This window comes from Oryza glaberrima, chromosome 3 (genome assembly GCF_000147395.1).
Source record: "Oryza glaberrima chromosome 3, OglaRS2, whole genome shotgun sequence".
Taxonomy (NCBI): domain Eukaryota; kingdom Viridiplantae; phylum Streptophyta; class Magnoliopsida; order Poales; family Poaceae; genus Oryza; species Oryza glaberrima.
Genome location: NC_068328.1, coordinates 35,180,563 through 35,302,235, shown reverse-complemented (window position 1 = coordinate 35,302,235; position 121,673 = coordinate 35,180,563). Strand labels below are relative to the sequence as shown.

Sequence of the window (121,673 nt, the reverse complement as noted above, 5' to 3'; positions counted from 1 at the left end):
AGGAGTTAGGGGACGTAAATTAGATTTTATTTACAGGCTGAGACAGTAAAAGGATTGAAAATGGCCCATAGAGAAATTGTGGTTTTTATTTATATTTTTATTTAAATAAATACTGAAATGATGTTTGTGTTATCAAATTAAGCTTCGAAAATTCCAATTAAAATTCAAAGAGTGTTATTAATCATGATTATTTCAATAAAAATTAAATTCAACCAGACCATATTATTTCACGGCCTGCGGTGGAGAAATACGCAGCTGCTGTCGGTGGGAGAGAAGAGGCATTGTTTATGTCCAGAACTATCTCCTATGACTCCCATATAACTATAAAATAACTATAATCATTATTTTAACATTAGTTTTTTTCCTGTTGCAACGCACTATATTTTGAGAACGGTTAAAAACACACTATTTTTAGTTTTTTTTATTGGACAAATATTTTTAGTTTTAATACACCGAAGCACGGACATTTTGCTAGTGTGTGTCTATATATATATATATATATATATATATATATATATATATATATATATATATATATATATATATATAAAAGATTAGTATTTTTCCAATCGTCACCTCTCCGTGTGCTGTTTTTTCGTGCGTCAATATGTCCGATTCCAGAAGGTCCGTAAGTCCAACCGAGCGCCCCCTAATAGCGTACGGTGGGCAAATCACAAATCAAAGATCAATTAAAAACCGAATCACAGCGTATACCATCCAGTCTGTATCAAATCTATCCCCATTACAACCAAATCGGATACACCACAACACAAGCAAGAACAAGAACCAAAGCTTAAAAAAAATTGGACAAAAGTTGAAGCATAAACGCATGAACAAATCCAAAAATCCCTTTAAATAACCCAATTTTCGGTTTTACCCAAATCCCAAACCGATCCAAGCCCTCCAAATCAACCATCCCATCATTCCCTTACCCAAGAAATTCACATGTGTAGTCCAGCTCGAATCAATCAAGATGCGGCAGTGGCTGGATTAGTGAAGCGAAGAGCTGGATCCAATCGAATCAGACCACCCCAATCAAAGAAATCTTTGCTTCACCTCACCCGCTCCTCTACCTAACTGGAGATGAAAAAAAAATCCTCAAGGTGCTCCTCTACCGCCTTGTCGCCGATGGCAGCGACCTTTATCTCCATGGCCAACGGTGCGGTGGAGATAACCAGCACATCGGCTTGGTGCGACGACCACCTTCCGCCTCGGCACGGCGGCTCTCCAGCCAAGCGTGAGCGCGACCGCGAGCGTGGCCAGGGGCGGTGGAGTCGACTGTGGAGGCCACGGAGGGCAGCGAGAAAGCGAGGAAAAGAGGGATTGTGGAGAAAGCGAGGAAGAGGCGAGAAGTGGCTCCATCGGTGGCCTTATCCACTCGGGTTCGTTGGTTGTGAGAATTTTTGGCGTTCAGGAGTGAGTAGGTCGTTGTTGCCTTGACACGGATGGCTGGGATGTGCCACGAGTCCACGACGCATGAAGGGCAAATTGCTGCCATCAAGCTAACATTAACTAAACCTATTATATCTTTTTTCTCACTGAGTATTAATGGTTTAATTAGTATACTGGCATTTTACTAGCAATGAATGTTTTCACTATCATGTTAAATACTACTCTATTTCTATCTCTACTACTTAAAAAATTAAAAATGTTTCCATCGTCCGTAATAGCGAAATCAGGGTGAAAAAAACATGAAAAAAAAGAAAGTCCGATTCAATCTATCTATATACCTATTTCTAATAATTAAAAAATTTGTAAAGCTTCCGGGTTAGAGTTTTCGTCCGTCGTCAAATTTGGATCTAAATACTAGATAAAACACTCCTACAATAACACAATATCAGATTCAAGAACACTAAGAAAACACGCCGGAATGGGAGGGTGTCGCCGTCGCTGCTGGCTGCTCCCCTCCCACTGGATCCGGTGGAGGGGGCCGCCGGGCCACCACCGCCTCCCCTCCTAGATCCGACGGAGTGGAGGGTGCTGCCCGCCACCGTCGAACCCTCATGCGGCCCCATGGCGAGGGAGAGGAGGTGAGGGCGGAGAGGAACCACTGCCCGCGGAAGGAGAGCCGTCGTCGCAGGGACGTCGGGCCGCCGCCTCCCCTCCCGCTAGATCCGACGGAGGGGAGGGCGCCGCCCCTGCCTGCCGCCTCCGGAAGGGAATTGGGGGAGATAGAGCGGTGCCGCCGGTGGGATGAGGGGAAAGGGGAGCGTGCCGCCTATGGGGGGAGGGGAGGAGGGAGAGGTGCCGCTGATGGGGTTGGGAAAGGAGGAATGATGGAGGGAGAGAGGCGTTGCTGCCACCATTGTTTTGAGAGAGAGAGGGGGGAGGGGAAATGATTTTATGGTTAGGGTTTGGGCAGTTGAACTTTTATATAAGTCGGGATCAATCAGGATCGTCCATCAGATCGGACGGCTCCGACATCTCCCGCGTCGGCCGAACGCCATTCCCAGGCCGCCAATGTGGAATAAGTTCACTTTAGGTCCCTTAAGTTGTCCCTGATATTGTTCCCAGGCCACCCACACTTTTGGGCCGCCTCATGGACCGCGTGTATGCTCCGTATGAAATAAGTTCACTTTAGGTCCCTTCAGTTGAACTTTTTTTTATTTCAATATGAATAGATTTTCTTAAAGAGCTTATATCATGTAAAGCTAAACCTTAATCATATAATGTTTTTATATTTATTATAATTTCAGTTTACTCGTTGCAACGCACGGATATTTTTTCTATGTCAAAAAAAAAGACCACGACGTACAAGTGAGATATATGCCACACGCACCCGCAGGCTCATGTTTAAACGAGATGGCCAACAGATTTTCAATTACAGGTCTAATTGTTTTATTTAGGCGATTAAATTTGTTTTCATTTACAAAATTAGTTTGCTCTATTTAAGCTTTTTGAAAATTGCTAAAATTTGAGAATAACTTTTCCTACTTCATATTAAATTATTTTTAGCTAATGGAATTAATGGAAAATTAATTATATATTTTTTATCCTTTTTCCAAAGGTCACTGCAATTTCATTTCATTATTATTATTATTATCACGATTCCTTTATCATTTTTGCCCAACACTATACATGATTAAAATTATCTTCACTCGTTGCAACGCACGGGCATCATTTTTATCACTATACATATAACCGATGCTAATAATCATACTATGGTGTTTTGGTAAATCATTAATATCAAACTTCAGACACCCCGCTAATACCCGGTGTAACGCACGGGCATTTTGCTAGTGTGTGTGTATATATATATATGTGTGTGTGTGTATGTATGTTCCTAATTAAGCTTCACTATAAAGAAGACCACTGCTTACTCCCTCTGTCGCATAATATAACATCCCTCCAGAATCCCTTATATTTTAGAATGTAGGGAGTATAATAATTGTATTTCTACTTTTTAAATTTTCTCCTAAAATAATTGTATTTGTAATAAGATAAAACCTACTCCCTTCGTCCTAAAATATAATCATTTAGCCAAAAGTTGTTATATTCTGGGACGGACGGAGGTAGTACCCAATTAGAAATATCCTACCTTCTACCCTCCTATATTTCCATCTCCATTTGTCTCAATATTTACTTTATTCTATATTTTTAGGATTATTATGGTAATTTATTTGTACAGCTAATATGTCTCTTTTTTAGAAATATAAATATTTTGAGCCGGAGGTAGTCTTGGCTAGCTACTAAGTTGAATTCTTGGCACATACTCCTATCTATCTATCTATCTATCCATCCATCTCGATCATGCATCCGTCGCTTGCAAGCACGCGTGCACGGCCTCCTTGCATTGCACCCCAACTATATATAACTCTCAATGCCAAGCATATACTATATATACTACGTATATTGGAGGGGCGGAAAACGAACTAGGATGCACTAAATTTAATTTCTTTATAATTTGCTATATAATTGTTATATATAACTAATATAACAAATTAAAATTGAAAGCATATATACATGCATGTCGACCGTAGTAAAAATATAGACTGAATGAATTACTAATTAGTTTTCTTTTGCTCAAGTACAATTATGTACTGTATATCAGTTTTTTTACTACTCAGACATGATTAAATTAATTTGGCACACGTAATATATAATAGCTAGAGAAGAGACTGAAATAATTTGGATAATCATCATCTAACTAACCAAAGAATATAATTAATGGACAGCAGCGGCCGGGTAGGGATCGGAATAAATTAAAGATGAGTACATGCATGCGAGATCGATCGGGATCAGCATCAGCTTCATGTAATTGACTTGGACAGCAGCTGGTTGTTGGTACGTTAGCCAGCAGCTAGCTGAGGTCGTTAAACATGATAGATACATACACCATGGACATATATGTGCTAGCTCGATCGTGGTCGGGAATCGATCGATCGGTCATGTATGTTAATTTGACACTGGCTAATTTCGATCCCTATATGCACGCACGCATGCAATTTTTTTTCTTCAACTAATATATGCATGAAACAATGCTAGCTAGCTGTTAAGTACGTTTCACCTAATTATATATTCTTGGACAGTAGGAAAAAAATGTTATACGCATGGACACATGCCATTTTAGCCGGCTGTAGAAATCACTACGAGAGAAAAGGTTTTCGTAGGCGAACAAAACAGGTTTTCGCACACGGTCGGCCATACATTGTTTGCGAATTAAGACATACAAAAATCGGGTATTTCTAGAGGATGGTTTCGGTTGCCTGTAGAAATCAATTTCCCCACTTGGCTCATGTTATACAAACACCCCCCCCCCCCCCCCCCCCGGGGGGGCATACAATTGCCCTTTGCATGCCCATTGCCACATCAATTTTCATAGAACAATCCACAAATCAAAGAGAAAATGGGAAGAACGTTTCATCAGATTTGCAAATCAAGCTACTCCAAAATATTTTGTATTTACAAATCCAACAAAAATTCACAAGAAAAAGAAGAAGCAACAACTACAATCAAGCGACCGCGATGGACTAGATCCAGGAGCCTCGCCGTCGCCGTTGCGCACTATCGAGGCCATCGTCGTCGTCGTCGTCTAGGTCATCATTCTCCACTGCGCTGCCGCCATTTGCTCCTCTTCCCTTGTCACTGCCGGCCGCAGCTACAATCGTCCTCCTCCCCTCTAGCTAGATCTGGTAGAGGGAGAGCTAGTCTGGGAAAGGGAGGGGAGTGGAGTGGAATGAAGGAGCCCTTTGAAGCCCCTGTTGCCGCCGCCATCACCCCTTTGCTACCGCCGACCTCCTCCCTTTCGACCAGATTTGGGAGAGTGAGGGGAGTGGATAGGCCCGACCGAAGCCCCAGCAGCTGCCGCTGACCTCATCCCATCCGGCCAGATCTAGGAGAGGGAAGGGAGATAGGGGAGTGGAGGAGGCCGGCCGAAGTCGTAGCCGCCACACCTTCCGCTGCCAGCCGCCGTCTCCGCCACCCTTTCCACCGTCGGGCTCCTTCCCTCTAGCCATATGTGACAGAGGAGATGGGAGGGGAGTAGACAAGCACAAACGATATATATGATATTTATATGATATTTTTAAATAACTTTTATATAGAAAGATTTCATTCTATTTAATAATTTGAACGTGCTAACGAAAACTAGGATAAAATCAGAATAACATGCCTATATATATCCGACCGATTGAAGCAAGTGTGTGAAGACGCGCCTACTGATTCATTCTTCAATTAGTGGAAGTAGCATCCGTGTTTCGAATTATTGCATATATATACCCACCCAGTACGTTCCTACCAAAGTCTAACTTACTTTTCAAAGCAATAACCTAGCTAATTGATGCATGCCCATCATGTATGCATCTTAATTCTGTTTGAGCTCAGCGGTCAAACTCAAACAAGTACAACCTACACGCTAGTTTATCAACTCATAGAACCTTTGTAATTAACACAACACATGCATATAAACACTAAGATATATCCAAAAAATGGCAAATCATCAATTTATCTTGTCCCTATCGACATATATAGCTCTAAATTATTTCGAGAATAGATGCATCTCTACACATATGCATCATTGTTCCTTGAATGCATGAGAAATGGTTGGGGATCAGTGGGAGCAAGGAGGGGTGATTAGAAGTAAGATTGGTAAAAAAATAGACGTGGTGATTGGTGGAAGCAGACAGTAGTAGCTATATCATAAACATTAAGAGTAGTGAAGTACACGTACGGTTCTTACACTTATATACGGATGTGTCATCTAGATCCCTAATAAACTCTCGAGATATATTTTTGGGCTCTCAAACTTGTCATAAGTGTCATATAGGTCCAAACGGGCTCCAACCCGCTTTGTGAGATGACGTGGCATGTCACAGTGACGCTCGTGTTAGTGGGATCCACATGCCAGCCATATAGAAAAAAAAATAAAATTTATAAAGAGAAGAGAAAGGGGTTTTTTTATTTTTTTAAAAAAAAATAAAAAAAATAGAGGAGAAAAATATGTTCTTAATTTTTTCTATATGTGACTGACATATGGGTTCTACTGACGTACGCGCCACCATGGCATACCACGTCAGCACACGGAGCGGGTTGAAGCCTGTTTGGATATATATGACACCCGAGACAAGTTGAGGGACCCAAAAATACATTTTAAGAGTTCAGAGGCCTAGGTGACACACCCGTAGGGATTAGCCTTCTCGGCGAGGTCAACCAAACAACGCATGGTTGATAACCAGAGGAGACGTGGTGCTGTGATTGCAAGGTTCGGATCGTGTTGATCGAAAGCGGGATCGTATGTGTCAAGTTTCTATCAAATTGAGAGTTATCAATATCTATTGAAAGATCAGGACCTAGTTTTTAGGTCCATACAATAAAATGTGTGTCCTAGCTATAGCAATAGAAGTCGGACTCCCTCCATCCGTACCTAAGCTAGAAGATCACACGATTTGGCGCCACCATCCTGTTCGCCATTTCTCTTGTGCTAGAGTCGGCGAGAACGATTTCCAACTCGTGGAGAGTGAGAATGACGGAGAAGGGAATACATATTTTAAAGTAGGAAGAGAAGGGGTACTATTAGAGCCTAATATTTACTTACTGGGACTGTCTACACATCTGTTGACAGAAAATCCCACCTCCTATCTTTCAAATTTTGGACCATTGGATATGCTTCAATATTCGTGCAGACCCCTTAACCCTAACTCCTCTCCTCCTCCCCCATCCAGATCGCGCCGCCACCGCTACTCCCGTCTCTCGCGTGCGATCCCCCGCCGCCACCGTCCCACCGCGCCGCCGCCCGCCTCGCCGGCTGGCCGGAGGGCGTCAACGGCACCGGCGAGGCCCCCCCTGGCCAGCCTCCTCCCCCTCCCCCTCCCCCCCTCCTTCCTCCTCGAGCCGTCGCGGCGAGATGCCCCCGCCACCAACGCCGGCCCACCGCCGTCCTCCAGCCCCGCGGCTCCGACGCCTCGCCGCCCACCGCCGGGCTGCCGCCTCACCCGGCCATCCCTCTAAGCCCGGCGAACTCCCCCTTCTTCCCCCTCCCCCTCCCCCTCCCACCCTTCCCACCCCACCCCACCCCAGGACCCTAATTCGTCGGCTCTTCGCTGAAGTTTGGGTTGTCGCCGGCGCCGGAGAAGAAGAGGAGTTTGTCGGAGTTGGAGAAGAAGCAGCTGGAGTACGAATCGTGAAGCACATCCAGTGAACCAAAATTTGCAAGATTTGGAGGTAGGTTTTCTGTCAACTGAAGTGTAGCAATTCCATTACTTAAAAGCTTAAAACTTTGGTATTGGAAGAGGGGGGGGGGGGGGGGGGACTGTTGGTCATGATCTTAATTACTTTTGACCGTTAGTACGTACCGTACGTTATAGCTAGAGAGATATATATGGGCCGGGTCAGGCAAACAAAATAAAAGGAGTGTTTCGATCCACGCGTGCAGGTTTGAGAAAGGATTGATGGATGGAGGAGGCCGGCCGGGCAGCTATCTGCTGCATGGGTGCACATACTGATAAATTTAGATTAGATTACAATAGTATTTGATTAGATTGCATTCGCGGGGCGGGGGCGGCCGGGAGGGACCACAGATATATGTGCATGGCCTGGTGTGGACAATGCAAAGCTGATGGGCATTTGTTCGATATAGCTAGTATAAAACTAACTGATATCGATTAGGTTTTGTGGTCCTTAATTTGCTGTATATATGCATGCATGTCCAAATCCATCTACTCGATCGTCGATCAGATCAGATTTCCCCACCAAACCTCACCACGCATGGATGCATGCAGGACCGATCCTTCCGTCCATCCATTGAGCAAATTAAGCTACCTTAGGGATTTACTCCATCAGCATGCAATTACTACCTTCATTACATAGTATAGCAACCTAGTATATATCCTAGTATTACAAATTTAAACAGACTAATTGAATTTGTAAGCGTCAAATTTTGCAGTATTAGAATGTGCCACATCTATAATGCATGCAGCTAGTTAATTTCACGTATAGCAATGGTATATATTTTTTAATACATAAATTACTTTGTAATGGCGTGGATACGATTAACCGTTATTAATTCTAGCTAACCTTATTGGAAGTAGCAAAAAAATAATCTAAAACGTGTTTTCCCAGAACCTGATTTCACCCAAGCTGCCAAGCAATGATCACTTAGAAGTTTTTACAGTTCTATTCTTTGCTATCCAGCTGAGTGACGAAAAACAAAACTAAATTAGGTTGTAGTCGTACGATTCGGCTGCAAGAAAGAAGCGTGCATGCATAGGTGCATGGTACACTTGACAAGAGAATATCTGACAGCACTACTGTATAGTAGCATGAAACGCAGGTTGCAGGGTGGGGTGTGATTGGTACGTGTGGCTGCAGGTTATTCCTGCTGGATGGCTGATGTGGCATCCACAGTAGTACAGTACAAATTAATAAGGAATTCAATAACGTACTCCCCTCTGTTCCATGAAAAGTACTTTTTTTTCAGTTTTTGATACTCTTTGTTTTTATTTAATTATTTATGATTAATATTTTTATTGTTATTACTCCCTCCGTCCAAAATAAGTGCAGTTTTAGCACTGTTCATGTCCAACGTTTGACCGTTCGTCTTATTTGAAAAAAGATTATGATTAGTATTTTTATTGTTATTAGATGATAAAACATGAATTGTACTTTATGTGTGACTAATTTTTTTTAATATTTTTTATAAATTTTTCAAATAAGACGGATGGTCAAAACGCTGAGCACGCATATCTATGGCTGCACTTATTATGGGACGGAGGTAGTAGATGATAAAACATGAATAATACTTTATGTATGATTTATTTTTAAAAATTTTTTATAAGATGGATGATCAAATGTTGAACATATAAACTCAAAAATATGTTTTTTTATGGGGGAGGGAGGGAATATATGCAAAGGAACACACACTGTACTATTAATTTCAGTAAGAATTTGTGTACAGTAGTACTCCTATATGCAAAGGAACGTGTCACGCGTGTGTATAGTACTAGTAGTACGTAGTACCACTGAGTAACGGTGATTGTAGCAGTATAGTACGTACAGTAGATGGACAGTACATGGGTGACGTTTGTGGGCAGACTGATCGACAATCGACAAAATAAAGGAGCCGGCGCGGCGGCTAGCGGCACCAAGGAATCGCCCAGTTCCAGTTGGCCTGCCTTCTCTCTTGATCCTTCCTGCAGCTGGCTGCCCTCCCTATACTATGCCCAAGTCGCGACAAACTATGATTAGCTGTTCCAATGCTTGAGAAACTTTGAGAGGCTATGACATGTGAGTCCTATTACTAATGAATCCACATATGAGTAACTCGTAAAAAGATAATATTGTGTTAGTTAATGGACTCTCTTTACAATGCTCGCTACTCGATCATTATTACTACCAATACTTATATATATATATATATATATATATATATATATATATATATATATATATATATATAGAGTAACTTATAACGAAGGACGTAAAATGAGTCTATATCTTCTGTGATATTATACTAGTACATGTGTGTGCATTATGCACATGTAAGTATATGTTGGCTAGTTGTGCAAAACATCTTAGTGACGGATATGTAAGCACGCTAATTAAGAAAGTAGTCAACTACTATCATGGAGAAGATTTGCATTTGATAAGTGGGAAGCTGATCGAAGAAGGATCTTGGCATGAAAAGACGAAGCTATCCTAACATAGGATGGAACAAATTAACTGAATGTTGTAATGCAAATGGTTATTTGGGATAGTAATGGCCGGTCATATGAGCTGCCTATAGATCACTAGAGGTCTGTTCATATGCTCTAGAAGCTGAACTTATGGCCACAAATGAGGATGGAAGTGTGTCTTCAATGGTCAATCTTTCCGGGTGATACTAGAACTGTCTAGCTATATGCAATAATTCACGTGATGATAAATGACAAAATGGACAAAAGATGAAGCTGTCCTAACCAAGGATGCACCAAAATGAATGTTGATGGATATAATGCAAGTGGTTCAATTGGAACCAGCTTTAAAGAAAACCAAAATTTTAAGATTAGAAAGCCCTACTGGGCATATGTTGGTTATGCTCTAAGGTTCATGAATGATGAAATCCTTTTCCCCAAAAAAAGAACAAACAACCCTATCGTTTCACTTATACTAATGCCTATATGCCAATATTTAATTTCAAAACTTATATTTTTAGTTTTTTCATCATAATTTATTCTACCACATTTGCTTTTGAATCGCTAAGAATACACACACATAAAAGTTTTACTCGTGACTTCTTTTTTGGTTGTTAACAAGTAGTACTAATGGATAAGTATAAGTACAAGGAAAACGATGGGGCTGAAAGTCTGTTTCGAGGAGTATTGTGGTAGACGTACTCTGTTGGTGGAGAAGAGGATAATTAGTAATTACCTGAGAGTTTAGTTGAGTGGAGAGATTAAGAGCATGCAGAGGTTGAATATATACATGGAGAGAAGCGCATTGGATTGAAATCCAACGAACGCGATCAGATGATTGAGATTTGCCTAAGAAATAGCCAATCCGTTGTGTCTAAGTGGAGTGTTTCTAGGTACTTGTCGTTGTTTTTCTTCTTTTTTTTAGAGAAAATGTCGTTGTTATACTAGTAGGTCGATAGGCGACAGCAAGCGGCCTCGATCAATATATATCGATTGATTTTCATCACTCTGATCGACCCGACCCTGATCCGATAGCTAGGAAACGATCTGATGTAAGTACTGTAGTATAGCTGAAATGTCGATCGTTTCCTAGCTAGCTACTCCCTCCGTCCCAAAATGATTCATAGCTAAAAATGCTTACATTTTGAAACGGAGGTAGTAGCATACATGCAGCATGGCATATGCATAGTGTAGTATATACGACTAGTCATGTATACTGATCATCTCAAAATGCTGATACTATATCTAATCCGGCCATGCCGATGCCCATCCCTTCCCATGTTCTTTTCTAATTGCATTGTATTTTCTTTCGATTCATAATTCTTGACATTTTACATAAATTTAAAGTTAAACTTTTATAAATTTAATGGTTAACAGCTTTAAAATATTTAATTTTTTTTAAAAAAACTAAAACAATATATATATTTTCCTTATAAATTAGTATAATAATAAAAATATATTTTAGAGACCATGTAATTATCCAAGACATTACTAGCTAGCTAAGCATCTTGATCGGCATCTTAATATTTGCTCTATATATGTATTCATGTCCCTTCGTTCTAGAATATAAGTATTTTTAGAGGTGGTCCGGTTATTAAGAAAGTTGGTAAGATTAAATGATATGATAAGTGAAGGTAGGTGGGAAAATTAAATGGTAGAGGATTTTGATTGGTTGAGAAGAAGTTGTTATATTTTGGAATAAATTTTAAAGGCTAGAAGTTGTTATATTTTGGGATAGAGGGAGTAGTATTAGTTATATTTGCTTAATTAATTTACTTTTGATGCTAGTATATTATAATCAATCCCTTGAAGTTGATATCTGATATTTCTTTCAGTACTAGTATTAAGCTGAGCTGATCGATCTCTCCCGGCCAGATCTCTATCCGTAACCACTGAGGCGCAAGCATGAAAAGCTAGCTATAGAGATTGGTCAGTAACGTACAGTAGCACACACAGTGCAGCAGAGAGAATTGCATTAGCATTAGCATTAATTAGCGTTAGCACGTGATGCAATGGAGCTATAGGTAGCTGGAGGAGACTAGTCATTGAGTGTATATATCACCAGTTTGTTTTGTACGTCCTGCTGCCGCCGTCGTCTGATCTACAGTACTACATAATAAATACTATATGTAGAGTATATACGTACAGTATGTACCTATGTCCTTTGCCTGTCTGAAAGGAGAAGCATCGAGCATACATACAGTATATATAGGTCAGCAGCTAAGCCAGCCATTTTCTTTTGAGAAGTAGAAATTGAAGCAACCCTTGATAGATCGATGTTACTAGTAATCGATTCATATGTCTCTCTTTGTTTGTTTGTTTGTTTGTGTAGGTAGCTATAGTATATAGGTAAAAAGCAGAGGGACGAACGGACGGACAGGGGAAACGACAAAAGAGAAACCAAACACAACAACACATTTACACATGCATGCATCATTCATATCGTCCTTGAGCTTCCTGCATATCGTCCGATCGATCCCCATATCCCATGGATTGATCGAGTGACAGCAACAACTGGAATAATTAATTACTCCTACAGCAAGAAGAAATCAATATATTTTCAACATATATATTACATCTATATATAATATAATATCGTACGACCAACAATAGTCGACATGCATGTATATATAGATCATAGATGGGTACGTGCAAACCAAATGATATATGGAATTAAAACAGGCCGGCCGGGATAGATTAGATAGATAGATCTAATTAAGCAAAGCATGCATGTAGGAGTAGCTAGGAACTGAAATAATCGCCAGTATATATCTAAGCCGGAACTAGTAATTAATTAATTAATTAATGGATGATCGATCGATGCTAATGGTATAGTAGTGTAAGATGGATGGATGGATGGATGGATAATAGGAGTATATAGCTAGGACTAGGAGCTAGGAGTATATTGTTGGTTGCAGGTGACGATGATGATTAAGCCAGTCGGAGAAGGCCTGAAGCGTGCGCATGTCGGCCCTGTAGTGGCGCTGCGTGAAGTCCAGCAGCGCCCGCCACGTGAAGTCCGGGTACACCCTCGGGTGGTGGTCGTCGACCAGCTCCTCCGGCGGGCGCACCACCGTGTCCATCTCCGGGCAGAGGAAGAAGGCCAGCGAGCGGCGGGGCGCCGTGCTGTTGACGACCGCCCGGTGCAGGCAGCTGCGGTACCTGGCGTTGGAGAGCGCCATGAAGGTGTCGCCGACGTTGACGACGAGCGCCCCGGGGCGAGGGCGGATGGCGCGCCACCGCCCCTCCGCCCACACCTCCAGGCCGCCGACGTGGTCCTGGTGGAGGATGGTGAGCGAGGTGGGGTCGCAGTGCGGACCGGTGCCCAGCGTGTCGAGTGGCCTCTGGCACGCCGGGTAGTAGTTGAGGCGCATGATGGAGTCGTTGCGCTGGAAGAATCGCCGGAAGTAGTGGCGCCGGTCTCCGACGATGCCCAGGCTCTCCCCGAGCACCTCCATCAGCTCCAGCGACAGGCGGCTCATCTCGTGGCAGTAGCGCGAGTACACCTCGCCCAGCCGCCGCCCGTGCTCCGCCCCGAGCTTCCGCACCAGGTACTCACCCACGCCCTCCTCGCCCTCTTCATCTCCAGCCGATGAGTACCGGAACGACAGCGTCTCCTTCCACGGCAGCTTGGACGCGAAGCGCCCCGTGAAGCTGCTGGCGTAGCCGCAGCTCTCCCCCGCGCGCCGCTGCGCCCGCTGCTTCTCCCCCAGCGGCAGCGTGAAGAAGGCGTCCATGCACCGGTGCGCCTCCTCCAGCAGCGCCGCCTCGATGCCGTGGTTAACCACCAGGAAGAAGCCGTGCCTCTCGCACGCCTCCCCCACCTGCCGGACCACCGACGACCTCTCCGCCCCCGCCCCCACGTCGATCAGCGCCACCTCCAGCTCCTCCGCCGCCACCGACCCGGGGCTCTCCTCCGCCGGCCATATGAACTGCGACGGGATCTCCGTCTGCCCGCTCAGCACCGCCGCGTCGAACACCACCTCCTGCTCCTGCTGCACCACCATGCTCATTAATTGTTGATAATCTAGCTATCAATCAATTAATTAACCGATGGAGATATGATAGATTTAACCTACAACTAACTAATAACTGTATTTAACTAACTAGCATAAGTATATCATCCAGTAGTAGCTAGCTCCGAGCTAACTAAGTACTCATCCCCAGCAGCTGGATCGACCGACTGCGGCTAACTAGCTGCTGCTCTCTCTCACTCCCCTTCCCGCCCTTATATACACGCTGCGCCAACAGATCGATCGATCGATCACGGCATCAACCTCGCTCGCTCCCCTAGCTACCTTCTTAACTCTCTCTCTCTCTCTCTCTCTCTATCCCGGCATCAATTAAAATTACTTATCTCTTCTTTTCCATGAGAGAGAAAGATATCAAGAGCGAGTGAATGTGAAAGGGATGGTGCCACAACCCGGTATTTGCTTAGCCCACTCTGCTCTTTGTACCCAGCCAACGGACCACACGGCCGCGGCCACATGCGGCTTACCCTAGCTATAGGGTTTTGGATCTGTAGTGTTTATTCTTTTTTTTTAAAAAAAAATCGTTCTAGTCGAAAGTCCTTACTTGCCTGCCTGCAAAAATCAGTTTTGCAAGCAGCCTCCTCAACAGATCCATATGTGAAAATGGGTTTTCACGTGCACCTGTGATGCCCACACGTCAAAATACCATATCCAAAAATGAGTTTTGGCCATTTGCGAAAATTATTTATGTAGTACTGAGTTTTTCACTTGGGCCAATTTTATCTTGGACATGCAAGGGTTATCTAAATGCAAGTTTTTTTTTCTTTGGCTGGCGTTGCAGAAGTGTTGTTGTACTGCGACATGACGCTACGTCGAGATTTAGACAACCACTTCACATGTTTGATTTTTAAAACGTGAAAGCCACGTTTATGCAATTTACTCAAGTAGAAACTACAAAACACCCCAGCGCCCGTGCCACCACCAGATTGATGACTGGACAAACAACTCCGCAATAAGGTCATGTTACTCTAGAGAGACCTAGAAATTATTGCGCGTTCACAAAAACCTAGAAATTATTACTACATTAATAAGAAAAACAGAAAGATTTACATTCCTAGATTGTGGTTGGTCTAGATTATAAATTAATAGATATAGTTGTATATAAATTATAACAGGCTAATAGAAATAAGAGAGTTGTTTATATTTAATTCAAGAATTATATATTTTAAATCCAGCTTCACACAAATTTGCGAAAAAAATGGATTGAGGGTTGGCTTCGAATAGGATCTATATAATTGACCATAAACTGAGGTAATCTAATATGAAAAGAGTTTTGATAGGGTGAAAATATATAAAAGCATGGCCTTTGAGAGGCCATACACAAGCTGAGAACTGTCATATTAATAAGAGAGAATCCCTTATATGCCACTAGAAATTGACCAGTTCCCTTACACGCCAATTAAAATTGGCTTCTCCCTTATATATCACTGGTTAAGTTTTTCCACCCTTTTATGCCATCCTCAGCACTGCAGCATTAGTTGACTGTTAGTTGCATGTTAGTTTTTTTTCGTAAATGACCAATATGCCCTCTCAACTAAAAAAATGTGTAAACTTCAAAAAATCATAACTATTTTATTTTAAATCTGTTTTGAGTGAACAAAATTTTGTCCGAACCAATGAAAAATGCTCTTTGTATTAAAAATATTGTTGGAAACTGTATGTTTCATGCTTATATTGAAAATTTATTTGTGATGGTGATGGCTAAAATTGCATATAATGCAAAAAAGAATCAATTTTCATATGTTGTATCCAGTAGCTATATTAGTATTAAAATACCTATCATTGGTTGTATACCAACTCTCAAGGGCAAATGCGTCTTTTTTACTATGAAGTTAACGGTCAACTGACGGTGGAGTGACGGCAATGGCATAAAAGGAATAACAAACTTGAACCGGTGGCATAGAAGAGAGAAGCCAATTTGAAGTGGTATATAAGTGAACCGGTTAATTTGGAGTGGTATATAAGGGATTCTCTCTATTAATAATTTGGCCTTCTATCTCTAGAGAATATTATTCTTTTGTTGCATTAAGGAGCATATCCAGAATTAAATTAGAGGGGAACTCTTATTTTTCTTTCTACCCTTCCTACTCTTCCTCTTCTCCCTCTTCTTCTACCCTCCCTTCCTCCTTAATACAATGGTGATCTAACGGAATAGGAGGACTCGAGTTCCCTTAGCATCTACGCTGGATTTATTTTAAATATTTACTCATATATGGATTATTGCTCGATACTTTTTTGCTTTTTCTGTGTGTGTTTGAATCGTCTCAACCATCGCAACAGCTAGATATATATATCTACGCTCCATGCATGCATATATATCAAGCAGTTGGTTTAAACTTAATGAGGACGAAGATAGCTGCTAGCTGGTGCCATATGATCGATCGATCCATTACATCTAGCTAGGCAGCAGCGCAGCTAGCTAGCCTCAACTAATTTGTCTTTCATGTATTTTGTCTGTTGGCTCCCAAACAAATATATGTCAGATATAATAAGTTAACTATACATATATAAAATGTACTGCATGCTACAGCGTAGATCGATCTTGGAATTAGAGATTGTTAATTAATCTGGCGTACCGATGGATGGTTTTGGCAGTACGCATGTCAACCACGCAATTAACATCCTAATCTAGAATCAGCGAACACGATCGAGCTAGAAGACGGCACACAGCTAGCTAGTACGTCTTCATGCATATTTCTCTCTCTCTCTCTCTCTCTCTCTCTCCTTGATCATGCATGCTGATGCTGCTGGCTCTGGCTCTCTCTTCCATAGAACTATTACAGCCAGAGCCAGGCCACATCATGTTGATGCATGTGGTCCAGCAATCAAGACAAAACAGCAGATAGATAACTAGCTACCCACCAAATCGCTCTTCTTCTCTTGCGCAAAGATTGCATTGTACCTTCCATCCTACCCGTACATATATAGTATATTATTGAGTGAGACTACGTAGTGGTATACCGTTTCAATAGAATAACGTATGATATCAGCACGATACCAAATAGGTATCAGATCTGGTATATATACCTCTGGTACCAAACATGATACCCCACAAGTATCAAATCTAGTATTTAGGTATCATGATGATGTCAGTATGATACCCTAGATATCGGATATGATACTTTCAGTATACAGACAGGGGTATATGTCGAGCTAGCTCGCTCTGGCTCATTTAGATAACGAGCTAGCTTGACTCGGCTCGTTACCTAAATGAGCAAAAAGTGGAGTTCGGCTCGGCTCGGAAGCAAAGCTCCAGCCAGCTCGTTCTGGCTCGCGAGCTGGCCGGAGCACACAATGTGTAAGGTAGACATGGATAGGAAGGAGGGACTAGGCAGGTGTGCCGCTTATTGGAGAAGGGCGATGGCAAGGAGCCTGCTTAGTCGACATCTATCTTCTCAGCCTACCTTCGTGGCCACCAGCGTCGTCGGTGCCGGCCTGTCACAACCATCATATCCTCCTTCAGCAGCGAGCGATCCACCTACCGATCGAGGTGCTTCAACCTTGGCACGCGATGTAGCTAGATGGAGAAGATGAGCTGCTTGTTGATATTGGCGATCGAGGTGGCCGCAACGAACACCTTGCTCGGCGGTTCTGGCACCCACAGGAGCACGAGCTTCGTTGTCGTGCCCGTGCACCGGAGACGACAAGAACTTGCCCCTCGCCGTCGGCACCACAACAGCAGCCACACATGCCTCCCCGAGCTCCTCTCAGAAGCCGCGGTGCACCGGAACCACACGGGATTAATTGGAAAAGTCAAAGGATCCAAGTTGATGTACATGTACTCCTTCCGCAAGAAGCAGCAACAACGGCAGCATGGTACATGATCTAGTGTCTCTGGTATCAAACATGATACTCCGTAGTTGATGTCAGCTATTTAGTTGGAACGATATTACCATTTATGCATACAATTAATAGTAATGCATCTAAGCTGATCTATATATGCAAACAAGCTAGCTAGTAGCTATATATAATAGCCAAAATGGATATACAAAGTAAGGCTACATCTTTTTTTTATATATATACTACTATTATTATGTATGTTAATTTGTTAGCTATTCGTTGGCGCAATGTAGTAATTAATATATTACAATTTCCCGTCTGGCTAATAATATTTGTTCTCTTCAATTTTTGAGAGATTTGAAGATAGTAAAATTATATTACATTTTCAGCCTCGATCTCTTAGTTAACCACTGATAACTATCTCGCTTTATAAGAGTACGTCGATCGATCTATAATATGAGACGAATGTATCTGTGTGTGTGTATATATATAAGTGCGTGCATTTTTATATATGCATGTATAGGATCATATCATTAATTATCACCCACTAGCCCGGACTGGACTGCTAATGTTGTTGTCACCACTGACACAGCACACTTGTGTGCAATTACTAGCTAGTCTAACAATTAATTAACAGGTGACGATGACATCTCTTGTCGGATTAATTAGCACGATGTACTTGCATATTAGCGAATGGTCGCAGCTACTGTATGCATGGATCAACTGCGATCGATCGAGCGTATAAATGTATGTACAATTAAAAAGTTTGTACACAGTCGCACGTATATATAGCTAATTAATTATGAGTATTTTGTTCTGGCATTAAAATGTATTTTTGTGAGATATATATGATATTTAATTACACTATATGATCCGCATATCTATTAATCATCTCTCAAATAGAAGGATATTTGGCAAAATCCAAATCAATTTGTTGGAATTTGCACAATCATAGGCATGTTCCACGTTAAACCTAAATTAAGCTAGCCAGCTAGGTAGGTATAGCAGCTAGCAAAAAGCTGCGACTAGCTAATCGATCAGATTACTTGGCTCCTGGCATATCTGCGAGGGTTATTAATTTCTTAATTAATCAGGCAATTTTTTGTTTGTTTCGGCAACAGCAGCTACCACATGCATGGATGCATATCAGTACGCACAGTGCGTTCAACAAGTCGATCGATCGATCGTGCTTGCATATTGCGGCTATAACTAGCCATCCTCTGTAGATATATATAGATCGATGAACACTTGAACAGAACTGTGAAACTAACAACAAACATGTACGTACTACCTCCGTCCCAGTTACATAAACAAAATCACTTATGGCTCTTTGAATTACAAGAATATAAAAAAATACATAATTCTAACATAAATACAAGTGTAAAACAAAGCATTACAAAACACATAAATTAATATCGACCGTTTGAATTAGACCACGGGAAAAACACAGCAATCGGGTAAGAGAGATAGGCTCTAAGAAAATTTTCTAAAATATTGAAGCTCATGCTAAGTTTTCTCAAAAATTTATATGTAATAAACCATTACATAGAAATTTCATAAGATTTGAAAAGCTTCTATATAGTCGTATCCTTTATATACACAAAGGGCCAAATAGAAAAAAAAACCATTAAGATTTAAAGTCTTATAAAGTTTTGCATAAATCTTTTGATTTAAAAGGACACAGGGGTAATTAATATATATGGTGCTAGCTAGTTAGCTAGAGTATCATGTAACGACGAAATAAACAGGTCAGGTACTTATATTGCATACGTGTCGACTAGACATCCCATATACATGCAATTTATACATCACACACGCACCCGCAGACGACGTACCCATAGCTATATATAATATCTAGAATCACTTGATTGTGATCGATCTCTGCTGGCGGCCGGTAGAAAGATCATTTGGTTCAGACGTAATTTGCAAACATATTAGGCTAGACATAATTAACAGAAGTATTAAATTAAATTAATTGCATGTTTTATGCATGTCTAAATATGTTTTCTAAAAATCTTTCTTCCACTATACTCCCTCCGTTTCAGATGTAAGTCATTCTAACATTTCTCATATTCATGCTGATGTTAATGAATCTAGAGAGATATATATATGTCTAGATTCTTTAACATCAATATGATGTGGAAAATGCTAGAATGACTTACATTGTGAAACGGAGATAGTATTATTTAGACCGTTTGTTCTAAACTTCTATGTAGTAGTATTTAATTTATCTCTGTGATCATAATACGTGGTAATAATACGCTTAATAGTCTAAATTGAACGGTCACAAATGGTAATTTGATCCGTAAAAAATAGTAATGTCATGATAGGGATTGTGTATTCTATGTAGTAGCTACCGTCAATGGTAAACGTTGAAATAGAACATTTATCAACGGTATTTTTAAATTTTCTTCTCTTGATTTTTCCTTTTAGAAGTTCAAAGTATCTTCTCTCTCTTAATTCCATTAAATTCATGTAATTATATTCCTATTAACCATCCAAGTTTCTATGTTTTGATTTCATATGTTGGATTTACCCATACATGACATTCTATAATATTGTGTTTTTCATGCATGTTTTATGCATTTTTTCAGATCCTGCGTTCCAAATTAAGGAGCCCTTAAGATGTTTAAAAAATAAAAGACTTCACACGGAGAGAAAATATTGGGTCGTGGTGAGGGTTCTTATTTTCCGCTGTTCCTTAATCTGTACAGTAATGTTCTTGTCTTGGTGCCGCCTAGCAATTTGGTTAGTTTGCTCAAAAGCATTTGCTGTCATGACACAAGCATTCATGTAGATGTACTATTCCAGTCATTACAAAAATCCTTTTGGATTTTGCCTTTTAGTTGTAAGCTACTGCCTATATTATCATAATGTTGCAACCTACAATAGATTTTATTCTAGAAAAATAAATCTGGATATATGCCTCATGTCTAGATTCTGTCCTAAGATAGGTCTCATTCCATTCTAGATTGCTATATTCTAAGATGGAGCTAGTGATTGTGTTTACTTAGCAATTGGACAGTATTTTCGTCGTCGATCATTTTGCATAGAAGGATTAACATAAAGTATATATCAACCGTGCATGCATGTTTAAGGGCTTGGAATATGTACTATACAGCTAGCAAAGTACAGTAGCTAGGGTAGAGTGGCAACAAGGGAATCCAAAATCGATCATACGGTTTTCCGGATTGGATCCGATCAGACAACTGTGAGAGGGAAGCTTGGAATTAAGAGATCAATATATGCTAATCTTTTCTTTTTTTAAGTATATGACGTCGTTGATTTTTTTGAGATACGTTTAACCATTCATATTACACAAAATATTTATGTAATTATCATTTATTTTATTTTGACTTGATTAACAAATATTCTTTAAGCATGACTTAAATTTTTTTATATATTTACATAAATTTTTTGAATAAACGAATGATCAAACGTTAATAAAAATATTAATAATGTCATATATTAAAAAAAAGTAATACTACTAGTAGCAGCCTGTATATATGTATGTACACCTGCTACGGATGAGTCTCCTCTGACGTAAAATCAGAGGGACTTTGTCACTGATATGTGGTCCACATATCAGTGACAAAGTCTCTCTGATTTTACGTCAGAGGAGCGCGATCCACCTGCTACATATATGCTCAATTCAATCCCTTAATCTTTGCAAAATAAGTACAATGCATCCAACCAGAATACTAGCTTGCTATATATAGGAACCTGCAAATTAAGTTTAATTTGAGAAGAAAGTTAGCATAAGCTATGCAAAATTTCTTTTGTGTGTGTGTATTACTACCAATCGATCTATCTATTTATGGTTCTTTGCCAAAAGACACTTTATCCGTTATTTTAATATATTCCCCCAAATGGAGAGATAAAACTTTACAAAAAAGACGATTTTACTCTCGGTTAACCTAGCTTAATTCAAATTTAAACACAGTTTTGGTATAATTTAAATATATTTTGCAAAACTCAAAAGTTGCCTAGAATTACTGAAATCAAATTCATTCAATTTTTCTAAAAAAGAAATTTGAAATATTATTTTTGAGTTTTGACATTTTTTGTAGAATAGTTTTGATTTCCGTAATTTGAGATAGCTTTTAAATTTTGCAAATATTTAGAACCAACTAAAATTTGTTTGGATTTGACCATACTAGATGAACCAAGGGTAAAATCGTCTTTTGCAAAGTTTTATCTCTCCATGTGAAGAGGAAATATTAAAATAATAGACTGACTTTTTGATAAAGAACCACAATACTAAAGTATTTAGCCACAAAACTAGCCGTCCTTTTAATAAATTGGTCCTTTTTAAAAACTTATTTCGAAACTAGTTTCTAAAAAAAATTAAACCAAAAATAGGCCGTGGATTCAACACCATAGGCCTTGATGCTGAGCTATAACGGCTCAGCACCAACGGCTCTAATTCGAGGTGGTATGAATTTGTTGAGTCATCCGGAGGTTCACGACGCTGAGTTCACGATCTAGCCATCTTTAATTTGGTGTCTGGCTAGTCTCTAGCTAGCTGATCAATTTGTCTTTTTTCTCTTTTGCCCTTAATTATTTAAATATGTTCTTGAGCAAGCATATGTATGTAAAGTAGCAAGTTGTGCTTGGGATTCCCTTTTGGTTTTGGAATTAAGGAAACCAGCTCGGAAGTACTGATGCAATCATTTGTGGATTAAGTACTGCACGCATTAGATCAATGCGCACAATTACAAGCTAGCTAGCTCTAGCTTGAGGACCAACAGCCAACCAGTCTGTCTTGTCATTTAATTCGACGAATCTCCAAGAACTTACTCCCTCGGTCCCAGAGTGGTGTGTTTGCAAGAGCAAATTCCAAACACTCTCCTTTCGTTTTTCACGTGCACGCTTTTCAAACTGCTAAATGATGCGTTTTTTTACGAAAAGTTTTTATACAAAAGTTATCAAAAAAAATTCATATTAATCTATTTTTTTAAATTAGCTAATACTTAATTAATCACGTGTTAATAAACTGCTCTGTTTTTCGTGTATAGGAGATGGGTTCTTATTTCTTGACCCCTCACGTTTATTTCAAAATAAATTTATTTTAAGTAATTATTTTTATCAAATTATGTGCGTAGTGCATTGATAATAGATAAAGAGAAAAATGATTGTATTAGAATTTAATAAAGTTATGATATTATATTTTTTTATATTGGTATATATGTGTAGTATGGATGAAAAATTAGTGCTAGTTAGTTTAAGATCTAATTGGCTTGTAACCCTAGATCGAGAGCACTAGCAATTAGGAGTAAGTAATTAGTTGCAAGTACAAGAGTACGAACTAGTAAATTATAATTAGTTAGTTAGGCAGCAGGGACCGGGTGTAGTCAAGTTGCTGACATGTAAGATCGATCAGCTTTACTGCGTTTAGCGATAGTACGACATAATCGTTTATGCAGAACAACCCCAAATCTGTTGTACTAGTATACCTTTAACAACCTTACTTCCGTTGGTTCTCTCTCTCTCTCTCTCTCTCACCGGTAAATTATTATAGACAATAAGCTGCAGTTGCATGCATTATATATATATATATATATATATATATATATATATATATATATATATATATATATATATATATATATATATTATAGCTGATCACCTCTACTGTACCGGATCGGATACACAATGGCATGCATGTAAGTCTTTATTGAGAAAATTCCAGTGTAATTCCGAAATTCGAACTTCTATATATATTCCATTAATGTCCCTAAGTTTTCTTCAGTTCTCGATGTAGCTATGTTTTGGTTTCTATATCCTTTTCATATATATATATATATATATATATATATATATATATATATATATATATATATATATATATATATATATATATATATATAACCCCCATCAATTCCATCAGTTGAATTTTTTTTCTCAAAATGGCCCTGCAACCCTTATCTCATAATAACACTGTCACGGAAAACATTCCATCCAAATAATCCCAGTCTGAAAAATAGATTGAAGAGGAAGAATTGCCTAATATGTTAAATCAATAGGCTCAGTAAAAATGGGTAAATTTTACTTTATGCCATCTTTTAATACTAATCTTTCGCTTTACCTGGGCCACTCTTTAACCAATGTTCAGTAATCTTGTCTTTGTTTCACTCTAAATATCCCGACTCTCTTCTTAAGCATATGAACAACCTCAAGTACGCTGGTTCACTCTCATCAATAAACTCCCTCAGCTATATGTAGACCGTATATTTGACATATGATAAATTAGATATGGATGGAATATAAGAGTTGAGGATAGTCCAAAGTGCCATAAAGGTAAAATCATCTAATATAAAATGAAAACATTGGTTGAAGGGTGGTCCAAAATGAATCAAACATCAGTAATAAAAGGTGGTCCAAAGTGAAATTTATGTAAAGAAATAACATCCTACTAATTTTTATTTTAAAGATATATAGTTTGATGCTGATTATAATGAATTACAAAATTCACTAGTACGAAAACCATTTTTCGTGGCGGCCATTTTAGATTTTCGCTGGCGGAATTTGGAGCCGCCACAAAGCAAAGGCCAGTGAAGATCAGAATCTTCGCTGGTGGTTGTCTTAAGTCAGCCGCCAGCAAAAATCTATTTTTACTGGCGGTTGTCTTACACTGACCGCCAGCGAAAATGGATTTTCGCTGGCGGCTGTGTTAAAACGACCGCCAGCGAAAATCAAAACCATGCAGCTACCCTAGCCGCCAGCGAAGAGGAAATTTGAAAAGAAAAAATATGAAAAGAAAACACTGCTCCGTCCACCTCCATCAGCGCTCCGTCCACAAATCCACATAAATTTACATCAACAATTTACAGCCAAAAATTCCCATTCACACAAGCATTCAAGCATCACAAATATCACCAAATTAACAAAAATTTGAACATCAAGCATCAATCCAAATACATTGCATCACAAATATTACAAACATCACAAATACAGAGAACCGCCGGTGGCGTCGTCGCACTCGAGGTTGCCGTCGTCGTCCTTGAAGTCCCCTCCACCATCACCGCCGCCGCTGCCGAGCCCCGTCGGCCTCAACCGCCTCCACCTCGACGCCGCCAGTGTCAAGCCCCGCCGCAGCTTCCACCGCCTCCGCCTCGACGATGCTGCTGCCGAGCCCCGCCGACCTCCACCGCCTCCGCCTCGCCACCGCCGCTGCAAAGCCACACCGCACGCCAGATCTGGGAGGGAGAGTGGGTGGTGGCAGTGGGGGAAGGGAAGGAGGGATGAGCGGGAGAGAGAGAAACCTGTGGAGATGTCGCCTCGCGCCTCCCCGTCGCCGGATCTCCTCCTCCCCCTTCCTTTGTCTTCGTTGACCACTCCCCTCCATCCAGATCTGGGAGAAGGAGAGGGTCCAGAGGGAGGGAGATGGGGGGAGGGGTCGGCCGTTGCTTCGATCCGCCCGCGAACCTCCGCCTTGATCTGCCCGCGAGCCGCTGCCTGGATCCGCCTACGAGCCGCCGCCTGGATCCGCCCGCGCACTGCCGCCTGGAGATGGTTTGCCGCCGCTGGGCATCTTTGCCTGCTGGGAGCACCGCCGCCCGGAACTGGGAGAGGTGGGAGAAGGCCCATGCCCGTGACCCCGTCGTCATCGTCGATCCAAGGGCCTAGGGCCGCCAGATCCCGCCGTCAGATCCGCCGCCACCGGCCTCCTGTCGCCATCACCATCGCGGCCGGAAGAGGAAGGGAGAGGGAGAGGAAGGGTCGAGGCCGGAGGGAGGAGAGGAGGAGGGCGGCGCAGATGGAGAGTGGAGGAGCTCGCAGCGCGGAGGGAGGGAGGACGGCGCGGTTTTTGTGGGCCGGGTAGGTGGGTTTTTAATACCGGAAAACACTATTCTACCGATTTTTGCTGGCGGGATCTTATGAGGACCGCCACAAAAATAGATTTTTCGCTGGCAGGGAGATAGGAGGTCCGCCAGCGAAAATGGCTTCATCTTCACTAGCGGCCAATGTCACCAGTCCGCCAGTGAAAATGGTTCCATTTTTGCGGTTTGTTAGGTGCGCCGCCAGCGGAAACCTCAACATCTTCGCTGGCGGCCCGCTTAACTCAGCCGCCAGCGAAGATCAGTTTTCACTGGCGGTTCGAAGCCCCCTACCCCCAGTTACATTTTTTGCTGGCGGTTTGAACAAATAGCCGCCACCAAAAATAATTGGGTGACGTCGTGAAAAATTATTTTCTATAGTGATTTCAATATAATTTTATCGTACATTTTTTTTAGATAATGGATTAAACCGGCCTCTACACCCAAAAAAGGATGTACACAGCCCCAACGAAACTTACAAGAGTACATAGACTCACACCCTTACACAAGGTTTAACACCATCACAAGCAACTAGACCCGAGCACTTAGGCTCTAGCAACAGCAATTCTTAAAAAGTTAATACAAAGTTTCAACCATACCACACAAGAACAAGAGAACATTAATCTCCCAATCTTTTCCTTAAGTTCCATCCCTTCATTGCGAAAAAGCTAGAAACTCTCATCTCTAGGATCAAGCAACCTTCTCTCACTTTTTGGCCATCTTCCTCCTTAAGTAGCAAAGACCATTGTCTTGTCCAAAAAGTCCCCCTGAAAATCACCTGCAACAGAAAATTAGTATTGGAGCCATTAAAGACTACATCATTACGGCATAACCAAACCGCCCAACACAAAGCTGAAATCCCCACAAGGATTTGAGCTCTTAGCTTGGGTTGAACCCCCTTTAGCCAATTGCCGAACATACTAGCAACATTCCTAGGCGGGTGAATTCCAAAAGATATATAGACTGCATTCCACATGAATCTTGCCAAAATACAATCAAAGAAAAGGTGTTGAATTGATTCGTTAGAGTCAAAAAACAACACTTAACATTACCCTTCCACTTCCTTTTGGCTAAATTATCCTTTGTTAAAATTACTCCATTCTTTAAGTACCACAAGAAAATTTTAATTTTTAGTGGTATTCTGAGTTTCCAAATCATGTCCTTTTTAGGAACGACTTCCTTGTACATGATTGCTTTGTACATTGAGTTAACTGAGAAACGTCCATTCTTTTGTATCTCCCACAAAAAGGTATCATTCTGCTCGGTCAATTGTATTGATATAACCTTTGAGAATTTTATCGTACATGCATACAAATCGTAGTAAAAGTAATCCATAAAAATGGTGCTATATTGTACTAACAACATATCAATTGATATTGTTATATCTAAGAAAGCTACTTTGGAACTCTGAATACCCATCATCTATAGCCCTGATTTGTTGACAAACAAATTAACTCTTCTGCGGGAGCTAGAACGATCGATCGACTAGCTAAGGTAATACTACTATTAATTAGCAGTAGTATTGATCGATATATCTCTGACAAAAACGACAACAAATAAGACAAGGAAGGGTAGAAGATCTGCAGGTAGGTGCATGTTTGGCATGCATACATACATATGATCGATGGATGGATCCAGGCCTGTGTATATAGCTAGCGAATGCAACTAGCAAGCAATCATATATATCCATGCTTAGTACCATATGTCATGTCATGTTCCATACCGGACGGACTGGCCGCCTAGCTTGGATCTTCCCCCTGCTTTTATAATTTGCCTGCTAATTATTGTCCCCGCGACAAGAGTCGAGAAACAATATATCGGACAAGAGTTAGCTAATACTAGCAACCAACATATTAATTAATACCATGGGCGATCTTATGTTTGGAGCTAGCACATGATGGATGGATGGATCGATGTACGTATGCTGAGCTAGAGAGGCTACTAGCTAAACGTATACTACTGCTCTCTTCGTCTTATAAAAAATCAATCTAGTACTGATGTGTGACACAAATCCAGATATAATATATCCAGATTTATATGGTATTAAGATGCATAACATTCATTCAGTTCTAGATTCGTATTTTTCGGACGGAGTGAGTACTTCACATTGATAGCTAGCTAGGGGCCTTATGAATTGTCAGTGTTTCTTTTCGATCTCTTGCCCACCATGTGCAAGCCTCCCTAGCTACTTGCCATGTATGCACACCCACCCTTCCATCTGTATTTACAATTACATACTACTCCTTCCGTTTTAAAATATTTGACACCGTTGACTTTTTAAGTACGTGTATGACCATTCGTTTTATTCAAAAAATTTAAGTAATTATTTATTCGTTTCATATCATTTGATTCATTGTTAAATATACTTTCATGTACACATATAGTTTTACATATTTCACAATTTTTTTTAAATAAGATGAACGATCAAACATGTACTAAAAAGTCAACGGTGTCAAACTTTTTTTTTTGAACGAATCGACGAGGCCGTCAATTTCATTGGATAGAGGAGACAAAAACTGTAAAAAAAAGGATAAAGTACAGAAAATAAAAAAAATATTTTGAAACGGAGAGAGTATATAATAATCCACTGCGTATTAAGTGGTGGCAGGGACATAATTTGGAACTTGTGTACGTGCGCTGGCCTACGTGTTGCCTCTGTGGTCAATTTCATGAGAAAGATGGGCTAATGCGCCAAGCCGGCCCCCATGCGTTCGTTCGACCGCCCGATTCCGATTTGGACATATTAGGGTTCTAGCTAGATAGCGGGTTAGAGAGGGGAGCATTGTGATTCTGTGAAGAAATAAAGTTCGAGACTTTGAGGCTTAATTAGAGCTAACTATAGTCAAATAGATCAACAGACACGGTTCGGTCTGACACGACCGAAGCACGGCCCGACCGATACGCCGTGTCATGCCTTGCCCGCCCACGGGCTGTACCTATGGCCTAGGCACGGCCCAATAAGACTCAGGACGTGCCGTGCCGGCCCGAAGGCATGACTAGCTTACTGTGCTCGTCCTTAAAATAAGTCTATTTTGTCTCCCTCATATCTTTGGATTGTGTCTTATATGGCTAAAATAAGTCTATTTTGCCTCCCTCATCTCTTTGGGCCGGCCATCGACGGGCTATGGCATGCGGGAGTGTTGGCCGTGTCGGGCTGGCACGTCGTGCCAAGGAAGAGGCCCAGCCAACACCCAACGGTTGAGTTAGGCTAGCACAGGCCCGACAACAGTCGAGCCGTGTCGTGCCTGGACCGGACCAAAACTCCATGTTGTGGGCCGGACCGTCGGACTACGGGCCTTTTGGCCAACTGTAGGTGTGGGTGGCGGAGATGGACAGGCTACAATGTACTTGTTTGTGATGGACGGAGTACCGGAGCTACGAGGAGAGAGAAGGAAATCGGGCAGGGTCGACCACATGTGTAGGGTCCGTGGGAGGAAAGGAAGATACAATGGTTAGTAGGCAAGTGTGGCGGCAGCCTATCTAGTGGAGTAAACTGTCAGAGACGAGAGAGGAGATGCATGTAAGGAAACAGCGCCACTAATAACCATTTCTATTATTAAAAAAATAACACCAGTGATCGATCGACCAGTTAGGTAAGGCGGGGTATGCCCAATGTAGGGGGGGGGAGGGGGCAAATCTGGTCGCTGGGATAGATCCATCGGAATGAGGTACATCGTGGGGCTGAGCTCACTACTATGTGAAATCATGATGGTTTAATATTTGTGTTGAATAATTGTCAAAGGTAAGTGTTTATGAAAAACACGGTGAAGTGTTTTCTGACCGTGAACAGGGTATACGTCTCTAAACGAGACCGGCAGTGATCACTTATCGGACATGAGGTGTTTGTGCGGTATGACCGGGCAGCCTAACGGTCAGACCGGGGTGATGTATGGTTTGAGTCAATTTCGGGTTATTTTAGTGGATATTCTATATTGTTTCATGTTTATGGTTTGTAGATGGTTTCTATACGTATATGATATTGTTGTGTGCTGATGTGAATTAAGTTGGTGCGACCTTATGCTCGGATATGGTCTCTTGTTGTTCATGTGCATATATTGCTTAAGGCCTCAGATAGTATCGCTAGTGATGGATCTGAACTAGCTTGGGAGAAGTTGACGTCTAGACGGTTAACGAGATTTTGTGGGATACTAAGGCTAGAGAACAATGCACGTGAGGATGAAGATTTTCGTATGGCATATAAGGGAGATTACGTGCGTATGGAAAAATGAGTCAAATTTGGATTGTGGTCCAAGTTTGAGGAGATCTGAGTTTGGAGTTGTATAGGGATGTTGTTTCCCTGATTTGAAGGGTTTCCTTTGTCATTAGGATTCCTAATTATAGTTCAATTTGTGGCAAAATACAACTATGTTTTGGTATAAATAGAAGAGGGGATGTGGCTTAAGTATCTTGACTTTTTGGAAAGGAAAGTCATGGTTTGCTTTGAGGCTTCAATTCTAGTTCGTGAGTTGAGAGCTAAGTGTTTTGGATGCACTTTATAAACACATTTTGATGCAATAAAGTTATTTTTTGGTCCCAACGGTCATACCGGCATCATGCGAGCGGTCTAACCGACGATAAATGGGCGATCACACTAGCGACAGCGAGCATGTCGGCAGATTTGTTAACCAAGAGCGGTCTGACCGACAGCTACAACGCGGTCCGACCGGACGCAACTTTATTAGGTTTGAGGTTCTTTTAATTCCATAAAAGGATTTATTTTTTTATGTTTTTACCATTCACCCTCCTCTAATAGATTTGGTTCTTGTATTCGACCCTAAATGCCTGCGTGGACTCGGATGGAGATCGGTCGATGATTGTGATTAGAAGCGGAAGAGAAAGAGCATGGGTCGAGTCGGGTGCACGTGGGCTGGTCTCAATGCGTTTGTGCGCATCCCAGGCACGTGCGTAGTCCAACATTTTACTATATCACATCTCACTGTTCCAACCTTATACTCCGTCCGTCCAAAAAAACCATTCCTAGCATCCTAAGGTGGAAATAGTGGAGAGTGAGAATGACTAAAATGCCCTTAATTATTGAAAAAAAGTAGTAAGAGTGATAGGTAGGTAAAGGGTATTGAAGGGATAAAGCTTCTCATTTTTTAACTGAGGGAGTAGATGCATTGCACGAATAATAGTGCATTGTTTACCTTTAGCTATTGTCCCATTTTTATACACCCTACCAGTGCTGGAATAAAGTGTTTATGAATTGACTATTGCTTTCATGATAATTAAATGCTGCTTTCATTGTAGAAAATAATAGCTAAACGTTTGCGGATTGATTGTAATGTTTGAAACATGCAACTGTCTGTGTGTGTGTTTTTATGTGCGTGCGTGCGTGTGTGTTGTGTGGTGGGGGGGCGTGTGTGCGTGCGTGCGTTGCGTGTGTTGGTGTGTGTGGGCGTGCGCGTGTACGTGTGTTTTGTGAGTACATTGTCAGTGGGTAATGTTGAACATTCTTGTTTTGCATGAGAATATGAGATAAGCCTAACTATAATGATGGATGATTGACAGTTTAAAGTGAGCGTGCAGTAACATAACGTATAGAAGACACATAATCAGCCTGCTTAGCATGCGTGGCGATGGACCGTGTTGATCATAATGACGGCCCGTTTATAGCCTAAAATAAGCCTCGTATAGGCGGCCCACTAATGGCTATATTTATTAGAAATAAGTTCACCGGAGATCCTTCAACTTAACAGCGAGATTTTTTAAGGTCTCTTAACCACAAAACCAGAAATCTTCACTCCTAAACTATACAAAACCATCTAATTTGGGTTCTAAGGCAGTATAGATGGCTGGTTTTAATGACATGGCATCCTAGTCAGTAAAAATAATAAAATAAATATGTGGGGGCCCACATGTCAGTGAGAGAAAATGATGTGGGCCCCACATCTCTTTTTTCTTCCCCTTTCTTCTCTTTTCTCCAGTATTTTCTTCTCTTCTCTCTTCTTCGACGGGCCGAGACGGACGGGGTGACGGCGGGCTAGCGTAGCGGTGGCAGACGAAGCAGGCATGAGCGGCGGGGGTAGGCGAGCGCGGCGACGGCGGACGAGCGCCGCGGAGGCGGCAGGCAGGCAGTTGTTTCCAACGCTGGTAAAGAAGCAGAATGAATTGGGGAAGAAGTTGAACCCACGGGAGTACTGGTTCTTGGCCGCGTACCTGCCCGAACGTCGGCGGCTGCATGACGGCAGCGCCATGCATTCCGGCGGCCCCGAACCCATTGTACAGCGCCTGGTCACCTACCTGCAAAGAAGAAAACCCAAAGAAACACCATATAGCTCAAGAAAAGCGAAGCTTCAATTCATCCTTCAAGCTTTATAATCGTTGAGCTATATAGCAAGCAGTAGAATCGTACGGCGCCATTCGGGGTTGAACGCCGCGTCGATGTCGTCCCCCGACCGGTCAGCGACCAGCGACAGGGGAAGGAACCCGTCAGCGCCGCCACCGTCGCCTCTGCCCCTCTCACGCCAGCGCGGCCGGCCGCCTCGCTCCCATCGGCGGGGGTGGGGTCAGGCGAGCGCGGCGGCGAGCGGTCGACGGGCGTAGCAGACAGGCGGAGCAGCTAGGGGCGGAGCTAGAGCGAAATGGAGGGTGGTGCCACTTGCTTAATTTACTCTACTTTAGATCGAGTTTAAGCTCATGCGGGTGCCTAAGTTTGCATTGAGGGGGGTGCATACATGGTGAAAATAGATAAGGTATAGCTAAAAAATTTTCTTAACCGGGTTCCTGGGCACCCCCCCTAATATATACTAGCTCCGCCCCTGGAAGCAGCGATGGCCGGTTAGTTGTTTCGTCTGCCGCGGCGGCGGCGCCAGCAGCACACGCAGATCTAGCTTCGCCACCCACTCCGCCGGCTCTCCGCATGCCGCCCGCATCCCGTGCTCACCCATCGCCGCCCGCTGCCGGCGAAGAGAGAAGAGAGAAAGAAGAAGAGAGAAGAAAAAAATGTGCAGCTGATGACATGTGGGTCCCATGTAATTTTTTTAATTTCTTTTGCTGACTAGAATGCCACGTCACCAAACCGAGCAAAAATACTGCTATGGGACCTCCTTTGAACAGTTTCAGTGAGTTTAGAGGTACACATTTCTGGTTTTGTGGTTAAGGGACCTCGAAAAATCTCGCGGTTAAGTTAAGGGACCTCCGGTGAACTTATTCCTATTTATTAACTTACACACCCATGAATAAGTCTATTGTACATTCCTCACCTCTTCGATTTGGATCGAATCAACTCTGTCAACAGTAAAAACTGAATATAACGTTTCTCCTATCTTCAAAAACAGGTACAAATGGACTTCCTCAGTTGTTTCTCGATCGAGTGGCTAAGATGTAGGATATATTTTTTAAAATTTGCAATAATACAGCAAAAGCACAAGCTATACATGCAGCTTCCAGAAATAAAGCAGAGTAAAAACCTTGGAAAAATCATTAATAATATAAATATATCGAAAACAGTTGGTTAAACAGAGTAGTCAAGAGTCGATCGATCGATGTACACGGAGACAAAATCAAAGACCTCTCTCATCACTTGGATTAATTAATACTAGTAATATTTAGAGACTCTTGGGCAAGCATAGAAATAATTAGCAAATGAGGATGGTGATGCAGGAGGTGTAGAGGCTAGGCAGCAAGGGAGGGGTGGTGGTGGTCAGAGTTGGGGATGGTCTCCTTGTGGAGATGACCGTCTCCCTTGGGGACGATGAGACCGAAGCCTCCTTCCTTCCTCTTGTACAGGACGTTCATCTCCCCGGTCTTCTCGTCTCTGAAGGCGTAGAAGTTGTGGTCCACATTCACTAGCTGCTCCATCGCCTCCTCCACCGACAGCGGCGGCATCTCGAACACCTTGGTGCGCACCACCTGCATTCACAGTTGCATTAATTTGGTTCATGAATGATTTGATTTATATGCATTGATCATGCATCAGACTGCAGACCTTGGTGAGCACCGTGTCCTCGTCCTCGGCGCCGACGGCCTCCTCCAGATCCTTGAGCTGGGCCTGGGCGTCGTCGTCGTTGTTGTCGAGCGATGATGGCGGCCAGTCGGAGACGGGGGGCTTGGTCCCCTTGAGGTGGCGGACGTCGGTCTCCTTCTCCTTGATCTTCCTGAGCTTCCTCTTGATGATGGAGGAGGCGAGGTCGATGCTGGCGTAGGTGGACTCGGCGTCCTCCTCGGCGCGGATGACGCCGTGGCGCTTGGTGAAGAGAGTGATCTCGCACCTGCAAATCTTGGGACCTCGGCTGAGCTCGCCACCGCGGGCGGAGAGGCGCACGTCCACCTCCTTCACAAGCTGGCTGTGCTTCGCCACTGCTCTCCCCGCCTTCTCCTCGATGTGCTCCTTCACCTTCTCATTCAGCTGCACCGCCACGCCACGCACGTACGCTTTTCATTCCATTCCATTCCCATCTTTATTTTTCCACACAACGCTCTACCGCTCCTCCCAACACATTACTACTTTATCATGACTCTGCTACCGTAGCTATCCCATATACTCCCTCCGTATTTTAATGTACGACACTATTGACTTTTCGAGTAACGTTTGACCATTCGTTTTATTTTTATTTTTTTTTGCAAATATGAAAATGTTTATCTCATGTTTAAAAAATATTTGATGACGAATCAAGTCATAATAAAATAAATAATAATAACATAATTTTTTTAATAAGACGAATGGTCAAATGTTGGACAAAAAGTGAACGGTGTCATACATTAAAATATGGAGGTAGTAATAAGTAATAGGTCCATATTACTATTCCGTTGCAACGGGTATACAGTTAGTTTTGTAGTAATTTTTAATCTCTCTAGTATAAAAAGAATTCTAGTGAAGCAAATTACTACTAATATAACCAATAAAGAAGAATGTAGTTTCGTTGAATTCTACTAGTATTTCATAAAGGTCCAATTAATAAAACAAATACTCTAGTTCCATTACCGAATTATATATATCCCTCTGTTTCAGGTTATAAGACTTTCTAGCATTACCTGTAATCATATATATGATAATGAATCTAGAATATTATCATATATATGTGAATATGAGTAATGCTAGAAAACCTTATAATATGAAACGAAGAAAATACCAGGAAACGAAGGAAATACCAGGGAAGCAAACTAGTGGTAGCAGTAGGTGAGGAGGAGAACCTTGACGTTGCGGCCCTGCATAATGAGGCGGACCGAGGAGAGGGGCCCGTCCCACGACATCCGCACGGACACGGCGCTGCTGCGGCGGCTCTCGGCGGCGAGCAGCGGCTGTGGGTGGGCAGCAGCAGGCAGTGCGCGGCCAAGGAAACCGGAGCGGAGGGGCACGGAGACGGAGACAGACGGAGGGAGCTGCAGCTGCTTGACATGGTGATGGTGATGGGAAGGAGGCGGCGCGAGGGCCATTGCTGCGGTGGTGGCGGGAGCCATTATTCCCCACCACTAATAGCTAGAGAAGAAGAACAATGCTCTGCTCTCGCAGTCTCGCTTCGCTAGCTACCTACTGACTGGAGTGGAGTGCTCTACTGCTGTTTGCTTGCTCTTAATAACAAGAGAAGAGAGAAGCTTGAGATGGCTGGCTGGCTGGATCTGGAACGAATTCTGGATGGATGCACAAAACGAACGACGAATTATCTCCCCTACCACTACTACTGATGAACTACTGATGAGCAGCAGCAGACAAGCGTCTAAAAGGGCGGAGTAATGTGGCGATGTGGATTGATCTTATCCAGTGTCTGTCGACGTTACCCACCCTCTCTAGATCTTTCCGCTCGACGCCAAGCCCGTCGCCGTTACTCGACAGGGACCAAGGACGCACCGCACGCTGCACCTGCACCTGCACCTGCACCTTCACCTTCACCTTCACCTTCACCTGCACGCATCAATGAAGTTCCAAATCGATTTCCAGTTGCTCCTCAACATGCATTGCATGCGGCTCAACTTGTACAAACAGCCTCCGCACGTCGGCGCCGCTACCAGAGAGAGATACCAGACAAGAAAAACTACTATTCACTACACAAGCAAGCAAGAATCATAGACAAGGAAAATGAGTAAGCTGCGGTTTAGACATAAAAATCAGGTGGTACAGGTTTTACACAACTCCACTCCTGCTTCTCAGTCACTACATCATCAGATATCCAATAGTTTTTCTCTTCTTTTTTTCTTTTTTTTTTTTGTCTAACAAGCAAGGAGCCGACTGTAATTTCTCCTTTCATGGTTGCAACACTGCCCGCCAAAAAAACGGTTGTTGAGCAAAAACAACACATTGAATTCATCCTTCTTGCTTCAGAGCATCCCCTCTTTCCTTCAATTCTTACTTCCCTGTGATGATGATTCATGCTAAAATATGTCTCTCTAAGCGCCCATCCCACCCTTTCAACAGAGCTACTAACTCCTTGGGGGGCTCAGAAACCGAGCAAGCAGCAAAACAATCCAATAAATAAAAATCACCAGACATTTTGGTAACGAAGGGGCAAGGGAAAAAAAAGACTTTACAGACTCTGGTTGGCCATTATCGGGAAAAGACACCTGTCTGATCCAAAAGCCAGAGAGATCGATGTTGGAGATTCACAATTTTTTTCTGCTATTGTTAACTCCGGCAGTTGTGAGAACAAAACACAGATGGCTCGAGCATTTTCACTTAGCTCAGCAAGAACTTGAAAATATCACTCAGTGATATTATGCCCTCCACACGTTTGCTACCAGCTTCCACAATGAAAACACGGCGCACCCCTACCAACAATATAAAATGCAAAAAAAAATATTAGTAAGTTGAACCCGAAAAGTTGCTTTCAGGAAGCATATCTAGGCACAGATAATTACCAGGATTAGCTAATCGCTCCATCACTTTCAACAAAGTGTCAGACCGGAGACACATCTGACATCTTTGCCCGTTAAAGAATCCAAAGGGCGAATTTGCATCCTGTCCAAGCTGCAGAGCCTGAACATAACAACAAAAATGAGTAGGTTCACACCAAAAATCACACCAGCTCGATGGATAACATATACACAAATTCACGAGAAAGCCTGCTTTAAACAGCATTGCAGTACTTATTCTATTATAGTATATGTTTGTTTGACCGGTATGGAAAGTAAGAGTGATAAATGGACAAAACACATCAAACTACAGCCTACAGCCTTTGTTTTAGATGTGTGTGCATGCTCTGCGTGCAAAAAGACACAGGGCTAATAAATGCCATAACCACAAAGGCATGTCCTCATAGTATATATGTGTGATGCAGGTATCGATACAGATTTCCCTATCATATACATAAATCAGTAAAGTTATTATTTTCTAAGTTAACCAGTCTTCAAGACCAAAAGAAACTCTGCAAAAATTATTGTACAACTGTATCCCAGCTAAAATTCCAGACACAAACTAAATCAAGACGCATTAAATATTTACTAGCATACCTGATGAATGGTCATCTCATCTAGGCGAATGTGTGTGTACACCTTGTCTTTTGCAAGAGCTGTGATGTCACTACATAATGGAAAAAACACAATGAATACATGGACCAAAGAATAGTATATGACTACACCAAGAATGGTGAGTATCAAATGGGCACCTTCTGGAATATGTGTCAAGCAGTGAGTCATTGTCATCCACAATTGGTATTGAGCTCACACCAGCTGAATGAAACAATTAGAGTACAGAGTAATTGTAATAAGACATTAATTTGGCAACAAGATAGCGTAAATAATCGAAAGCTGTAAGAGATCTCAGTGGAATTAGTATTAAACTTCAGTAATTGCACCAAGAAACAGAAATGCAAGTACTTTCCCAGGCATTGGTTATGGTAAAACAGACAGATAACATACCTTGAACCAGCAAATTCAGGGCAGCGCTAAGAGATGTGTTAGGCCGCAACATAGCCAATGGACGGCCATTAGGATCACCAATTTTTGGAACCCAGGTACCCAGAGGAATTGTGCATACAGGTTGGCTCAAAATAGGTAAATTACCTTGAGAATTTTTAAAATATCTACAAATACCTGAAAATGAAATGTTGTTAAGCTATCATGTAATATGTTTGTGTATAGCACACTTTTCATGCAAATACATAGAAACACTTACATTTCAAAATTCCAGAAAGGGAAGCAAGATGCAACAATTGTGGATATGAGCCATCTGGTGATGAGGAAAACATAATTGGAACGGTAGAAACACCGTTTTGCAGTATCTTCATAGCAATTTCCCTCAGGGATTCATAAGGGGTGGCCTAAACAATAGATTCACTCCAGCATAAGTGCATGAGACACATGATCATTATAAAACTAAGCATGTTATAAAATACTAGGATGGAAATGAAAAGGAACAGTTGATGCAAGGGGTTTGATGAAATTTCACACCAAACAAATTGCAGTTCACTAAGTAACTCACTTGAGCATGGCAATTAAAGCTAATTAAGCAAAATATATTTCAGCATCCAGTAGATAACTTAGTTGTAACACAAAAAGTAAAATGTGTCATAGTGTGCCAAAAAATGTTATGACAAAAATGTGTGTCATGGTGTGCCAAAAACTGTTATGTGGTACTCACACAACAATTGTTGACAACAATTTGTCAAATGCAAATAAATCAAAGGGTAAAATATTAACCTTAGAATGCAATACATGAATTCTAAAATTCACTGGAGTGTAATTTGGCCAGTAAATATAGATAGAAGTTGATGGCAGCAGTCTCAATTTGTGGTGAGTGCATACAGATTTGCAATTGGTTCACAAACACAGTGGACAACTCACATGAACTAAATGGTGATTTGCCCTCCAAGAACCCTCGTTTCTGGCATAAGTTTGACGCTTGGCCTCCTTCCACGCAGATATAGTATGTGTTTCAAGCTGCTCTTCTGTCAGATTGGAGCCATGAGTTTCCAGCTGCAATATAAACAAGATATTAAATGCTACTCTGTTGGAATATGCTCACAAATTGTTTCAAGTAACAAATCACATGGTCAGGATTAATAATCCTTTACCTGGAAGCAGAAACAATTCAAACAGCATAAAAATAAAGTATCATGATGCAGTCGCTACTACTAGCATATTTATTTCTATTTTCTAGAGTCCACCTTCCAAAAGATACGATTTCAAATTTTTGGAGGTTCTACTAACTGAACACTTCCAATTAAGGGAAAAACAGTTCAACATGATCACTATCTTGGCTGAACTTCTTGTGGTCACCCAAACAAAGTTCCATGAGATGCATGGTTACTAAGTGATACAGCAGAATCGGGATTACAAGCAGGTACATTGTTCAAATGCATAGACTCCCACATTCCATTAATGAACCAGTCGTCTTTATAATTCATGTGAAATAAGCTTCTAGGTCAATAACTTAATACTGTCAAAGAATGATATTACACTGCTTCAGATTTTTTTTTAAAAAAAAACAAGAATTGCGCAATTTCGTTTTGCAGGGCCACTAAAAGTGGCAGCATATTTGAAATGAACATTAAACCATCACTTGTAACAATAAAAAATATACAATAGAGAACAACAATGACACATAAAAAAATAATTAAAGAATACTAACACCAAACAGTAAGTGACAGAATAAATTACCTCTCTCAATATGAGTATAAAATCCAGTGGGCTCAAAAGGCCAACAAACTGGCCCCTGAATGAATCCCATAGAGGTGCCACAGGAATTCCCTGCAAGGTACACTATTTATTTAATGTATGTTCCCAAAACCAGCCAATATTTCTTGTACTTCAATATATATGGTTAAAGAAACTATGAAATTTCCAGTTATATCAAGATGCCAAAAATAATTAAATCAGAATCAAGATGGCAGCTAAGAAAGCACAGAGCTAAACTTTCTTATAACCTATATGGAAATTGTGGAGTGCAAACAGAATAGAACCTACTTCCTCCAACCTCTTCTAATTGTTGTATTGGATGTCTGACACATCAATCATCACCCTTGACAATTACTTGCTCTAATCAAATCTTAACAAAAATTAGACCCCATTGATGATGTATCGATTAATAAATTAAAGTGAATGTTTTTACATATATAGTGCTCTTTCAAGCTTTTAAAGGTTGACCACATGCATTCTAGGTGATGTGTACAAGAGGAAGGATGCAACATTGGGTTGTACAAGAAGTGTGAAGTAGGTGAAGTAGCTGCAACTTTTAAGGCATGAGGCTGCAGTGTTTCCATTTTCATGCAATCTCAGATGAATTGAAGCTGCCAATGAAACCAAACATTGTACGCAACAACAGGCCAACATATTTACTAAAAAGGTATGTACCTATTCCACTATATTTACAGATCAAAGCAAAATATCACTAGTTCAATGTCAGAACAACTAATGAAAGATTGGAGGGAAACAGGCTACAGAGCAGAAGAAGAATGAAAGATTGGAGGGAAACTAGCAGAAGAAGGCATAGTCACCTGTTCATGAAGAATATGAAAAGATTGCTTCACAGGCAAATTAACGTCTAGAGCAATGACCTGAATTGTAAATATAATGTAATAAGAATAACCATTAGAGCACTAAAATTCATACAAGACGAGCTCATTTTCCATACCTTGCCAGAATCTGGGAGTAAATCATACCCAGTTTGTCCATTCAGAAAATCCGCTACACGACACCTAGAGATCTGTATAGCTGCCTCTGAAATTCTCTGAGGACCTTCCTGAATAATGCCATCAGACAAAGAAACCTGCTTGAAGAAAACAAGAAAAGTTGTTTATATTATATTTAGCTTCTAGAAAGAAAGGTGAAAAAAGCAAAAGGCAAAACTAAACAAATAGGAAGCATTATAAACACACATGACCTTGTTAGTGAAGATAAAAAGAAATGTATCGCGCACACGAACATTTTAGTGAAGATAAAAATAAATGTATCACACACATGAACTTTTTAGTGAAGATAAAAAGAAATGTATCACACACATGAACATTTTAGTGAAGATAAAAATAAATGTATCACACACATGAACTTTTTAGTGAAGATAAAAAGAAATGTATCACACACGTGAACTTTTTAGTGAAGATAAAAAGAAATGTATCACACACATGAACTTTTTAGTGAAGATAAAAATAAATGTATCACACACATGAACTTTTTAGTGAAGATAAAAATAAATGTATCAGCTACTCAGCTTGTATCGCTTTCCTATAAATAAATTTTCCAATAGAGGAGAGAACATTTGTATTTTGCACACAGGTGCTGATGATTACAACTCCACCCCTTCTCCCAGCATTCAATGATCACACTTTGCTCAGTAACACCGAAAAGATGTATAAATTCGCAGGTAGCATCAAATGCGCTGACAGATGGGGCATGGGGCTAGATGTTATTTTCCAATTTGTGTGACCTTTGTAATGCTATTAAAGTGTGTTGTATTATTGTATCTGCCCAACATGGTATGCTTCAGAAGCATACTACCCCTACATTATTATCAACCCAGAGATAAATTGCGGCAACAAGTATACCACAGTGTCACTGTTTGCTCGCAACTGTGAAAATAGCAGCTATCCTATCAAGTATTTTCAAATTTCAAAACAAGATAAGTGGCACTTACAGTACGTTGAAAATTGTCATTGTCCACATCCATGTTCATCCTACTTCCAGGTGTACTAGGGCTCAATATTGTATTTATCTGGTCAAAGTCCCTAGTCAAGCATAAAGTGTTAACCACACCATAGTCTCCTGTTATGGTAGGTTGCCGCTCATCGTGCCGCCATTCCCCATCCACACAAAACTTGTACTGAATATCAATGATTTAAAAGAATGTTCACACATTAGATGTTGCATCACAAGAACATAATTTATTGGGTAGCAAAGCTAGTCTAAGACAACTATGATAAACTTTGGGATAAAAAGGGCACCTGATGAATCCCAGGAGACAAACTGCATATGGCCTGAAAAACGGTGGGACAACCTTCAACAGGAGACATTGGCAAATGTTCTGTCCACCTAAGAAAAATTAGGGCCATTAGGTGTGTAAAAAGAACACATGGCATGTATTTAACAGGAAATAAAACTGAAAAATTCATGTTTAAACGTATCCAAGCTAATACCTAAGCCAACATACTGAAAAATTCATGTTTAAACGTATCCAAGCTAATACCTAAGCCAGCATGCCATGCGAGGACCCTATAGTGCATGACGTCAGGAGACATCATGTATATGTTGACCAGAGAATGCATTATACACGTCACAGCAACTTTTAATATTGGGCAATGATGGTAGCAGTGAATCTGCCACCCCTCGCCAGCTTTACACCATATTTTTTACTAATAATGCCTGAAGTTCTTTCAATACACGTTAGAACTAACACATATTCTTACTTTCTTATTTAGTCTCCAAAATAAAAATTCAACACAGAAAGTTGTAAGATGGCCTATATACATAGCGTAAAGCTAACTAGTGTTAAAACTATGTAAAAAATTTAACCGATCCACGTAAAAGAATATGAAGGCCATGTGCAATTAAAAAGGAGTCGCGTTAACTTTTCTTTAGAAGCGTGTCAGCGTATGCATGGTTTATAATCGTCCTAAACGAAGGCAAGGGCACATAGCAAGTAAATAAATCATGATGATAGCATATCCACCATATACAGGGGAGAAAACAAAAGAATGGAATCAACTGGTGTATGCACATACGACACAGTGACATAGTAAATATAAAGCAGGAATTGTATCAATGCAGTATAGTTGGATGAAATGAAATGAAACAAGGGCACGGCATGCGATGGGGCGCAAGCTACATGGCGCGCTAGAGCTAGTACAGTTGAAGAGGTTTTGAAGAATTCCCAAATCAACAGTCTGATCGCTAGGGTAGGGTGGGAGATAAACAAGAGTAGCACAAGTGGAAGGTAAAGAGTGGTAATAATCCGATGGGTATGGTATAGGATATACTCCATTTATTAGAAGATAAGGTAAAAAAAGAAGAAGAAGAAGAAGAGATGCAAACCTGGTAAAGGAGCCGGTGAGGTAGACCCTCTTGCCACCGTAGGGCCAGACGAAGCGCGTGGGGACGCCGGAGGCACCGGTGCTGACGGCGCCGGCGTCGTGGGCGGAATCAGCGCCGTGGGAAAACATCTGCGCCAGGTCAGAAGGGCGAGGGGAAGCAGCGAGGAGGGGAAGATCAAAATCTAGATGGATAGATAGAAAACCCTAAACTAGACTAGAAGGGGGAAGAAGAGAGGAGAGGAGGGATAGCCGCGACGGGATCCCCCACGTGAAGCAAGCAAGCGCGAGAGGGGCTCCCCGCGTGAGAGCGGATCACCCGCGTCGGGCCGCGCAGCCCTCGCCGACCGTCATCCCGGAACCTCTCTCTATCAACCCTACCCCTACCCTACCCTAGGTAGGGTGTGTCCGTACGGAATCGGAGGCAAGCCCCTACCCTACCCTAGGGGGGAGAGATCGAGGGGCAAAGGGGGGTGAGGGGCACGGGTGGTAATGGCAGGAAGGGAGCGGCTGCGGTGGCGGTGGCGGCGGCGGCGAGAGGAGGGAGATGCGAATGCGGCGAGGAGGAGATGGAGATGGGGATGGAAACGCGAACGCGATGAGGGAAGAGGAAGAGGCGATGCGAGGCGAGCCGGAGCAAGAGAGAAATGAACAAGAAGGGAAAAAAAAAAAACAAAGGAGGCTTCCCTTCCGAGGGTTGAAAATGAGGGGAGGCCTATCTATCTACGGATCTTCTGCGCCCGCAACACCCCCATCCTGTGTGCTCTGCTGCCTGCCACCTCCAATACCACCACTTGTATTCTCCATCCATTCGTATTAGTATTGTTTTTTTTTCCAATCAAAACTTTCATACAGATATTTTTAGTTTTATATACACTATAAATAAATCCAATTAGTTGTTTGTTATATAAGTTGTGCATGCAACAGCAGTAAAATGGGTCACTTATACATTGACGATAAGACTATAATAGATACGTAGCGTGCATGCAAGAGCGGCAAAATCGCCTGACATACTATTTAATACAAAACTAGAACGTATTTAATTATACTTGGCGAAAATAGCACCTATTAAATGCATAGTAGAGCATGTTCTTCTACTCAAAGATAAGTATATATATAGGCGGGAAGGGACTAATAGGACAACAAAAACGTGCAGAAGAATACAAATGACACCGCATATTAAGAAGACGTAGCCAAACAACATATCAACTATAATAGTAATAGAGCATGTATTAGAGGTGTAGGAAAATGTCTTAGAGAAATTGATGACATGATCATTTTTCTTTATTTTGTGCTTATTTACATGGTACCGCTAAAAGTTAGGACGGTGGGAACAAATATGTTGAGTTTACTACTCACTAAGTAGTATGGAAGCCGGTCAACCATGTTAAGATATTCTTGTGGAAGGATTGATAACTTTTAAACTATCCTATGTCATTGGTAAATGAGTTTTTTTTTTTACTTGAGAATTGGAGTTAGTTTGTGTCGACGTAAGTGTAATATGTCTATTGTAAGATACTCCTATATACACCCATATATACCTTAAGGTAAGGAACACTGTTCATTCAATACCTTTCAAGGACCATAGTTAAACAAGTAGAGTTTTCAATTTTAGTTTGGTTGTTTTTCATGCCTACAGAGAACTAATCAATTTATTTTTTTGAAAAAAGGAAACTAAAATTAAAACCTATAGACTTCCAATTATTAGTTAGCTATCATTACAAAATACACCACTCTATAAAAAATTGCCTCCAACATAGTCTAGGCTCTAGAGATATAACAAACATTTTTCTCACTTTGTTTAATATTGGGTTGTCGCTTATTATCACAAGTAAAGTACCATTTCCTAATTTTAACTAAAACTAATAGAATTGATAAAAGAGTAAACTTTAGCTAATGGAGTCAAAATATTTAAACATGTATTAATAGGACATACTCATAACTGTGTACGTGCAGGACCGTCCCAGGGAATCAAGCTGAGCGGCCGTTCACAATCCCAATATCTAGGGTCCCCAAACACCATCGTGCACGGGAGGCCCAAGACCCAAGTAGCTAGGTCGATCAAGCGCTTCTAGGCTGCCCGGCCCATGGCGCAAGTAGGCGTGAGAGTCATGGAGTATTCGCCCAACATCGTTTTGCTTTCTTTTCTCGAATCTTGACGTTTGACTGGACTACTAGCTCAGCATTGTCTCGACCGAAATGCTCTGCAATGTTGGTTCACACCTTGCAGCCTCGCGCCTGCCACCGGTCATATGAAGGTGAGGTTGCACTACTATAGCCATAGGCTCTCACCACCTGCATGATTAAGTTCTTATATAGTCTCATTCTATCGGCCGTCATCTCATCAGGTAAACGTGAACTTTGTTCTTATAATGTAATTTCATTTCCTAAATTCCAATTTTATTATTTTCATCATGTATATAATATTCAACTTTCAAGCCATTTGTTTTCTAAAAATTGGATCAGAAAAATATCACTCTGGTTGTGAAAAGGTAAAACCATAGAGAAAATAAAAGGTGTAATCCAATACTAGGAAGGAGCTATAAAATAACCGTGGACTAATGTAAATTATTATTATTTTATCATTTAAGTTTACGGCTCAGCTAGGATTTCGCACGGGTCTCCAAATTTCAAAGGAGCTATGTCATTGTGTCATTGTGTATCTTTGATGTTATTGGGGAAAAAGAAATATTGAATGTAAGGAATATATGCCTTCAAACATTATAATCTTCTGGATAACAGGACTCCGGTAGATTATCCAATTCTAATAAAATTAGATCATATTAATTAGTATATGGATTAATAATTAGGTAATTAGTATGTATTATATTTTTGAGTAATTTTTGTTTTTTTGATCGTCACGGACAATATAGAAGGAAAAAAAAAGGTGAGTAACACAATCTGATGGTGGAAATGAAGATGGGTGAGTAGTGGGATGGTGATCACAAGAGAGAGTGTTCCTCGTTTGCATCCCATTTTTGTGGGATCTCCCATGATAATGTCGGAATAGGACAAAAAAAATAGGCCGGAAATGGTGATGCGCATCCTAAGTTGCACGGCCGTCGATACAAACGAGGTAAAAGGCTTAGCAATAAGATTCTTCCATCTCCTCTCCTCTTGTCCATCTTCTTCGCACTCTCCGCCGCCCGCCCCCTGTCATCGTCCTCCCGCGCGCCAACGATGGCTGCTCCCATCACCGCCGCCACATCGCCTCTCTCCCCTGCGTCTCGGGTTCAGGTATACTAGGTCACCCCCCAGCTTCATTTCTTGGCTAGCTACTTCTTCAATTTGTGCCGCTCTTCCTTTTTTTTTTCTTTTTTCAAGCAAGCTTGCCCCCCTTTTAATTGTGTTCATATTCCTTACATACACATACAGGTGATGTGCTCAATGCTCAATCCAACCTCAGCTTCTTTCTCCAGGCAAACAGCAAGCTTCCCGTCCATTCGGTTGCGCCCGGTCCCAAGTCGCTTCCAGGCCTTGTCTTGTTCGGTATGTATGTAATATCACGGTCATGTTCTTTGCTACCTCCACCATTGGAATTTGCACTCTACTGTACAGTCATGCCTAACTTCTAAGCTCAATGCAAGTGCGTGATGCCTCCAACAGAGTTGGAATGCACATTTCTGCCATGTGGATAATCAACTGAACTGCAATTACTTTCTGATGCTAAATGTAGTTTTGATTTCCACTCCAGATGTTAATATACATGTTAGTTCAGTCAACCAATGAAATTATTGCTTCACTGCAATCTTTCTTCTTCTCTTATACGTTCACCAACAAAGTAGTTTGCCGAAACCACCATAAGAAATTCTCACACACACCATACAATGCCAAGAACTTTCACTATGTTTTGATGTATCATGCCATCACCTACTGCATCTTACATTCCTTTTACTTGGTGCAAGGGGATAAAGAAAATTATTGGTGATGGTAATATAGTGTTCCTCATTAGTTTTCCTACACTGCTGCCCTGGTACATTACTGACTATGATGCCAATGTTTTATGTTGTATGAGTTTTTTTTTAGAAAAAGAACTATGTTACCGGTTAAAGATTTACAGTGACAGCATAGCAAACAATTTATGGCAGGAGGAATGGTTTTGAAAAAAAATTCACAATCAGTTTTAAGAACTAGAAAGATGCATTCGACAGTGAAATTATCCTAGCTTGCAACAGAACTGCCCACTCACGATGGCTATAGAATCGGTTACTCCTGATGAATTTTCCAAACTGCTTGGCTGCTTGCAGATTTTCAGTGTGTTACCCTGCTACCTTGATTGCTTAGTCCTGTTCATATTTACTTAAAGCATGCAGTATTTCCACTTTATTGAGCCTAATTTTGGTCCCATGCTGTAATTGCTGTGGGTAGCAGTTTATATTATTACAATATGTTCATGAAAATTTATGCAGGATATTTTCAAAGACTCTGCTTGATGATTTATTTTACATTATTGAACAGGCCAAACAAGACACTATTGATAAGGTTTGCGAAATAGTTAAGAATCAGTTAGCAGTAGATGAAGGCACTGCCGTTTCTGGAGAAACAAAATTCGTGGACCTTGGTGCTGATTCACTTGACACGGTAATCTTCTGGACTAATGTAATAATTCAACACTATCTAAATCACCTGGACTACTTTATTGATTTTTTTTAAAGGGGACTGTAAGACTCCTCTCAACTAGCCCTTTTCTTGGCAACCTCATACTTTCTTGTTGAAAGTCCACAGTGATCTCTGATATTTGTCACGGCTCAGATTAGTATTAAAAATTATTCTAGTCAACATCTCTCCTGGCATGTTGTTGTTGCTCTCAACAATACATTTTTCGCAGATGCGGCAATTGTACACCTTTTTATATTTAGTCATTGTATAAATGAATTTATTCTCCGTTCATAGTGGAATGAAGAATCAATTCCATATCTAGCTTTGTGCTCTCTTTTCCCAGGATCTAGCTTATTATTCTCTTTTATCCCAGGAATGTGGCGCCTTTTTCTTTCTTATGAAAATCTCAGGAATTTAGTATTTGCTGCCTGCAGCCATGATGCCTCTGATTACTCTTTATGTGTATTTTGATTGGTTTTAGGTTGAAATTGTGATGGGCCTTGAGGAGGCATTTCAGATTACCGTGGACGAATCGAGTGCGCAAGTGATTCAGACAGTGGAGGATGCTGCTGCGCTTATCGACAAGCTTGTGGCAGAGAAGGACGCCTAATTAGCTGTTGCCAAAGCTCAGTTTGTTGTACTACTACAAAATACAAATTGTAGTTTACAGGCTATGAATGCCGATGAATCTCTTGTTGAATCTAGTGAGTCTCTGCAGGGATTTGTGCGTGTTTTGTTTGTTTCACAGATTTTGAATAAAGGCTGGGAATGAGTAAGTGTTCTTTCCCTGACCCTGAGGCTGATCGCCAGAGTGTGTTCCCTATGTCACGCAAAGAATGCTGATATCGGCCGCAGAAACGCTGAATTTTAAGTTCAGAGCTTCTGGAGGTGAGGAATTGAAGTCTTGGATAATTGGGAGTTTGGGACATCTCAAACTGCAAGTCTTTTACATTTCATCTGGGATTTTTCCATCCCAACATACATATCCATTCGAAAACAATAGTAGCTCGTGTTGCTCATCACTCCCATGACACAGAGCTTTCCAAAAACCGAGCTACATAACATTTTAACCAGGCGTACGTTAGATATTAGTACTAGGGCCGTTCGATGTCTTCCAGTTCCTCTTTTACCTAGCTTCCAGGCCTTCAGAACTCAAAGCCATCCACATCCATGCCTGCAGTCTCGGCTACTGAGAGGACGGCTCGGGTTTCAGACAGAAGTTTCTCGCCATCTCTTCCGTCACATCGCTACATGCATATAGAATAGGGTAATTAAATGGCAAAAACTGAGAGAAAACAATGCACATAGAATTTTCTACAGCACATATGGAGGTTCCCTTACCTATCAGGTGCTTCTTCTTTGCTTATAAGCGAAGCATTCTTGGACGAAAGAAGCTGCAAAAACTTTGCATCACCAGCCGGCCTAAATTTCTGACAGAGCTTTGTTACGAATCCATTGTATTCGTTTGGTTCCTATAATGGAAAACAACACCTAAGTTACAACTGAGCAAGCATGTTTAAACTATACATGAGGTCTCGCAGCAAAATAAGGGGCATGGATTACATCTACCATGCAATCAAATGAAAATAACCATAGGAGAGATTACCTGTTCAATAATGCAGGCCTTCCGTAAAGCAACAAGGCACTCCAGTGCCTTTTGGTGATTATCCCGATCACAGGAATCCTGTATTAAAGCGGTTATGTACTTCTGCATCTCTTCAATTGCCGTCTGAACCCACGTTGAGCTAGATCTCTGTGTCAGCATGGCTTCAAAATCTTGAACAGGATTATGATCGCCAATCTCCCCAGCCTTCTTTTTTGGAGGATATAAAGCTTCCGAAACCCCAACCTTCTCTGCAGAAGGTTCTTCTAATAATTTAGCCTGATCATCTGCGCCAGTATAAGTCAATCTGTCCTGTGTCCGTGCTTTCTTTTTCTGTGATCAGTCCAAACAGATTTATGGTTCCCCAAAATTACAGTATCAAGTCAATAACACAAATACGTTAGCAATATTTCTAACCTTGGGGTTCTCCTTCAGCTCAAATACATTGCCTAATTTTTTTATTAGCGGTGCTTGATAATCAATGACATCAGGATCAGGTTCAGTTATCTTCTTTAGACATTTGTCGAGGGGTGGGACATTTGCATCCGGCTGCTTTGACTTGAGATCAAGGTACCTGTAGAATCTCTAAAGGGGGAAGTGGCAAGTGAACCTTAGTCAACAGAATAAAGAATATGCACAAAAGGAGCATTAAAAGAAAAATGTCAAGTGATCTAGAACCTATTAGTAAACTTAGAAGCAAAACAAATACATACAAGAACCTTTGCAGAGCATACTCCAATGAAAAAGTGAAAAGAAGAGGAAAAATAGCTTAAGGTATATAATATGAGAAAAAAATAATATCAGAATATCTAAATTGGTTTTGATAAATAGCAATATTCTGAAGGAAGAATAGCACCTCCAACATGGGATTCGGAGTGAAATCAGGCTTAAGGATCTCTTCCCTTCCATGTGGTGCAAGATCTAACATCTTTACCAGGTTATCTGCAGCTTCCTGCTGTTCCTTGGTAGGCTGAGATGATGATGGCAGGCTGCTGAAGGACCGAAACTGAAACTCTCTGATGTCCTCAGCAAATGGAAGTATATTGAAGTAAAAGGAATCCAGCTGCAGGGAAAAGGAAAAAAAAAGAATTGCTTGAACATATGCAATCATCAAACGAATCCTACAGGTATAAGGTGTGAGTAAATAAAGTACATACAACATTTTTTGCTGATGATATGTTTGGTGTCAATACACCCAAAGCAACATTCCCTTGACCTTGCCTCCACACGCATCGTAAAATTGCAACCTTGTTCATTTCACTCATTGCTCTAGCTAAGGCAGAAACGGCAGCAACTGCTTTTGTGTTTCCTGGTTCCGGAACAAAGGAGAACACATCTTTCATAAAATAGTGCCTGTTAAAGTAAAAAAGGTGGACTGTGTCACCGTTACTAACATCTGGTCTTAAAACTGCAATATAGTAAAGACATTTAATATTAAACTTATAAACATGTTTACAGCAATTTATCTTTACAAATTTTGGAAATGAGATACTTTCAGAAAAGAAATTTTATATTAGCTTTTGTATAAGCTGAACCCCCTGGCAGTCCTTAGGGATAAACAGAAGTTTGACCCAGTACAGATCTGAGTTCTGTAATCTATACATAAAAACATATACTTTACGTGCAAGGATTTATGATTGATTGATCGAATCAGAGCACTGCATTCATGTATTGTTTTCATGCATAAACCATTCACCAATTCCAGCTTGCAACATATTCATCCCAAGGGGTTTTATAACATGATAAATGATAACCTACAGCTTAAACTCAAATGCAACACCACATAACACGAAACATGTACTCTTTAAACATTTATATTGGGCATAATTGCAAGGATCAGGTAATCAGCTAGAGCAAGAATTTATTTTATAATGTTTTGTTTCATAGTATCAGCTCAATCTCCAATGATATAAAGTACATAAACTAACTATTCATGCTTGAATGTTCACATGGATTGGTTTGCTATGTCTTCAAACAAGTTACCTCAAACAACTTGAAATAATCATGAAATTAAATGTAGAAATGGCATCAGTGAATACAAGACCACAAGGTCCAAAGAACATAATCTTATTCCAAATAAAAGGTTGAAGGATATGGGTTACCGAGATATGCTGGATCTATCTGTAAAACCTAGAAGCTTCACACCTTTCTCAGGTTTGAACTTGACAGCTTCCCATTCAGCGGATGATATAGGAACAACTTGTGGACCATAAAGATATCCTTTAATTCTTTGATCTGGTGGAACGACTGTGTCTGGTTCTAGAACACTTTTGTACTCATAATCCACTTTGACTTCATGAGATGCAAATTTATCACTTGCAGGAGCCTTATCAGAATACTTCTTCAAAGTGGGGAATTTCTCCTCAGATGTTTTCTTATAGACCCACACCTGTTCACAAAGACGTCAGACCAAATTGCAAACTGAACCAGAATTAATATAAATTTCTCTAACTGAAAAAAAAAACATTACATGAATTTAAGAAAACAACACCCCACCTTTATTTTAAAGCTAGAGCTCACTTCCAAGTCTCCCCTGAAGACAGTAACTGGAAGTACATTTCTAGTCCTGAGAGCACCTAAGAGTGATGTTGGGCTGTCAACCTGAACTACCTTTGTTACTGACCTCTCTCTGAAGTGGTATAATAATTGGTCGTTTTCATCCATTACAGCATTGTGACGAACTCCAGATTCTCTGAAAATAATGCAGTCCATCTTGATTTCGTGTCTTTTCATCTGGTCTGCAATAGTGTCCACCTGATCCTTTTTTGTCCCTTGGGGTGGATCTCTTAATGGATGTTGTGCATCAGTGACTAGACACATACGCTGTTTTCCTTTGATATTTCCAAATTTTCTTATCAGCATATCCAAACCAACAACAATAGCATCCAAAACTTGCCTTAGTCAAGGAATTCCAGTATCTGATTCCGATCAAACTCGAGAAGAGTACAGAGCAAGTTCAAACAACGCTGTTATGATGTAAAACAAAGAAACTATATGACTTAAAGACAGGGAAAAAAAGAAGATGAAACAAGCACAAATCCATAAGCAGGAGCTACTATATGAAGAGCCGGATGCTGAATATGGATGGCAGTATCACAACAAAGAAGTCCCCCAAAATGCAAACACTTAAGGATAATGGACTGAGAAATACTAATTTGAGCTCCTACACCATAGATATGATCTAGCAACATGCAAATGCAGGCAGCAGGGCAAGACAAAAAAAAATGCCTCATAAAATGAAAAATCAAATAGGTGTCGTGTGCTGATAGTAGTAGTTATGGCAAATCTAGTAACGGATGTCTAGTTAACAATAACTATAAACCAAACATCAGCATACAGTGCTACTTGTGGATACAGTCACCAGGGGAAGTTCCCCTTGGAAGGTTTTGCAGAGCATTTGTTGTTTCTTCATCAACAACTTTAATATCACGAGCAACCACCACATGCTTATAGCCCCCAAGCTCCTTGGCGAGTTCGTTGCTTGTTTCTGCACATATAAACATAAATCAAGCAGCCCAAGGAACTTTTGAAGCAAGAAATATGTGACCCAAACAATGTTCATGCATGGTTCTCAAATTTGCAGCAAAACAATGCAAACGTTGGTGTCTAAGTAGATCTATAGTTCATAGCAACTTGAGAAGAAGTGTTTAACTAGACTAGATGTGTGAGAGAAGAAACATTAACTTGTCTGATCCTTCACTGTTGTTAATCACATGCTTGTTTAATATAACTATGTCTTTATCCTTTTCCATTGTGAATCATATATGCTTGTTCAATGAAGCTAATAAAAAACAACACAGAACATTTGAAGTGCAAACAAAATTTTAGTTAAACATTTGCTTGCAACAATACCTTTAGTTCCAAAAAGGACAACACCGATCTCATCACTCCTATTATAAACTAGCTGCAGAGAGGGGGGAAAAAGCAGGGGGGTTAGCTTGAGGCTGATTGGTTACAAGTTATGATGAATTGCAGGTGGCCAGGTAGTAGCATTTGCATCTGGGAAGTTAAAATGGAAATAGTGTGTGCTTGCCTTCTTATGCACAAGGGTGGAGCAGATATTCTCAACTTCTTGCAGAACGCCATGCATGGATGGGCCAACATCCAATAGCAAAACCAATGCTTCCTACATTAAAAAAAATATAATTGATTGGCAATAAAAAGTGCTACCAGAAATGGTCTTGCATATTGGGTTTTTCTTCTCTTTTTATTTTTGTCAAACACGCAGAATCACAGGGAGGGGGGGATCAGTATCATGGGTTTGATTTCTGGTTTTTATTTTTTTTCATTAGATTTTGGTATCACGGTGTGCAAGTCGAAAATGTAAAATCAGGATACTTCCTAACAACAAGTGCATGGTGCAGCGGAAGGAGAGGAATGCAGATAGGTTAATGTGAAGATGGATGTAAATAGATACTAAATCACAACAATCGAATGCGAAGTAAATTATTACTGTCCCAAAAACCCTAGGAATGGGGGGATAAAACCTTTATTTTATTTGAAGGGGACGGAGGAGGAGGGTATAGATAGGGTTTAGGAAGGGTGGCGTTGGAGTTGGAGTGCAAATCATGGAGGACGAGGAGGTGCGAACGAGCGAGCGAGGTTACCTTGTTGCGAGCCATGAGGGAATTGAAGGAGGTCGACGACGACGCGGCTCGAGGAGGACACGGACGCGACGCGGTGGGGCTTCACCAAGACTTCCGCACTCGATCACCGACCGGCCGCCTCCCACTCTCGCGGCCGTCGACTTCCGCGCTGCCGCTTGCTGACTCGTCGGCGCCGCCACCGGCCGCTTTGCCGGCGCGGAGAGAGAGAGAAGACGAATGGCGACTTCCAACTTGGCTGCAACACTGGAACTTCTTTAAAAAAAAAAAAGTAAATTGGAACCATACCATTATAATTTTGTAAAGTTTGAGATATGTCATCGGTATCTCAATCATATATAGGACCCTCAGAATAAATGACATGTGGGTTAGGATGGCATGTCTCAAATTTTACAAAATTATAATGGCATGGTTCCAATTTTCCCAAAAAAAAGGTTAATTAGGTAGATGCTTTGAAATATACCATTACTATTTGTGTATTTGTAACGATGCCACTACTATACTATTTGTTTACAATCTTAAAGATGCCACTAAGATACGTATTTTATATATATTGGACAAAAATACCCTCATCTTCTACCTCTATCTCTCATCTATCTTTTACGGGCCTGTTCACTTTGATGCTATTTTTAACCTTACCAAATTTTGATAAAGTTACCAAAAAAGTGACTACATTTAGTTTGCTGCCAAATTTTGGTAACTATATAAGAAATCCTGCCAAAATTTTGGCAATTATGCCAAAATTTGGTAAGGTTTTTTTTAGCATCAAAGTAAACAGGCCTTACCTCTCTCTCCTATCTTCAGCAGCGGCCACAAGAATCTTGCTCCGCCGCCGCGCCACTCGCTCACCGCCGCGCCGCCACACCCACGCGCCGCTGCTGCTACTGCCGCGCTGCCGCGCAGCAGCAGCTGCTACCGCCTCTTGCCGCTCACTCCGCCGCCGCCGCTCCACCGCTCCCCGCTGCGTCGAACTGGAAGAGAAGGGAGAAGAAGAGGAGGAAAGAAGAAGAAGGGCAATTTTGTCCAATCTTTTCTTAAAATATATCTAAGGGGTAAATAGTGGCACGTCTCAAATATGTGTAAAATTATAATGGCATGGTACCAAATACTTAAATACTAGTGGTATATTTCAAAACTAGTATATTTTTAATGGCATGGATCTAATTAACCCAAAAAAAACAAAGGGAGGGATTTACTACACACTAAACAAGAGGAATTTCTCTTTACCAAGACCCTATTTAGATTGGACTAAAACTTTTAAGTCCATATCACATCAGATGTTTGGACACTAATTATAAATATTAAACGTAGACTATTAATAAAACACATCCACTGATTCGCGAGACGAATCTATTGAGCATAATTAATCCATGATTAGCCTATGTGATGTTACAGTAAACATTCTCTAGTTATGGATTAATTAGGCTTAAAAAATTTGTCTCGTGAATTAGCTTTCTTTTATGTAATTAGTTTTGTAAGTAGTCTATATTTAATACTCTAAATTAGTGTCTAAATATAGGGACTAAAGTTAAGTCCCTAGATCCAAACACCACCTAATAGTATCTATTTTGATTTTAAAGAATATGAATAATTTTGAGATGGAAGGTTTAGATACATATATGTGGTATTTTCTTCGCACCCTGAAATTTTATTTATTGCCCTGTTTTTAAATTTGGTTAAGTTTTGTGCTACGAATGGAAATTTCTTTTTATAGTGAGATTCACCCCCCTCACGCTTGCTTTTGACCCTTTCTTCTTTTTTTTTTCTTATTAACTAGCAAAAATGCCTTTGGTTTACAAGAGGTGAAGACAAATTTTGTGATTCATAAAAACTTTACCAATTGTGATGAAATAGAGGTGATTGGAGAGGAGGGCGTGATGGTGTAGGCTGATTGGATTGGGTTAGGAGAAGGAGGGGTTGGGGGACGTACAATCAACTTAAACACGGACAACGTAAAAAAAAATTAATGAAAACATCTCCAAGTTTTATATTTTCATAATATAATATAATTGATGTCTTATTATAGATGTGGTGCTTGCTTTGGAAGGAGCTCAGGCGACGTGGTCGCCATTGCTTTTTTTCCCTCAAAGGCACAGGTTGCCTTGCCATTTCATCAAATTCAACGATGTATGTAATAATCATGGTGATTACTCATTTTTTGCTTCATCAAATATTCAAATTCACTTAAAGCAGAGCATACCGTAGCAATGACCGAAACCAAAAGCGCAGCAGCAATGCAGCATATTGCCAAACTGCAATCCTTCCATCCATGGACACGGAGAGTAGTGTAACAGTACAAATCATCAGTGGCAAAATGTATTAGGATTGTACACATACAGAATCATCCATCCCAACGGGAATAAAAAAACAACTGCCAGCAAATAAACTGCGAGATATATGATTACACGACGAGAAGGATACACACATATTCCAAAGTGATCAAAAAATCATGGCTCAACGGGCGGCTTTAGCCTGATCAACCTCCGGACTCTGTCCTTCTCCGTGTTCTCCAGCAGACCCTGCATCAACAACGTGCAATATATATATCATCAAGCTCTCAGGTACTAGAGTAGATCACAGAAAATGGGGGAAACAACTTCACACACTAGAAGATCAACCCCAAGCTGTACCTTCCAAACAATCTCATCAAGGCACAAGCAGATCCTCCCGTATTTGTCAAGGAAGAGCCTCTCCGTAGGCGGTTTCCCACATACATCCTTCACTGCGGATGTGATTGCAAATATCACCTCGGCCACTACAGAAAATAATCACCAACCATGAGTACAATTGATGTGGAAGTAGAAGGTGTTCAAACTAGATTAGTAACTTTTACATAAGGAAAGGAATATCATAATTCATAAGCTTGACGACACTCACGAGCAAGCTCATCATATTCATCCTTGCCAACAATGTACAGGCAGACATCCCCAATCATGGTATAAACAATAGAGACGGACCTGAAAAAAAAAACCCAATAGTAAATAGCAGCGATAGAGGGAAATGTTCTATTTCAGATGAGCAAAGGATTTGTAGGAGATGACAAGCATGATTCAGAAGGACAGCATACAGTAAAAACAAAACTCAAGGCAACCATGGGATCTGATTAATGATCAGTGGATATGCTCTACTACACTTACTGTATAACACATGGTCAAGCTTAAGGATGACTGAAGGAGGTTAATTCTACACATTCAGCATCACGACCTGCAGTTCCAGGTTCATTATCTACTATAACTGGTAAGTTGTCTCTCCTTTTCTTTTGGCCCCTGGGCATTTTTGTTGTAATTTTGGAACGTTTATTTCCTCACCAATTTAACCAAATAGCAGTCCTGCTGTTTCATTCAGAAGATTTTTTTTTTTAAAAAAAAAACAGAGGACCATCAAGTTATGCTCAGAATGGTGGCAAACTGGAGAGCGAATTTAGGAGATGAATGAATGAATGAATTTTCCGAAAATAGATTTGTACGGGATAGGAATAAGATTAACATTGGCACATCAGGGAGCGATCTTAACACAATATTGCTACTGGGCAGTTATGGCCAAAAGACATGAACCAGGTAATATTGATGTTAACCAGGGATCGAATAAAAAAAAGGGCCTGAACAATTGGTAAATCTTGAAGATCCATTTGGTGGTACCAACTTACTGGAGAACTTAAGCTAGAGTAGAATAATCAATCAATCAATCAGTGAGCTAAAGGGGAAAAGTAGATACTTGTGAGAGGCAACGAGGAGCTCCTCGTTCTTGGCCCCCTTGAGGTTGTCGGCGCCAAGCTTGACGAGGAAAGAACGCCAGTGCAGCCTTTCCTCCGCGGGAACACCATGGAAGCTGCAAACGTTTACCAACCCGCAAGTGATAAATCAGTTTCTATTAGCGGTAAGTACGGGGAGTAGAGATGGATTAGTTTTGGAGGGAAATGGTTGAAGTGGAATTTGTTGGCCATAGGTAGCGGGGGAGCGTGGAAGAGATGGGCAGATCTGCCTCAGGAGGCGAGATCCCCCGAGAAAAAGGGCTTTCTTGGAGGGGAGAAGAAGAAGAAGAAGAAGATGGGGAAGGTGAGTACCGCTCGATGAGGATGTTGCCGTCGGAGTTGGAGAAGAGCACCGCTAGTATCATCTTGTCTCGCCTTCTGCCCCTCTGATCTCTCTCTCTCTCTCTCCCTCTCCTCTTCTCCGGCGACGATTCGTCCCTGTCCCGTCCCTTGCTCGATTGATGGATTCGGATTTCGGAAGAAGAACCCCTCCGAGGAGGAGGAGGAGTGGTTGGGGCTGCATGGGCCATCAATGCATCTGTAAGAAAAGATTCTTGATGGGCCGTCTCTGATGGGCTGCATGTGGACTCGGCCTTTTTACATTTCGACAGCCCATAAATTCAAGGGGTTTTTGTTTTTTCTTTTCTTGCAAAACTCCTTCCTATGGCGCCCTATCTATATGACCATCCCCATGGATCCACACATGAAAATCAACCAAGTACAATTTGAGAAGCGGGCGGCTGGCACCCAGACCCAGATATGTAATAATAATTTCGTCGTACAAAAACCATAAACTGTGAGCTCTCTCTCATCTTCAGAGTGCCCTCACCTCATCCCTAACAACTGTGAGTAATCTAGTAGGAGTATAAATAAAAGAGGTGAGAAAACCACACTAGTACTAGCTTATCTGCTTATCACTTGTCCAGCTTCCTACAAACTGGACTAGTATAAAAAAGGCAGAGAAATGACAATTATTCGGAGTGTTTGCGCATGTACAGCACCATCCATCCATCCTCCTCGCAATCCTATTCTTTGGGAGCATTTTAATTTGCAGCCAACCAAAACCAAACAATGACGAGCATTTTAATGTGACGGCACGGCCGTCGTCCCTCCTGTCCTGTCTGCAAGACTGCATGATGCAACCAACCAGCGATCATACGGCAACATCCGGCGATGACATGGTGGTGTGCAACCAGGAGAGCAGATCATCCCTGCTGCTGATGAAGCTCCCAAGCTGGGAGTCGCTGGCACGGAACGGCGCCCCCACCTGCTCAAGATGAGAGGCCACCGCGGTCGCCAGCCCCTGCGCGAATTTGTGGGTGCTGGAGCCGGTGTACACGCTAAACGTCTGTGGCAGAGCCTCCTCCTCCTCCTCGTGTTCCCGGATGGTCTTCATCCAGTCGTCAAACGCCGTCTTGGCCGCGCCTACCGACAGCGACCGCAGGTCCAGCGACCACTCCTCCTCCTTCCTCGTATGGATCTTCGAGTACAGGCCATAGTGCCGGGCGAGGCGGAACAGCTCCACTGCCCTCTCACTAGGGTACCCATGGTTGCGGCATATGTCGATCAGGCAGTTGCAGTAGGGCCGCCGCACCTCAGGGGCCGCGCTGTTCAGTATGCCCTTCAGCTCCACCCTCAGGTCCTCCACTCCCACCCGGGCATCCCCGAGCATCCTGATCAGCTTCACCAGATTACTCCTCACCTTCTCCAGGCAAGCCAGAATCACCTCCGTCTCGTCCCCGCTGCTCAGCGCGACCACAGAGAGCAGGCACCCGCAGAGTCGGTCATCGGGCTTGAGGCCCTTGGCCATCCCAGCCTCTAGCACGTCCACCGCCTCCTGTATCCTCCCTGCCTTTCCCAGGCACTGGATCACAATGGTATAGCTCATGATGTTGGGCTCGATTCCGCTCTCCACCATTTCCGCAAACAGCTGGAGTGCGCGGTCCGCATCCCCGCTGCTCCCATAGATGTTGATCATGGCCGTGTAGCTCCACTTGTCTGGCTTCGGCACGTCGCCCAGGTCCGGGTCCTTCATCTCGCTGAAGAGCTGCTCGGCCTCGCCCACCAGCCCCACGTCGGCACACATGCTCAGAAGCGTGTTGCAGAGGATGTTGTCGGCGGGCAGCTTCTTCTCCCGCATCTGCTCCCAGAGCTGCAGCGCGTCGCGCCCCCAGCGCGCCCTCCCGTAGATCTTTGCGAGCGCCGTGAGCGTGCGCGCGTTGGGCTCGACGCCCTCGGCCGTCATTTCCTCGAACAGGTTGCGTGCCAGGCCTGGCTTGCCGGTCTTGCCCAGCGCCTCCAGCAGCGCGTTGTAGACGAAGATGTTGGGCTTGATGCCTACCTCGCGCATCTCCTTGAAGACGAACTGGATGCCGTCGTAGTCGCCGGCCTCGCCGAACATCTTGGCGAGGACGGCGAAAGCGACATGGTCGGGCTTCCAGCCGCTGCCGCGCGCGCGGTCGAAGAGCGCGAGGACCTCCTCCTTCATGCCGAGCTGCGCGTAGACGTCGAGGATGGCGGAGTAGGTGACCTCGTCGGGGAGGACGCCGTCGGAGGCGTACATGCGCTCGAACCACTCGACGGCCTTGTCGAACTGGCGGCAGCGGCGGGCGGCGGTGATGAGGGTGGAGTAGGTGATGTTGTCGAGGGGGACACCGGAGGCGAGCATGTCGAGGGCGAGGCGCTCGGCCTGGGGCCACTGGCGGGCGGCGCGGAGGGACTTGAGGGCGACATTGAAGACGATGGTGTCAAGTGGGAAGGCGCCATCGGGGAGGGCGCGGAGCCAGCAGAGGAGGGAGAGGGACTTGCGCCAGGAGGGGTGGAGGTAGTTGAGGAGGAGGAGCGCGTCGGAGGTGGAGGGCGGCGAGGCCGGGGGGAAGAAGTCGTGGAGGGTGGGGGCGAGGTCGGCAGCGTCGGGGAGGGCGCGGATGGCGCGGAGGAGCGGCTGGAGAGGGGCGGAGGAGGGGTGGGAGGAAGGGGAGCGGCGGCGGTGGCGGCGAAGGGAGAGGACGGTGGGCTTGGGCTTGGAGGGGTTCACCCAGGTTGGCTCCGGCGCGTGCTGGGTGGGCGTGGGCTTCCCGTGGAGGAGCCTGCGGGACAGGGGCTCCAGCTGCTCGGCGAGCGAGGGTGACGACGACGACGACGACGACGAAGACGAGGTGGAGGCGGCACAGGAGGGTTTCAGCCTGGGTTTGCCGCCGGGCAGTTTGCCGGGAGGGGAGAGGAAGAGGAAGGCCGGCGCGGCGGCGGCGGCGGGGAGTGGCGCCATGGGTGGCAATGGCAATGGATGGATGGATGTGATTTGCCTATCGCTTTGGATTGGGTTTGTTTTCTCAGCTTAAAACATTTTCTCTCTTTTTCTTTTCTTTTTTTTCACGCGCGCTTTGTCTCTTTTCCCTTCTTCGTCTGTCTGTCTAACAAAATATCTGCAAAAATATCCGCTTATACTTTCGGACTGAAGATGAAAAAATGACTTGCGTTGATTTTTTTTCCAAACTTATGGTGTAAACATATTGTGTAGATTCACTTTTCTCTTGGGAATTTTATGGTGTAAACAACGACAATTACGAGGTAATGTTCAAGCTAATTTTAGAAGTTATGACAGTTCGATATACGAGTATGTTCAGTTTGCTTTATTACCACTTTTAATCCTATTAAAAGTTTTTAAAACACGTTACAAACATATATGCTCATAACGCGCGCACACTCATATCTAAGAACGCACAAATACACACCCTACCCCTATGAGCACCTCCAAGAAACTGGAATGACATGTCTTAAGATTGGTTAAGCCACCACGAACGTCTCGATATTTCTTGAGATTGATGAAGGTACCATGAGTGTATCGTTGTCGACAGGTATGTCGTCTACTATATATGTGATAAATAAATAATCGTAAATACGAGTACCCATGTCCGTATAGAATTCGAACTTGGATGGGTTTGTTCCACTATGAGTAACTTAATGGGTTGATGAGCTATGCCCACTTCGCCAATCCTATTAAATTTTGATGTTGCTAAACATTGGTTACAAACTAAACATATTCATGTACCAAAATTTGGTAATTCTTATCATAAAACAGATGGTCAACCTAAAAATAAGGAAAATTTTGCTAAAATGATAAACATCACAAAAACATATCACGGCTGAAAAACACTTTTAAAATTTGATAATTTGCTAGAGAACATTTTCGATTCAATTGAAAAGAGAAATTCTTCGAAAATATGAGAATGACGGGCCGAAAGTTTCTAGTCTGAGAATACCATGAAGATAGAATATGACGTATTGCTATATAAAGTAATGGCAAATTTAGAGTTATATAATTTCTAATTTTTTAATCATACTAGAAAAAATGCCCGTGCGTTACAATGGGTGAATTCTATTTTAATCTTATTATTGTTATATGGTTTAGTTAAGATGAAATTCACTGTTGGAGTTCCCTTGGATATATATATTTTTTAGAAAATCATGAGCTGCAGTTAGGAGTCCGATCATCTCAGCTTAGCATTTGAGTTTTTTAAATAGAATTCTTATATGATTCCTTATGTATTACCAAAAGTGAACGATCTTAAAAACCGACTCAAATACGGATATATATTTTCAAAAGCAAGCAAACTTAAAACCGACTCATACACGGATGACGTATCAAAATACCGGCAAAAACATCTTCAATTTTTATAATAGTAGAGATTTGCTTCCTGTAGTCCAACTCAATGTTTTCATTTCCTTATGTTTATGTTTCTATTATATAGGTAAATTGAGGGTGATATGGCATGTCTATGTGGTGATTTTGGTGGCACCAAGTGTTATGTTAAACCACGTGATATGACTTGTTTGAACACTATAAAATATTAAGAACTAAAATGACCCAAGAGCAAAACTTTAGGGAACATATTGGCTATTCTCTCTAAACGTTTGGCAAACTGTAGCGTAATCTGGTGTAAAAGAAAAAATGAACTGCAGCGTGATTTTGCTATATATCACTCGAAAGATTTCTTTCTTATCTCTCACTCGATTTTCTCACCTAAATTTACAGTGTATTTTCTTGTAAGTTACAGTGTAATTTATAAAACTTACATTGTAATTTTTGTATGTTACAGTGTAATTTTTGAATCTTTGCATGTAAGTTTTGAAATTTATAATGGATTTGGTCTTTTTCTTAAAGATATAGTAATATTAATGTCCATTATGATGTTTTTTAGTTACTTTTTGTCTTTTACTCTAAAGATTAAAAATCTATGTGATACAACCATAAAAATCTTTTGAAAGATGTATAGATACTCCCATAGCAACCCGGCCCATCAATATCTTTATTACATCAAAGTACACGATCGAGGTTTTTTGTTTATTCAAAGTAGGGACCCAGTTCAGTACAAACAGAAAGTATGATAGATCCTTTTTACCTAATTGAAGTGGCATGGATAATTTACCCGGCACCCAGCCAGTGATATATGGAGGGATTGATTGATCGATGGATGAGCACGCATGATATGATTTACACACATCTTTGCTAAAGCTTGTGTACCTTGTAATTACTACTCCCTCCGTTTCAAAATATTTGACACCGTTGACTTTTTAGCACATGTTTGACTGTTCGTCTTATTAAAAAATTTTGTGAAATATGTAAAACTATATGTGTACATGAAAGTATATTTAACAATGAATCAAATAATATAAAAATAATAAATAACTATTTAAATTTTTAAAATAAGGCGAATGGTCTAATCCATACTAAAAAGTCAACGGTGTCAAACATTTTGAAATGGAGGGGGTAATTGTTTATGTAGCAAGACACATGTACATTAGCCGTATACTCAGGCAACTGTAGCGTACAATGAAGCAAACCTCATATACAACAAACCTTTACATCAAAGTAGACGAGATTTGTTTGTTTATTCAAAGGTACTCCTATATGAACCTTACTCCAATAAAAACGGAAAGTAGTATGCATGATAGATCCTTTTTACCTACTAATATAATAATTGAAGTGGCATGAATAGTTTACTCGGCAGCAACCAACCAACCAGGGAGATTGATTGATTGATTGATTAATCAGCAGGCATGATAAGATGAGAAATTAAGTATTAGTAATAATCTTGACAGCGTCCAAGATGTTCTTGCCCTGGAGCTTGCTGGAGACGACGAGCCTAACGTAGTCCTCCACGCTGATGCTCCGGTAGCGCGCCTCGCCGCCTCCCACCATCTCCTCCAGTGGTCCGTACGTCGACCCGAACGTGGCGTTGTGGAACGCCGCCACGGACACCCGCTCCTGCGCCGCGTCCACCGCCACCCGGTGCTCGATGCTCTTGTACCTGCCGTTCGTCACCATCTCGACCACGTCGCCGACGTTCGCCACCAGCGCGCCGGGGATGGGGTCGACGGGGATCCAGTCGTCGCCCCTCCTGATCTGCAGCCCCTTCACCGGGCTCACCTGCAGCAGCAGCGTCAGCCCCACGGCGTCCGAGTGCGGCGACACGCCCAGGACCCTGTCCCTCTCCTTGGCCGGGCATGGCGGGTAGTAGTTCATCCGCATGGACTGCGCCGCGGCGAGCCTTGTCATCTTGTCGGCGTCGCGCAGGCCCAGGTTGCGCGCCATGGCTCGGAGGAGCTCGGTGGCCACCCGCTGCGTCTCGAGGGAGTAGCGGTCCATGGAGCGGCGGAAGGTGGAGGATGTCTCCGGTGGCCAGAAGCGGAGATCGCGGTAGCTGGGCGGCTGCGTGGTGAGGAAGTAGAGGTCGGACCAGTCCAGCGTCTGGTCCTCCGACGTGACGAACGCCTGGCCGTAGCCCTCGATCCATTCCGGCTGCTGCGCGAACGCCGCCTTGTCGGCCAGCGGGAGGTTGAAGAAGGCCATGACGTCGCGCTTCATCTCCTCCACCGTCTCGTCGGCGATTCCGTGGTTGATCACCTGGAAGAAACCCCACTCCTCGCAGGCGTGCCTCAGCTTGGCGGCCTCCTCATGGTGATCGATGAGCCTGGCAAAGTCAACGACAGGTATCATAGCCATGGCATGGTGGTCGTCGGCGGGCAGGGGCAGGTGGTGCGGGCGAAGATAGCGGCGGAGGAGGGTGGGCGTGAGGTGGTCCGGGCGGGCGGCGAGGTCTTGCACGTTGGGCACCGGCAGCGAGCCACCCAGATTCCTTGGCTTCTTCTCCCAACACTCCATTGATTATTTCTTCTTCCTCGATCTCTACTCCAAGAGGTCTTTAACTAACTTCGGGGCTATACTAATACTATACATATACTGCTACGTGGTCGCAAATTAAGTCACACAAATTGACTCAGCTATCAGCTAGCTGGTCACCCTCACATAAACGTCGGACGAATCCGTCTTAAAAATGCACTCCCTAACTTCTCTTAATCCTTATCTTATAAATCATCTCTTACTGCTTTATGGTCTCTGAATAAGATCATTTTTGTCTCTCAAAACAAGTTGCAAATGATTGAAGTTGGTAAAAGTAGTGGATAAATGCAGTTGTCTAGCAAATCTGATAATAGTATTGGGATTTCATAAAGTGAGGGTGTTTTAATCTTTTTGTTTTATATTGGTTTTTTTGGCATTGATGAAAAATTAATTTTTTTAGGACGGATGTATTTTTTGAGCCGTTTTCCGTATAATCATGACATAGAACAAAAAGAAGCCGACAGATAGGCTCCCAAACTCACGATAGAGTCTTCAAGTTAAAAATAATAGATAAGCCATTTGAATGGAACATGATGATACATGTATCGGGTGATGGTACATCTTTTCTTCCAAATAGCCCTTTCTTGAATGACCCACATAAGAAATCGGATATTCGACCGTGGGATTTTGGTAATATGCCATATGTCATTGGCAAAAACATCCGGCTTCCTAGACTAGCCTGAGGGCACCTGGTAATTTATACAAACTTCTTTGATACCGACCAAGAACATGAGTAGGTATTATCCTTCGAAAGGCTCAAACCTGTATACACGATCATGTTCCTTTTCGCTCCCGAGCACACTGCACACCCGGACACACCCCGTTTACACTCACAGCCCTTGGTAAATCCTAGATCTGTGGTCGGATGCTAACGCTTACCATATCTTTACTTTAGTCAAACTCGGAGCGGATCGGTCCATAAACAATTTGCTCTGTTTTCACCATCCACATTAGCTTCTACTAGACGTGCTTGTGGGGGCCACTTCCAGTCCTTCACCTCGTCTATGTTATTTTCATTAGTCGATAAGTTTATTTCTGGTTGACTTAGTGGGAGCCTGAGAGTAACATAACATGTTTTATGGCCTAAAATTTCTACTAATAATAACGGGATTGTTATATGGCATTCGAATGAAACTTGGGGATGAAATCTTACAGATTTCTATTAATAATAATGAGCTTATCGACAACTTGCTTCTATGGCTGCATTTATAGGCCAATCATAGTGAATCCGGTGAATTCAAACAAAGTTCTGATATGAATAAAATTTCTATGCATAAACTTTTGGGATAATGTCTCGCGATGGGTTGGACCCATGTGGGCTAGACCGAACATGTTTGGCGCACCCAAGCTATGTGAACGTTCGCCCATTAGATCTACTCATTTGCATGGGGATATATTGGTCGAGGGGAAGTGAGAATAAAGATGAGGGTATTGCTAGTGGGCGGGTGATCGCTTCCCTCTCCTCCTAGCGATCACCCGTCCTTTGCCCCTAATACTCCTCTTTCATATCTCTTTTTTACTTTTATATTACATTATATTTTTTTAAAAAAATAGTAAAAGAAAATTCGAAAAAAATCTAATACTCTCATTCATATGCATAAACTTTATACCGTAAACTTTGCACGCATTAACTTTGTGTATAGAAATATTTTATATATAAAATATTTGAATCCGAATTTGAATTTGAATCGGGTATATAAACTTTTGATTTATAAACATTCGCTCTACAAACTTTAGGTGGATAAACTTTAGATGTGTAAACTTTAGGTGTATAAATTTACTAAAAGAGGAAAATATAAAATATTTGAATTTGAATTTGAATTTGAATCGGGTATATAAACATTCGACTTATAAACATTCGATCTACAAACTTTAGGTGTATAAACTTACTAAAAGAGGAAAAGGGAAAAAAAAACGATCGCTGGCAGCGATCGATCGCCCGTTAGCTGCATATAATGTTTAGGTGGTAAAGCATGCATCACACTCTAGCAATGTTTGGCTAATAGGAAATGGAAATGATTTCCAACCCACCAAAAGGCATCTTTCAATCCTAACCATTCATTCTCACTCTTTTATTTAATCCTAATGCTTCATTCATTTCCCAATCTCAATCCCACCCCCTATTTCCTATTTTCCAAACACACCCTCTGAATACACATCAATTTATTCTCCACTAGTAATAATATATTGATGGAGATGCAAGCACAAAGTTGTCATACGTACCGTATAAATACCAAATACTCCAATATTGGCGCAGGTACGTGGCCAGATGCAACATTGGCTCATACATATATATTTAGGCCAATATGCATGGATCAATATAAGGTCCCATCGATCGATCATGTTTTTTTTTACTTTTATGTGAAAAAAAATATTTAACCATGAAAGCTTAAGCAATTGCGTGCACCATCACCGGCCGTCGTCGATCGATCGATCATGCCTGGTTTCGGTTTCCTCTGCAAACATATATAATCCATCGATAATTAATAAATCAATCTACGTATATGCATATATGTTAATAATAATTAGCTAGGAAATTACTCTATACAGGAGTATATATATTTGAATGAATAAATAGAATTAAGAAGGAAGGAAGGAAGGAAGTGAGGTATGTATCGGTACTTGTTAGTATTATTGTTGTTGTTGCCGTTGGGGAGGGCTTCGCCGGCGGCGTGGGAGTGGTCGTCGTCGATGGTGGTGACGTCGTGTTGGAGGTGGTCGTAGTGGCGCCTGACGTCGTCGGCCGTCTTGCCGCCGCCGACCGCCGTGGCGATGAGCTCCCACCGGTTGGGATTGTCGCTGTCGTACGTCGCCAGCGCCTGCTCGAACCTCGCGTTTTCACTCTCGCTCCACGACGCCGCCATTGATCGATCGATCGATCGATCTCTGTTGCTTGCTTGCTAGCTTAATTACCTTGGAATTATGAAGAACAGTAGTGCTGCTGCTATAGCTAGTCAGTAGTCAGTGTTGCATGGACGGGATGGCCGGCTTGCTGTATTTATAGCTTAGATATATCCAATTAGGATATATTAATTACCTAAATTTGTCTGCGCTAATTGCAGTTATGTATTCATGAATCAGAATGTCGTAGCACTAGCTAGTCATACAATTAAATTAAATGCAAATAGCTTTATATATTAGTATATATATGAATGTCAGGAGTACCAATTGTTGTTGGAGATCCAATAATGTGAGGAGTACGCTCGGTTAATAAACAAAGAGAAAAAAATAAAGCTATGTATGCATCGCATCGGGAGGCTGGCCGGGCACACAACAAGGAACGGAAATGGGTTTTTTTGGGCCAAAATATGTTTTCGCTGGGTCCAGTCACTATGACAGCCGGCTTAAGTCAGTTACCAACGAAAATATATCTTCGTTAGCGGCTACCATATGACAGTACTTTTTCCGTTCCTGCATAACTCAATGTAGAATATGATATGACCTATTTTAATATAACGAATCTATATGAAAATTTATCCAACTTCATTGTGCATGGATAACAATCCTAGATTAAACTATTTTGGAATGGAAAAAAATACAAATCAAGAAATGAAGCAAATACATACTCCTTTCATAAAAAAACAAATCTAGAATTGGATATGATACATTATTCTGGACAAAGTTATATTCAGATTCGTAGTACTATAATATGTCACGTCTAATACTAGCTTGATTTTTTATGGAACAGATGAAGTACCCTATATCACTAGACAGCACAGCTACCTACCTACTAGGAATAGCGCCATTCTCTTCTATATATGCTCTTTAATTTTCAACAGCTATCTAAGCTAGTATAGTGATGAATCAGACTAGATGACTACTTATGTGAATTATGTAGCATTCGATCTCTACCGAAGCATGTTTTGATAAACTCAACGCTCTTTGAAATGTTGTATATGAAAACACAAAAATAAAAAAAAACATAGAAATTAATTGGAACGGCATGTTTCTCTTATCCTAATCCTACATAAACGAAAAAGATAAGAGAGAGAAGGGGAGCCTTCCGATAGCATCACAGAAAGCAAAAGGAAGAAGAGAAAAGTTTCCAACAGATATGACGTCTTCTTATTTATATATATGAAATTAATTAAGATACACACACACACACCATCCTCCGAAACATTTCTTACCATTTCCTATGAATTAAATGATTCCATACTTAAAAATTTCATAAAAAACTGAATCCTCCAAAATTTCTATGGCAATCATTCATTTCAAAGGGACCCTATAAAGTGTTAATAATCCATTCATTTGTTTGTAATTTTCGCCTCTCCTTTTAAACAGAAACGTTCAGACTTAAGAGAAGAGCGCGCATATTTGTCCGCAAAACTCTCATCAGTAAATAACGAGCCGGATTGAAGTTAATTTCTTTATTTTTCACCACGCCAATTCATCCCTTCTTGATAGTACACTGTTTACACATGAAAAGAAATGGTTCCAACAAAACTTGCAATGCAGAGGCATTAAAATTAGAGTGCTAACTAGCTAAATTAATCGTCATGTGTTGAGTTTTTTTTATAAAAATGTTCATCTTCATCTCCAACTCGATGTCAGTGCTATTATATGTTGCATTGCTATATATACTAGAGCGGGTTCGCGCGCTACGCCGCGCGGTTTATAACCGATTTGTGTTATTTGATCAGTACCGATGTAACAATTGATGGAAAGCGGCTTTTTTAAGTTGGCTGTTTAGGTCGTATTTAGTTGGCTATTTAGGTCGTGCAGCAGTAAGCATTGGATCTCTCTGTTGTTATCGTGGGCTGATCGGGCTAACATATCAAGGAGCTATGGGCTTTTGTGCTTATGTTTGACGTTGGGCTCTTAAAGGTGTGCAAGAGTATAAATAGTGGGCTGCTGGTGGGCTTCAGGATGCAAGGCCTTTTTCAGCTAAGGATGGATGTCCTAGGGCAACGTGTTGTGCTGTTATTGCATATGTTTTGTTGGGGCTGGTATATATGTAGGAGTGCTGGCTGTTTTTTTAATGCTAAATTGATGCGGTGGCGGCGCTGCTGATTTTAGCGGTTTAGCCAAAGGACATTTAGCTAGCATGGACGAACCTGTGCAAGGTATGTATGCATATACATCGATTAACCCTGTGGATTGAGGTGTGCTCTTTATTAATTTGTGGTGATAGTTTGGCTCGGTCTTTAATCTGCTCGATATAATGGAAATGGGGATGGGTGTTTTTTTAGTGGCACAATTATTTTTAAGTTGATCTGTCTTGGCTTGGAAGCCTATGGAATGGCCAATAGTATTTTACAGTTTGCAAGGTGGCTGTGTAGGCTGTTAATTGAACGATGACCTCAATCTATTTGAGCTATCTAGAATAGGTCATGTCTCTTTTAAAAAAATACAGATGATTGATGTGGTAGGGATTTGAATACCTGTTATTTCATTTGGTGATCTGGTAAAAAGAGATGGTTATATTTATATGTACCTGTGTAGGAAATTTTAGGAATAAGGGGAAAAGGAAAGGGGATGGACCTATGATGCTGCTATTCTTACTGACTGTTTTTGTTATGGTATAACAGAACAACGCCACCTTGTGCACATCAGGTCGAAAATGTTGTTGTCTGAGATCCTTAGAAGCATAGGCGCTAATGAGGCACGTTATAATTGTCATGCTGTCACTGATGGGTATGTTGGCTCTGCTGAGGCATCTGTTTATAGTGTAAGAGGAGGTGAAGAGCCATTTCTTGTTCGTGCACATGGCATCCCAGCTATAAGGCCATGTGATGTGGAAGAAAGTGCCGCACATGCACTAATTTCTGTTATCAAGAAAGAGTGCAGAGTGGAGATCGAAGATACGAACTAGCTTGATATGAATCGCTATCACGCTAAGGTGTTCCGACTGAAGAGAGCTCTTGGGAGAGTCAGGAAGGAACGTAATAGTCTTGCAAAGAAGGCTCGTTTGCTAGAAATTGGTTGGGATAGAGCTTTAGATTCATTGGCTTTTGTGAATCAAATATGTAATGATACATGTTCCTTTGCTTTAGGAGGCCCTGGTGCTGATGATCTTAATCATCGTGAGGTTGGAGTGCTATATGATGTGCATCGTCTTGGTGAATATGCTGAATCTAAAATGGATGAAGGGTTGGCTAACCTTAGTAGTGCTACTGATAGGTGCCTGTAAGAACATCTGTATGGATTGCTTTTGGGAATGAAGCTGACAAAAAAGAACAGGGGTTGTGACTGTTCTTATTAGCAGTAAGTTATTGGTAGGGTTGTTGTGGCTAATTGTAATAAGTGTGTGTTATATAGCAAATGTTGTGTATAGCTGGGCCTGGATGGATGAAACAATATGTATATATGCTATATGTTGGTTATGTATTCATGTCTATATAGAAAGACATATGCAGTTTGTAATGTAATGGTAATTTAAGCGGCTAGCTAAAATCTATCGTGTTTATGTATGATTATTAGTTATGCTTGTGTGGGTATGCGGTAACACTGGAGTAGCGTTATAGCACGATTGACTGATGTACAGATGTGAATGTTCTAGTGTTCTGAAATGGTTTGGATGTCTGCACTAATGAAAAGCATTGCTGAGAAGAATGGTGCCTGGTCGGATGCTCTGCACATAAAAAGGGAAAAAAAAAGAAGAAATCTATGTCTGCAGCCTATGCAATAGTTTTTTTTTTTACCTCTAATAGGACAGTGTATGCTGGAGAACAACTATCCGGTATAAGATAATCGATACATGGTCTGCAACCACCTGGATAGACATGCATAGGTACAATGGTTTCATATATAAGAAACAACAGAAGTGGTGATTCTATGGCACAAATGTAAGCAGATTGCTCAGGAAGGAAGTAGTATAAGCGGAATAGATATAGTACTATTAATAAGACTATGTCTTATCACTTGCAGCGATATTTGTCAGAACGTGCATATATTACAGACACCAAACACTGCTGATACTAATTCATTTATAATTTGGCTAGCTATTAGGGGTAGTGAGCCCATAACAGGTAAAACTAATATCGATTGGTCCAATGGCTTGCGCAAAAGAACATTTCTCTTTTCTATGTTGGCATTGCAAAATAGATTGACCAAAGTATTTTAGCTTTGCTTCAATCAGGGAGAGAAGTATGCGCGTTGCCATGCCAGGTGCAAAAGGTCACTTTGCTCTGGGGATATCACATGGGAGGCTCAAGTCCTGAAACGAAGAATGTAAAGCAGAGTCACATTTTTGCTATAACAAATGAGGAGGCAAGAAATACACAGTTGCTTGAGTATAGTTGGTCACATTTTGGCAGCTCTGGTGGCAGCTTGTCTACGAACAGTGTGCGCACAACAGAAGGCTTGCGACGATCATGTTCATCAGGAGATGAGCTACAAATGGAAGTTGTTTGAGTCATGAGGAAAAAGAGAAGAAATCAAAGTAAAACATGAAATTTTCCATTGGCACTAACCCTCCATGGCCAAGATTCTCATCAGCCGTAGAAGATTTACGTTTTTTATCTAGATGTGCTATAGCTATGACCTGATAAAGTATTAATGGTCAGGAAGGTCTGACAAAGACATATGCATATAATTGATGTGAGTATAAAATATATTGCTAGCCTGTGGAGTAGGTGGTGTTGCCTCATGCTGATCACCATGGCTGTCCCTTGTGTCCTATACAAAAAGGATATAATCTAAGAAATTATGGTAACTTAGATGTAACAGGTCACATATCCTTATAAGACAACAAAATTAGATTATACCTTTGTATCTGGAAGCACAAACGGCGTAGAAGGTGGCATAGATTGAGTAGAAGACAAAATGATGGCATGTGGTTCAACTGCATTAGCTGATGTTGAGCCATGTCCAGAAGAGCCCACGCAAGTATCATGGCTGGGTAGACAAATTGCATGGCTTGGATCTGGGTGGGGTAGCATAAGGGAATCCACCTGGTAGGATACCCGATTTCTTTGCAATGAGCCACGTGACACACTAGTTCTAATGACATATTGTCTGCCAAAAATTGCTTTGATCTCTGGTGGTACTATATCTCGTGCTCCATGAACAGATGCAACCAGGTTAAGAACAGGCCTGCCAATCAATTGTTCACCGATTTCTCCAAAGAAGGTAAACTCAGCAGCTTTGGCCTGATCGTTTGCCAAATCCGATGGATCGATACCCATGATAGCTACTCTGTACCTATTATAGAAGGCAGTTCAGACAGTTCTCAATACACATGGATTGAATTGTAGCATATAGATTGGTTCATCATGTAAAATACTTGAGAAAAGCTACAGGTGTGCATATGATAAGAGCACCTTGTTTCTATTGCATCAGTGTTGCATCTCAGGCATTTATATGCGTTTCCTTCTCTAGCTGTGCCTCTCTTATAGGTGCTGCATGCTATATACCACCAAGGCTCAGCAGGAACCAAATCCCTGATGATTATATTGACAACATAGCTATTGCCCTGGTTGACATGTGAAAAATGGAACAAGTAAAGGATGGCGCTAATAACATATGATGGAAATAATGATCACTAGTAGCGCTGAGGTAGGTTATATTACCAAGGCCTCATGGGGATTAAGGTCACAAATATCAGAAACTTTGACATTTATAGCTTCCTTCTGACCGAAGTTAGCCTCTATCATCCTGACCACCTGTGGGTTACCGTGAAGGCTTCAAATGTGAAAGAAGTTAGTGCTCTGGTTTGTAGGTTAGGGAAAAGCATTGATCTACATGACACATAAGGTAGCGAAAAAATATGTTGAATAAAGTAGAAGGATGTCTACGTGTATGAAAAGAGCAGAGCTAAGTGGCACCTGCTTATGAGGGAGATTGTTTCCTGGATTGGTGCGTTAGGATACCATCTACAGACAGTGCTACCCTGTAGGGCTAGCTGGCCTGTCAAAGATGGAAGAACACATCATGTGAGTTAGAACAGTGAAAATATGCAAATGAGATAGGAGGGATAATAGAACAGGAATTTATTTCTTACGGTCTCGAAATTTAACAGTTAAACCAACAAATAACATGACAACATGTCCATTGTCTGCTTGCTGCTGCAAGTTTTCAGCGTGGAATTGTGTAGCATGGGGACCCCATAACGCCACGACGGCAGTTTCTCTGCAAGCACATAAAAGAACTAAGAAGTGGAAAATAATGCAGATGACTTTTTAACCATCCATATTTGCTACTAATCAAGATGCCAGAGAATGTTCGTCTAGAAAAAAAAGGAGAAACATATATGTTTCCAAGAAATCGATGATGCACATGAAAAAAGCAATAATGATCTATCTGTGCATAGGTTGCTCATTTTGGATGGTAGCTTTCACTCACCCAGAACAGAAATATGTTTGGAATAGGTAACGTATCGATACGCACATACCTTCCATTGGTTATATGGTCATTAAGCACAGCTTTCATAACACCTGCATAAGAAACAGTCTGCACTAGCCCGATGGCTATCATTATGCCTATAGAATCTACATGGGAATATGAGGGAGGAAAACTGTATATGAGTAAATGAGGGCAGCAAGCTAGAAATGGAGAAGATTAATAAGCAATAATATAGATTGATCTGGGCCAAGGAGACTTACCTGAAAGAATATCTTTCTTGTAAGCCCGAGCTCTGAGTTCATCAAAAGAAAGAATTTTGCAGGCATAAGATGGGAACGTGGATGGTGGTCCAGTATCTTCTGTAACGGTTGTGTGAGCAGTGAACTTTGCCATCAACAGCCGATCAACAGGCCTATACTGGGGGCGTGCCTCGGCGACTTCGAAGTATTTGATGTAATACACAGCGCCTTCCTTTAGCAAAGGCTTGAACTGATCAACACGGCGTCCTGGGATTTGCGCATCCATCATGTCGCCCTGTTGATGTTTCAATATGTAAGAGGGTACGGAGGCAAATAGTGTGCAGAGAAAGAAAGCATGTACTCGGTGCTATACCTGCTCATCAAGCAGGACTAAATCAAGGCGCAAAATCTTGTCAGGCTCATTAGCTGTGGTGAACTCCGAGAAGCGGGTTGCCCGCACTCGTACGCGCCAACGGTGTGATTCCTGTGTGACATCCTTTAGGAGACTGTAATCCATCTGCAGGGCACAGAAAACACATCATGCAGGTTAGAGGGGAATTATACAAACAATGTTCTGCATGATATGAAGGCGCAAAGCTGTAATTGCTGAAGAGACTATGGTGGAGCATATAAGTTTTTTGTTTTTGGAGCTGAGAATTATTTTCAGTGCAGGGCATTTTAATAAATCATGTCTAAAAGCAGCTGATAGTAACAAGAGAGAAATATGGAAATTAAGAAAGAAGAATCGATAAGCACGCATGAAAGGCACTGGAACAAGCAAGTGATCAAACAGGAACAACACATATACGAACACAAGCTGGCAGTAAAGGCTAAACAAAAGGGAACAACAAAATAGGAAAGCTGCATCGACAAATGGGATCACAGAACAAAGAGCTTCACAAAAGAGCCATCACAGTGCTGCAGAGATAGCCACAATAAAACTAATCTACAGCAACGATAATATTTCGTTGTAGACGATGTTCTTGGTGGTGGAACAAGGATTTCCATCATCATCTTCTATCAATAACTTGAGTCCTTCCTTTGATGTAGCTCGCGAAACAGCAACATATAGCTGTCCATGTGTGAAGACAGGGTTCTTGAGGTATACACCAACATTTCCTAATGTCTGCCCTTGGCATTTGTTTATTGTCATTGCATAACATAGTCTGATAGGAAATTGCCTGCGCTGGAGCGTGAAAGGCCACTTCGGACTATTTCCACTTAGGACAATCCGTGGAATACAGACCAGCTGGCCAATATTTGTCCCAATCATGATTTTGCCCTCAAAAATAAAATCACCAAGTCGAGTAACCAGCAATCTTGTCCCATTGCAAAGGCCAAGTGATTGGTTGATGTTGCGAAGTAGGACAACTGCTGAACCAATTTTTAGGGATATGTGATGTTCCGGGAAGTTGTTTATGGATATCGAGTTTAGAAATTCTATGGGATACAACAGATCAAAATCCGCAGCTTTCTCAAGTGTATTTGCAATAGTGTCGCTGCTAAGATAGTCCTTTGCTTCTCCAGGTACTTTGGCAAGCATCATATCATTAACCTCATCAACAACTGCATTTACTAGACAGACTATTACGCGCTGAGCAAGATACGGGATGCAGTCATAGTTGGTCTGAAAATCTGGGTAGACAGCATCAATTATAGCTGTAATCTTGTCACCATGTGGAGTAAGCAACAATTCCTCAGGTATCTGTATCCATGTCTTTTCAACCTCACCCTGTCGTCTATCCATTGGAACACGTCCCTCACCAATGTCAAGAACCCATTTAGCGAACTCTGCTAGCTCATCCTTAGCTTGCTGCGAGAGCGATGGATTATGTAGCCTCATGTTAATGGTGAGGTGTAAGACTTCAACATGGTTCCACAATGCAGATTTAACCAAGGAAGCAGCCACCACATCAGCTCTTGTACCTTGCTAAATCACTGGCAAGACCTGCCTAAAATCACCACCAAGCAAAATTGCTTTACCTCCAAATGGCTTATGCGCATTACTTGCATCATCAGCGGACTGAATATCCCGAAGAGTTCTATCCAGCGCCTCGAAGCATAGCTTGTTTGTCATAGGCGCCTCATCCCATATAATCAATGATGCCTTCTTAATAAGATCTCCAAGTATTCTACCTCTACGAACACCACACATGGATTGATCATGTATATCTATAGGTATCCGAAAGCGTGAATGAGCTGTCCTTCCACCAGGCATGAGCAGAGCTGCGACTCCAGAAGAAGAAACTGCAAGAATGATCTCGCCTCTTGACCTCAGCCTTGCCATAATAGCATTCCACAAGAATGTCTTTCCTGTTCCACCATGTCTAGATATAAAGAAAATGCATTTTTCCTTATGAGCTAGCCTGTCAAAGACCTTGTCATATATCTTCTTCTGGTCATCATTCAAGCTGGCATACATGGACATAGACTCTTCATGGAGGCTGCCTTGGTTGAAACTGAGCTCTTATAAAATAAGCCTATTTCCTGCACTGGTATCCGAACATTCAGCTGGTGTCGGGAGATCGACTGATGAGATTGATAAGCCATTATTTGAGAAAATGCCATCCAATTCTTTGAGCAAGGTGTTCTGCAACATAACATCCGGAATAGCTCTACGCTGTACTCCAAGAGCTTTGGTTAGCTTGTAAGCAAAATCATCTGCCATATACTTCCAGTATTTATCAAACAAAACCCTAACATCACCTACATCACAATGTGCTAGAACAGTCATGAATAGGTTCCTGAGTTGGTATGCAGTAGCCCAGATAACTGCCTCTTCAAAGAGATGATCCCATTCAGCATCATCACCAATAAGACCACGTGCCTGGCAAGCTTCACGATAGGTGCTATATGTCACACCTTGGTATGTCCTGACATCTTCAAAAGTCATGCAACCTCGAGCTACCATCAGCAACATTCTAAGGTAGAATGGCTCCCCAGCACTTGGATGAATATGCCTTAACCTCCATATTTTGGTTCCTCTTTTACGTTTTGTTCAGACTTTTTTGTTGGAGTCCCAGTTAAACTTGGAGGGAAACTCACAGTATGTGAGATCCCTGGCAAAGATGTGTCGTTGATTAGCAACAAACCATTCAGTAAGCATAGTTCTGGAAGAATCAGGGTCTTCTATAACCTCTTCATGGTATGTCACAAACTGCATATTGGGCATGTGCACAACAAGCCGCTCAACAGAAGGAGTTCTTCCATGTATCTCAAACTCATATAATCTCCAGTATGATTCACAAGTTGATAGATATCTGGACTTGATGTACTGCATAACCTCATCTATCCCACCATTGTTGGCGCTGCTAGTGTCTGCCTCCTCTGAATCCTTCTGCTTGAAAGCAAACGCAGTACAATCACTTCATTTATTTACATACTTAAAAAGGTACTTCATAAGGTACGTTTTATTGGACCATTCCACATTGATATGACCTTGAAATTTCTTGAGAAGAGCTAGATTATAAGGGACGACCCACCGATTATCCAGCTTAACTCCATTCTTTACCACATAGCAACCATTGTTGCGTCGTCGATAGATAGGATAGCCATCATCATCTATGGAAGTCACATCACAGAATTGTTTTGGATACCCCTTTGAGCACCTACCATCTTTCATGCAAGGAGAATGTGGATTGTGCTCACCACATGGGCCATGTATCATGAATTCATCAACAAGACCAAACCTAAATTTATCAGTGCCTATATCTGGTATCTCAGCACTTATAAGGCTATCAATGAATGCAGGTGAAGGATCTCCAGATTGACCCATGAGCCATGTTAATGTATGAGAATGCGGCAATCCCCTTTTTTGGAACTCGACAGTGTATACAACTGGAAAATAAAACAGCAAGAAAAAAGATATGAACAGCTAGTAGAAGCAATACATGTGGTGGTAAAGAGATGTGTATAAAGACTGGATAGCTATAATCAATGAGATATGGAACTTACCAGCTTGTATTGGACCGAATGCCTGTCCATTCTTAATATATGTAATGTACTCATCTAGCTTCATATGGTAAACACGTGTGACCATATCACTTCTATCATTTGGTTTCTGGCCTAGCTCAAAACGAATCGCCTGAGTAATTTCTGGCCATTTAGGATTACATGTGAAAGTTGAAAATATGTGAGGAGGACCGTAGGCACGGCACAACGCCATTGAATCATGGTAATTTTGCACCATGTATCGCCTTCCTCCAGTGAAACTTGATGGCAGAATTACCTTTATACCAACATCTTTTCCATTAGTGTCTCCCCTACCAACAGCATCAGATATACCTTAATGTGTTTCAGAGCGAAGCTTCTTCTGGCTCAGAGTATGGAAGTTGAGGCGAGATGTCTCAATACATGAGAAAGCATTAACAGCGAGCTGATCAGAAAGTCTACCACAACAAGTAAATGGGTTGGGCTCATCCTTTCGGTAGTGGCACTCATACCGATAATATTCAAGCATGGACGCCTCATCACGACTCCCAGGCGGCTGATCATCTACCTCTCTAAGCTTAATGCCAGCACGAAAACCAACATCACCATATGGGAAGAGAAGTGGGTACTGCAGTGACATAAGAGCTGGATGAATGGGAGAAAGCTGACTCAATTCACCTGAATGCTTCTGCACAACGACATCAAACTTTGATATCTCAGAAGATGTACCAGGAACAATGAGCGCAGCCAACTCAGAAGCAGTGGGAAGGCAGTAACGATCACCCTGAGAATGACCTGATCCAATGAGTTTGATAGCAATTTCAGGAGCACTTGGAGAGAGCAGCTTGTCTCGAGCAAGCCGGAACTGTTGCACAAGAGGATTGCATTGGTCAAGCATAGAGATAAGCTCTTGTACAATAGCAGGGTCAGGGACATCTGCAGCACTGTCAGCATGGTCAAAAATATTAAGTCTGTTTTGCAGCTCATTGGTGGTGTCATATATGTATAGCTGTGCATACTCCGGGCGCCGTCCAGGAGCAGGAAGCAAAGAACCTATTCTATGATGCACGACACCATTGATACGGAAGACATGAGGGCCATGACCAGTGTTTATGCTCATGTCAATGTTAGCTCCAAGTTATGTGAATGCAAATAATGAATTATACTGCCTGATGAGTCGCATGAAAGAGCTTGAACGGGCGCCGCCATCAAAACGAATCAATGATTGTAGGATAGGAGGGAAAGGCCTATGCACAGGTAAGGAGATCTTCCCACCACGGCAACACAAATTGTATGCAATCTTCTTAGCCCTATGCGAACTCTGGCTAACGACTCTTTCTTGGTACCAAAAAAGTGCACCACAATGATTGCATTGATAATCAGGACCACCATAGTAAGAACGTTCTGGGTACGTAGCTGCAAGAATGGGGCAACTCATAAGCAAGGGAGCATGGATATATTTTTCCAACGGTAGATATAGAGTCCAAAAGCAGTGAGAAAAGTAGAGCGAAGGAAGGTTGGCACTAAGTTATCACCTTTAAGAATCTCCATGTAGTCCTTTGGTATAGAATATGAGAACCTCACTGACGGTGAATACGGGATAGCCTCTGTGCAAACAGAACAAGAACGGGGCAACGGAAATAGAAAATAAGAAACAAAGAGAAAGGAAAGCAATAAGAGCATCCACCTAGTTGACCGCAAAGAAGGGTTTAGATAAGCAGGTGAACAACCTTTGCGTACAATGACACGTGCTTTCCTAGCTGCCCGCCGTTTTTCCCGGTTAACCCGAGCAATACGTGATGGTACTATTGGACAGAAATGGTCTCCTATGGACAACATAAATAGGCACGGCAATCAATAGCAAGAAAGAAAAAGGTTATAGGTAGCCGAACAACAAAACAAATAGCAACATGTAACTAACTGGCAGAGTGGGTAGGATGAATGAGGGAAGGCCCATGACTCCCTGTGGAACACTCAGATGAGGAGGCAGAATGAGAAAATGGAAACAAAATAAATTTGTGTTGGCACGAACGAATGAGCAAACACATGAACATAAGCATATGAATATACGCTCCGAGCATACAACGTCGCAACGAGAGAACAATTGTAGTGAAATATGAGAGAACAAATATGCAATGGGTGAGGAATGGAACTATACAATGAGATAGCGACGATCACTTAGAGCGTACATACCTATTGAGAACGATGAACCACCTGTGAACATTGGGCGTTCATCACAAGCACAGGATGAGGATGGTTCATCTATCGCCGAACAAAATTGTGAATCAGCAAATAAAAACAATCAATAAACATGGTGATGAGCTCGCTAACTCTGAGGATACCGAGCATATGTACCTATGGGACATGATGAGCTTGCCGCGAGCACTGATCGCTCATTGGCAGCATAACATGAGGATGACTCATCTATTGACGTTCAAAACTATGAATCAGTGAACAACAGGGAAAATGTGCGCTAATAGCCTCGCTGGCTATGAGAACACCACATGCAACTATAATAAGATCAGCAAGTACCATATGCACACTTCCGCGGGCAGATGCATAGGGATCTCGACCGCTCCATGCGGCAGCTGTACAGCAAGAAAAGAAGCCAACAAAACACAGACACATTGCAGATACATATGAATGGGCATGCAATGTAAAAACAAATCATAAACGAGAGAGGCATGAACCACCACAGAAACATGGAACGAAACACAGATACAGATAAGTAATGTCTGAATACTGGCATAGAGCACGATATATCCCATGGACACAGGGTGGGAAACCATGAAGAACAAATCCAGGAGGCAGGTTCAAACATAGATACACCTAAAGATGTGTTAAAAACAAACACAAAAGACGAAAGACATAATGACATCGAGAGTCTGCCCGAAACACACCATGGCATAAGGTCTGACAGAGGACGAAGACCATGGCCGCAAAACCAAAGAACCACGGGGCAACATAAGTGAGCAAAAAACATCCTAAATACAGAAGAGCAGCTTATCACCAATGGATGTGTATTAAGCAGGCATAAAAATTTTTATCCGATTTATGTACCTAAGAAGTGGTTACAATACAAACAAACTACATTCCCAAGAAAGCTTTGGCTCAAGCTGCAATATAACTGGTCGGTTTTTGGCCATTCAGCTTTCAGTAACAGGACAGGCCCAGATCTTTACAACTAAGCGTTTCACATTTTTTTTTCTCTAAACTTTGGATGGCATAAGTAAATGTTATCTGACCCTCCCAAGGGCCAAGGCTTCTTCCTACTTTGTAGGACCTTTACTCTGCAGGAATATTGAACCATGCTCTAAAAAAGGAAAACAAAGGAGGGGGGCTATCACACTCCTTCCTCACGAGTGCAAGAACATCTCTTGTGATTCCTAGTGCACAAAGCTAACTTCTTGGCATGCTTTACCACACCATTTTCCTTGGGGATTAATTTTCTTTTCTCCTAGCCACCTTTCAAATTTATTCTCGGTGCTATGTATATGTGCTAATGAATTCAGAATTTGTCATACAGAGGTGGGATGCAGAGAAGCACTTCGCATGATCTCTCTATTGTCGAATCTAAAGGGGAAAAAAAGAAACCCCACATATGTGGAATCAACCGAACAGGCATCCCAGCGACTGAACAAACTGATCTATAGAGATCAGAAACGAAAGGAAACAGAGGCAACCTATGAAAGAATGTAACTTAGCAGGACGACAAAAAAATGAATTAACATAAATATGTGAAGGAATCAGCGAATTAACATAAACATGTGAAGGAACTGTTTCCTGTTAATTGAAGGGGGCAAAATAAGGATCAGAAATCAACAAAGCAGATATCTCGCCGATAAAATCACCTCATCGCATACACACCGAATAAAAGGTGGTAACCAGTGCACGAGAGAGCACAAAATACCTTTGCGAGCAGTAGACGAGGGAGGCAACTCCCTCCCCCAAGTGAAAACGCCAACAGAGAATCCCCAATCCAGTAGTGCAGCCTAGAAAGCAGAAAACCCAAAAATCAGTGGGCACACGCATGATCGAAAGAACCCTCGAACCACAACGGCGCAATCTAGAGCAAGGCGTAGGAGGAAAACAACATAGCACAAGGGAGGATACGATCAGCGACGATACCGTGCGGAGAAAAAAAGATGAGCTGAGGAAGAGCAAGAAAGAATAGAACCAGCGCTCTCTGTAGAAGAAAGGGAGGGAAACGGACAAACCATCGCCTGGCCATGGTCATGGGGCTCTCCGCGTGGTGGAGCAGTGAGCAGCAGCCAATCCTGTCACCGCCGTATGCCATAGCAGTCCACCATCATAGCTCGAGAGTCGAGACAGGGGCGGACAGAGAGAGGAGCGGCCCCGCGACTCTGAGCGCTAGAGCCTCGCCGATGGCCGACACGCGGTGGCACCGATTCACGACCAAAGCGGAGGAGCCGAGGAAGACAGCGGCTCGGCCAATGCTAACCGGGCCCAGCATACAGGAAGCACACGCGTCGCGAGCTGAATGGCAGACCCACCGACAGATGAGCGCACAGGGAAACGACGAGCGCACAAGGCCGGCAAACCGGACTAGCGATGGGCAGGAACAGGCCGTGTTGGGCTAGAGAGGCATTTGGGCCATATAACCACTAACCTGCCTAACCACCAGATCACTATTAAGAATCAACGTGTGCATACCGTATTGGCTGCCGTCTGTCCAAATCGCTGGGAAGCCGGCAAATGTAGCACCTTTAAGAAATTTAGTATACTGAAAAAAAAAAAGATTATTAGCAAATCACGTACGAATTTGGCATGGCCTATGACGTATGTACACGGCCGGCCAGGATCCATTTCATCTGAGCAAAATACATATATATTGTGGCTAAACTTCGTCAAACCTTCCTTTATGCCTAACAATATATCTATATTTGTAAGGTATATCTAAAGGAACGATATTAAACAGCAACTATCTCCAGCTTTTGGCTCAAAGATAGGCATAAACGAGCATTCGATCGATAAAGATGAATTAATCCGTCGTTAGCTAGCTAGCTTAATTCATTTGAACATATAAGTGAAGCATGCATTCTCCAGAATTTGCAGCTAGTGATATGTAGATTCCTCTTCCTTTATGATATTATATATGCATATAGTGATTGTGAGATTGAGCCTATCAAATGAAGTGTTTGTGTGTATGCTTGATTCGCAAGATGATATGCTATCTCCACCAACCCTTAATTTTACACCGTTCGTACATCTTTTATTTGACCGGTTTCAGATAATATCTATAAATGTGCCCATAGTTAATCAGAGAGAAAAATTCATATATATCAACCACCACAATGGACCGACAGAGTTAGTTTGTGGACCAAAATGCCTTTAGGATAAGCCATGTTTTTTCTGGTCGAGTATTCTTTTAGAGTGTAGAGGTTAACGGAGACAAATAAGTTTGTACGAGATTGAGTAACAACAACGTCCATTGCAGTTTCAACGAGATTTTTGAAAGAATCTCATGCGGTACTATTATCTGGCACTGATCGATGATGAAATCCTTGTGATTCGATTTGTGTTGTTTCCCTCCTGCCTCAGTTTTTACTCCGATTTGACATGAGGAGTTAGGAGTGCCACTGGTATGAGTGATGAAATACAGAGCGGCTGAAAGGCTAAGAAACTTTCCTGGCATGTTCATGTGTCATCAAGAGAATAGCCGAACAAATACATGCAGTCACACAAGATGCAAATATACATACAGTTACTTTAGTTACTCTAGTTGGAAGCTGACGAGAGATAGTAATGATGATGCCTTTCGAAAGACCATAACTAGTGGCTATATATTCTCATGAGGATCCTGTGGCACAAATGTACTCCTGTAGTAGTATTAGTTTTTTTTTTCTTTTTCTAAGTGGGTAGTAGTATTCGATTAGTTTTAGGCCCTGTTTGGGGGAGTTCTCCCAGCTGCAGTTTTTCCCAAAAGCTGCTTCTGCTAGAAGCTCCCCCAAACAGTCCACAGCTTCTGAGAATCTGTAGTTACAGATTCTGAAAAATGAACTAAGAAGCCAGAAGCTGGAGAAGCTGGGTTTCAGAGCTTTTCCAGATTCTTAGAAGCTGGCTACCAAACAACTGCTTCTCAGAATGTAAAGCTCCCTCAAACAGGCCTTTAGTAGTGTAGCAGCAGCTAGCTCCATGAGTCAGTCAGTCAGTACCTTAATAATTTTCTCAAGAACCCGATGAGTCCCAAATTGAGATACCGGTCGGCACAGCCCTGCAATTCTTCTGGATTTTGTGAATTTTCATCAGATTTATAGTTATCCAACCAGGCGCTGTTTTAGTGGGTTCCAGGGTGTAGAGAAACAAACTTTTATGGACAGTTTGGCTTGATGGTCTTCGCTTTATGGTCATGTTATTGCCAATTTCATATTCACCGCCAGAATGAAATGGATGCCATTTTTTTGTAATACAAGTGGTGAAGAATCACATAGTCACCTGCTGATGCAATAGCTTTGATCTTTCAAGTTTCAACTCTTGCATGCCCCAGGACCAGGTTCAATTCTGACGGTCAAGTGGAACTGTGGAGGATACGGGCGACCAAAGGATTTCTAACCAGTGCTCAATTTCATATACACAATTTTACAATCATATCAATTGATTTATACCATTATAATCTAGTAAAATATATAGTGCAAACCTGAAAATTACTGTTGGATCTAAAAATAAACATACTGAGAGTAAAAGTTTTATTCAGGGTGATATGGACAAATATCGTTTTCAAATTCAACGATAATTTTTAGGTTTACACAATATTATGAGGTTTGCACTATATATTTTCTCATATATTTCCCCTTATAATTTAGGTCCACCATGATTTAGTGGTCAAAATTTCTATGTTTTTTCATTAATGTATGTATAAGTTTACAGGTCTCTCCTTTTCTCATATACTGATAGATATTCAGTCATCCACAGACATTCAGGAATCCAATCCACGGTAACTACACAGCATATGTACCACCCACCAAAGCTAGCTGATGCTTCTACCTTACGCCCACCTTGTTTTGTCCACACAAATATAACAAAAGTGATAGTTCCTTTTCAACCACTCTTTAATAATATAAGTACGATAAGGAAGAAGTATAGAACATCATCAACAACCACTCTTTAGCTTCTTCCTTCTTTTGCCTTCTGCCCACCTTGTCTTGTCCAAACAAATGTAACAAAAATGTGGCAAGCTAATTCAACGTTTTACATGCTCCCAGAAGGAAGGAAAGAACATCAACCGTATATCTGAACAAGGAGCAAACACCAATGCTCGAATTCTCGCCACCAAAGGCATTTTGTTCAATCATATCATGTGCATTAGAGAATATAGTAAAAGATAATCGGTGTTCATTGTCAATGCCGTAGCATCGCCATGACAACTCCAATCATAGGGCAGCCAAAAATGAACAAAGGGCAGTAGGTATTGAAATTGTTGCACCCAGAAAGAATAGTTCCCAAGTACAAGACAACCAGTATGACAAGGGTGCTTCTTAAGCAGGAGTTGCCTGCCTCCTAGAAGAGGCAATCAGATCTCGTAATTCCACGTGCTCTCCGCTATTAGCTTTGGCGCTTTGCTTTGGTCAGACAGATCAAATGACGCTGCGACCTGAAGAGAGAAGCATAACATGGTCAAGATGAAAAACATGGTCGGTAGCTATAAGAGTACAACCTCTACAAACATCTATAGTGAAAATAGCATAGCAAGTTGCTTTCAATGTTCGGAAGGAGCTAGTCAGACAGCACACCAGTGCCTTGTTGCGGATTTAAGCAGGGTTGCATGGGTACCTTTTTGAACAAAAAGTACTATTGACATTCTTTGTTAAATGAACTCAAACAAGCAGGCAACAAATCAATATAACTAGCCAAATATTTGTTCTTTGCCATCAATAGCACAATATGGTCACAGAATTACGATATTGCATTGTGGCACATATCATGGTCTCTCTGTGTGAGACTGTGAGATATAGGAAGATAGTCTTCTTTAGATAAGTTAGAATAAAGTCAGCACCCTTCTGTACCAGTATCAGTTAAGGCATGTCATGAAGGCTGACTCTTAAGCCGGCCCAAAACCCATCCATATCATTAAGGGTTGTTGATGCATGAGCTAACACATACAATGCATTTATCTGTTAAACTCTCCAATATTTAGTAGTATATTTAGTGGGATCCATCCCTAATCACCGTTTATTGGCTATACAATACAGTTCAATCTCCCTCTAATTCGCGTGAAGAGTCGACTCTGCATGTAACAACGGCTCAAAGAATAAAGCTTTGTTGGGTGCATTAACTCTCTTCCACCTCAGCTGGAGTCCAATGTGGCTGAGGCCATGAGTCAGCTGAGCTGGAGAATTGTAGATGCCCTTACGAACCAATCTACTTCAGCTCTTTCCCAGGGTTTAATATGAGGGTCTAAAACTTGGACCAGAACTGACAAATGTGAATACAAAATGACCTTTCAATAAAAAATGGTATGTAATATCTAAGTCACTTTTCTGCGATGGAACTGACAAGACTATAAAGCTAACCATTTTAAAGTTATATTCGTCTATGAAAAGCCAAAAGGCCATCTTGACAACACATTTATATTGGAGGACCTAGGAGATGTTAGAATAATATACGTTGTATAAAGTGAAAACAGACGGTCTAGATATTTAGATCTCTATTCACTTGATGCATAAATAAGCACATAGTATAGAGAGCTACCACAGTTTTATGGCCAAAAATCTTCCACATACATCCCTGTGAGATCAACAACTCAATGTTCTTTCAAGTCAACTCACCCAATTTGCTTCCTCATGTTTCTTCAGGCTCTATCCCCATCCTTCCAACCTAGATCCTACTAGAATTATCCATCCTAAAGTGACCCTATGATATTTGAGAACTATTGCTCACAAGGAACTCTAAAGAACAACATTGGCAGCTTAATAAACAGACAGGCACTTGTTCTCTATGCAACAAAAGAAGGTTTTCATAAACTGATCATAGCAAATCCTTCAGAACCACCAAGATAAATCAGACAGCCATTGCAAAACCATAGAAAGTACTGTGTGAAACATATAGTGAAGTAGCATACTGAAACATATAAGAAAAGAATCACGATGGAAAGAAAAGAAAACATGTACAGACATACTGAAACATCTTTCCAATGAATTTCTTCACTAAAAGTTATATTTTTATACACTAACGTTTTCCTCTCAAGTTCCTCACACGAAAAGAATCACGATTTGTTTGGGTGAGTACAGAAAGGTTTAAAAAAGAAATAATCGTGATCATGCCCCAACTTTCAACCCTAATTGTGATTTTACCCTCACTTTTTAGGGTTTGCATATTTACCCCTGTTTCTTCAAAACGAAATCACCGTTTGACCCAACTATGGATGGCAGTTAGGTGGGTCCCACAATATTGGATTAAAAAATAGAAATGAAAAAGAAAAATTAATTAAGAAAATATTAGATTACCAATCTGCCCCTAGTAATAGTATCATAACATTACATGTTCTCCTCACCTCCACTGCTCCCATCCCCAAATCGTAGATAGATCACGTGGCGGTGGCACCGATGGCAGCTCCGGCGAGCCGGCTTGGCGCGCGACGGAGACGAAGGCTCCTCGATGCGGTGACGCGAGCAGCAGCAGGCGGTGGCGGTGGCGGTGGCTCCTCGGCGTGGCGAGGCGAGCAGTAGGCGGAGAGGATGGCTCCTCGGCGCAGTGATGCAAGCACCAGGCGGTGGCGGTGGCTCTTGGCGTGGTGAGGCGAGCAGCAGGCGGAGACGGCGGCTCCTCACACAACGACGCGAGCAGCAGGCGACGGCGGCGGCGAGTACCCCTCAACACGAGCACCAGGCGGCGGCTCCTCGGCGTGCTGGCAAGCAACAGGCGATGGTGGTTGTCTAGTTTTCCAGGTAGCAATGATATTGAGTTTAGATGGCCATGATGGAGTGATTTCACACACAAAGAAGTTGAAGTTGCAAGCACGGGCTGACGGGCTGTTTTCAGTGCTATAGGTAATTCTGATATGCTATCAGCCATGTTGGCACACTGATATTCAGTGCTATAGGTAATTCAGTAATTCTGTATTCAGTGCTATAGATAGCAACGATATTGAGTTTAGATGGCTGCTATGTTGACACACTGGATGCTGTATCATTACTCTATCTGCAGTTTAACACTTCGCGTGCAACTCCCATTGTCGATTGTTCCTTCATGAGTTCATGCATGCTTGATGTTTGCACAGTTTTGCTATGAATTAAACAGCGTGATAATGGTTGAGGCGTGCTGCTCCCAGATTTGTTTGTAATATAAATGTTGTGATCCTGTTAGTGATGAAACTGGTGTGCAAAATTTTGTTTGATTTCGGTAAAAGTTTGTAAAAATCAGTTCAGATTTGAATCATTTCATGAAATGTCAGTTCAAAACAGTTACAAGTTTCATACACAAACTAGGGGTAAATTCACAAGTGTTGTCCAAAAGTAGAGGGAAATATACAATAGGAAGCAAGGGCAAAAATGTAGTTTTACACTCAACTTAACACCGTTAAATTGATCATCCAAACTAGGGGTAAAGCTTTGCTTCGTTTCAATAAAACAGGGGCAAAAACGCAAACCCTAAAAGTGAGGGCAAAATCACAATTGGACTTCAAAATGAGGGTAAGAATGCAATAGCCCCAAAAAAGAAAACTAGATTTGGCTTCCAAAGGGAAGTGAGCATGAGATGCATACATTTCTAGCAATGATAGAGGAGGATGTATTCAAACTATCTTTCTGCATTCCCCAAGTCCCCAGTCCCCAACAATTTCGCACCACCCATGGTCCATGGATAGATACGCACAGCCACTTTACTAGTTGATGATGTTCGTACTTGTGCAGTTGCACATCATCGAGTGGGGAGCAACATGGTTACAGTAGTAAAACGGGAATAAGCCTGTACTTAGCGCAGATTTGGATTAGTCCTAGACTGACAACAAGATGTTCAGTTCCATACCTAGCAGCGATCCTTTCAATTTTTGTAATTCTGATTCAAAACTAAGGTATTGAAATTGAACATTGGCAATCGAAACAGAGATAATTGAAGATGGCATGGATAGGCAAGGGAAGTAAGGATAAAAGGGAGGTGACCTTGAAGGAGGCACCGATCTTGGAGTCCCTGGTCCAGTCGAGGGCGAGGAGCTTGGTGGAGGCTTGGTAGGTGGCCTTGATGGCATCCCCTCCTTGAAACTTGCGGGTGACGACGAAGTCCCAGGCGTTGTTAGCGGTGTCGAAGCAGGGCTCGATGGTGGTGAGGCGGTCTTGGCCGTGCGCGTAGGAGTACTTGACGCGGCATCCGGAGGAGCCGAGCGTGTGGGAGAGGCTGAGCTTGTTGGCCGGATCGAAGGTGAGGGAGCCGTCGAGGGCGGTGCGGGCGGGCGGCTTGGCGGGGCCCGGGGAGAGGGTGGTGGAGTGCGTGTAGGTGAGGCTGACGCGGCGGTCGAGCAGCAGCGCGGAGTTCATGAATTGGAAGCGCACATCCTGCAGGAAGAGGAGGAGGAGGAAATGGGGATCGATTGATTGATTGATAGCGCGCGGCGAGAGGAAGAAGAAGAAGAAGAAATAGTAGTAGAACCGTACCTTGGAGTGGGGCTTGAGGTCGAGGAGGAAGGAGCCGGGCTTCTCGAGGGTGAGGGTGAGGCCCTCGAGGGAGGGCCCGCGGGCGAAGGCGGCATCGGTGGCGGAGGCCTTGAAGCGGAGGTCGGCGGCGGAGGGGGTGAAGGCGAGGGTGGCGGCGGCCGTGGCCTTGTCGCCCTCGTACCTGCCCTTCACCGTCGCCTTCATCCTCGCGAGCTCTGATCACTTTCGCCCAGTCGCCGCCGCCGCCTATCCTCCTTGCGCTTCTCCTCTCGTTGGAATCGTCGCCGCCGCCGTCGTCCTCGTATTTTCTTGGGTTTCCCATCCACCTCCACCAACCAACCCTCGCCCGCTGCTGCTAGGCTGCTAGAGGAATGTCCATGGGCCACCGTTACGGCCCAGAAAAAAAAACTTCATCGGCCCCATATCAAACACAAAGCCCATTAGGCCCCAAACATCAACATATCGCGCTCTCACTTTTTCTCGCTCCTTTTTCCACGGTTGCAGTAGCTGAGCTGTGCCTCGTTTCCTTTGCCATGGAATGGAAGGAAGAAGATGAGAGCAGAAGCAATCGGAGAACAGAAGAGGAAGAAGACAATAAGAAATATGAAGCATCAGCAGCAGCTAGAAGCAAAAATAGATAGTCCCATCGATACACTCTCTATTGCATTGCAAACAGCTACTAGTACAAATTTAGACTGACGACAACAGCAGCAAATTGCTGCATCCATCAGATCAACACACTTGTTCACAGCAAAGTCTAGCACGGTTGTGAACTCAAGTAGTACTACTAGCTAGTGGAGTAGTAATTATTGTTGGGTTTGCAAGCGAGGCGGCACGAACACACGATCGAACACGATCTCATCATCCGATTCCTGATTCATGATTGATAAATTGCTGTTGCAGCTGGAGTAATCTGGATCAGGCGAGCGAGGGGGCGATCCAGACAGGCTCCGCGGCGAGCGAGTGGCCGCCGGAGATGGCCAACCCATCCGCCTCCCCGTCGGCCAGGGAGTAGACGCCGATGGCGTGCGGCGCGATCAACTCCACCTCCCTCCGCGCCATGTACACGCAGTTCCCCCTGATCCCGGACCCCTCCGTGGCCCGCGCCGCCACCGACACCACCGACCCCACGAACAGCGCCTCCCCCGCCGCCAGCTCCTCCACCGCCTCCCACTTGCGCTCCTCCGCCGCGAACCGGGACACCTCCACCTCCACCTCCACCGCGTCCCGCCGCACGCTGTACTCCCTCTGCACCACCACCAGCGACCCCGACATGTCCACCACCAGGTACATACACACCCGCCCCCGCACCCGCTGCTGCCCCCCCGCCCCCGCCGCGTACCCCACCGGATGCTGCGCCGCCCGCAGCACCCGCGCCGCCGCCACCCGCGCCCCCAGGCTCACCCGGTACGCCACCACCGCGCCGTCCCCGCCCAGCGCGCACAGCCGCCCGCGCCAGATCGCCATGTCCTCGAACCCTCCGTGCTTCGCCCCGTCCTCCATCGCCATCCAACGACCGCCCTCCCCCTCCGCGTCCGGCTGCAGCAGCGCGATCGTGCCCGACCGCCCCAGCACCGCCACCACCCATCCCCGCGTGGTGGGCGGCGCCGACAGCACCACCTTCGCCACCGGGAACACGGGGGGCCGAGGGATGCCCACGGATTCGCCGGACGTGACGCTGCACAGGGCGATCTCGCGGTCGTCGTCCAAGGCCATGGCGAGCCAACCGCCCATGTGGCCGCAGCAGCGGGCGGCGCTGAGGCGGGCGGGGAGGGCGAAGGGGAGGATCTCGGCGCGGCGGAGGCTGAAGAAGGCGAGAGGTCCCCGGGGGGGCCCAGGGCGGCGGAGGAGGAGGCGCGGGGCCTCGAAGGCGAGGTCGGAGGGGAAGGAGGCACGGGCGCAGGTGCGCCAGGAGGAGCAGACGAGGCGGACGGTGACACGCTCCAGGGGGCTCATCAGCTTCATGATTCCTTCCAGGAGCTCCGGCGGGAGATCCGCCCACCCCACGGACAAATCCGCCCGCCGCCGGGGATCCATGTCCGCCCCGCCCCCTGCTTCTCTCTCTTCCCCCCTCCCCCTTTTCTTCCTCTTTCTTCTTCTTCTTTTTTAATTATTTTTTCTCTCAATGGCCAGTTTATATTTGTCCTTACACTTCCTCCCCTAAAATAACTTTGAGTACATGTTTGAAAAAAAAAAAACCTAAATATTTTGTGGGGTTCTTGACCGTTGGATCACTTTGAGATTCGTGAAGTGCCCAACCCTAACCACTCATTTTCTCGCTCCTCACTCCGAACACCGCCACCTCTCCGCCCGATACCCCTCCTCCCCAACCACTAACATACCAATATTGTTATATACCTCACCAATTATAGAATACGCCAACAGTACCAGCGGGGCTCATCAGACCTCACCCTTCCTCCCTATCCTATTTCTCAAGCTGATGATGGTGAGGTGTCCCCATCCCGTTGTCTTTGACGGCTCCTCACCATCGAAGACACCACTGCCTCCTAGCTCGTTGTGCTCTGAGCTATCAACATTGGTTGTTCCACCGCCCATAAATAACTATCAAGTTCTTGTATTTTACATCCATCCTTCTAAAACTTGAGGAACTCTCTCCTCTTTCTTCTACCCCGCCTCAACCTTAACCCTATATCTTAACTGGACTGGGCCTCCTAAGATCAAAGAGCTCACCGGAATGTGAAGAAAATGTCATGGTGTACAAATCTCAGATTGAATTGGATGGTCCAAAATATGTAAGATGGGACTTTGAGTTTCTATTGTAGGGAGATTAATAATTTTGGAAAACTATTGACCTTATTACTTTCTCTCTTTTATGTTGTCCCCACGGCACACAGGACAAGATCTCTCTTTGGGTTGTTTAATTTGATTCATGGTTAAAATTTGTCATTCCAACTACAATAGCAAAAGTACGAGTAATAACAAAAAGCTTGACGCAAATTTAATTGGCATATGAATACGTTAGCTCCACGCCTTGAGAAAAATATTTTCTTTTTTTAAAAAAAAATTTCTGCAACATCATCAAGATCACTGTTTATTTCTTAAAATATTTAATTTGTAAATAATCTATAACAATAATTTGTTCAATAATCTAAATCAAATTATTGCCTAAAAAGTATGAGTAAGCACGATCATGGAATTCAATCATGCAGACACGGAAATACATTTACATATAACATGAGACGTGGCCATATTAGGCATCAAACCAAACATCCTCTTATTTTTGGCAGCCAGGGAAGAGACAAGGTCATATTAAGGATTAACAAACAATTTGGTTTTGTGGATTCATAATGTAATTTGATATTTGATGAGTAGCAACGATTATGAGTTGTTGGAGGAAGAAACCATGGGAGAATATATATGTTTTTATTGGGAATAGGATGAAAAGAAATGATCGGTCATCTTTGGAATATAGAGAGATGTTTGATGAAATCAATGGGAAATTGCTTTTCCTAGAAAGAGTGAGATGTTCCTCGCTAGGGATTTCATCTTGGGAATAAGTTCACTTTGATTCCCTTAACTAGTGATCGAATCTGATTCATATCCCTGAACCACAATTACGGATATCTCGACCCCCCAACTATTAAAACCGGTACAATTTAACTCCCTTGGCGGTTTTAGAGGCCGGTTTTGCTGACGTGGTGTCTACGTGGCAATATTGACCTAGTCTTCGTCCCCATTCGGCGCTGACGTGTCGATTAGGTGGCATTAGAATTAAAAAATATGTTTGGGGGCCCATTTGTCATTAAAAAAATATGTGTGGGACCCACAGACATGTGGCCCCACATCTCATGCTCTCTCTTCTTCCTTCTTCCTCCCCCTCTCTTTCTCTTCCCCATCGGCGAGCGTGGGACAGGGGCTGCCGGCAGGCAGTGGTGGTGGCGGGCGGGAGGGTGGGCGAGCGAGGGTCGGGTCCCCTTTGCGAGCTCGCGACTTTGATTAGACCTCTTTCAGTCCCCGATCAACCAAGCCACCACCACAGTCGAGCTTCTCTCCTCCCAGAAATCCCAATCCACACCTCGTTCGCGCCCAATCACCACCACAGCCGAAACCCCCCAAATCCGGTCTCTGCCGATCGCCATTGTGGAGCTCAAGCTGTGACTTGCCGCTGCAATCCATCCCCTCCATTTCTTCCCATTTCTCCCCTCCCTCTCCTTCTTTTCCCTCTTCCTCTTCCACGGCGGAGAGGCCAGGACTCGGGGAGGGCGGCAGTGGCGGATGAGGTCCGCGCGGCCCTCGCACGCTGTGTCCAGGGCGGGCTCAGGGTGGGAGCGCCGAAAGGCAGTGACGAGGAGTGACCTCTCCCATCTCTTTTGTGGTCGGGGTGGCTAGGCTATCAGAGGCAGCGAGGGAGCGGAAGGCACAGAAGGACGAAGGCGGTGGCTGCCGCTCTTCCAAACGACGTTCTACCACTGCTGTTGCCGCCGTTTTGCTTCTCCGACTCGATGCTTCTTCGTCTTCTCCAACGAAGGCGGCTACATGAAGCCGGGAAGGTTGTGACGGCGACAAGAGGTTGGGAGGGCGGTGACGGCAAAGTGGGAACCGCGCCAGCCGACTCCTCTTTTCCTCAAGGAGTTAGCTCCTTGTTCCCGCCGTGGCATCCTCGATGGCGACCACCCTCTACGTCAATTCGGTCGTCGACGATGACGTTTAGTCGCACAGCTCCGCCGCCAAGCTGTGCCGCTCGTCGCCGGCTACCGCCATGACCCCATCCATCCATCCGACGCCGCGAACACAGCCGTGTCGTTCGGCCCGACCACCGCAGGCGCCACACATTGAGCTCATCTGGGGCGGGAGCGGCGACAGCTGGGGAATCGAGCCGCTGCCATTTCCGCATCTCCGTCGCGCCTTCCGTCGTCTCCGCCGCTCACCGCCGTCTCTGGCCCTCGCCTCCCACCGCGGGAAAGAGAGAGAGTGAGGGGAAAGAGAGAGAAGGGAGCGACGAGGAGAGGGAGGAGGAAGATCAGAGAGCATGAGATGTGGGGTCCACATGTTAGTGGGTCCCACACATATTTTTGTGAATGACAAATAGGCCCCACACATAAATTTTAATTCTAATGCCACCTACGCGCCACGTTAGCACCACGTGGAACGAAGAACAGGTCAATACCGCCACGTAGGCGCCATGTCAGCGAAGCCGCCCTCCAAAACCACCGAGGGAGTCAAATTGCACTGATTTTAATAGTTGGGGGTTCGAGATATCCGGTATTGTGGTTGAGGGATACGAATTAGATTCGGTCACTAGTTAAGGGAGTCAAAATGAACTTTCTCCTTTCATCTTGTGGAGGAAAGCAATATATATGGCCTAGTGGATGAAAAGATGGCTCATTGGCCCATTGGGAAGGGAAGGCAGGAGCCCATACATATTCCAATTTTTCTGGGCTGTCAGTGCATAAGGTTAGTCCAATAAGGAATAAGTCTATTTGACCCCCTTAGCTCTTGCTCCTGATTGGATCACCTCCCTCAACGTAATAAACCAGGTATAATGCCTCCCCTTTAATTAACGTATTATAGTCATCTTTGGAGTTATAATAACCACAACATCATGCGTTCTTATATATGGGCTTGTTTGATTGCATCCATTCTTAACCTTACCTTACAAAATACTCCCTAGCAAGCCAAAATTTTAGCAAAGTAAGAGTTTTGACAATGTTACTTCAAAGCTTTTAGTTAGCTTTGCCAACATATTGGAATTATGTTCTTCTTCTTCTTCTTCTTCTTCTTCTTCTTCTTCTTTTGTTTTTTGCAACAAACCAAAATGAACACCGAAGTCAGTCGCCATTAGCATTTTTTTTTGGTATGGTTTCATACTTTTATTGAGTGTTAAATCAAACACACGATATATCTCATCACTAGTCTCATTTGTTTTTTCGAGTATAAATAATTATAAATGTTTACATGGTAAACAAGGTTTTTTTTTCATGAAATAATGAATCGTAAGAGAAATAATCAAGTGAATGAAAGAGATGATGAAGGAGCATGCATGCAGGAATCCTATGTATAGGAAGGTAGGAGGACATGCATGCATCTTTTTCGTTGGCAGCAGGCAGAGGCAGGCATGGCATTGGCATCGGCATCTAGAGCCGCATGGATGATCCAGATCCAGTCCAGAGAAAGAAAAAACCAAAAGGAAAAAGGAAGGTCAATGCCATCCTCAGCTGTGTTCAATCCGTACCTCCCCGGCCACCGGCCAAACCAAAACATAGGCCAGCCACCCGCACCCACAGACCCAGACCAAGCTTTTGCGTGCGTGGTACGGGTAAACGACGGTTACTACTAAATACTATTATCTTTAATTTAAGAAAACTATTTTGTGTAACTAATGGGTAATTAACTGCACAACATATAGAAGGTATGATAATTTGTGTGATTAACTAGTTTTAGATGGGTACCCAACGCGTTGTTTGCGGGAGAAGTGTGTGATAAAATAGTATATATGAGTTGTAAAATTTTATTTCTTGGTTACTATATATTTTTTTTACCTTAATCAATTATCCAAAGGTTATAAATGATTAGGTTGTATGGTGTGACTTTTGGAGAGAAAATATACAATTTGCATTTTTGATGAATCATTCAAAGGCTAAAAACAATTAAGGTGATGCATATCATAACTACACTTAGTGAAGATCAACTTTATAGATATATAGATTTCTTACATACTATACGATTTTCTATTGTGTGCTTATATATTATACCTTGATCAAATATCCAAAAGGTTATAAATGATTGGGTTGTATAGTGTGGCTTTTGGGGAAAAAAGATGCAATTTGTACCCTTGATGAATGGTCCAAAGACTAAAAATAGTTGAAGTGATATGGCTTCATGAAAGAGGAGGGAATTAGAATTAGCATTTTCTTTACAGAGGGAAAAATAGTAACCTTATCTCCTCCTCCTCCCTCCTCATTCACGATGTGCTTGGGATGAGAAAGCTTGTGCTGCTGCCGCGTGCTCCGCTTCCCACACAGCACCTTGGCCTTGCCGGTGTTGGTGATGCCTACTAGACCGGCCTCCTCCCGCCCTTCCCCCTTTGTCCGATGTTCTTCTTCTCCAAATACAATGATGTGAAGCCCCTACCCTGTCGGTCCTTCCTCATCGCCGATGGCTCCTATCATAACCAGTCTCATTTGCTGTCGTCTTTCGATGCCAACCCTACCTGCCACCACCTCTAGCCCCATGGCTCCGACAGTGCCACCGCTGTCCTCCATTGCTCGCTGGCCACTGCCCACCACTGCTCTGACCGTCGCCACTACTGCCCCTCTAAGCCTAGGGAAAACCCCCTTCCCCTCTTTCTTAACCCCCCCTCCCACCTTAACCACCCTCTTGAAACCTAATCCAATCCATGGCAATCATCAAAAGGGCATCAGAGAAGAAGAAGAGCTCACAATTAATCACTGAAAGAATATTGCTATCATTTTTTTCAAACGTGCAAAAGCCTTGCGCATCGATATATTAATAGGGGGAAAGGAGATTTTACAACCACGACTAGCTGATGCAGGTCATGGGGGGTTACAGGAGAGATGGCGGGCACACTAGATTAACTAGGAAAGACAACCAAATTCCTGAAAACAAAAAAAGAGAAAGAGCTTGTATCTAAACGCCAAGAAGAACTTTTAGGGGACTAGGTAATGCCACAACCCAAAGCTTTCCTTATTGAACGATATGATGAACACCACCATCTCCACCGTGAAAAGTATCTCCTTGAAAACACGAGCATTTCTTTTCAATCACAAGTGCCATGTAACAAGGAGGACAAGGGAGTCGAACCCTTTCCTGTTGTAATCCCCTGCAGCTGCGGGCAAGAATACTCCCACCAAACCTGGTTGCTATTGCAATTATCATCGTTGTTGATTAGTTACCCCTTCTTCCTTACCCCTCCCTTTATTCATAGCAGGTATCGGAGAAGAGGAAGAGCTTCCAATCACTGAAAGAACTACCCCTGGCTGTTGGATGCCCAGACAAGCGATTTCAATCACCTAAAGGCTAGCAAAAATACCCTTAGTTGCTTCCTCTCATGCATCCCAATGGCCATGCATGGGCACAATCACACGGCTATTAAACAATGTGGTGCTTGCTAAGGGCATCCACAATGTATCACTAAAGTGGGCATTATACAATAAATGCAACTCTAAGGGCAGACAATATACATTGTGGAGGTAGTCCATATGGCATTAATTGCTAAAGCAGTCTTTAGCTATATGGGCTGGCCACAAGGAAATAAAATACAATACTTTTTGAGTTCACTGTGTACAAATGAATATAAAATCTAAAGCAGTTGGTGCTGGTGCGTGAGCAGCCGAGCAAGTGTCCGTTGAAGTAGCCGTTGCTGCTGGGTGTTGGCTCTCCTTCTCCATGCTCCTATAAAACAGACCAACAAGAGATTTCAGTTTGTATCTCTTCATTTCATCAGGAGATGGATTCTTCCAACCAAAAATTCATAGATCTTCTCAGTCAAGACTCTTCAAACCATGCAGAAAAGCCTAGCCACAACTCCCCTCCCCAACAATTCCCCAATAATTTTCCCCAATCTCAGTTTACCCAAAGCTTCAACCCACATTTTTTACACAATTTCTATCCATTTCGTTCCCCAAGCAACTATCCACCATATGGTCATTCTCCTCCCAGCTTTCAAGGTACTCCTCCAAGCTTTCAAGGTATTCCACATCAAGGAAATTGGGCACAACCTAATTTAGCCAGCTTACAAGGTTTCCATTTGCAAGAAAATATGGTGCACTCACCAAATCAGGGGTTTGGAACTGCAAACCACCAAGCAATATTTGCACTGCAACACCCCTCAGTTAGAGCCACTGCTAACAGTTCTTCCCATGGGTCGGAGTCATCGACTCCCTGCCCTGCAAGACAACAAGAAGCGCCAGTTAATCTCGAGTCGTCAAGTGAAAGCAGCGAAGACGAGGTGAGGAGAGCAACACGCACCAATTGGACAGAAGAGGAGAACTTACGGTTAATTAGTGCTTGGTTGAGCAACTCGGTTGATCCTATAGATGGAAATGACAAAAAGGGAGAGTATTATTGGAAGGATGTGGCTGATGAGTTCAATAACAACCGTCCTACAAATGGCCACAAGAGGACAGTCAAGCAATTGAAGACACACTGGGGAAATGTTAAGAAGGACATTGGGAAGTTTTGTGGAGTTTATGCTCAAGTTAGACGTACCTGTACCAGTGGACACTCTGATGACATGATCATGGAAAAAGCTCATCTATGGTACAAGAATCAATCAAATCAGAAGAAGCCTTTCACCTTAGAGTATATGTGGAGAGAGCTCAAGGATCAACCAAAATGGCGAAGTATTATCAAAAAGGAAGAAAATAAGAACAAGAGGACTAAGATTTCTGAGTCAGGAGCTTACACATCCTCATCAAACCAAGAGACTGAAGAAGAATCATCAAACAAAGAGAGACGCCCCGAGGGACAGAAGAAAGCAAAAGAGAGATTAAAAGGAAAAGGAAAAGGAAAAGCTCAATCTTCTCCGTTGGGGAACCAACCATCTCAGAACATAGTTTTGTACAACGAAGCTATGAAAATTAAAGCTGAAGCATTATTGAAATCAGCAGAGGCAACAGCAAAATCAGCAGAGGCAAAACGGGAACAAATAAGGATGGAAAAGTGGCAGGCATACATTAAACTGGAAGAAAAAGATACCTCTAATTTTAGTGGAGAAAAGCTGAGAAGGCATGAAGCTATGTTGAACAAATTATCTAAAGAACTAGCTGAGGAATAAAGGAGAAGCATGTTATTGTTCCACTGTAGTGCTTAGTGTATGATAAGTTTAGTTGTCAAATTTGGTGTATTGCTGATGTACTTGTCATTTTCAGAATTTAGCTCTAGTACTAATGTAAAAGCTTAGTGTACGATTAATTTAGTTGGCAAATTTTGTGTATTGTTGATGTACTTGTCAATTTCAGAATTTAGCTCTAGTACTAATGTAAAAGCTTTTACTATATCCCCACTTGTATTATGCAAGAAATCACATTTTTTACCGCACATCTCTGCTCTTAATATTATTTTTCATTCATGAGTCATGATAATCTTCATGAATACATTGCAGTACAGAAAAACCCATACTTACAAGATGTAGGGATAATTTTCTTCGCAATTCAGTTATTACTCCATACCTGCACATATAACCATAATAAGAAATATAGATGATAAGCAAAACATAGCTGTTGGAATAGTGCCAAAAGGAAGAAATAGTTGTCACAAACTAGTTGTTGGAATGCTGCCAAAAGTAAAAAAATAGCTGTTGCAAACTAGCTGTTGGAATGCTGCCAAAAGTAAAATATAGATGTTGCAAACAAGCTGTTGGAAATGTATCCTGCATATAAGAGATGCAGTGAGGAAGACACTACTCACATTCTCACTACCCACTTCATTCAGCCTCTTGGAAGATACCACTCCCCTCTCACTGCCCCCTCCATTTAGCCTCAACCAACTTAGGAAAATGTCAGCCAACTCCCAAGAACAATCTAATCGTATAGAAGATTCTCTCACCAGTTCCAATCTAGAAGAGTTGATGTGGGAAGAAATCAATGACCCTATGGAGGCTGAAATTGAAGATCAGATTGAAGCAGAGATTGAAGCAGAGCTAGAGGCAGAACTAGCTGGACCATCTACTCAGCGTGGGGGCTACACACGCAGGTACATCAACAGGGATCATGAAGAGGATCATAACAGATTGTTTGCTAAATACTATTGTGACAATCCTTTGTACACTGATGACCAATTTCGTCGGAGATTTCGCATGAGAAAGCATCTATTTTTGCGCATTGTTGAAGCTCTTGGTGTTTGGTCCCCATATTTTCGTCTAAGACGAGATGCATTTGGCAAGATGGGTCTATCGCCACTGCAGAAATGCACGGCTGCCATCAGAATGTTGGCATATGGTACACCAGCTGACCTTATGGATGAAACCTTTGGAGTAGCAGAAACAACAGCAATGGAAAGCATGATTAATTTTATTCAAGGTGTGAGGCATTTATTTGGTCAGCAATATCTTAGGAGGCCTACTCAAGAGGATACTCAACGTTTACTTCAATTTGGAGAGGCACATGGGTTCCCTGGAATGTTAGGTAGCCTTGATTGCATGCATTGGCAATGGGAAAATTGCCCGGTTGCGTGGAAAAGGCAATTCACCCGTGGTGATTATGGAGTACCGACTATCATGCTAGAAGCAGTTGCCTCTGCTGATATATGGATTTGGCATGCATTTTTTGGGGTTGCTGGTTCTAACAATGATATTAACGTATTGGACCAGTCACCATTGTTCACTGAGGTACTACAAGGAAGAGCACCTACTGTTCAGTTTACAGTTAATGGGTCTGACTATAATATGGGATATTATTTAGCTGATGGTATTTATCCAGAGTGGGCAGCATTTGTGAAATCTATCAAGAGACCTCTGAATGACAAAGCTAAATTGTTCGCACAACGCCAAGAATCAGCAAGAAAAGATGTGGAACGAGCTTTTGGGGTTTTACAGAAACGTTGGGCCATCATACGTCACCCAGCGCGTCTTTGGGAAAGGGAAGAACTGGCTGATATCATGTATGCATGTATAATTTTGCATAACATGATAGTTGAGGATGAAAGAGGTACCTATGATATACCGGATGACAATACATATGAGCAAGGACATTTTTCGGCACAAATGGCAGGGCTTCACCGTGGCCCAATCTATGGATTTGAAGACGTCCTAGAGAAAAACTTGTTGATTCGTGATCGAGCAACCCATCGTCGTCTCAAGCAAGATTTGATGGAACACATATGGCAAAAGTTTGCTGGCCAACAACATTAGAATTTATTAGTTTTATCACTCTTGACTAGTTTATTAGTTTGTTATTAATCTTGTACTTTGCTAGTTTGTATTCATGCTCTCATCTTAATTTGCTAGTTTGTATTCAGGAACCGAATTTAAGATTTACATGTTTCTTGGACTGAGATTTTAACTATTTGTATTTTGACTCCGATTTGCTCTCTTTTACTTTTTTTTAAATAACTCAAGCACAACCAGAACTGGATATTCAACCACAAGATGAACACATATATTATTGTTGCACTAAATGAATCGAGCTGCATGCATACGACTTGCCTCCAGCAACCAGATCAGGACATCAATAACCTCTAGTGCCAAGCAAATCATTAAAATCCCAAAGGAATATAGAACTAGGTGATGATTAACCTGCATTGCATCTGTGCTTTCGTCTCAGCTGAGAGACGTGCCTGCTAGCTTCTTGTCACAAGCTGCAGCCTTGCCGTGGCCGTCCGTCCCCCGCGCGCTAGCTTGCGGGACTCTAGCCGGCCGGCCGCCGCGCGCTCGCCGCTCCCGCGATCGGCCGGATGGCCGTCTGGCCGCCACGCGCTCGCCGCCGGCTGCCGGGTTCACGCGCTCGTCGCTCCCGTGGCTGGCCGGCTCCTGGCAGCCGTCCGCTCCTCCAGATTTCCGCCCGGCGACGGTAGGGTTTCACCTTGCTCGCGCGAATTGGGGATCTGAGGTGGAGGAGAGACGGGGAAGTTGAGAAGAAGAGATATTTTATTTACACGTGGGACCCACCTTATCTTCACATAGGCTACAAACATTGTGAGATTTGCTATAACTGATGCCTCCTGCTGTGGGACCCACTCTTATGGGCTGGTTCATACATATACATTGCTCATGCCCTAATGCAGTAAAGCCAGCTGCTGGTGCTTGTTGCACAGGGCCAGAAAAGCAAAGCTACAGAGGCCATGGATCTCCGGGCCATATGGTCTCCACTGGCAGTTGCTCTGACCAAAAGCCATTGTTGCATGCATGCCAAACACAGCTACCGCAGTACTTCTCTGCACTGCTCTGCAGGACGACCTGACCCAGATCTGACCATGCATTGCCTTGCATATAGCAGCACATAGATCCATCATATCCAGAGATGAGACCACACGATGAGACTACACGACGACGCTGCCTATTTCCCATCCAAAACAAACAAATCTAGTAGATAAAATATAATATTCTCTCTATTTATAAAAAATCCAATTCTAAAAATTAATCTAAAATTAGACCAATAAAGTATATATGCTAGCATTATGAATCTGAACCCATACTAGTTTTGATTATTTTTCCGCAAACTTAACCATCTCAAGCGTAACCCCATACTCCCTCCATCTTAGAATGGGTCCAATTTTTTATCGTCTTCTTTTTATCCTAAAATAAGTTTATTTTGAAGTATTCACTGCATCAGAATTTGTAAAATAGAGGATAAATATATTGATAATAGAAAAAGAGAGCAATAACTACATTGGGATTAATAAAGTGGGATTCCCAGACTTTTTAATTTTATATTGATATGCAGGGCAGAAGAAAAATTAACTTATTTTGAGATTTTGAGATTGAGAAAGCAGGGTAAGTATTTTAAAAGTTATACTTGTCTCTATCAGTTACTCCTATCTCTTAATTAGTATTTAAATTTCTCTGTCTATTATCGATCTGAACCACACTGCCCTCAACAATCTCTCGATACAATAAAACACATTATGACTTCTTTTTTTACATTCTTGATCCAACCATCTCTCAATGGATAAAACACATTATACTTTTTTTACATCCTTAATCTCTCCAATACAATCTAGAAACACTTACTTCCATCATTTTAAAATATACGAATTTTAATTTTATGTGTTTTAGAAATATATTTGTGAAAAGAGGGAGCAGTATATATATGAATATATATACTGTGTTACTACTACTCTACTCCTAATTATATCAGATCCATCTATCCATGACGACGGTTTAACAATTTTCAGCCTTAATTAGACGATCGATGATTTGGTACTGCCTTCCACCATTAATTCCATATTGTTGAGACCTTTCAAAGGGATTGAAACCAAATTAGGGGCGGAATAAATTCACATCTATTTTGGTGTAAAATGAATTAATGTTCTCAATCCAATCTAATTTCTTTCTCTACCGGATTAACTGAAAATAGCATAGTTTCAGCTCAAATTAACCAGCTATATATATACGTGCCATTGTGTTGTTATATTTAGGTGGTGTTATTTTTTAAGGAAGATGAAGATAAGTTAGGATACGTAAAACAAGAAAAATATTAGCGCCTGACTAATTGAGCTTTAATTATTATAAAGCAACTTCTTTGGGATCCGTACGGGAAGTACATACGTATCAATTTAATTATAATACGCTATACATCCGTAAAGAAAACTTCATTCTTTACAGGAATCTGCACAAGTGATAACACGTGTAGATAAATGTGAAAACTTTGAGGGAGTAGCCAGTAGACTACTCCATGCGGTCGTCAATGCATGCATGGATGATCTTTCTGTTCAGGTGTCGCTTGGTACAGTGCACCTAGCTTACCTAGCACCTCCAAGCTAGCTAGGCTTTCTGTTCAGTTACTACTACATTTAGCCTCGAAAGAAAAATCAACTTTTATACGCTAATTTAGTGATAGTATATGTTCAAATTTATATACCTAAATTGATCTATTTTGAGACCGAGGGAGTAACCATTACACCTAGCTAATCTTCTGTTCAATGCGCGTATTCCTAACCATTCAATTTAATTTGGTCAAAACTATTAATCATCTTTGTGCATCATTAATTCACTGTAAAATACTTCATGCAAAATGCAATATATATTGGAGTATTTAATAAATAACCAAGCTAGGAACTTAATCAAATTTACTATATACGGCTATGTATATACTTTATATAGATATGTACTTGTCTTTCATTCTAGACTAAAACGAAATAATTACGAAAATGAAGCCTACTGGTGGAGATTAATTGAGTGCATAATTATGGAGAATAATGTGATGGTCTGAAGGAGGGCAACAATATTCTTCGTTGAGAGCCTGAGAATGACATTTTGACAAGTATAGGTACAACTCACCTCACCGGTCAATTATATTGCAACCATGCATTATACTATATGGCACCATGCGTTGAATAATTAAGCTACATGTTCCACGAAAGTGCTACACATTTGTCTGTGAAAAGTGAAAACAACCAAATATTGACTTTTAGCTTAGTGCTATATATATACTATGTGATGTTCACATTATTTCCTGATAGATAGTTAAAAGTGTGATATATATATATATATATATATATATATATATATATATATATATATATATATATATATATATATATATATATATATATATATATATAGATATATATATATAAGGGGCGAAGACAGCATTTTAGCAAAAGTAGGGCTAGCTGAACCATATAGCTATAAATTTTTTGTGCAAATTCTATATAAATTTCAATGTTTCTCCATTGAAAATTTTTGCCACGTGTGGGGCCCAAGCCCAAGTTGCCCAACACGTGGCTCCGCCCATATATATATATATATATATGTGTGTGTGTGTGGGGTTAACAGCACGCTGTATTTGCTTTCAGAATTGCAAATAACAATAAAAAACAACTACAATTAATTATAAGTAATTTTCTTAGTGTACATAATTTATTATTTTCAACATAAAAATGTTTTGTTTCCTTTGATACGCTTTAGGTTTTGTCATATATTGATGCTACCTATTTCAACTTTGTGCCCCCATGCATTTTTAGAATCCTACGTCCACCACTAACATTACTTTGGTCACAGTGCGCTTTCTATTGGATTTTATTGTGACTATGAATTTGCAGATGGTTGACACTGGTGCGCGAGTGTGGTGTGCGTACGGTTAAATGTAGACTATTTAAAAGAACATAAATCCATTTTTCAAAATAAACCAAGCACCTGTTTGTAGTGCTACACTAAACTCATAAAAGGGACAAAATTGAATTTTAATGAATGCATGGACTGGCCTGCTATATATTCCCTCCATCTACTTTTGATAATCATATTTCTAAATCTGAAAAATTTATTTTTGATAAGCATATTTCAATCCAACAACCTATCATCTTAATGACTTTCTCAGAATTAATGTGTGACTCTCTATTCTTCCACACAAGATTGGTTGTGTCAGGGTTACGGGTTAGGCATACCCTTTACCCTTCGATATACATTACATATCGGCATGGCATACCCACGCGCATACGGATACTTCCCGCGTACACTAAGGAAATCCTTCACGAAGTCTACGGATGGGAAGAGTCTTACTCGGACAAGACTGGGTCATCAATGTATCGTATAGGGTCTGTTATCTCCGAGTTCTACTTGAAAACCGTCTAACCTGCGATATAAAAGGGACCCCCCGGGGAGGACCTGGGGCATCGAATCTCAGAGCCAACACAACCCTCACAGCCTACGAAGTCGGAGCCCGCAAGGAACCAAGTCGCCGGGGATCTAGTCGAACCAACTCGACCACGATCTCGCCGGATCCGTCAAGTTCCATTGTTCCCTTTGTAACCTGTGTTTTCCACTATATAATCCCACATCAACTGGATTAGGGCTATTACTTACCAAGGGGTCTGAACCAGTATAATCCACGTCTTTTGTCTGCTTGAAGTCGTATTACGTAGATCCTTGTACCAACGTACCCCAATACCCTCTATATCCGGTCTACGGGTACCACCCGTCGACAGTGGCGCGCCAGGTAGGGGCCCTTGGTACTCAAGGTTCTACTACTATGTCATCCAGCCTCGTCGACAACAGTGTCAACACCAACCTCAGCCAAGTATTCCCTGCTTCAACGATGCTGGTGTGGACCCAAGTCAGCGAAATCGTCTTCCCGGTTTACACCACGACGCCGATCTCAACCGGTCCGCCAATGACTAGAAACGAGTACGCAGTGGCTACAAACCAAGGCGACTCCATGTCGAAAAATCCTCCCGCTGAGGCGGAGAACGGAGTATCAACGACATCTGAGCTCAAGAAGGATTCTAATGTGGCCAAACCTTGTCGTTCCGACATGAACCGCGAGCCGACGAAGATGACTTCCGAAGCGACAAGGTCCTGGTGTCCTATCCATAAAACCAGGAAACACACTTTGCAAGCCTGCTGGGTTTTCCTCAACGTCCGCGCTGAAATTCGCGCCTGCAAAGAGCGTGGAATTCAGCGTATTTCTCCAACTCGTGCTGTCTATTGTCCTATTCACAAGACAAAGAATCACGACCTTTCAAGCTGCAAGGTCTTTTCCAGCGCCATGGAAGCGCCATCCCCTAAGGTCCAACAGTCACACATCCCCATCTGGTATAAAGACAAGGAACGAGGAGCGACGCCAACTTCAGATCGATTTGTTGGGGTAATCAATATCGATCCTCACGAACCATCAGTCTTGCACCTTCACAAGCGCGCCTCGGGAGGTATTGGCTATCGATGATGTCGGCATATCAGCGTGCACCAATGCAGAAGCGGAGAATCAATTGACCACTCCAGCTCAGCACATCAGAGCCGTCAACGCTATATTGAGGGAAACCCCCTATGATCCCATTCTGAACGACGATCTCGCGCGTTGGACAGAACGACTACGGGAATCAGTGACCAACCTCAGCAACGCGTTCGAAGAGGCCGCTGCCGCAGCGCACCCAGAGCAGCCACCAACTGGCGATGCCAACGGTGAAAACCCTGAATGGAGGGAATCGCCTCAGCGAGCAACCCCTCCACCTCGTGGCACTGGCGATCTTCGAGATCACATCAACGGCCGCCGAGAGGCACGACGCACACGAGACAATGAGAATCGTTCCCGACGTCATGTCTCTTCACGGTGCCATGATAACAAAGATCGAGGAGACCGCTCAAGCGAGGACCGAGACCATGATAACCGCCACAACCACCACGATCACAACGATCGCGAACGGCGGGTGCCAAACGATACTAGTCGAGGACGTCGCCATAACGACGACGATGATGGAGACTGGCGCCAAGACAACAGCAGGAGACGACGACAGGATTCTCGAGATCCAAGCCGACATCCTCGTAATCGTACGCCAGAACCAAACGACCCATCATCATCGTCATCATCCTCGTCTTCCTCATCATCAGACAGACATCCATGATGGACACACGATAGCCGACAACCCACCGCCCCTAGCGCTGGGTGTTGGGCTTTCAGTCGTTCCCTACGTGATGTCCGATGGCCTGAGAGATTCCGACCCTGAGCAATAGAGAAATACGATGGGAGCACCGACCCAGAAGAGTTCCTTCAAGTCTACTCCACAGTACTCTACGCTGCCGGAGCAGACGACAACGCATTGGCGAATTATTTGCCAACTGCGTTAAAAGGCTCCGCACGTTCATGGCTGATGCATCTTCCGCCCTACTCAATCTCTTCGTGGGCAGACCTGTGGCAGCAGTTCGTCGCCAACTTCCAAGGAACCTACAAGCGCCACGCGATCGAAGACGACCTACACGCGTTGACACAGAACCCGGGTGAATCCTTGAGGGAATATGTTCGGCGCTTCAACGAGTGCAGAAATACAATCCCCAAAATCACCGACGCTTCTGTAATTCGCGCCTTCAAATCCGGTGTCAGAGATCGCTATACTACCCAGGAGTTGGCGACAAGACGCATCACATCCACTCGGAGATTGTTCGAGATTGTTGAGCGATGCGCCCACGCAGATGATGCGCTAAGACGCAAGAACGATAAGCCGAAGACCGGGGGAGAGAAGAAATCAGCCACTGACGCACCTGAGTCAAGCAAGAAGAAGAATCGCAAAAATGGGAAAAGGAAAGCTCAAGCGGAAGTCCTCGCAGCAGAATACGCGAACCCTCCCAAGCGCCCAGACCCACAAAGTAGCGACACAAAGAAAGCATGGTGCCCCATACACAACACGGACAGACATTCTTTGGAAGATTGCTTTGTTTTCAAAAAATCGCTCGAGAAGCACATTGCATCTGAAAAAGGCAAACGAGTACGTGTGGTCGAAAAGGACATGGAGGCGGCTCCCCAGGAATTGGACTCAGCATATCCAGACCCTGACCTCCACGTTTCACACTTCTTCGGAGGTTCCACAACATACTCCTCGAAGCGAGAGTATAAGAAAGTGGAACGCGAAGTCTGTTCGACATGGTTGGGGGTTGCACCCAAGATGAAGTGGTCTGAATAGAAGATAAAGTTCTCGGAAGAAGACCACCCCAAGACCGCCGTCATTCCAGGACGATATCCGATTGTGGTCGAACCCACTATTCGGAACATCAAGGTCGCACGGGTCCTCATCGACGGTGGCAGCTCAATCAACCTTCTTTTCACTAGCACTCTGGACGCGATGGGAATTCCACAAAGCGAGTTGACACCAACCGATCAACCCTTTCATGGAATTACTCCCCAATCCTCGTCCAGACCATTGGGCAAGATTACGTTGCCTGTGACTTTTGGCCAAGCCAACAACTTCCGAACAGAGCAGATCACCTTTGATGTCGCTGAATTCGATACAGCTTACAACGCCATCATCGAGAGAACTGCACTTGCGAAGTTTATGGCCGCATCTCACTACGCGTATCAAGTGCTCAAGATGCCGGGACCGAAGGGAACAATCACTATTCAAGGGAACACAAAGCTGGCGGTGCAATTCTACAAACGGAGCCTCGACATAGTTGAGCAAACGCCCAGCCCACCCGCCACGACTGAGCCACCCAAGAAAGTGAGCAAAACAAACAAGACGCCAAAACCGGACGGCGCAATCAAGATCGTTCCACTCTCCAGTGCCAACCCCGACAAGACCGTCGAGATCAGGACGACACTAACCGAGAAATAGGAACTCGCACTCATCACCTTCCTCCGCGACAATGCTGACGTGTTCGCTTGGCAGCCGTCCGACATGCCGGGGGTCCCCAGGGAGATAATTGAGCACAAACTCATGGTGCGACCCGATGCCAAGCCAGTAAAGCAAAGACTGCGGAGATTTGCACCAGACTGAAAACAAGCCATACGAGAAGAGCTCGACAAACTTCTCAAAGCTGGTTTCATCAGAGAAGTACTTCATCCAGAGTGGCTAGCCAATCTAGTCATGGTGCGGAAGGCCAACGGAAAATGGAGAATGTGCGTCGACTTCACCAACCTCAATAAGGCGTGCCCAAAGGATCACTTCCCTCTTCCTCGAATAGATCAACTGGTGGACTCAACAGCCGGCTGTGAGCTGTTGAGCTTTATCGACGCTTACTCTGGCTACCACCAAATCAGCATGGCAAAAGAGGACGAAGAGAAGACATCATTCATCACGCCGTTCAGGGTATTTTGCTATGTTAAGATGTCGTTCGGACTGATAACCGCAGGAAATACCTTCCAGCGCACGGTCCAGGGCGCACTTAGCGACCAGCTCGGCAGCAATGTCGAGGCATACATCGACGACATCATCATCAAGACCAAGACATTTGACTCATTGATTGACGATCTGCGGGAAACGTTCGACAACCTCCGACGATATCGCCTCATGCTCAATCCAGAGAAGTGCACGTTCGGAGCACCGTCGAGAAAGCTGCTCGGTTTCCTCGTCTCTGGCAGAGGAATAGAAGCAAATCCTGAGAAGATCAAGGCAATCGAGAACATGAAGTCACCCACAAGACTCAAGGAAGTACAGAAGCTAACCGGATGCATGGCAGCATTGAGCAGGTTCGTCGCTAGGATGGGAGAACGAGGGCAACCTTTCTTCGCTCTGCTGAAGAAGCAAGACAAATTTGTATGGACACAGGAAGCCGAAGAGGCATTCGTTGCACTCAAGCGCTACCTATCAAACCCCCCTGTACTTGTTGCCTCCCAACCTAATGAATAATTATTCCTCTATATTGCCGCCACGCCATATTCCGTTAGCACCGTCATCGTTGTCGAGAGAGAGAAAGTACAACGACCAGTCTACTACGTCAGCGAAGCTCTCCACGATGCAAAGACAAGATATCCGCAGATCCAAAAGCTACTTTACGCGGTCATCATGACATCAAGGAAGCTACGCCACTACTTTCAAGCCCACAGAGTCATAGTTGTCTCCTCCTTTCCTCTCGGTGAAGTCGTGAGAAACAAATACGTTGTCGGTTGCATTGCGAAATGGGTAGTCGAGCTGAGCCAGTTTGATGTCCACTTTGCGCCACGAACAGCCATCAAGTCCTAGGTACTCGCCGACTTTGTAGCCGATTGGACTATGCCTGATAACAAATCAGACAACCAAGTCGACAACGAAACGTGGACAATGGCGTTCGATGGTGCACTCAACAGCTAAGGAGCAGGGGCAGGATTTATCTTGACGTCTCCTTCCGGAGATCAATTCAAGCACGCAATCCACCTCAACTTCAGGGCGACCAATAACACAGCCGAATACGAGGGACTACTCGCTGGGATAAGAGCTGCAGCCGCACTTGGGGTCAAGCGACTAATCGTGAAAGGGGACTCCGAGCTAGTCGCGGACCAGGTGCACAAAGATTATAAATGCTCTAACCCTGAGTTATCCAAGTATATCATAGAAGTCAGGAAGCTAGAGAAAAGGTTCGATGGAATCGAAGTCCGACACGTCTACCGCAAAGACAACATCGAGCCAGATGACCTAGCACGACGTGCGTCCAGACGAGAACCGCTCGAGCCCGGCACTTTTCTGGACATCCTGACGAAGCCATCAGGGAAAGAGGTTAGCGGCGAAGTTAGCCCGGACACCCCCGACATTAGCTCGGAGGCCACAAAGGCAGAACGCGCCGTTGCCGATATCGAGACCACAGACGACTGGCGCATCCCACTAATCAAATTCATCAATAGCGAGGAGCTGCCCGAGGACGATACAGAGGCCGAGAAAATAATCCGTAAAGCAAAGATCTACTGTATGGTCAGCGACGATCTATACAAGAAAGCGCCAAACGGGGTACTTCTCAAATGCGTCTCGTCCGACGACGGCAGACACCTCCTCCTTGATATACATGAAGGCATTTGTGGGTCACACGCCGCCGGTCGGACATTGGTCGGGAAAGCTTTTCGACAAGGGTTTTTCTGGCCAACCGTCCTTAAAGATGCATGCGACATGGTCCAGCGATGTGAAGCCTGTCAATTCCACAGTAAACACACAAAGCTACCCGTGCAAGCGCTCCAGACTATCCCTCTTACGTGGCCGTTCTCGTGCTGGGGGCTAGATATACTCGGACCATTCCCACGAGGACAGGACGGCTACAGGTTCCTATTCGTGGCGATCGACAAATTCACCAAATGGATCGAAGCAGTACCCACGGGGGAAATCAAGGCTGACAACGCCATCAAATTCATCAAGGGGATATTTTGCAGATACGGACTACCGCACCGCATCATAACCGACAACGGCTCCCAGTTCATCAGCGCTGACTTCTAGGATTACTGCATCGGGCTGGGAGTCCAGATATGCTCCGCCTCGGTCTCTCACCCTCAAAGCAACAGACAAGTCGAGAGGGCAAACGGTATAGTACTACAAGGGATCAAAACTCGCGTCTACGACAGGCTCATGTCACATGACAAAAAATGGGTCGAAGAACTCCCATCAGTACTATGGGCTGTACGCACCACACCGACGACGTCCAACCAGGAAACACCCTTCTTCCTCGTGTACGGCTCGGAGGCCATGCTCCCCAGCGAGCTACGACATCAGAGTACACGAGTACAGAAGCATTCCGACGAGGACCAGGAGGAGCAGTGAAACGTCAATGTAAATCTACTCGAAGAACATCGCGAACGAGTTGCCATTCGAGCAGCCAGCTATCAACAGGCCCTCCGCCGTTACCACGAGAAGCACATCCGAGCACGCATACTTTCGATCGGCGACTACGTCCTCCGACGGGTTCAAAGCCAAGCAGGGCGAAACAAACTCTCACCCAAATGGGAAGGACCTTACACGATCACACAAGTCTTGCGGCCAGGCGCATTCAAAATTGCAGACAGCGAGGGTCGCGAGTTAGCAAATTCTTGGAACATTGACCAACTACGTAAATTCTATGTATGAGTCAATACCATCCGTACCTGTAAGACACCTTACAGTATCAATAAAGCCTATTCTTAGGCCCATATTAGAATCAAAGTGTTCCCGCCCGATGATCCCTTACCCTGATGACACCTAGCGTTGAAACCTATCCTTATGTCCCTTTACGCCGTTTTGACAAGGCCTCCGAGGAACCCAAGGGATCTTCGGCTGGGGACGCCCAGAGCCGATAAGGCCTTGTCAGATCCTGTAGAGACGAAAGACCATGTAATATCTGGTCGTGTAAGAGTTCTCGCCATGCGTATTAACCAAGCCGCGAAATCGGAAATTAACTTTCCAACTTCACGGCTGGGGGCTAGGATCAGAGCTTATTCAACCAAGGCAGGTCAAAGGTCCAAGAGCCTTATCTTCCGAGAAAATCCCTCAGACGACAAGGCGGGGGGCTAGGGAGAGTGTACGACTCAAACGATTGATTAAAGTCGTGAACTGAGAACACACTCTTACACACGACATCCGGAGTAAGAAAGATTTGTTAAAGATAGATTTCTTTTCTATTTTACAAAATACTTCTTACAGTTTTTACACAAATCCAAAGCTATATTACACCTTTTTCCTGAGATATCTATCACAGGGTACGAAGACTACCAAGAAGGCCAACGCCAATCCATAGACTGGAATATCTTCTCCGCCAACGGCGCCATCGACCTCGCCAGGTGGTCTATCTCCGCCGGAGTCCTCCGAGAACGAGCAAAGCCCTCACGGAGAAAATCGAGGTCCAGGCACGGGCGATGATCTCGTAGACAAGCCAACACGTGCCCTCCGGCATATCGGCTCGAGCGACGACATTCCTGCTTCAAGGCCTCGTCGATACGCTTGCCGACGCCATCAAGTTGAGCACAGGCTCCGTTCAGCCACGAGATGTACCCAGCCGCGGACTCCTCGGGATCCCCACAAGGTACTCGAAGCTCTCTACAAACCTTGGCCATGGATGTGCAGCAACTCTTCAAGTACGAGTTGAACCACACCTCCTCGGAGCGTTTCCACAGCCTACTTTTTCTTCACTGCAAGCATAGTTCTCTCGAGTTCCGCTACTTCAAATTTTGTCTTCCAATATTGGATACGACGATCTTGGCCAGCAAGAGCACTCTCTAGATCTGTTCAGTGTGGGAACGACTAAGTCAGGCTACACGCCTCTTCCGAGAACATAGGTGATATAGTCGGAGGCGCAAAAAGGGATGAATGGATCACTAACCTAAGGAAGTGGTCGCCATCTCCGTCCCCGAGGCAAGGGTTTGGTCTACATTGTCAGGCGACGCATGTTGGTCAAACGTGAGAGCCGGAATAATCGCCGGTGACTCGGGTTGCCCACGCTGCTGGACATCCTCATCGTCAACATCTCTACAAGGGACAAAAAGCTTTCAAGATCAACATACAAGAGTAAGCTAGAATAATAACTGCTCGCACAAAGGCGGTTAAGATCCAGATTTACACAGCATATCTAGGGAGTACAAGAGGCCCCACTCTTCAAAAAGGGGGAGAACAGATTCCCCCAGGTCACCGACTTCTTCCATCACCTCCTTACGCGTGTTGCTAGCCGCCCCCTGATCCAAGATCTCGCGCAGATCGAGTTCAGGATGCGCCAGCTTTACACACGCAAGGACGTGGCACGCCCCGGTGTAGATCCTGTTTGATGTCTCCTCCCCGATCCTAGCCGCATGCTTGGAGGGGATCTCCTCCATCGCCGCCGCCAGCTCCGCAAGAGAAGATGTCAGCGAGAACTCGTCGGGATTCGCCGGGATAGTAGACTTAATGCCACACTCCCCGGCGAGCTGGTGCAGACCAGTATAGGTGACCCGCAATGAGCCACGGATTTCCGACAGATTGTTCCCGAGCTCTGACATGCGGTGCTCGAGCCCCTGCCGTTGTCGCTCGTTGCCGGCCACCAACTTCCTCATCTTCTTGAGGTCCTCACGAGCCTCCGACAACTCGTGTGCCAATCGGTCAGCCCGCTCGTTTGCCGACGACGCCGCCGACCTCGCCTCCACAATCTCGCGACCGATGCCGCGAGCACCAGCCTCGAGGAGGCGCCCCATCTCGACCTGGAGCTCCTCCCAGGTGAGGACGGTAGCTGGTGGACCACGGCCAGCCGCGGGATCGTTGACTGGGCCGCTTGCTGTCACCTCGCGGCCCCCGGGTGCGAGCACGACATCCGACGAGGCCGCAGCGGGCGACGCGCCGGAGGTCCCTCCGGACTTGTCTTGCGCAGCCTTCGCCCGCGCCGCCCTGTGAGACGGCCATGGTTCAGACAACACTCGAATAAAATCACAGAAACTTAAGTTCGTCTACTTACTTCTCGCCAACCGTCACGAGGCGTTGTCGTCGTGGAGGCAGGAGAGACGTGTCCGAGGCCTGAAAAATGGTCGATGCGAAGTAAGGCAAAATTCTTCTGGCTGTACGATTTGACGACAGGATAGCTTACCGAGGGGGTTGATGCCTTGCGACGATGTCCGCTCACAGAGGAGAACTTCCTCCCCTTTGTCGGAACATTGCCACCACTTGTAGTAGCAGCAGCAGCATCAGACGCCTCCTTGGCGACCTTCTCTTTTAGAGACGCCGTCACCTGATGGTCCGCGAGCGGCTCGATGATGTCAGTCAGATGAAGGGCCTACGCTTAATCAAGTCACGATGTGATCTCGGAAGGAAAACGTAGAATGCCTATCGGGTACACTTGCATTGATGGCAGCATCACGTTCGGCCGCACCTTTCTCACAAAGGAGAATGGGGATGGTACTCGCCGTTGTCGGACCACTGATCATCACTTGGCCAACACGACGTTCCACAGCTTTGCTGTTCAGACCTATGAATCGAGACCAAATTTCGATAAATCAAGAGGAACACGAACATGAGCATGTCTGGATAAATGCGAGAAAGATACCCCGAGGAGAAACCCGGGTCGCATCCTCCGGTCCGGAATAATCAAAGGCTAGATGTGCCCGAGCCTGGAGCGGCTGGATCCGCCTACCAACGAAGTCTGCAGCGACTTCATACCCCGACAAGCCTCGTACTCGGAGATCGTCGATAATGTCGATAAACGACTGGAGAGAGGGGGTCAAAGGGGGCTTTGCGGTCCAAGACGAAATCTTGTCTGGTTGTTCTTTGGGAACAACGAAGACAGGGTCCGAATCTTTGATCTGAAGGTAGAACCACCTAGTCCGCCATTTGCTGCAAGAAGAAGGGCACTGGAAGGAGATATAACGCAACTTCAGGCCATCCCGAAGTCGGAACCCGACGCAACCAGACACCCTGTTGGACTCCATCCAACGCAGCTCGTAGTAGAAGCGAAAGTGATCAAGAAAGGGCTCTACCCCAATGTAGGCCTCACAAAGATGAGAAAAGATGCTAAGGAAGGCGATAGAGTTGGGGTTCAAATGGAGAAGAGAAAGACCGTAGAAGTTCAAAACCAAGAGAAGAAATTCGGAAGGTGGAGGGAGAAAACCACAGAGAATATAGTCTTCGATCGCAACCATGCGACCTAAGACGGGCTAGGGATTAGTACCTCCTGCTTCCCTTTCCATGGTTCCGCGACCGGGAAGGGCGCCGTCTTCCTGAAGCTTCTTCAGTGACACACTGGTGGAGGATGATTTGCCGAGATCCATCGCTGATCGGAGATCGCTGGAGAAAGGGCTCAGGTCGATGAACTAGGGTTTCTTGTGGCAGCGGAGAAGACGAAGAGCGCTTACAGGCGGGATGTTTTCTTCACAATAGGCGGACTTCAAAATGGATCCCCAAAATTCCTTTAAATAGACGCACTTCCGACGGTACGACTTCCAAGGAAAGGGGAGAGATGCCCGCCGGAGATTTCTGGATCCGTTATGCGCGGCAGTTTTTTGGACTTCAGTTTAAATTCACTCGTGACCGTTGGGCTTCACACGGTGTTCTCGACTACGTCCTGTCTCTACGGTCCTCACACCGGGAACGACAATAGTCTCGACACAACAAGTCGCGAATGGTTACACGAGTTCATTTAAGCAGAAGTCGGGGGCTACTGTCAGGGTTACGGGTTAGGCATACCCTTTACCCTTCGATATACGTTACATATCGGCATGGCATACCCACGCGCATACGGATACTTCCCGCGTACACTAAGGAAATCCTTCACGAAGTCTACGGATGGGAAGAGTCTTACTCGAACAAGACTGGGTCATCAATGTATCGTATAGGGTCTGTTATCTCCGAGTTCTACTTGGAAACCGCCTGACCTGCGATATAAAAGGGACCCCCCGGGGAGGACCTAGGGCATCGAATCTCAGAGCCAACACAACCCTCACAGCCTACGAAGTCGGAGCCCGCAAGGAGCCAAGTCGCCGGGGATCTAGTCGAACCAACTCGACCACGATCTCGCCGGATCCGTCAAGTTCCATTGTTCCCTTTGTAACCTGTGTTTTCCACTATATAATCCCACATCAACTAGATTAGGGCTATTACCTACCAAGGGGTCTGAACCAGTATAATCCTCGTCTTTTGTCTGCTTGATGTCGTATTACATAGATTCTTGTACCAACGTACCCCAATACCCTCTATATCCGGTCTACGGGTACCACCCGTCAATAGGCTGCATGTGCATCGAGAAATGTAAACATTAATGAATCGCTTGTTTACGAGGAATAACTAGTGGCATGTTTAAATGGATGATAAGTAGAATTACTTATCCTTGGTCTGTGTGCCAAGATGAAATATAACTATCAAAAGTAGATGGAGGGAGTATTTAATTGATAGTACTGTGTACATATAGGAGTTTATCTTTTTGAGGGGCAAGGCAAAAAGGGTAGGATGTAGAGTTTGATCGGCCAACCGGCCTATTTAACCAGTCTCGTTATCATGGAGACAACAGGCACTTTACGCTGTTGCTGCGCACTTGATCGATATGCATTTATAGTTTGTACTCACTATCTTTTAGAACTTAATATATATAAATGTGTCATATTATCATCCACTAATAATTATGATTAGAGTATTTTAAATTTCATAGAAACATGGCATATCATTCATAATTTTGTTGTACTTTTAAACCTCAATATATAAGCAATGTCAAATCATCATCTCCACATCATTTTTATATTATTTAAATACATATATTTATCATTTCTATAATATATAACCTGTATTTATCCATATATCGTAACAAGTGCAGAGGTATCAACTAGTAATTTTTCAACTTCTTGTGTCGATCAAGCGAGCAAGTGATAAATTAAAGAGGGTGGACCAGCATGCATATATTTATATAAATAGGAACTAGCATTTATATTTCGATGTTAATGCATAGCAACACAGTTAGACTGGATAGACATTAGGTAAAGTCTTCAAATTAATGTTACTTTCACTAAAAAAATGATTTTCCATGGCAATTTCCTTTCATTTTTTTCAGATGGACTAAAAATAGTCTTGACAGTGAAAAACACGTTCACTTTTACTAGCGGACGACATAAGCATCGGCCAGTGAAAATCGATTTTCACTGGCGTGCGTTTAAGACGTCCGTTTGTGAAAATCAATTTTAGAAAAATATGCATTTGTACCTAACTTTTTCCTAAAAAGTCAAATGAAAATAAAATTTATACCAAACTTGTAGATCTAGTATTCGTTATAAGATTCAAGATCTATTTTACAACATTTCAGATATATGATTTAAATAACCTTTGATGGACACATGATCTGTACCAAAGTTATAGAGCTCTACGAAATCTACAACTTTGTAGTTCATGAATTTTTTTATTTGAAATCATTTAGAGAGACAAATAAGTATTTTAAGTTTCGAACAATGAAAATCAAAACAATAGCATTCTGAATAAGTGCTTCATGGTGAGATGGTAATGTAATACATATGCGTAGAGAGAGGTCTTTGAGTTTGAATCCTATACAAACCACATACCTGCGAATTTAATCTGAAAAGTTGCCTAAATTATCAATTAGGATGCTTAGTTGTGTTATATGCCTAGTAAAAATCAAAATATTTTTTGATTTTTATTTTGCTGATTTTCACTAGATGTCGGATGCAGTCAGTAAAGATAGTTGATTTGGACTAACTTCTAATTGCTGGCTGAACGTCTAGCCGCCAGGAAATATAGGTTTTAGCCGCCAGAAAAAAATGTTTTTTTATAGTGTCTGACCCATAATACTCTCTCCATCTCATTTTAACCGCAGCCATGGTTTTCCGCGTCCAAATTTGATCGTCCGTCTTATTTAAATTTTTTTTAAAAAAAATTAAAAACATAAGTCACGAGAAAAGTAATATTCATGTTTTTATCATCTCATAAAAATACTAATTATAAAAAATTTTCAAATAAGATGGACGATCAAAGTTGGACACGAAAACTCATGATTGCACTTAGAGCAAGGTTAATAGTATAGCCAACTACTAGCTCCAAATCATCTATAGCCAATTTAATAGCTAATTCATACAATAGTTGCTTACTATACTATTAATACCTGGTCCCATCTGTTATACACGTACACATTATGTCTTAAAATCCGTGCTGCAGCTGGCTACATATCTGTAGCCCGCTGCTCTTCTATCTTCTCTTTTATCTCTTTAAAATATGTTTATAGTTGGCTTATAATATGCTATTATACCTGCTCTTAAAATGGGACTGAGGGAGTATATTTATAAAACCATTAACATTATACTAATATAATATGAAGAAACGTGAGGCAAATGAAACAATAGTACTACTACTAGCTAGTACACGTACTGCATGCAGCAGTGTTGGTCGTTGGTTCCATATATTTCTTGGCATGCAACGATCGAATCCGATCCTAGAAAAAGCTACTACTGTCCTGTGCTGTCTGCAGCTTTGTTCACTTGTCACATCGATTGATCGTCCCAGCTGCCGACCTCGCGATCTGCAATTTACACAGTACAGCGATGGATCGATGCATTCATCGATCGATCAAACCGTTAATTACCTACAGAACCAACGTACCAGAAGGCTTGCTAGCTAGCTGCAGCTTAATTAATTCACTGTATTACTACATGTGTGTTACTTTCTCGATCAGCTTCTTGCTTCGTACGTGCTTCCATCTCCACCACAAATTTCTCTGCTATATATAGCTTGCTTTCTGCGGCTGCATCCACCGGAGAAAACGACGTATATATACAGCCAGCCGACTTAATTAGTTTTCGGTCAATAGTTCTATAAGCTAGTAATATATAATATCTCATTTAATCCTAATACTATACATATGTTGATGTACTACATATATACTGCCTCCATCTCGTATAATAGCTACTTCTAACATTTAAATTTTGCCTCAAAATATATACATTACCTAGCTACTTCTCCAACTATATTATCTCAACCAATAATCACAGCATCTCTCATCATCTAATTATTCCAATTACTTTCTTTATTATCTCAACCGATCATGATCATTAATTTCACGGTGTTCCTTAACCTCTCTAAAAAAAATTCAAAAGTATTACTGTAGTGCTATACTCTCTTTTTTTTTAGTAATATAATTGTTTTTGTTACATCAAGGCTTTGACTAATAACTATTTTACAGTTTCTAAAAACAACAATCGTTTTACATTTATTTCACGTTTTCATATCCATTGGTTATTTGTAAAATTTTCTTAGTAGGAATAAAATTCATCCTTTCATTTAATATATCACTTGCCCTTTCAAACTCAGTCACATTAGATAGAAATTACGAATAATAAATTTGGCACCCTACCTTATTTATTGATATGAATATGAGCACACCAACCTTATTCTTAAATTTGTACCATGTGTGAAATCAAACTTAAACATATTTTAAACATTGGTACTTCAAAAAAAAATGTGCTGTAGATTTAAATAAAAGATTGCACATTTACTTTTCGGGGTGTGCGTGTGTGCGCGATCAGATTTGAACTTCTGTATTTATGGCTTGGTATGTGATTTGACAATTTGAATTTAGAGTATTAAATATAATTGGCATGTTATATTTTAAATTTGTATGGCATAAATATGTGATATCATTTTAGGAATTACGACGCTTACCTTATTAAACGTTATGAATTTTAATGACACTTTAAAGAATATTAATTCTTTCCTTATTATGAGATCCTACCCAGAACAAGGTAATATACCATTGGATTCTAGTCTAATGGACAGTGAAAACATTTGGAGCACCTTAAAAAAAATTCCATTGTTTTTTTATATAAAAACAATAATTGTAAGTAAGCAATTTTAACATGTATCTTTAATTTCGTGTTAAATATATATATCTTGCTAGAGTAATTATTGTCAAAGTCTTGCCCTAACAAAACAAAATAATACACAATATATTTTTTAACGAAAGGAGCATATAGAATGGCTAACGCATGCCACACTGGGAATATGGAAGAATTAATCCGATTTGGGATGAATTGATTATTCTCGATCGTCCCTAAGAAATTCCAGTACCGGCATATATATAGTGGCATTCGTTCTTGTATACCAAACAAGTAATTATTAACTTGCAATTCAATCAACAAAAGATTCTGGTACATAATTAATTGACACATTTAACTAAAGAAAGATAACAGCCCCCAAGTCCAACTTTTGAATGATGTGTAATTGCCCTCGAGAACATTTTTATATCGATAAATTAGTTATAGCTAGGTCTCGATGAAATGCTAGCTTAATTCAGCTTGCATATATAGAAGCATAACCACACTTACTTAAATTATCTTGCTTGGACCAACCAACAAAACAATAAGAGGGTTGAGGGTTGAAAGTTTTTTTTTTTTCAGAAAAAAATATTACATACATGAATTATCTACCCAATCCATGTATATATATATATATATATATATATATATATATATATATATATTCTCAAAGATGGGGGGCTGTACAATATCTATATATATGTCTATATGAGCATATTAAAGCATTAAAGCATTTTCTTTTTGGGGTAAACCTCGAGAAGGAGGACAGGGAGTTCATGTTTTATATTAGGAAGAAAAAGGAGTTGGCCTAGTTTATCATGGGCCAAAAAACCAAACAACCATACGATTAATTGATGAAAAATCGGCAAATAAAAACCCAACTCTATCAGCACATAATACTGGTGGAGAAACCATTTTTGGTCGGTCGGCCAAAATACACAATATTCCCGGTTGCAATAAAAACCGGGACTAAAGATATCTTTAGTCCCGGTTCAAAAGGTTAGAGTTTTTTTTTTATCTTTAGTCCCGGTTGGTATTACCAACCGGAACAAAAGATCTATTTTTAGTCCCGGTTGGGAACAAAAGATCCCTATTATCTTTAGTCCCGGTTGGTGTTACCAACCGGGACTAAAGATCTATTTATAGTCCCGGTTGGTGTTACCAACCGGAATAAAAAATCGGCATGCGCAACATGGGCGGCGGAGAGTACGAG

The 121,673-nt window shown here is 42.8% G+C and overlaps 11 protein-coding genes across 11 annotated transcripts; 1 reads left to right on the top strand and 10 right to left on the bottom strand.

Annotated features, from left to right (window-relative positions):
• Positions 1-12,659: 12,659 nt before the first annotated feature.
• Positions 12,660-14,422, bottom strand: LOC127768887 (gibberellin 20 oxidase 1). Its single transcript, XM_052294554.1, has one exon. It carries the CDS (start codon positions 14,117-14,119, stop codon positions 13,001-13,003), a length of 1,119 nt encoding a protein of 372 aa, XP_052150514.1. The 5' UTR covers positions 14,120-14,422; the 3' UTR covers positions 12,660-13,000.
• Positions 14,423-33,150: 18,728 nt separating this feature from the next.
• Positions 33,151-35,408, bottom strand: LOC127765632 (ribosome-binding factor PSRP1, chloroplastic). Its single transcript, XM_052290574.1, has 3 exons — positions 34,873-35,408; positions 33,668-34,087; positions 33,151-33,591 (listed from the first exon to the last, which is right to left on the bottom strand). Exons 1-3 carry the CDS (start codon positions 35,137-35,139, stop codon positions 33,355-33,357), a joined length of 924 nt encoding a protein of 307 aa, XP_052146534.1. The 5' UTR covers positions 35,140-35,408; the 3' UTR covers positions 33,151-33,354.
• Positions 35,409-35,756: 348 nt separating this feature from the next.
• Positions 35,757-43,300, bottom strand: LOC127765631 (sucrose nonfermenting 4-like protein). The gene is made up of 13 exons (XM_052290573.1): positions 42,637-43,300; positions 41,550-41,637; positions 41,243-41,428; positions 40,244-40,378; positions 40,107-40,166; positions 39,271-39,360; positions 38,455-38,586; positions 37,787-37,931; positions 37,531-37,704; positions 37,278-37,341; positions 37,123-37,192; positions 36,532-36,649; positions 35,757-36,441 (listed from the first exon to the last, which is right to left on the bottom strand). The coding sequence occupies exons 1-13, from the start codon at positions 42,762-42,764 to the stop codon at positions 36,350-36,352; spliced, it is 1,482 nt and encodes a 493-aa protein (XP_052146533.1). The 5' UTR covers positions 42,765-43,300; the 3' UTR covers positions 35,757-36,349.
• A 2,408-nt stretch (positions 43,301-45,708) lies between these two features.
• LOC127767396 (acyl carrier protein 3, chloroplastic-like) lies at positions 45,709-48,051 on the top strand. The gene is made up of 4 exons (XM_052292725.1): positions 45,709-45,869; positions 46,008-46,121; positions 47,091-47,213; positions 47,713-48,051. Exons 1-4 carry the CDS (start codon positions 45,813-45,815, stop codon positions 47,839-47,841), a joined length of 423 nt encoding a protein of 140 aa, XP_052148685.1. The 5' UTR covers positions 45,709-45,812; the 3' UTR covers positions 47,842-48,051.
• Positions 48,052-48,159: 108 nt separating this feature from the next.
• Positions 48,160-53,683, bottom strand: LOC127767395 (ATP-dependent DNA helicase 2 subunit KU80). The gene is made up of 12 exons (XM_052292724.1): positions 53,442-53,683; positions 52,868-52,960; positions 52,687-52,738; positions 52,190-52,321; positions 51,331-51,725; positions 50,937-51,223; positions 49,992-50,187; positions 49,691-49,897; positions 49,252-49,419; positions 48,838-49,167; positions 48,573-48,703; positions 48,160-48,478 (listed from the first exon to the last, which is right to left on the bottom strand). Exons 1-12 carry the CDS (start codon positions 53,454-53,456, stop codon positions 48,418-48,420), a joined length of 2,067 nt encoding a protein of 688 aa, XP_052148684.1. The 5' UTR covers positions 53,457-53,683; the 3' UTR covers positions 48,160-48,417.
• A 2,038-nt stretch (positions 53,684-55,721) lies between these two features.
• On the bottom strand, positions 55,722-60,531 carry LOC127766467 (pentatricopeptide repeat-containing protein At5g46580, chloroplastic-like). The gene is made up of 6 exons (XM_052291502.1): positions 58,349-60,531; positions 57,502-57,806; positions 57,153-57,266; positions 56,316-56,395; positions 56,069-56,193; positions 55,722-55,957 (listed from the first exon to the last, which is right to left on the bottom strand). The coding sequence occupies exons 1-6, from the start codon at positions 60,455-60,457 to the stop codon at positions 55,886-55,888; spliced, it is 2,805 nt and encodes a 934-aa protein (XP_052147462.1). The 5' UTR covers positions 60,458-60,531; the 3' UTR covers positions 55,722-55,885.
• Positions 60,532-62,951: 2,420 nt separating this feature from the next.
• LOC127765779 (S-norcoclaurine synthase 1-like) lies at positions 62,952-64,522 on the bottom strand. Its single transcript, XM_052290735.1, has one exon. The coding sequence runs from the start codon at positions 64,352-64,354 to the stop codon at positions 63,266-63,268; it is 1,089 nt and encodes a 362-aa protein (XP_052146695.1). The 5' UTR covers positions 64,355-64,522; the 3' UTR covers positions 62,952-63,265.
• A 2,284-nt stretch (positions 64,523-66,806) lies between these two features.
• Positions 66,807-67,321, bottom strand: LOC127768941 (protein RADIALIS-like 3). Its single transcript, XM_052294610.1, has 2 exons — positions 66,995-67,321; positions 66,807-66,828 (listed from the first exon to the last, which is right to left on the bottom strand). The coding sequence occupies exons 1-2, from the start codon at positions 67,234-67,236 to the stop codon at positions 66,807-66,809; spliced, it is 264 nt and encodes an 87-aa protein (XP_052150570.1). The 5' UTR covers positions 67,237-67,321.
• A 4,235-nt stretch (positions 67,322-71,556) lies between these two features.
• LOC127766466 (replication protein A 70 kDa DNA-binding subunit B-like) lies at positions 71,557-82,123 on the bottom strand. The gene is made up of 14 exons (XM_052291501.1): positions 81,955-82,123; positions 81,737-81,818; positions 78,505-78,691; positions 74,270-74,413; positions 73,918-74,191; positions 73,707-73,803; positions 73,317-73,444; positions 73,141-73,222; positions 72,886-72,997; positions 72,637-72,788; positions 72,082-72,517; positions 71,939-71,992; positions 71,788-71,858; positions 71,557-71,707 (listed from the first exon to the last, which is right to left on the bottom strand). The coding sequence occupies exons 1-14, from the start codon at positions 82,121-82,123 to the stop codon at positions 71,557-71,559; spliced, it is 2,139 nt and encodes a 712-aa protein (XP_052147461.1).
• A 2,953-nt stretch (positions 82,124-85,076) lies between these two features.
• Positions 85,077-89,752, bottom strand: LOC127766910 (outer envelope pore protein 24, chloroplastic). The gene is made up of 3 exons (XM_052292084.1): positions 89,433-89,752; positions 88,944-89,333; positions 85,077-85,438 (listed from the first exon to the last, which is right to left on the bottom strand). The coding sequence occupies exons 1-3, from the start codon at positions 89,634-89,636 to the stop codon at positions 85,358-85,360; spliced, it is 675 nt and encodes a 224-aa protein (XP_052148044.1). The 5' UTR covers positions 89,637-89,752; the 3' UTR covers positions 85,077-85,357.
• A 316-nt stretch (positions 89,753-90,068) lies between these two features.
• Positions 90,069-91,817, bottom strand: LOC127766909 (uncharacterized). Its single transcript, XM_052292083.1, has one exon. It carries the CDS (start codon positions 91,467-91,469, stop codon positions 90,351-90,353), a length of 1,119 nt encoding a protein of 372 aa, XP_052148043.1. The 5' UTR covers positions 91,470-91,817; the 3' UTR covers positions 90,069-90,350.
• Positions 91,818-121,673: the final 29,856 nt, after the last annotated feature.

What these genes read in the sequence shown, in the direction of transcription:
- LOC127768887 (XM_052294554.1), bottom strand. Translation starts at nt 14,119, where the DNA reads ATGAGCATGGTGGTGCAGCAGGAGCAGGAGGTGGTGTTCGACGCGGCG.
- LOC127765632 (XM_052290574.1), bottom strand. Translation starts at nt 35,139, where the DNA reads ATGGCTCCCGCCACCACCGCAGCAATGGCCCTCGCGCCGCCTCCTTCC. An exon ending in TGCAGGGCCGCAACGTCAAG is followed by an intron (nt 34,088 to 34,872) that starts GTTCTCCTCCTC and finishes GTGGCGGTGCAG; the next exon opens with CTGAATGAGAAGGTGAAGGA. An exon ending in AGGACACGGTGCTCACCAAG is followed by an intron (nt 33,592 to 33,667) that starts GTCTGCAGTCTG and finishes CTGTGAATGCAG; the next exon opens with GTGGTGCGCACCAAGGTGTT.
- LOC127765631 (XM_052290573.1), bottom strand. Translation starts at nt 42,764, where the DNA reads ATGTTTTCCCACGGCGCTGATTCCGCCCACGACGCCGGCGCCGTCAGC. An exon ending in CTCACCGGCTCCTTTACCAG is followed by an intron (nt 41,638 to 42,636) that starts GTTTGCATCTCT and finishes AATTTTTCTTAG; the next exon opens with GTGGACAGAACATTTGCCAA. An exon ending in TACTCCCAGATTCTGGCAAG is followed by an intron (nt 40,167 to 40,243) that starts GTATGGAAAATG and finishes TTTACAATTCAG; the next exon opens with GTCATTGCTCTAGACGTTAA.
- LOC127767396 (XM_052292725.1), top strand. Translation starts at nt 45,813, where the DNA reads ATGGCTGCTCCCATCACCGCCGCCACATCGCCTCTCTCCCCTGCGTCT. An exon ending in CCCCTGCGTCTCGGGTTCAG is followed by an intron (nt 45,870 to 46,007) that starts GTATACTAGGTC and finishes ATACACATACAG; the next exon opens with GTGATGTGCTCAATGCTCAA. An exon ending in GTGCTGATTCACTTGACACG is followed by an intron (nt 47,214 to 47,712) that starts GTAATCTTCTGG and finishes GATTGGTTTTAG; the next exon opens with GTTGAAATTGTGATGGGCCT.
- LOC127767395 (XM_052292724.1), bottom strand. An exon ending in TGTCCTTTTTGGAACTAAAG is followed by an intron (nt 52,322 to 52,686) that starts GTATTGTTGCAA and finishes TTATATGTGCAG; the next exon opens with AAACAAGCAACGAACTCGCC. An exon ending in AAAGAAGAAGCACCTGATAG is followed by an intron (nt 48,479 to 48,572) that starts GTAAGGGAACCT and finishes ATATGCATGTAG; the next exon opens with CGATGTGACGGAAGAGATGG.
- LOC127766467 (XM_052291502.1), bottom strand. Translation starts at nt 60,457, where the DNA reads ATGGCGCCACTCCCCGCCGCCGCCGCCGCGCCGGCCTTCCTCTTCCTC. An exon ending in TGTCATCGCCGGATGTTGCC is followed by an intron (nt 57,807 to 58,348) that starts GTATGATCGCTG and finishes ACCCCTTGAATT; the next exon opens with TATGGGCTGTCGAAATGTAA. An exon ending in TTGATGAGATTGTTTGGAAG is followed by an intron (nt 55,958 to 56,068) that starts GTACAGCTTGGG and finishes TTGTTGATGCAG; the next exon opens with GGTCTGCTGGAGAACACGGA.
- LOC127765779 (XM_052290735.1), bottom strand. Translation starts at nt 64,354, where the DNA reads ATGGAGTGTTGGGAGAAGAAGCCAAGGAATCTGGGTGGCTCGCTGCCG.
- LOC127768941 (XM_052294610.1), bottom strand. Translation starts at nt 67,236, where the DNA reads ATGGCGGCGTCGTGGAGCGAGAGTGAAAACGCGAGGTTCGAGCAGGCG. An exon ending in AACAACAATAATACTAACAA is followed by an intron (nt 66,829 to 66,994) that starts GTACCGATACAT and finishes ATATGTTTGCAG; the next exon opens with AGGAAACCGAAACCAGGCAT.
- LOC127766466 (XM_052291501.1), bottom strand. Translation starts at nt 82,123, where the DNA reads ATGGCATACGGCGGTGACAGGATTGGCTGCTGCTCACTGCTCCACCAC. An exon ending in CAAGAAAGATATTCTTTCAG is followed by an intron (nt 73,804 to 73,917) that starts GTAAGTCTCCTT and finishes ATTCCCATGTAG; the next exon opens with ATTCTATAGGCATAATGATA. An exon ending in ACAATCTCCCTCATAAGCAG is followed by an intron (nt 72,998 to 73,140) that starts GTGCCACTTAGC and finishes TCACATTTGAAG; the next exon opens with CCTTCACGGTAACCCACAGG.
- LOC127766910 (XM_052292084.1), bottom strand. Translation starts at nt 89,636, where the DNA reads ATGAAGGCGACGGTGAAGGGCAGGTACGAGGGCGACAAGGCCACGGCC. An exon ending in ACCTCAAGCCCCACTCCAAG is followed by an intron (nt 89,334 to 89,432) that starts GTACGGTTCTAC and finishes CTCTTCCTGCAG; the next exon opens with GATGTGCGCTTCCAATTCAT. An exon ending in AGATCGGTGCCTCCTTCAAG is followed by an intron (nt 85,439 to 88,943) that starts GTCACCTCCCTT and finishes TTCTCTCTTCAG; the next exon opens with GTCGCAGCGTCATTTGATCT.
- LOC127766909 (XM_052292083.1), bottom strand. Translation starts at nt 91,469, where the DNA reads ATGGATCCCCGGCGGCGGGCGGATTTGTCCGTGGGGTGGGCGGATCTC.